This window comes from Musa acuminata, chromosome BXJ1-11 (assembly GCF_036884655.1).
Source record: "Musa acuminata AAA Group cultivar baxijiao chromosome BXJ1-11, Cavendish_Baxijiao_AAA, whole genome shotgun sequence".
In the NCBI taxonomy this organism is placed as follows: Eukaryota; Viridiplantae; Streptophyta; class Magnoliopsida; order Zingiberales; family Musaceae; genus Musa; species Musa acuminata.
The window spans coordinates 3,469,599-3,590,723 of NC_088337.1; the positions used below are offsets into that span (position 1 = coordinate 3,469,599).

At 40.4% G+C, this 121,125-nt stretch overlaps 11 protein-coding genes, 1 long non-coding RNA gene and 1 other non-coding gene across 18 annotated transcripts; 5 read left to right on the forward strand and 8 right to left on the reverse strand.

The window, feature by feature from the left end:
* The first annotated feature begins 3,817 nt into the window (after nucleotides 1-3,817).
* Nucleotides 3,818-18,183, forward strand: LOC135596896 (oxysterol-binding protein-related protein 2A-like). Of its 6 annotated transcripts, XM_065089151.1 has the most exons (12): nucleotides 3,818-4,335; nucleotides 7,547-7,900; nucleotides 8,997-9,087; nucleotides 10,292-10,740; nucleotides 14,641-14,796; nucleotides 16,232-16,399; nucleotides 16,617-16,757; nucleotides 16,837-16,888; nucleotides 16,961-17,067; nucleotides 17,167-17,280; nucleotides 17,713-17,904; nucleotides 17,992-18,183. In XM_065089151.1, exons 1-11 carry the CDS (start codon nucleotides 3,955-3,957, stop codon nucleotides 17,857-17,859), a joined length of 2,160 nt encoding a protein of 719 aa, XP_064945223.1. In that variant the 5' UTR covers nucleotides 3,818-3,954; the 3' UTR covers nucleotides 17,860-17,904; nucleotides 17,992-18,183. The 6 variants fall into 6 exon arrangements, with proteins under 6 accessions (XP_064945223.1, XP_064945221.1, XP_064945226.1 ...); XM_065089149.1 differs by having other exon boundaries at nucleotides 16,837-17,067; XM_065089154.1 differs by lacking the exon at nucleotides 3,818-4,335 and adding an exon at nucleotides 5,071-5,227 and having other exon boundaries at nucleotides 16,837-17,067.
* Nucleotides 18,184-18,883: 700 nt separating this feature from the next.
* Nucleotides 18,884-23,274, reverse strand: LOC103970375 (protein NRT1/ PTR FAMILY 6.3). The gene is made up of 5 exons (XM_009384136.2): nucleotides 23,037-23,274; nucleotides 22,753-22,930; nucleotides 22,628-22,667; nucleotides 21,958-22,535; nucleotides 18,884-19,812 (listed from the first exon to the last, which is right to left on the reverse strand). The coding sequence occupies exons 1-5, from the start codon at nucleotides 23,155-23,157 to the stop codon at nucleotides 18,948-18,950; spliced, it is 1,782 nt and encodes a 593-aa protein (XP_009382411.2). The 5' UTR covers nucleotides 23,158-23,274; the 3' UTR covers nucleotides 18,884-18,947.
* Nucleotides 23,275-25,932: 2,658 nt separating this feature from the next.
* Nucleotides 25,933-28,483, reverse strand: LOC135596552 (protein NRT1/ PTR FAMILY 6.3-like). The gene is made up of 5 exons (XM_065088605.1): nucleotides 28,204-28,483; nucleotides 27,935-28,112; nucleotides 27,831-27,870; nucleotides 27,168-27,739; nucleotides 25,933-26,888 (listed from the first exon to the last, which is right to left on the reverse strand). Exons 1-5 carry the CDS (start codon nucleotides 28,328-28,330, stop codon nucleotides 26,036-26,038), a joined length of 1,770 nt encoding a protein of 589 aa, XP_064944677.1. The 5' UTR covers nucleotides 28,331-28,483; the 3' UTR covers nucleotides 25,933-26,035.
* A 1,350-nt stretch (nucleotides 28,484-29,833) lies between these two features.
* On the forward strand, nucleotides 29,834-29,913 carry TRNAL-UAG (transfer RNA leucine (anticodon UAG)). Its single transcript has one exon. It is a non-coding gene; the product is annotated as a tRNA-Leu (tRNA).
* A 19,691-nt stretch (nucleotides 29,914-49,604) lies between these two features.
* On the forward strand, nucleotides 49,605-50,241 carry LOC135596553 (14 kDa proline-rich protein DC2.15-like). The gene has a single exon (XM_065088606.1). It carries the CDS (start codon nucleotides 49,646-49,648, stop codon nucleotides 50,081-50,083), a length of 438 nt encoding a protein of 145 aa, XP_064944678.1. The 5' UTR covers nucleotides 49,605-49,645; the 3' UTR covers nucleotides 50,084-50,241.
* Nucleotides 50,242-53,491: 3,250 nt separating this feature from the next.
* On the reverse strand, nucleotides 53,492-57,258 carry LOC135596897 (autophagy-related protein 8f-like). Its single transcript, XM_065089156.1, has 6 exons — nucleotides 57,155-57,258; nucleotides 57,031-57,075; nucleotides 56,885-56,940; nucleotides 54,244-54,296; nucleotides 53,930-54,048; nucleotides 53,492-53,835 (listed from the first exon to the last, which is right to left on the reverse strand). The coding sequence occupies exons 2-6, from the start codon at nucleotides 57,071-57,073 to the stop codon at nucleotides 53,732-53,734; spliced, it is 375 nt and encodes a 124-aa protein (XP_064945228.1). The 5' UTR covers nucleotides 57,074-57,075; nucleotides 57,155-57,258; the 3' UTR covers nucleotides 53,492-53,731.
* Nucleotides 57,259-63,113: 5,855 nt separating this feature from the next.
* LOC135596898 (scarecrow-like protein 27) lies at nucleotides 63,114-66,311 on the forward strand. The gene has a single exon (XM_065089157.1). The coding sequence runs from the start codon at nucleotides 63,693-63,695 to the stop codon at nucleotides 66,066-66,068; it is 2,376 nt and encodes a 791-aa protein (XP_064945229.1). The 5' UTR covers nucleotides 63,114-63,692; the 3' UTR covers nucleotides 66,069-66,311.
* A 10,340-nt stretch (nucleotides 66,312-76,651) lies between these two features.
* LOC135596899 (putative glycerol-3-phosphate transporter 1) lies at nucleotides 76,652-79,677 on the reverse strand. Its single transcript, XM_065089159.1, has 3 exons — nucleotides 79,500-79,677; nucleotides 77,695-78,791; nucleotides 76,652-77,595 (listed from the first exon to the last, which is right to left on the reverse strand). The coding sequence occupies exons 2-3, from the start codon at nucleotides 78,689-78,691 to the stop codon at nucleotides 77,027-77,029; spliced, it is 1,566 nt and encodes a 521-aa protein (XP_064945231.1). The 5' UTR covers nucleotides 78,692-78,791; nucleotides 79,500-79,677; the 3' UTR covers nucleotides 76,652-77,026.
* Nucleotides 79,678-87,654: 7,977 nt separating this feature from the next.
* On the forward strand, nucleotides 87,655-92,897 carry LOC103970381 (uncharacterized). The gene is made up of 2 exons (XM_018820614.2): nucleotides 87,655-88,454; nucleotides 92,633-92,897. Exons 1-2 carry the CDS (start codon nucleotides 87,790-87,792, stop codon nucleotides 92,640-92,642), a joined length of 675 nt encoding a protein of 224 aa, XP_018676159.2. The 5' UTR covers nucleotides 87,655-87,789; the 3' UTR covers nucleotides 92,643-92,897.
* A 397-nt stretch (nucleotides 92,898-93,294) lies between these two features.
* LOC103970382 (vesicle-associated protein 1-1) lies at nucleotides 93,295-101,130 on the reverse strand. The gene is made up of 8 exons (XM_009384145.3): nucleotides 100,862-101,130; nucleotides 100,686-100,756; nucleotides 100,466-100,547; nucleotides 100,268-100,383; nucleotides 100,006-100,170; nucleotides 99,871-99,918; nucleotides 95,369-95,446; nucleotides 93,295-93,678 (listed from the first exon to the last, which is right to left on the reverse strand). The coding sequence occupies exons 1-8, from the start codon at nucleotides 100,911-100,913 to the stop codon at nucleotides 93,571-93,573; spliced, it is 720 nt and encodes a 239-aa protein (XP_009382420.2). The 5' UTR covers nucleotides 100,914-101,130; the 3' UTR covers nucleotides 93,295-93,570.
* Nucleotides 101,131-104,620: 3,490 nt separating this feature from the next.
* Nucleotides 104,621-106,719, reverse strand: LOC135596900 (probable aspartyl protease At4g16563). Its single transcript, XM_065089160.1, has one exon. The coding sequence runs from the start codon at nucleotides 106,410-106,412 to the stop codon at nucleotides 104,901-104,903; it is 1,512 nt and encodes a 503-aa protein (XP_064945232.1). The 5' UTR covers nucleotides 106,413-106,719; the 3' UTR covers nucleotides 104,621-104,900.
* A 2,964-nt stretch (nucleotides 106,720-109,683) lies between these two features.
* On the reverse strand, nucleotides 109,684-112,014 carry LOC135596554 (uncharacterized). Its single transcript, XR_010480959.1, has 3 exons — nucleotides 111,818-112,014; nucleotides 110,683-110,819; nucleotides 109,684-110,442 (listed from the first exon to the last, which is right to left on the reverse strand). It is a non-coding gene; the product is annotated as an uncharacterized LOC135596554 (long non-coding RNA).
* A 3,280-nt stretch (nucleotides 112,015-115,294) lies between these two features.
* On the reverse strand, nucleotides 115,295-120,910 carry LOC103970386 (putative glucuronosyltransferase PGSIP8). Its single transcript, XM_009384147.3, has 5 exons — nucleotides 120,333-120,910; nucleotides 119,204-119,462; nucleotides 116,628-116,829; nucleotides 116,344-116,491; nucleotides 115,295-116,117 (listed from the first exon to the last, which is right to left on the reverse strand). Exons 1-5 carry the CDS (start codon nucleotides 120,641-120,643, stop codon nucleotides 115,574-115,576), a joined length of 1,464 nt encoding a protein of 487 aa, XP_009382422.2. The 5' UTR covers nucleotides 120,644-120,910; the 3' UTR covers nucleotides 115,295-115,573.
* Nucleotides 120,911-121,125: the final 215 nt, after the last annotated feature.

Here is a 121,125-nt window from a genome sequence, read left to right on the forward strand (position 1 = left end):
GCAATGCTGTGGATGAGCAGTAAATGACACAGCTGCACAAACCTTCGCTTGTCCTTCCTGCCCCCTTGACTCGTTTTGCCATACCGTGCTTTGTTGATGAAGCTATGATAGTTTGCGACAGCAGCGAGGGAGCTACGATTAACCAGAACATGCATGCAGGTACTCGAGTCATTCATGATTGGGAAGCCTTATATTGACTGGTAATGTGTGCATGTGGATCGTGGATCATGCGACTGGAGTTTTCCATGAGCAGAGATACCATCAGGTGGAAAGAAATGGATTGCGTGTGATCTTTGCACACCCCATTCGATTCAGTGTCACGTTGAGTTGTCCGAGAGGCATTCGTCTTGGTCTCACAGTGCTATTTCTGACAGCCACAAAGGTGAAGGAAATGAAAATGGAGAAAACGATGGTGGTGTTATTGCCGTAGGCTTATGGAAATGATGGTGATATCGTCCTCCATCGGCTTTGGATTCCATCCCCACTTAAGAGACAAGGAAACGCATTTCCAGACCACAAGATTCCGGCCCGTGCTGCTGCCGCTCCCTGTACGCCATGAAGATATGCGAGTAAGCTCCTAGCTTACCATCTTTATCACTCGGAAACAGCAGATCTGAGAAGAATCGACGAGTAAGATGGCTGTCTTCCACCCATTTACTCATCAGCTCCACCATCCTGTCACATCTCGATCGATAAAGATGGATGGATGACCCTTGAAGTAAGCCCTATGAACTGGAGGGGACATGCAAGATTGGAGAGCTTCCCAAGTCAAAAAAAAGATATCGCAAGCAGAGAGAGGGGGGGGGGGGGGGGGGGGGGGTTTCTGAATGAACAAGGCAGAGAGGGAACTTTTCAGAAAGGGGAGTGCATGATCCACAGGAGCCGCTGAGCCTCCAACAGTTGAAGGAGCATGGGGCAACAGTGGCCTCCAAAACCTTTCAGTACCATGATGAGAATAGCAGCTTGGCTCCCTCCCTCATGTACAAATGCCAATATTTAAGACCCTAGCAGCAGCTGAACCACTGGCTTCCTCCTCCCAAGAACTAGCTCATGTGGAGAAGACCTGGGAACAAGTGACATCCCTTGCCGTGGCCTCAAAGAACCCTACCATCCCCATCACTCCTCCAATGGCACTTTTCCTCGGCCGTGGGGACGACGCCGCGCACGGGAGCGAGCCTGGTGGAGCTCCCGTTTGAGGCCGGAAATGGCGATGGCACATGGGGTGGTGATGACTGAGCCGCCCACCTGCTCCGCTAAAGAGGGACATTCTTACGTTTTGTTGTGCGCATGGGGAGGGGTCCTATCTCAGCTCCAAAAGGGCACTCGAACCCCTCGACGGTGTCGGTGTTGACGACGCACCGTCACCAACAGTCGGAGCAGTACGTCGACTGCTCAGTGACGGTGCCGGGAACCCGGTAACCCGAAACCCGACAGGGGGTTAGATTGGACCCATGAGCGTATCGGATTCGGATTTAGAAGATGTAGGCGGATGGTTGGTACCTAAACTCCACCCGACACGGTCGCTGTCGTGGTGTCCGGCCGAATCTAATTAGATTGGGAATGAGAAGGTGGGGATCGACGCATCATTTAAGGCGTACTTAAAAATCTTTAGTTTCTTGATGTCAAGATAATGCGGGCACGTCCTCGGCGCGTTCAGTGTCTAATGCGGAGTGATCCACTTATAATGTCCACATGTACTTTTATATCGTATTATATTCCATAAAGTTCGTTCGTTCCAATTTGAAATTGTAAATCACGTTATGATCACTGTAAAGATCGTGTTCATCAAAAAGCTTGGAAAATACTTTATGGCCATGATTGTTGATGATTTGCTTCCAAAACCCAAAACATGGTTATTATTCTACGCTCCACTTTGATCATTACATTTCCAACAACAGTAGATCTACTTGAACGAAGAACACCTTCATCATGGATGGCCTGCTGAGAGAGCATGATCGACATGCTACGTTCCAGTGTCTATTCTTGCCAACAAAAGTAAGGATCATAATCACCTACCTTACATGCTTTGGATGATAGTACCAAAATGAATTATTGTACATTGAAAAGTAAAATCGGATGACTCGGTAAATTTTTAGTCAGATCGTGTGAACCATCCGGTTCGGTAAAAATAAACCCGGTTTAAACTCTCAAATATACCTTACTCGATGTGACATTATTAACCCGTCGGCGGTACGACGAGGGGCGGGGGAGAAGGGAAGGTAGAAAATGAAAGGTGAAGAAGACAAAAGAAAGAAGCAGCAGAGAGAAAGAAGTGAAAAAGTAAAAGAAGAAAAGAGAGTGAAAAGGAAAGAAAGAAGTTAAGAAAAAGAAATCTACATAGGACATGATAAAAAAAAATAGAAAAAAATTTAAAAATATTCGAAGGGATATGTTGTTGATGATTGAGTCAATACGACTTAATTTTGACCCGAATGCATAGGCTCTCTGTAGCATATTTAGTACCGATGACGTGGCTTCTAATATGATCTTTGTATAATTTTGATATTTTAAGATGGTTTTGAGATAGAATCTGATTTCTTAATTAATTCTTATACAAAAGTGAGGAGTTTCCTAATTTGACGTCTTCGTTGTTCAAATTAATTCGGAAGGTTATACGGAAGTGAGAGGTTTTTGAAAAAAAGTTCGACCTCCCAATTGGCATTGGGAGTCGACTTTTGTACTTGATTGGTTTTAATGTTTTCCTCTTGATGTTTTGTCTAAGAGACAGTAAACAAAGGATAGGTTTGAATGTGCTCGTGTAAACTGTTATTCATGGGGGCTTACAACATAACTCTCGTAGAAAATAGTAATTCAATCATTTTCTTTCATGTCAACATCCGAAGGGTTATTAGTTAGTGGGATGAGAGTTGATTATCAAAATATTCTCTTTTACTATCTTAATTTCATGAGACTTAAATAATTTAATTATTTTATAAATCTATGTAAATTAACTTAAATTACATCATATTATCAAATACAATAATAATCAAAACCTACTTACCAACGAAATCAAAAATTATAAATTAGATACTAAAAAACTAATTTTTTAACAAATATATTTTAAGTATCAAGAAATCACAATTAAATATATCCCAAGATGAACTTGCAGGCAGTAGTTCAGCAAACTTCTTTCTCAATCTTGTCAAATGAATAAGATAGTGTGTTTATCAATATTAATATTATATTTAATGTTATTGGTGTGATATTTCATCTAAAGAGAGAAGAGGAATGAAAGGTGGAGAAAAAAATTAAAATAAATTATTTATGTATTTTATTATAATAAAAAAATAAATATATATTAAATTAAAAATCTCAAAGACATGATAAACTAGTTATAGAAACCAATTAAAAAAAAGAAATATTAAAAATAAAAATAATACAAGTGAATCATATTAGAGACAAATGAAAAGATAAAATATAGAAACACATGATAATATGAAAGGATCACATTATATTAGTCCAAGACAGGTGGAGAAAGAAGGATATTTAACTAATTTTAAATATATTATAAAATATTTAGTCAATTAGTTTATTTTTAGGTTAAATAAATATATAATAATGGATTGGATGGATGACTGTGGAGGAAAAGGACATTACATATGTAGTCTCAATTTTAGAGGGACATGCGTCATATTTTACATACATTAAATAGCCAGTGCTCGTTCACCACATCTCCTCAACTCCCTCATAATTATAATTAATGAACCTTCTCAATGTTGAACTTAAATATCCTCTCTCTCTCTCTCTCTCTCTCTCTCTCTTATCTTACGTGGCAAATCAAGAAAAATTGGCGTATAAATATCCCAAAAAAAGAAAAGAACCACCGCGTCGTCCTCCGTCCTCCACCTCCACCTCCACCCCCGGACGCCAGCATATGAACGTGGGACACGAGGCCACATAAATCTCCGCATCCAGGGAGAGCCACCCAATTCTTGGAGCGATCTCACGATCGCGATGCGGCCGCGGGAGATGCCGCACCCGTTCTGCTGCATCGCCCTCGACTGCCCCGGCCTCGGCGCTCGCTCCCGGGCGCCGGACGATCCGCCTCCCGATCCCGGCCCCTCCTCCACCGTCGCCGTCGCCGGTGTCCTCTGCAAGTGGACCAATATAGGGAAGGGGTGGCGACACCGCTGGTTCTCCCTCGGCAACGGCGTGCTCTCCTACTCCAGGATCCGTCGCCGGGACCCCCCGCCGGTGCCCGAGGGCGATGGCGTCCGCCTCATCGGAAGTGCCACCGCGATGTTCGCCCCGGTCACCGCCGCCTCCTCCAGCCGCCCCGGCAGCGGCTGCGGTTGCCGTCAGCCCCAGAAGCCGGTGCGCGTCGTTCATCTAAAGGTATGCGAACGACAAACCATGCTCATCCTCATTCTCAGGAACAAGAACAAGAAACCCAGAAATAAGAGAAACAAATCGTCGCATCCGATGGTGATCTGATGTCAAGCATTTGAGATTTCGACAAATTATTACAGGAAAAAAAATTCACTTCGGTTGCTTTTATTTTTCCCAATCTCTTGTTCGTGATGTTGAGGCCGTCTTCCGTTCTCGTCCTTTTTCTGTTTCTCCGAATGAGATTTCCAATTTTGCCAATTCTATATGACCGTTCAATTTTCTCGCTCGATTTGGTCTTCCTGTTGAGGTCTGAAGCGGACGAAACAGTTGCTTCTAAATTAAGACGTACGAAAACATTACATGGACGGTGGAGATGAAGCGTCGTAGACAATGTCGAGGGCGAACCATGTACGATACGAGCCCCGCATCGAGTCCCTCCGCTGGCCTAAACTAGTAATCGCGCGGGTCGCGTCATTTGGCTGGCGACCAGCGTAGTACTTGCCACACTATTCGATGTGGGGACGGCCGGTACCCGCGTCTCCTCCCTGGCTATTGTTGTTACCTTCGCTGGGTTGGGCCGAGGGGATGTGGGTTCTGGATAGGGAGGGAGGGAGGGGGGGGGGGGGGGAGGACGACGTGAACAGGGGGAGCGCGGTTTGTTTGCTTGCGTGATGGCGATGGCTGGTTCCTGTCTCGCCTTTCTTTTGATAGGGTGCCGGGGAAGGGGGGATTTTTGGGGCGCCGTGGGGGGCATCTATATGTAAATAATTGGTAACAAGGGCGAGGTGTGACCCCCCTACCGCGGCTGCTGTTCTTGCCACAATGCACAGAGGGAGGGGGGCCGACAGCTGGATTTTGGCCTCAGCTATTGGATCTTTGCTCGCTGCAACAAAGCAAAGTAGGCAGTTGTACGGCCCTGGTTCTGGTTTTTGTCTCCTCTTTTGTTCTTCTTCCCCCCTCTATCTCTCTCTCTTTTTTTCTTTTCCTTTTTTTTGCTTTCCCTTCCAATGACTCCCATATTTGCCTCTTTCTTGGTGTTGTTAGGTATGTAACTGAAACTCTTCTCTCTGTCGTTGGGGTTTTACTCTGATCGTCGTCGCTTTAATGCATTGTTTCTTCCGCCATTATTTGATCGGTTGATTCCTCTTTGGTTCCAATTCTTTATTCAAAAATTTCCGCTTTTTTTTTTGTTGATGTTATTATAAAAGATTAATCTCGAGACTTGATCGTACCTAGAGTTTGTAGCTTGCGATCTCTGGGTAAGAATTGATTGCGTTTCTGCTTCATTGTTGTCCATGGTCCCCCATCGGTATATCTACTTTTTGAAGGATAGAAAGTGAATGCGAACGCCAACACAGTGCACGGTGGACGGAAGACGAACCTGTGAATGCAAGGGCTCCTGCGACTCATGATTCGCAAAAACCGGAGCGCCAGAAAAAAAAAAGAGGAAATTTTAAATGAAGTGGCACGCATCCAGTGGTCGGTAGTGTATACGAACGCTTCCAAACGGCTGTGGCCCTTTTCTTGATGGAAGTCAGTTATGATTACTCTACCTGCTGGAGACTAATGGTTCTCAAGATGCGGTCGCAGGTGTGTTTGCTGGCGTTTGTGGTTGTGAGCTTGACCAGTGATTTTAGCTGTTCTGGAAAATGTTACGGCTTTCAAGTGTTGATGACGTTTTTACTCTAGTGAGCCTTTTTTCAGCTCATTGCTTTCGGGAGGTGTTTAGTGGTAGTCTATGGCAGGAGATCGTGGACCGAGAGGACATTCTAATGTGATGAAGTCTCGTACTTCCAAGTATTTGAGCTGCAAATTGGTTCTTGAGAGTAAATGTCATGAACATTTGATAGGTTAAGTTTGTCCTGTTATATGCTAAAATAACACTGTCAAACAACATTCCCATAAATGTTGTTCTTTTTTTGCTGTTAGACATTTAATCTCCTGAACCCATTTGCAGCTCTATGCTATTTAGAACGTATCGGTGGCAGTCCGTGACATGAGATGGTGCATCGAGAGGACATCCTTAATTGCTAAAATTCTTATGTTCTATAACAAGAAAAGCCGACAGTGGTGTGCATGCATAGGTTACTTAGGGTTGGGCCAGAACTTAGACTGATTTGTTGCTTAAAGTTGAACTTACTCTTACACAAATTTTAAAATGTTGTAAACTGTGACCTCTATACTGTCTTTTGGAGGAGTCAGGTGTGGATGCCTATTAATAGTAAAAGAGCAAGAACACTCCTTAAATCCTTCCCTCTAACTGTTTTTGGAGATAGCCAGTGATGCCAGAGATTTCAAGCAATGCTAATAGCTTGGGATAGTTCGAGTTATCCATGGAGAAATGCAATAACTAAATCGCAACTAGATAAACCAATGGTTTCTTGATTCCATTTGTTAAACAACCTGTTGGTTTACAAATTGTTTGTTTGTTACTTTGATTTTGTTAAAAAGTGGTAACCAAACTTATGATTATTTGATTTGGGATAAATTGCATATTCTTTGGATCATATAGGTTAGGCCACTCAATGATCATAATAAACAAGACCAAAGAGAAAAGAAGAGGAGGGTGCCTACAGTTTATTTGATGTGCCTGCTGACTGCAAGATGACTATATTGGGATGTTCTGGGGTAGGTGAATGTAGTTTGAGAATCTTGTGTGTGATTGTACTATATTGAAGAGAATAGCTTGAGTAACCAGATAGGTTTCTAAGTCATGGATAGGAATATTGGCACACAACATATGCATGCATACGCATGCATATATATAATCGCATATTTTTATGCTTTTGTGTAGGCTATATATTGTGTCGTCCACTTGCAGTTTTGGAGTATGGAGTATTTCATAAAGCTTAACGGTTTTGCTTTTGGATTTTGCGTGCTCTCTTTCTTTGTAATCTTTAATTCCTCCATTTCTCCTTCACTTTGTGTTTCTGTATTTCCTCTAATTCTCTTTGATTATTAGATTTCCCTCTTGGAAATATCAAACTAAGCTTATAATAATAAGCAGAAAATTTTAACCATTCCATGGAATGTGTTGCACATATTTCTTTTTGAAATGAGGTATCACGTGCTTCATGTATACCAGCAGCATGCATGAATTTTGTAGCTAAATGAAACTTAGCACTCATAAGGGATGTCTTGAAGCAATATGCTGCTTTTGAACGCAAGCAAATTGTCCTGTTCAGAATCTAATTAGCTTCTTTTATGCTTCTTTCAGATCTCATCATTTCGTGAAAGTAAGACGGATGACAGAAGATTCTACATAGTTTCTCCAACAAAGACACTTCATTTGAGGACTTATTCGAGTATAGATCGTGTAGCCTGGATTCAGGCTTTGATTTTGGCAACAAAAGAAATTTCCATAAATAGAGGAGTTTCTTTTATGCAGAATGATGTATTAATTTCAACTGAAAAGCTTAGAGATCGCATGCAAGCTGAGGGATTGGATGAGACAGTTATTAAGGACTGTGAGCAGATTATGCGTATAGAGTTTGCTGAATACCACAGACAATTGAAACTTCGATATGAAGAGCACTTAACCTCTATTGGTACATTTCATCAGCAGCTGGAGGTACTTTTTGCATAAAACAAGTAATGGGTGGGTTATTATTTTCAGTTTCTTAGATTGACATGGTATTCTTTGTATTGCTAGTTCACCATAGTGTTTAATAGTTTATGTTATATGCTCCTTTACTATGTTGTGCTTGTTTACAAGGACACATTAAGATCTTTAGACACCTTAGGATGGAAAATGTTCTTTGAACTGTATCAAGATCAAACTGTTATTTGATGTTTATTAAACTTGCCTGTTACATTTAAATTTATACAATTATGAAATGATTACTGCCTGGATTGTCTTTTTCAGCTAGTGTTGTGATGACATTACTTACAAATTTTGATGCCTGAATTTTTCATAAATCATGTTAGTGTTGCTCTATATCCATTAACTCAAAGTGCATGTCATTTTACATTGCTTTGTGTTTGTAATTTGAACCTGCTATCTTTCTAGGTCTTAAAAATCTAATTCAGTTATTATAATGCACAGTATGGTGGAACTAATTGTCCTGCTTTTAAGTTATTTTCTCTTTCCAGTAGTTGAATATGTTACAGAATATATAATTATTTTCTCTTAAAGAGTTAAAATTCACAATGATTTTTTTCTTTGGGATAATTTTAGTCAAATCATGTGAGTCATGTTCTGTTTGTCCCTTTGACTATTTTGTTACTTGGAGGTGAATATTTAATATGGTTCCCTAAAACTAAATGATTTCTTTGTTTAACTTGTTTATCAGAGTTTAGCAGAATGTTGGATGATAATTCTTTGTTCAAATTGGCTGAAATCACTAATGATAAGTATGCCGACTACTTTAGACACTATGATCTTCCTTTAAAAAGTTGCCTTAGCTAGGTAACAGGCATTAATCATATATGGTAGATGTCATGGTGAGAGAACCCAGAACTTATGCTCTTATCTTCATGGCTTTATCGAGCCTTCTTACCCAAGAAATTGGTACATAGCAACTTTACATCGGGGAAGAAAACTTAAATGATAGTGACATCATTAACTGACGTGATTGATCTACCTCAAAGATGATTTCTTCATTTGTTTAAGAAGTTCTTTTTTGCTTGAATATACCATTTCTAAGGATGCCAATCTGCATATGCAGGAAGTTGATGTAGAAGATGCTGCGACTCGCGAAGGCCAATTGCAGCTACCCAAGTATGACTATTCCAGCTCTGGGCGTGAAAAATTTAATGGTACTTCCTAGGCTAGTTCTAGTTCATGTCAATTCAAGAAAAACAACAGTATAATATATTTTTTTCGATCAGTATATGTGTATATCTATTGTTGCTTCCTTTTGGTCGTGTCAAATCTTGTTTAATTTTGGAAGTTGTCCTTCTGGCTTAAGTTGTTTGCATGAATGATGTCAGAGCAAGTAATTTATCTGAAACCTGCCTCTCTTTTTCCCATCTTTTTACCTTTGATCTGCCACCTTTATGGGCTTATTGCAAAGCCCATTAGATCTTCTTCTTTCGTTGTTATTATTGTAGTATCACAAATGAATTTAATAAAACTACTTTGTCGTTGGCATTGATGGCTCACCAATGAATCTTATGTAAAACGACCATCAACCATTTGGACATTTGCCATTTCTTTCTGTTTTAGCTGTTTTCTCATGTTTCATACTCTTATATTTTTTTCTTCTGTATTGGATATTTCACCAATGAATCCTTTCTGTTGTTGTTTCACCAATGAATATTGTGTAGAACATACCTCATCAAATGCATCATTCAGCTGCATGAAGAAGAATGACAAACAATATCTCCTCGTCTTTCATGATGTTTAATTTTGTAATTTGACCAAAATCTTAATTATATCCTATTCTTTTCTAGTAGCTTTCTCAAATCTTTGACAAGTAAAATTTATTTATCTTGGAATTAGCACAGTTGGTGCACTAAATTGATGAACTAGAAACTCATATTTATCATAAAATAGATAAATACAATTTGCATATGTACTCCCAGTAAAATCAGGGCTACTCTATTCTAGTTCGGTGTTTTAGTGGTTCAGTAATTCCTGGTATCAATCATACTTTTGATACAGAAATTTTTTAAGTTTTATATTAGAGACAATCTACAACCTTGTGCTGCAAGTTGATCTTAATTGATAACAGAATAAATAGATATTATCAGCAATGATCTACAGAAATTTCCAGAGGAAGTGGTACACTGTAAAACCTTGATTTGCAGCTACTACATTGAATGCTTTAGTTTACTATCAAGTGATAATTTTTACCCCTTCTCTTTTTATCAATTCACTTTGATTAGAAGCTTCCTTGGTATTCACTTACAGATTATCCAGATTGCTTTAAATCTGGATATCATACTTGAATTCATGTTGCAGCTAAAAAAAAAATATTTTGTTTTCTTTTTTTTCTCATAGTTGTATTTTTTTGACCAGAGTACAGTACAACTGAATCATCTGATGATGTTGAAAAGCAAGAGCTCGATGAATTATCAGACGAAGAAGAAGTTTCCTTTTTTGATACAAATGAGTGCTTTGGTGATCCTATAGTTACCTGTGCCGCTGAAGTAACATCCTCAAATGTGTCTAATATAATTTCTGGATTTAATACTAACCATTGTGATGCAAAGATAATGGACGTTGAGTTACAGCCTGATTATCCGAACATGTTGCTCCATATCCCAAGGCGGAAGAAGTTGCCAGAGCCTATTGAAAAGGAGAAAGGTGTTAGCCTTTGGTCAATGATTAAAGATAATGTCGGAAAGGACCTCACACGAGTGTGCCTTCCTGTTTTCTTTAATGAACCATTGTCTTCACTGCAAAAGTGCTTTGAAGACTTGGAGTACTCAGATCTATTGGATCAAGCATACGAGTATGGGAAAAAGGTAGCGTACTTATTTCTGTTTCTGTGCTGGATTTTCACATATCATCCTATAATATTAGAACAAAAAGCAACATGCCCTTTTTTTTTATTTAACTATGTTTATCTGTTTGTTTATCTCCTATCAAAGATATATATGGAAAAATTATTCTCAATTTATGACTTTTTCAAGCAAATATGTAGAGGCACAAAATTATATACTAAATTTTATCAGTGACTTTATTTGCAGATAAAAATTGGCTCAGCTATTGATAATTGTTGCAACTCTTATTAGTTCATTTTTTCAATTGTTTGCTTTTGAATCTTTTACTAGCATTTGCTTTGCAATTTGAAATAAAAGATGGTTACTCATTATGCCCACAATATGAAGTGCAACTTTAGCAAAGAATTGAGATTCTAATTAAAGTAGATGGAAAATAATTCTTTAGAAGTAAAAGTGATTGGTATTTGGATTTTGTTATTCAATGATTTAGAGAGATCAATGAAGATATTATTTATAGATATAAGAAGATGGTTAAGGTGAAGAAAGCCATGAAGAGCATCATATGATCATTGTGTCTCCTAGATTACGAGAGAAATTTTACTAGCCAAATCTTGGGCAATTAGAAAATATAAAAAAATAAGTGTTACTGGGATGAAAATACATAAAAGATTTATAAGAAAAGATAAGAATAAATTTTTGCATTTTGATCAATTGAGGGTAATTTAATGAAGAAAATCTTTTAAGATCAGTTTGAATGTGTCTAAGGAGACCTATGCACTGTTATTATTAATTGAAATAAGTGTGAAGAAAGGTAGAGGAAAACCTAAGATTTCTTTATTAGAAGCAATTAAAAGATACTTGATGGCTCTTTTCTTTAACGAAATGTAATGTGGGAAAAGATGTATCTGGTTGACCCCAAATGGTTGGGACTTATTGATTGTTTTCTCGTTTTTAATGATTTTTCATGTAGGACATTCAACATTGATATATAACTTTGAGGTAGCATAATTATTTTTTTTAAGAAAAAGCATTCATTACTTACAGTGGAATATTACAAAACAGAGATGACATAGACTCATCGAAGTCCAAAAAGAAGGGAACTGACAGGATCACCTAAAATTAGTAAGGTTCTGGGTGACGAAGTTAAGGTTCCTGGAGAGGAAACTACCTTTAACTACCTGCAACCTTATACAATACTCGGCTATGTTAGAGACAATAGCTTTAAGGTGCTGACCTTGAACCCTTGAGGTAGCATAGTTTGTGATACAGAGTACTTACCCTTTACAGATCTTAGTTTAGAATTGAAACACTTTATTTTTGTATTTGTATGGGGTGCAAACTTTATTTTCCCGATTGAAACAGATTGGTGGTAGTCTTTGACAGGGATTTACATTTACTCAATTTGCTGGTGAAGTTTGCCTTAAAAAATTGCTCATGAAGTGATCAATCCATTATTTCCTTGCAGTATTCTATTTTCATCCATTTTTGTTAATAACAATAACATATCCACCTATAGAGTTGCAAACTTGCTAGCTATTGCAGACAAGTTGGTCATTATCTTTTCTAGATTGCTAGTGAAACCTTTGTCATGTAGTGGTTCCAGGATTCTTGTTAGATGTAGGATATTAACATCCAGTGGTTTTAAAAGACACTCGGGTGCTTGCCTAGACCCTCGGGCGAGGCGAGGCCCAAGTGCCTCGCACAAGGTTCGGACGACACGCTTCAATGAAGCATCGCTTGGGCGCTCGCTTGAGCCCAAGCGTCGGGCGTCTTGAGCGAGCGCCCGATTGAATCCAACGAGTCAAACCAAATTGTGAATTCTGGTTTGGTTTAACAGTGACTTAGTTGGTCCAATCAAACCAACTAAGTCCAATAGTAAACATTAAAACCCACCCCCCTCCCTTGACTTGCTCGGTAAACTCTAGGATCCATCGTTGCATCCTCTACAGCTGACGAAAAGGTCCAATCTTCCGCTTCCGACACCGACTAAGTCTTCCACTATCGACTAAGTCCTTCGTCGCCTACGTAAAGGTCCGAATCTTCCTCCTTTGCCGTTGCTTTTTTCGTGTGCAGCTCCCTCTACTGCTTAATCTTTCGTGTGCAGTTCCCTCCACTGTCAAGGGACAAGTCCACAGCTTTCTTTGCCACTGTTGTTGTCGTTCGCAGTTTCCTCCGCCGTCGCTGTCCTCGTTCGAAGGTTCCTTTGTCACCGGTGCCCTCTCCTCACCCACGTTCCACCATTGGTGATTCCTCTTCTCCCCCACCCCCCCCCCCCCTTCTCTACTGCACACAATTATATCAACTGTTAACAGTGGATTAACTACTGTTAGCAGTGGATTGTTAATCCTTAGAACTGATAATTAAAACTATTGTTACCATATATTATATTATATTATTATTATATTTTATATTATATATTTTAAAATTATATTATTTTTTATTTTAATATTCTAGAGTGCCTCGCTTCGCTCGCCTCAGGTGTTTTGAGACCTTGGCACCTTTTGACGCCTAGCACTTTTAAAAATACTATTAATATCACTGTTTATTTGTTTTAATTACTGGGTACCACCTTCATTGTTGCTGATAGGTATCTGGTACGCTTTCTATATTTTCAGGTACTCATTATCTTCCATAATTTCTATAGTTTTCCATTGCTGATAAAGATTATCTTTAAGTTTTTCGTCATGCTTCTCACTTTTTTACTACCATAAAGGATTGAAGAGAAGCACCTGAAGGATCATTCTAGTGTAGTTTATCAAGGACTCATCCATGAACATCAGTTACAAGCCACTAGGCCAATGAAACCATACTTTTATAACCTGTTTGTTTATTCCTTCAAAAGAATTTCCATTCAAAATATCTTCTGGAGTTTCAAGTTTTTGTTTGTCTGATAATGATGAGCTTCTGAGGAAATACAAGTATTAAAAGAGGGTTAGATATGGAACCAATAAGTTGGAGCTTGACAAAGAATGATGTGTGCATAAACTTCAAGAATGCAATAAACGACCTCCCATACATGAGGAACCTGCCTGCCTTGCTCCTGCAAAAAATGAGGCTACTATCCAGGCTGACAATGTAAGTCCAATATAATTCAGATGCTGTTAGACATGAGAATGCTTTTGTCAGCCTAGTGTTGTATCACTTGAAGAAAATGCATCAATGGAGCTGAATGTTATCGAGGCAGTGGGGCGGTTAGTGCTAAAGAAGTATTGGTGTAAACTTGGGATAGAAAACATCAAGATGTTTTACATCTAATAATATCTCCTAGAATGCAACAGCTGATCTACCAAATTGCTTGTGTTTGTGAGTTAAATACCCATGATAGGCAAATAATAGAAAGAATGAAGTTGGAACATTGGCAATATTGATGAATTTGGAGTATCAAAAATACACAAAAACCTATTATAACACAATGTACAGACAGCAACATATCAATGATCGAACAGTCAGCACAAATTCTTAGGGTCAGGAGTTTCAAAAGAAAATTGGCACTAGGCTTAATCTTAATTATAGACCAATAAGCCATTGAAGAAAGAAAATTTACCTGCACATATGTACTATGAGAAGGCAACACATGAATTTAGGATGCATAAATTACATATGTGCGATGTATGATATCTCTAAAGAAAGTGATATCTGCTTTTTTTGGTTCTAATTAATTATGTTCATGAGCATATGCTGAGTATAGGAAATGTGTTATTTATAATATCTTGTACTGAAAGTCAAAACTGGTAATGTTTCTGTAACCGCAAAACTGAAGTTGCCACCTGTGGTGGATTTGTGATCTGTGGCTTTGAATAATGCACTTTTTTAGACCTAATTTGTTTCATCTTATAGGGAGGGTAATGTGTGCATGGCTTATAACTGCAATGCTCTGGATTATCTTAACATGTGTTTCTTATGTTGAATTCTTGTATTTAGGGGAACAGTCTCATGAGAATTCTGAATGTAGCTGCCTTTGCAGTCTCTGGATATTCTTCTTGTGATGGTCGCCCTTGCAAACCTTTCAATCCTCTGTTAGGTGAGACATATGAAGCTGACTACCCTGACAAAGGAATCCGCTTCTTTGCTGAAAAGGTAGGTTTTTGGACTATGATATGAAGATTTGGCCTTCACGTTACTGTTCCAATTTGCATCAAACTCTTCATTAACTATATCCCTTTACTGAATAACTTCACTTGTCCAGAATTACAAGAGTTCTATATTTCTCTTATATACATAATTTTTTTTTATATATAAGTAATTTGTTGTCTTTTTCTAGCATGAACTTGATCAAAAAATGTTATATATAGAGCTATAATTGGAATACATAAAAGTCTTTTCTAGTTTTATGAAACTACTTAATTGTTTTTCTCTTTTTTTTTAATCCAAAAGAAATGTGGAAAAGTTCCATCCTCATTGTGTTTATGGAAGGTAAACAAGAAACAAAAGACAGGTAAGCTGGGTGAAAGAATTTAAAAAGTTATCAATAGCTTACCAGAGTTTCTAGAATTAACCTCATAAACAAAGTTAACTGTCTCTAAAGTTTACAAAATGTACACAAAAAGATACACTTTAAGAATTCCAAAACATAAGAGTAAAATTTCTACTCTGAAGCAGTTTCTGTCAAGAGCTTGATCAACATGAAAAGTTCAAATAATTATCTGATAAATGGCCACAAGAAAAGATTTATGACTTTGTTATATTTTACACACCTGCAATGCCAAACCATGATGACTAATAGAATTCTTTTGAATATCCCATCTGATTATCTACGTGTTGGGAACATTGGAAAGCTAGGAAATGCCGAATTGTCCAGAGACTCGATTGGATGCAGATTCTGTTTTTAAAATGCATTAACAATGTATTCAAGTGGCAAATTAACATGTTTATTAAAAAGCTGGAAAACTTATTGTTTTTTGGCTTGTGGGTGAAACCATTCTTCGATTTGTATATTTTCTTCTTTTCTCTCAGACTTATCTTCTCTTCTTCCTTATAGTTTCCTTCCTTCTCTTTTATTTGAATCCTTTCGTTATCTCGGCGGAATAAGATGATAGGCTATGCCTGTATTTGGTTGACAAAAAAAAAAATCCAACTGTCTCTACCAATACTAAATGGATCCTGTAGCTAAGCAATGGCTGATGAGTTAAGTTAATCCAGATCCCAACCATCTGTATTCTATTCATAATTGAAATTAGTTTGATCTCATGGGAAAAAAATAATTTTTGCTCTTAAGCAATTCCAACAGACTTTGGCAATCAAGCAATAGTTACCAGATAAAACTTTTTAGAATCTAGCATGCCAATCATCTTTGTTTTAATTCGTTCTTACTATTTGTGCTCATTTCTTTATTGATTTAGTTTAGTTTATAAGATACATAATTCGTTCATACCATGCCTTATTTGATATGTTTTGTCACCTTTAAAAGGCTAATACATATATGCTCTTCTAACTATATCTACATCTTTCTGTAATGTTCTTTCACAATTGATAAAAAGTCTGGAATGATGTTGCTCACTACCTCACTTTCTAGGTTAGCCACCACCCTATGCTTATCGCTTGCCACTGTGAAGGTAGAGGTTGGAAATTCTGGGGAGACAGCAATCTGAAAAGTAAATTTTGGGGACAATCTATACAAGTAGACCCTGTTGGTGTACTAACCTTGGAATTTGATGATGGTGAAATTTTTCAGTGGAGTAAGGTATTATTACCATGCACAACTGTTCCTGAGAACCTCAATCTTCTGTAACAAAACAACTATCTTTTTTTCATTGTAAAAGATATTCACTAGTCTAGATTCCATTTATATTATAAAAGAGATATATGTTTTTCTTGTCATGCTATTCCAGGCTATCATCTTTGAAAAGAAAAGAATACTCTTCTACCCTGTCCAATGAGTCATTTGATTTCCCATGTAGGTCACAACAACTATCTATAACCTAATTCTTGGTAAGGTATACTGCAATCACCATGGTACAATGAACATACGGGGAAACCAGCAGTATTCTTGTAAATTAAAGTTCAAAGAGCAGTCACTCCTTGACCGCAACCCTCGCCAGGTAAGGAATGAGAATTTGCTGCATTTGATCCAGGCTTATCAGGTTCTTCTAACGACAAGGGCCACATTCTTCCACAAAGGTACAAGGTCTTGTTGAGGATGCTAAGGGAACAAAAGTTGCCACTTTAGTAGGTAAATGGGATGACAGCATGTGCTGCTCGTTTGGTGACGAAGTCCTTAAGTCCAAGAGCTCTTTTTTGACAGAAAATTCAACTTTGTTATGGGCAAGGAATAAGCCTCCTCCTGACCCCACTCGATACAACTTGACATCGTTTGCAATTACGCTAAATGAGATAACATCAGATCTGAAGGTAGACATGGCATGCGAGTTGTTGACTTTCACCTTTTCCGATTTACTTGTCTCTTCTTTTACCTTTGTTCTAAATTCTGAATATTGGTCATCGATTAAGGGGAAACTTCCACCAACTGATTCAAGACTCCGTCCGGATCAGCGATACCTTGAGAACGGGGAGTACGAAAAGGCAAATTCAGAAAAGCTGCGATTGGAGAGAAGGCAACGAATGGTGATCCTCTCATGTCATAATTCTTTTAAGCTCGAAAGTCATGAATAAGGTTTTCTGTTTCTTGATCTCCTAATTATTCTAAGGGGAAATATGCTTGTTACTTCTTATGATATACTATCCAGCAATGCTAGGAAATTTCTATTACCACATTCTTTATAAAGATATTTACTGCTTGATTTTGACCTTCCACCAATTCTTTACTGATTAGAATACTAGTACTGATTACCCTGGAACTTACCTAAGATGCAACAGAAACAGTCCCCTGAGAATTTGAAGTGGCTTCGTATAAAATGCATTATTGCGTGTAGGGTGCTCTTACCTTGATATGGGCTTCTGTTGTCATTGAATTTTGGGTCTCTTTCCTTGGTCCAGAAGTTAGGTGTTGTTGGTTGTTGACCGGTAGTCCATGATTGAAATTTTCTTTTGGTGCAGTCGAGGAAATTGCAGGAAAATGGGTGGAAACCAAGATGGTTTCGGAGGGATAGTGAGGATGGAACATTCCGATATATAGGTGGATACTGGGAAGCAAGGGAGCAGATGAAGTGGGATGACTGTATGGACATATTTGGCGAGTTCTGAAATGGTGTAACTATGGTTCCCTGCTAGGAAGAACTTTGCAATCGGGTGGGTATGATGTGATGCCTAATTGAGTTTCCTGCAGATGCTACTCTTCTGTGGTAGACATTTGCGCTTACATCTATCAATCTGCAGATGGCTTGTGGGCTTTGTGGGTCGATGGAGTTGCTGATTGAAGATGCTTATATCCAACTGTTTATTCCTTTGTTGTTTGATATTGTTATTCAGTTTAGGGCAAGAGGACATTCTTTGTAACATGGTTATTTTATATTGTAACTTATTGCCCCTTTTGTGATTAATTAGCATAACTTAATGATCCGAGGGCCACATCGTGCTGAAATTGCCTGAATCACCTATGGCTGTAAAAAAAAAACATGTGTATTCATCTGTTGCTCCACTGTGTCTATATTTGATCTCTTACACCAGTGACCTGAGATTCAATGCATTTACCTTGTGTAGCATTTCGTGTCGCAAAAGCTGTCTTTGCGACTTTCTAAACAAACCTTGTATCGGTCGATCATCATTTTTGTTCTTACGGTCAAAAGCTTATTTAAATTGTTGAATGCTAGCGGTAATTTTAATTCTTACAGACAATTATATATGTTGGTGTTAACGCTGGAAAAACCATTTTCATTCCTTTCTTGCTTGTGAAATCTGTGTTTTATCATCTGAGAGTATAAATCTTTGTCCCTGTAAATGTAAATCCACTCCACTCCACTCCGCAGGACGTCTTATGTTGTTGGAAGCATATGACGCCTCTGTTGCATTGGATTATGTGGGTGGTGGTGGTGAAGGACTGCATCGGCGTCATGATTAGTTTATTTTCAGTTTCTTTAATATATGTGTTAGCGTGACATCAAAGATCAAATGATTCAAGTCATGTGAGGTAGAATAAAGTAGTGAGGGTAGATGGAGTGAAGGAAGCCACGACGTTGCAAGAGACAAGCAAAGGAAGGAAGGAAGGATAAGTAAGTGCTACCGATGTGTCTCACAAATACTGCCAAGTAGTGATTCATCGACACCGAAAGAGTAAAACCATTTCCTTATTGAAACAGAGAAGGCAAAGGCAACAAGTGACTTGGAGGTGTAGCTCATGCATGGCAGCAGGCCTCCTCCGCCAGCTCCACCCCGTTGACGCTCTCGTCCCCCATCCTCTTCTCCTTGTAGACGTAACCCCTGGCGGCCGCCGCGAAGACCACCAGGTTCAGCACGCTCAGCACCGCCAGAAGCCAGTAGAAGTCGTACAGCTTCCCTTTGTTCAGGTCGTCCGGTAGCCACGCCCCCTTTCCGCTCTCCCCCGTCACCTTGTGGACAATGGTGACCAGCGTGGAGCTCAGGAAGAAGCCCAGCGAGAGCGTGCTTAGGAACAAGCCGGTGCTCATCGTTTTCATCCCCTTGGGGCACTCCCGCAGGAAGAAGTCCAGCTGCCCGATGTAGGTGAACGCCTCGCCTGCCCCCACCAGCAAGAACTGCGGCACCAGCCAGAAGACGGTCAGGGGCACGACGGCCGCGGTCGGGTCAGTCCGGGCTGCCCGGAGGCGCTTGCGTTCGGTGAGGGCAGCGGCGCACATGGCGACGATGGAGAGGACGAGGCCGACCGCGATGCGCTGGAGAGGTGTCACTCCCTGGGGGTTCCCGGTGAGGCGGCGGGCGGCGGGGACGATGAGGCGGTCGTAGATGGGGACGGTGATGAGGATGGAGCCGACGAAGAAGACAGTGAGGGAGCCGGCGGGGATCTCGAATGAGGGGCCGATGTGGCGGTCCATGGTGGTGGCCTGCGACACTGAGAAGGTGGTCATCTGGGCGTAGACGGTCCAGAACATGATGGTTGTGGCCCAGGTGGGGAGCATTCGGATCACTTGCTTCACCTCCTCCACGTCCGTCAAGGTGGAAAGCCGCCACTTGGTCTGGTCCACCGTCGCGTCTCCTTCTACGATGGCCGCCCGGTCCAAGAAGCTGCCATAAGTTGTTAAAGAAGAAGAAGAATCAGTACTACTATTACATCACCTTTGTACTGTTTCTGCTGTAAAAGTCGTGCAATCGATATATTGCATGTCTCGAGATTTATCGCCTAATCCTATCATTAATTAACTGTGCACTCTATCTTGATACAGAAAGATACCACTGATTAATGACAAGATAACACTACCTTTTCTTAACATGACATTACACTAATTATTTTTCAGTTGTCATTACATAACTAAGCATGCGCACACTTCCCCAAGATGTATTAAATGCAAATTAAAAGTAAGGAATAAAATCATGAACCAGCAGTAAGAACTGAGTGTCGCATAGAACTCTCATGACCCCATCTGAGGCCTAACAAGGGAGGGAAGAAGGAGACCATCTTCAAGTGAAACAGCAAGCCATTTACTACCAGATTTTGTTCCTCCAGCAAACCCCCCCTTTCTCGTGACTCATTCGTGGATGTCGACTTCGATCAGAGCGGAGACAGGACTGTGAAGGAGACAACAATGGAACGACTTGCTTCAAGTGGAAAAAGCTACTGTGCGTTAGGTTGACTCCATGAAGAATGGGTTCGGAAATAGGCACCACCATGACATGAACCTGTGATCTTTATATATATTCTTTGTCTTCATCCTACGCTGCAGTTTCTCTTTTAAGGTCTCGGTGACTAGGGTTTGTCATAGAAGTAACTTACAAGCTCTCAACTACGAAGCTATTCTTCTTCACTTCCACGGGCGCTAAAGAGAATTGGAAAGGTCTAATAGCTTGACAGTGGTAGGGGGTACCAAAACCAGCTCAGCATGGCAGGAGATCATTCATTGCTTTACTGTGAAGATTTTGTCTGTTCATGAACTTTGGTTGCCCTAATGCATGCACCACCACCTTGTCCTCGCTTTCAGGGCAGGGAGAATAAGGGAAGGTAACTGTAATAGCAAAAACTCACCAACCGTCTTCGAAACTGCTCATCTGTCACTTCACCCCATCAAGCTCAAGGAGCTAGCTGATGACTAAATTCTTTCGGAATGGAGGTGTATCAGGGACAGGCTTCAACTGTGGCTGATGAGAGAGTTCTTTAAAACATGGGGTAAAGGGTGGATGGGAGATCCCCAAGAAGGTGTGATTGCTGAACACATCCCTTGGCCAATCAGGCTCTCACGACTCAACGTAGAGAACTTAGAGGTCAAATTGTTCCTTCTTTTATTGATCTCTGGATCAAGATCTCATATATTTAATCTCCACCCTCCCACCGCGTAGGTTGATCATTGGATACTTTGCCTCCTCACTCACTGATCTGAGGGATCTTCTGTCGACTACATGCTAACAAATGACAGGTCAAGGATTGCTGGCTCGTTCCCATAACTTCATATCGTGGGGAAAGTCTTATCTACTCGGTGTTAGAATGGTTCGTGGGGTCTCTCACAATTATACATCTCTGGTCTCACTAAGCAGGGGTCCCTTTTGTGATTCTACCACAGCACAAGCTATCCCAATCTCGGACTCGGTTTCCTGCGTTCTTCTTCGAGCTGAATAATTAGAAAAAGATGACGTCCATATGATTTGAAGATAAGACTGTCATGTTGTATCGATAAGTTTCAGTGGTTGAAGGATTTTGGCTTGCTTAGAGATGGGTCTCTCTCTCTCTGTCTCTCTCTTCTAAGACACATGATGGCGAGTTTTGTGAGGAGGAGAACCTGTAAATGGACATCGGAGGAGGATTTGGAACCTTCTTATTTTTTCTTGTTGATAGGAGGGTTGCCAATTTTCTGTAGGCCAGCAGTTGATATGGTTAGGAATTAAGAAACGTAAGGTTGACAGCCAATCAGTAGGCCGAAAGGTCATATGCCCTTCACAGCCACGCCATATTCTATGATCCAGAGATGAACAAGTGTTTGATGTGGTCAAAGGTATCCTCAGATTAAAAAGAGAGGCAAAAAAAAAAAAGCAAGAAAAGAAGAAAAATAAGAAGAGACTGTAGTGCATGAAGGTGGGACCATCGAGCGGCCTCGGTGGGGGCACACTTGGATGAGTCCAGTGTGGACCCACTGGCAACCCGTGCTGGTCCCACGCAGTCGAGCCAATTGGCTTCGGACATGTCAACGAATAAGCGTGAGGGAGGAGGAAGGCAAGCGTTACCGGAACTGCTTGGTGTGGAGCAGCTTCTGCTTCTTCTTGTTGGAATAGGGGGCGCTGCATCCTTCGGCGGTGTCGATGTCGTGGAGCATGGAGGAGTCCGGTACGTCGAGGCGCCTCTTCCGCCACGCGCTGACCACGACGGAAGCGATCTGGGAAAGCGGGCTCCCCACCAGCCTCTTGAAACGATACCTGCTGGTGCCGGACAAGAACACGGCCAAGCCAGCCACGATGGCCACGGCGCAGATGCCGTAGCCCCACCGGCGCCCGACGTTGTCTTGGATGTAGACCAGCACGGTCACGGCCATCAGCGCCCCAATGCTAATGAAGAAGAAGAACCAGCTGAAGAACCGCATCATCTGCTTCTTCTCGGCCCGGTCGCCCTCGTCGAACTGGTCCGACCCGAACCCGGACACGCTCGACTTGAGCCCGCCCGTCCCAAGGGCCGTCAGGTAGAGTCCCAGGTACAGCACACCCAGCTGCGTCCCGTTCGCCCTCACACACCCGCCGCCCAGCGGATTACTGCACTCCGGGGGCCTCAACCCCGGCGCCGCCGTCGATATGGTCAAGATAGTCACCCCCTTTAGTATAAATTTCGTTCAGTATTGCTTGATTCTTAGCAATTCGTATACCACTACTAAACCATCAAAGGCGAGGAATGCGAAATGCTTACGGAGGCTTGGATGGCGGTGAAGATGGCGATGGTGAGGTATCTGAAAAGAAACGAGCAGAATTAAGACGATGAACCGAGTCTTAGGAATTCCTTGTCGGTGCATGGAGTTGGGGAAGGGAGGATACCGGCCGAGGTAGGTATCGGCGACGAAGCCACCGAGGAGGCAGAGCATGAAGGAGGTTCCCAAGAAGTTGGTGACAACGTTGGCGGATGCGGCATTGCCGAGGTGCATGGTGCCGGTCAGGTAGGTCACCAGGTTCACCGCGATGCCCAGCGTCGTCATCCTCTCGCACAGCTCCACCCCTTGGTTTATTTCCCATTGGCATCACATCCACAACCATCTTACTATCAGTCACGGAGCAAACACAGGTAGGCAACTGAAAACAAGGAAAGAGAGCCATGACCGGACCTAAGATCATGGCGGCGCTTGTCCAGCCGCCGGTGGTAGACTTGACGGCAGGGCGGCCCTTGAAGTCCCATGCGTCGGCGAGGGTCTTACCCTCTTCGGCGGTCTCAGGTAAGCTGGCCATCTCCCACTACAAATCTCGCTCTAGGATTAACAGGCGTGCGTTATTAGTAGCAAAAGGTAGGTGGAAGAGCAGAGAGAGAACAGTAGTATTAGATGATAGAAGAAGAAGAAGAAGTGAGGATGCAGGTGGGGTGGGAGACGGGGATTTTATAAGCAGATGGCAGGGGTTGTTTGGTCTTTATACGTATACAAAGCATACGCCATCGTGTATTATACCGACAGTCCCACCCCAATACTAACCTTCTAATTTTGAGGAGGTAAAAGCTTCTTTTCTCTCTATGAATTAACTAAAATTTCAATGCTGCTGAAACAATTTAAAAGCATAGAAAAGTACATCATCCAGCTAAGAGTAGCAATATCCAAGTCAAATCATGAAGGATGATGCAATAATGCACCCCTGCTGGTTTATTCTAAGGGAGAAGAGAAGCTGTGTGATCTTAGGAACACGAAGAAAGAAGTCGCTTGAAGCTTTAAACTCGCCACAATGAATGCCACGGAAGCGTTGAGCCATGCGGGTGCACCTGTCTTACTGAGACATCAACGGGTGACAACCTTGCAGGTATAAGTCACACGGCCACCTGCAATTGTTGGTGCCAAGTGAGATGGGAAGCCAGATATCATGTATTCTTTTTTATTTGACTTCAATTTATGGCAATTTACGTAACGAAAAATAGAAATTATCTCACAACAAAACAATGATAAATCATGATAACTCACAAAACCGAGAGATTAATCAAGTCAACTTGGTTTGCTAAGATGCAAGTCGGCAGTTCTTTGTTCATTGTTTGCCACGAATCCGGAAAAGAAAAGACGACTTCAAATGTAAACGAAGAAGACACCATCTCGGTGCGTTGAACGTTGTCCATGGCGGCCGACACGAGCTCAGAGCTGTGACAACGTCGAGACGCTCCATTCACGAGAGAGATGGGTCAAGCAAAAGTCAAAACTTCGAGCCTCTAGCGGCGATTCCACCAGCGTCGATCCGACGCGGTTCGGTTTGTCGCCATGGAATCCAAACCTCGAGACTCTAGCGGCGGTTCCACCAGTATCGATCCGACGCGGTTCGGCTTGTCGCCGTGGTCGTAGCCTCGTCCGCTTGCTCCATGTTGTCGGTCGTTGGCTCCACACGCTGTGGAAGGGAAGTGTCGATGGCTGGCAGTCGTCCCATTTGGCCTTCCTGATTAAGAACACTCACCTTTGGATCTCTCTGTTCAATCCACTCCGTCGCAGCAACAGCAGCATGAGGGAGGGAGAGAGAGGGAGAAGAGGAAGGTATTCTTTAAGCTTTACATCCTCGAGCTTTTGAAGCTCCCTTGTGAGTGTAATCGATGATACGTCGAAGATGACACAGTACTACATTGCCTGTTTGCATGTCTTTCGTCATTATTGTCACCCACGGAAGAAAACAGTAAGAAGGAAGTCAACTCTCAAGTCATTTATCGAAGCTACAGCAATCTGTCTCCAAGTCAAGAGTCCAAATACACGCATTGGAAACATTTCATGTCCTAGAAGTCTTGTCACCACCATCACTGATCCATGAGAGAACACAGTGAACAGTTCTTCTACTGCTCGGAACTCACCAATAGTTAGCAGGGTCAACTTTGTACTGGTTTGTTCATTTGCTGGAAAATGAAGCCTGATTAGTAGATTCTCTTCTAGTGTTGAAGATGGAAATGCCAGAAATAAGTACATGTGAGAGGTTTTTGATACTAAAGCAAGCATAAGTTTAGTGGTTTAATTGATTTTTTGTCAATAGAGTCACATATAGCCAATTTGAAACACGGTTCTAAACACGCCGAGCGATATCATTGGAGCAGATAGATTTGATCAATAATGCGTGTGCACAATATGTAGGAAAACTCTGCTTCTTGTGTACTATTGCCCTATTCATGAGAGTGTAGCAAAATAAATGAGATGATAATGTTGATCCAATCCAAGGATAGATATTTCAAGGAATCGTATTTTGGATAAGGATTCCATTGCAACTGCAATCTAGTAAGGAACAATCACCCTTAGAAATTTCTCACCGTCTTTTTCATCCAAACATTTACATCAAAGAATCAATATGGTAGCTGAATTCAGCAGTGCCAAGCTAAAACCACATCAACATGGTACCAGCTGCTGGAGTCTCCTAATGAGAACGACAGGTTCTTCTGCTCAACGATGGTGGAGTCTCTCGCAGACCTTATGAACAGTACACCATTTATCTTGCACAGAAAATGTCAGCATACAGACAGGAGAAGCTGCAAAACTATACCTAACGAAAATATAAAAGCAGTTACCGACACAGCCAGTGGCTTCTCCACCGCAAGTTTGTACGGACAGAGACGAGAGCGGGCAAGACAAATGATAGAGCCGTCCAATCTACGTGCAGCTGTAGATGGTTTGCGACTAAAATCCCAAAGCCGAGTCCCACAGGAACAGCGAGGGTTCACGGAATTCCAGGACTTCGTCCTCCCGTCCTAAGCAAGTTTGGAGTTAGCCGCAGTCCTTTGCACAGCTTCTGGGGCCGAAGCTTTCTGGATAGACATGCATTGGTCTCTCGCCGTACCTACAAGCAGGACTTTAATGGGCTTTATTTGGTACAGAGTAGACCAATGAAGCCATCCCGTTCGGCCCTCTGTGTTGCCTGCTTACAATATTAATATGAAAAGGGTCGATATTCTAAATTAGCAGACTGCTAATCTAAATTTTTTGAGCCTTTATCAAGTTGAGATTCTCGGTAAATTTACTTGTTCTGCATACCGTATTCCAAGTTTGACAGCGTTAATGCGTCAAAGATTCAGAAGCTTCATTGAAGTCACGCTTATGCGATCTTACAGCGGCTTACATAATTGAGAAATGTGCTATATATATATAAAAGGAGCTCATGCATGGCATCAAGCCTGCTGCTCAAGTTCCACACCCTGAGCGTCGTCGACGGACGTTCTAGTCTCCTTGTAAACGTAGCCTCTTGACGCCGCGACGAAGGCCACCAGATTCAGAGTGCTCAGAGCGACCAGAAGCCAGTAGAAATTGTACAGCTTCCCTTTGTTCAGATCGTCCGTCAACCACGCACCCTTTCCGCCGGACCCGGTCACCTTGTGGACTATGGTGACCAGCGCCGTGCTCAGGAAGAAGCCCAGAGAGAGCGTGCTTAGGAACAGGCCGGTGCTCATCGTCTTCATCCCCTTGGGGCACTCCCGCAGAAAGAAGTCCAGCTGACCGATGTACATGAACGCCACGCCTGCCCCGACCAGGAAGAACTGAGGGATCAGCCAGAAGACGACCAGGGGGACGACGGCGGCGGTTGGGTTGGCCAAGGCGGTGCTGAGGCGCTTGCGCTCGGTGAGTGAGGCAGCGCACATGCCCAAGATGGAGAAGACGAGGCCTACGGCGATGCGCCGGAGCGATGAAAGACCTTGGGGGTTCCCGGTTATTCGTCTGGTGACAGGGACGACGATGCGGTCGTAGAAGGGGACGGTAACGAGGATGGAGCCGACGAAGAAGACGGTAAGGGAGCCGGCAGGGATCTCGAAGGAGGGACCGATGTGGCGGTCCATGGTGGTGGCTTGCGACACCGAGAAGGTGGTCATCTGGGCATAGACGGTCCAAAACATGATGGTGGTGGCCCAGGTGGGGAGCATTCGGATCACTTGCTTCACCTCCTCCACGTCCGTCAAGGTGGAGAGCCGCCACTTGCTCTGTTCAGCCGGCGCGTCTCCCTCTATGATTGCCGCCCGGTCCAAAAAGCTGCAACGGGATAGAGTGAAGCATCCACCTCGAATCATTTAAGATATTAATTTAATTTCAAAAGGTAAATTATTAAGTTGTAGATCAAACTCATATATATATATATATATATATATATCAATCTAAAAATTTAAGCCATTAAATCGTGAGTCAAAATCATATATATATATATATATATATATATATATATATATATATATATATATATATCTCACCCATATTTATGAATATGAGACTGACGACCTTTTAATCCTCTTTTTCTAACAAGGGAGGCATTACCGGAACTGTTGGCTGTGGGGTACCTTCTCCTTCTTGCTCTTCCCTTTGCGGGCGACGCCGGTGTCGATGTCATAGAGGATGGACGGGTCCTCTGGCAAGGCGAGGCGCCTCTTCCGCCACGCGCAGGCCACGACGGCGGCGAACTGCGTCAACGGGCTCCCCACCAGCTTCTTGAACCGGTACCTGTTGGTTTTGGACAGGAACAATGCCAAACCAGCTATGATGGCCACCGCGCAGATGCCGTACCCCCACCGGCGCCCGAAATGGTCCTGGATGTAAACCATCACGGTGACGGCCAATATTGATCCGACGTTTATGAAGAAGAAGAAATATCGGAAGAACTTCATCATCTGCTTCTTTTCGATTCTATCGCTCTCGTCGAACTGGTCGGAGCCGAAGCCTGACACGCTGGACTTGAGCCCCCCTGTTCCGAGAGCCGTCGTGAAGAGTCCCAGGTAGAGCATTCCCATCTGCAAACCATTCGCAGGCACGCAACCCCCGGAGGACGGGCCAGCGCACGCCGGCGGCCTCAACCCCGGCGCCACCGTCGATATGGTTAAGATGATCACCCCCTGCGGTCCAAATGAGTTTCCGTCAGCACTCTTGCGTTCTAACATACGCTTACCGAAGGATTAGATGCGATGAGAAGAACTTGATGCTTACACACGCTTGAACAGCAGTGAAGACGGCAATGGTGAGGTACCTAAATCAATGTTAGCAAAGCGACCAGTAAAGAGATACAAGGGGAAGGGACGGAAGATGCATACCGCCCAAGGAAGGTGTCGGCGATGAAGCCACCGAAGAGGCATAGAATGAAGGACGTGCCCAAGAAATTGGTGATAATGTTCGCGGAGTCGGCACCGCCGAGATGCATGGTGCCCCTCAGGTACGGCCCCAGGTTCACCGCGATGCTCAGCGTCGCCAGCCTCTCGCCCATCTCCACCACTTTACAAGTTCCATTTTCACTGACAATCTTTACTTTTCATGAAGACAAAGAGATCACCGAGAGGAAGAAGGAAGGGAAGAGGTGGCAGACCTAAGCTGGTGGCGGCGCAAACCCAGCCGCCGGTTCGGGACTTGATGGCGGGCCGGCCCTTGGAGTCCCACGCATCAGACAGAGGCCTCTCCTCTCCGGCGGTCTCCGGTAAAACTACAATTTCCATTTCCCACCTCTAATGCTGGCACAAGGAAGAAGGCGACCGTATATGGAGATACACGCTGGGAATCGACCGACGGCGCTTTATGGCGGTGGATAGGGTGTCGTCGTCTATACGTCTGCCAAGACATTCCTGCAAACAGAGATACATGCACCGTCGTAGGGTACGCTCAGTATCCAACATACAAGCCATATTTTGGTTCCACGCACTTAGATATGTATCGCCCTCGTTTGTTAGAATCTAACATGCCAAGAACAATGGTCAGATCATTTTTATTACGATGGAAATAATTTTCTCTCATGTGTTCATGAAATTAAAGTGTTAAAACCGATCCAAATAGAAACCAAACTAATTCAAAAAAAGAAAAGGAAATATGATTCAAAATTTAAAATAAAAATATTAGAAATAGATAGAATAAATAAGAACATAGAACAACATAATTTCATTTATTTTCCTTTTAAATATAATAGTTTACTATGAATATAAATATATAAATGTTAAATATGTTCCATCAATTACTATATCGTTTCTTTAATGGTTCACTTAACATGGTCAAATTGAGATGGTTGAGATTAGAGGAAGTGAGAGTGGGATGAATTAGGGGCGACTATGCCTAATTCACTTTCTTTCAGATGCAACGCTCCCTTCCTAATTCACTGTTTATGTAATAATTAGCACGGAAGAGAATGAGGGACGCAAATGGCAGAATTAATGAGGGCAATTAGTTTAGTTTAGTCAGTGTATTTTTCCCGATAAGCATAGATCAGTTGAGCTAAAGGAATATGTTTGATGCGGATAGATTTGTCAGAGCAATCTATCGGGTCTAGGTAGATTGACCCGATAACCAATGTCTAATATTACAAATCAACCAAGACCCAACTTTAACGTGTCAACCAAAGTTTGAAGTATCTAAGTTGGTTAGAGTCCTATGTGTTCATATTGGGCAAGTGCTCGATATGTTTGATCAACTAAAGTAGTTAGGACAGTAGCAACTAAACATGTGATAACACAATTAGTAGTACGAAGACATAACCCGATCAATGTCTAAGCCATGTGGACATCATACCAAATTTATAATCCGAGAAATATTCTAAAAACGAGGGAATATAGAATATTCCACTCGTATCATTAAATATTTTCATAATTAACTCACTATAAAAGGCTATCTACGGCACGTAATCGAGATCAATTATTCTTTACTAAAATTATTCTATCAATGTAGGTTATTGATTTGATAAATATAGATCGAGATAAATGTTTGAGTCTACGTAAACCCTCGAACATTTAAATGTTTCTTGTAGTCATGTTGAAAATCTTATGCATGTCATCTTGAATTGAGTCGGATCGATCAAGACATCATTGATATTATTATTCTATAATTAATAAAAATAATTAGTAATATTTTGAGTCGAATTTGTATAAGTGTATATTACAAATTACATAAACAATTTATTTAACACAGAAAATTTTAATTTATATTTTTAATATATAAAAACTCGTTTATAATAAGATAGTTTGGCCGAGTGGTCTAAGACATCAGATTTAGGCTCTGGTCCGAAAGGGCGTGGGTTCAAATCCCACAACTGTCAGTTTTTTATATTTCTTAAATTCTTTTTTTATTCCTCGAATAACTAATCCGGTCTTCTCAAAATAAAAAATATTGAGATTATTCTTCAATATTTTTTTCGGTATTTGTGAAATAATACATTGCGGTATGTAATTTTTTTTAATATTTTGAGGTTTAGAAAATTAGAATTTCTGAGAAGCCTAGCAATTCCTATTATCTTTCTTTGGCATCTCTAATCTTATTCTATTCACTTCCCACAAATAAATAGATATCACATATGGTTTGGATGAAAACATTGAATCTATTTATCACACACAGAATACACCAAATCAATGGCTCCTACAATTGATATGTTTTATTTTATATTAATATGGACAAGCTTATTTAGTATTATTTTAAGTGGTAATTCGAATATATTTTTCTAATTTAAGCTTCACTATATTATCTTTCTCAAATAATATTAAAAATTAATAAAAAAATCATTCAAACATTAGATGTTATATTAAGAGCATATATCTTAGAGTTTAAGAAATCATAGAACAAATGTTTATCTTTGACAAAATTTATCTATAATAATAGTTATCCCTCTAATAAGACACATATTGGGAACCTACCACGATTTACGACCACATCAGCATCTAGGATGACACCTTAGCCAACACAAATCCCACAAAGGTCGGGCAGCGCTGACCAATCACAGCACCATCCCAGAGAAGACGGGACAACACCGAGCGAGTACCGCACCGACCTGTAAAGGCCGGGTCGGCATAGCGTCGTCCCGGCCTTCCTAACACGGCACCCACCAAGTACAACGTTGTCCCACAAAGGCCAGGACTACCCTGCATAGCGCCGTCCCATGAAAGTCGGGACGACGCTGACCGAGTACAACGTCGCTTAGCAAAAGGTCGGGACGGCACTGCCCGTGCACAGTGTCGTCCCGCAAAATCCGGAACGGCGTCGCCCGACAAAAGGCGAGGATGGCGCCGTCGTGCCCAACACCGTTCCGAAATACTAGGACAACGCCGAACCAAGTATAGCACCGATGGTAATAAAATAGCCCAGGTACGATCGGTCCCCCTAAGGGGAAGATAAAAACCCCTCGAGAGGTCAGACAAAGGGAGGTTTTCTTCTTCAGCCACTAAAAGCTAGCAAAATCTTCGGATGGGTCAAAGCCGGAAGCCCCTTCCCGACCCTGACCTATGTGCAGGGACCACAGCCCGAGGAGCAGGCAACTAGCCCTAAGGAGCCTTCGACTCGATAGCCAGAGCTCAAACCCGACCCGCTAGAGGTGGACGATCTTGCACACCTAGGACAGAACCAAACTGTGCCAACTCGTTCTACCACGATGTAAAGGATCACAATCACCCTCGTATATCTTATTTTAGACACTAGTAATCCATCGATCTGATGGGTCGGAAAGTGAGCTGTATATCTATTAGAGATTGTAATTTAAATTTGATTAAAATTAAATTAGGAGTTTGTGTTGAAATAGAAATATTTCTTTTATTAGGGTTATGAATCTATGGCTTAAGTCTATAAATAGATGGTGCCTTATTCACCACAGCCAAAAGCTAAGAGAGAGAAGAAGTACAGTAAATCTATAGAGAGAGAAATAACATCATTTAGAAAGAGAAACAATAATATAAAGAGAAAATTAGGACTGTTTAGAGAAAGAAATAGCACTATAGATAGAGAAATAATACTCTTTAGAGAGAGAAATGTCTGTTTTAGAGAAAAAGAATCATATTATTAGAGAGAGAACATTTAAGGAGAAAGAAATTATAGAGAGAAGATTCATGATATCAATAAGATAATTCTCGACAAAGGTATTTGTGAAATATTGATAAAGGTTTTATAGAACCTAGTAAAGAAGAAGATTCCTACATCCCAAATCTGAAGGCCGAGTTCAGAGATCACAAGAAAAAGATCAAAATGCTCTTACTATTATTCATCAAGTAGTGGAACTCAATATCTTTGAGAAGATCTCCATAATTTAAACTTCACATAATTTTTGGTCCATCATTTAAAAGATCTATTAAGGTGAGACCAAGGTGAAGAAAGTACACCTATAAACATTAAGATCAGAGTTTAAAATTTTAAAGATGAATTAGATTGAATTTATCTTAAATTATTTTTATCATATTTTGACTATCACAAACTAGATTAAAACTAATGGTGAAGAGGTTAGTGACCTTAAAATTATGAAAAAAAAATTAGACCACTAATATTTTAATTTGAGCATGTAGTTTATTCGATTAAGGGGTCGAAAGATATGGAGGGGATGGACATCAATAAACTAATGAATTCTTTGATAGTCCATGAACAAAGGATCAATAAGTATGCATAACTTAAGCATGCTCTATAATTTTAAACGTCAAATGATGGTTACCTCGACAAAAGAAGAGGCTAAGATCGAGGCAAAGGTAGAGGTAATAATCAACCGATCCATAGCAATTTTCCCGATAAGCATAGATCAGTTGAGCTAAAGGAATATGTTTGATGTGGGTAGATTTGTCAACCGAGAGCAATCTACCGGGTTTAGGTAGATTGACTCGATAACGAATGTCTAATATGGTAAATCAACCAAGACTCAACTTTAGCATATCAACCAAAGTTTGAAGTGCATAGGTTGGTTAGAGTCTTATGTGTGCATATTGGGCAAGTGCTCGATATGATTTGATCAACTAAAGTTGTTAGGACAGTAGCAACTGGACATATGATAACACAATTAGTAGTGCGAAGACATAACTCGATCAATATCTAAGCTATGTGGACATCATACCAAATTCATAATCCGAGAAATATTCTGAAAATGGGGGAACATAAAATATTTCATTATAAAAGGCTATCTATAACACGTAATCGAGATTAATTATTCTTTACTAAAATTACTCCATCTATATAGGTTATTGATTTGATAAATATAGATCGATCATGGGATAAATGTTTTAGTCTACATAAACCCTCGAGCATTTGAATGTTTCTTGTAGTCATGTTGAAAATCTTATATATGCCATCTTGAATTGAGTCAGGTTGATCAAGACATCATTGATATTATTATTTTATAATTAATAAATAATTAGTAATATTTTGAGTCGAATTTGTATAAGTGTATATTACAAATTACATAAATAATTTATTTAACACGGAACAATTTAATTTATATTTATGATATATAAAACTTATTAACAATAAGACAGTTTGGCCGAGTGGTCTAAGGCGTCAGATTTAGGCTCAAATCCCATAGCTGTCAATTTTTTAATATGTATTTCTTAAATTCTTTTTTTATTCCTCGAATAACTAATCCGGTCTTCTCAAAATAAAAAAAACGCACAATTATTGAGATTATTATTAAATATTTTTTTCGGTTTACGAAAATCGAACAGTTGGCAGTTCAAATGTATTATATTATGAACCTACTCATCCAATTAAACAGTATTTGTGAAATAATACATTGCTGTGTGTAATTTTTTTTTCATATTTTGAGGTTTAGAAAATCAGAATTTCTATTATCTTTTTTTGGCGTCTCTAATCTTATTCTATTCACTTCCCACAAATAAATAGATATGGTTTGGATGAAAACATTGAATATATTTATCACACATAGAATACACCAAATCAATGGCTCCTACAATTGATATGTTTTATTTTATATTAATATGGACAAGCTTATTTAGTATTATTTTAAGTGGTAATTCGAATATATTTTTCTATTTTAAGCTTCACTATATTATCTTTCTCAAATAATATTAAAAATTAATAAAAAAATCATTCGGACATTAGAGATTATATTAAGAGCATATATCTTAGAGTTTAAGAAATCATAAAACAAATGTTTATCGTTGACAAAATTTATCTATAATAATAGTTATCCCTCTAATAAGACATATCTTGGAACCTACCATGATTCACGACCACATCAATATCTAGAATGACACACCTCAGCCAACACAAATCCCACAAAGGTCGGGCAACACTGACCAATCACAGCACCATCCCAGAGAGGACAGGACGACACCGAGTGAGTACCGCACCGACCCGTAAAGGCCGGGTTGGCATAGTGTCGTCCCGGCCTTCCCAGCACGACACTCATCAAGTATAACGTTGTCCCACAAAGGCTAGGACTACCCTGCATAGCACCGTCCCATGAAAGCCGGGACGACGCTGATCGAGTACAGCATCGCCCAGCAAAAGGTCAGGACGGCACTGCCCGTGCACAGCGTCGTCCCGCAAAAGCCGGAACGACGTCGCCCGGCAAAAGGCGGGGATGGCGCCGTCGTGCCCAACACCGTTCCGAAATATTGGGACAGCAACAAACCAAGTATAGCGCCGATGGTAATAAAATAGCCCAGGTACGATCGGTCCCCTTGAGGGGAAGATAAAAACCCCTCGAGAGGTCAGATAAAGGGAGGTTTTCTTCTTCGTCCACTAAAAGCTAGCAAAATCTTCGGATGGGTCGAAGCCGGAAGCCCCTTCCTGACCTTGACCTATGTGCAGGGACCACAGCCCAAAGAGCAGGCGACTAGCCCCAAGGAGCCTCCGACTTGATAGCCAGAGCCCAAACTCGACCCGTCAGAGGTGGACGATCTTGCACACCTAAGATAGAACCAAACCGTGCCAGCTCGTTCTGCCACGATGTAAAGGATCACAATCACCCCAAGCACATTTTTCTTTCTTGATCTTCAAATATTAAAACTAGGTGCCTGCTTAACAGAGACCTCTTCTTTCAATTCTTCATTCAAAAATATTAATTTCACATCAAGTTAATACAACAACTGTCCTTTGTGAGCTGCTAATGGAATCAAAATTCTAATAGTATCAAGAAGAGCAACTGACATAAAAGTTTCATGATAGTCAACTCTAGACTGATGTAAGTAGTCTTTTGTCACCAATCTTGCCTTGTTTTTTTTTTTTCACCGATCTACGTTATATTTCATCTTGTAAATCAATTTGATACCAATAACATCTTTGTTTTGAGGTCTATTGACTACTTCCTAAGTGTTATTCTTTTTTATCACATCAATCTCCTTTCATAGCTTTCTTTCAAGCTTCTGTTTAATGACTTCCTCAAAGTTTTTTTTTTGTTCTAACACATAATAATTTCATCTCTTTTAAATATCATTCAAACTTGTCATTAGAGTTGAGTTGGGATATCCTAAACTTGATCTAGATGATGATGTAGCAGAAGTTGATGTGTTTAAGAATGAATCTCTATGATTTACATCTTCTTGAACCTGTCTTAGTGGTATTGTTTCAACATATTCATTTTTTTTTTCTCCCCTTATCATTTTTCTTAATTCAAAGTAGCATTTTCATCAAATATAACATCTTTGCTAACTATCATTTTCTTGCTTTTGAAACTAAAAAAGCCTATAACCCTTAAACTGTGATGCATAACAAGAAAGATGCACTTCTCATTTGCTTCATCAAACTTTTGTTTCTCTCTTTTGAAAATTTAGCATAACATAAGCTTTCAATGGTCGTTTTCCATTCTAAGCTTGAAAAGGAGTCTTACATCCTAAGTCTTCTGTTGGACACCTGTTAAGAAGATACATAATAGCTGTATATACTACTTCAACCCAAAATAGATTAGGTAAATCATTTTTATTTCAGCATTGATCTTGCCATTTTTATTTTTTGCATTCTACCACTTTATTTTATTGAGGTGTGTAAGGAACTATAAACTATCTTTCAAAACCTTCATTTTCACATGACCTATAAAGCTCATAAAATTCTGTACTCTTTATCATTGTTTTAATATAATAACCATTCTATTTCTCAACATGGCATTTAATTTTTTTGAAAACTATAAAAACTTTGGATTTTTATCTCATAAAGTAAACCTAACTCAGTGTGTAAGCATCAATAAAATTCATGGATCCACAAATGTCATCATTGATCTTTTTCAAATCTTCTTCTTTCTTGTAATTTCTTTCAAAATGATCAAAAGAGGAACTAATATATTAGGTTTGATTTCTAACATGAGAGGAGGAAGGAGACACACAATCATATAATTATTTTCATTCGATCTAAAGGTACAAGAGCCTTCTCATTGTGTTCTTCCATAATCTCACTATTTAAGATCCTAACTAACAATTAGTTTATTTTCTAAACTACTCCTAATATTTTTGTTTAATATCAACATATTAATAACAACAAGCGATAATGTTGGCGGAGGTGGCATTGCCGAGGTGCATGGTGCCGATCGGGTAAGTCACCAGGTTCACCGCGATGCCCAGCGTCGTTAGCCTCTCGCCCATCTCCACTCCTTTACGAGTTCCACTGGCATCACACGGCGCAGTTGATCGATTATTATTCACGAAGACAAAACGATCATCGATCGAGAGGAAGAAGGAAAGGAAGCTGTGGTGGACCTAAGATGGCGGCGGCGCAAGCCCAGCCGCCGGTTCGGGACTTGATGGCCGGACGGCCCTTGAAGTCCCACGCGTCAGAGAGGGTCTTCCCCTCTCCGGCGGTCTCGGTAAACCTGCCATCGTAGGCAAGATGCTGGTAGCAGGAAGAAGGTGGGGTCCAAAGTCCAGTAATGGACCGGAAGGAGCAAAAGAAGAGAGGATACGGGAGAGAGAGAGAGTTTTTACTGCTTGTAAATAGTTTCCATGTGAAAATTGTTGAAGTTATTTGAAATTTAGCTTTAAAAGAGATTATAATAGATTTTGATAGAATCTTGATAAGGATATTTAGTCCTACGTTGGTTAGTAGGGAACCAATGACTCATAAGTCTGTTAAATCATTTTTACTCTAAAATATGTTTTCTGAAGTTTATGAATTCCAAAAAAAGTAAAATCATATGGATATACCTATTATCTTAGGGCTTTCGGACGAAGAAGTATTGATAAAAACATTTAATCCCATGTTGGTTGATGAGTAGAAGAACTAAAAATCACATTTACCCTCAGGTGTCTTTTGGAGCTCACGAGCTTTGTCCTAGTAAGCCCATCACAATAATGACGATAAAATGTGACTTATCAAATATGATATAATTGTTTGGTTCATGTTCTAAATAACAACTTAAACCTTCGTACATAAATACTTTATATAATTAAGCAAATACTATATGTTTTGTAAGATTTAAAGTCTGTCCTATAAACAGAAAGAGAAATAGAGCTGTCAATCAATAAATAATTTCTTAGGATTTTTAATTTTAATAATTAAAATATCAAAGAACACCGTTCTGGCCATATTTCATAAGATGTAGACTTTGTCATCAAGCAAACAAAGAACTACATTTCTTACAAAGAACACCGTTCTGGCCGTCATGCATTAATTCTTGTCGTCACGCCTTTCTTTTGACTAACAAGAATTATATATATGACAAAATCGTCTAAAATCACATTCGAGCATTTCCATTAATTATCACAAATCTCAACTGGAACATCACAAGATTATTTTATCTTGAGCAGCAAAGCCAATTTAATTGTTATATATGAGGTAAGGATGAGCTACAAAAGGTTAGAAATTGCCGATTCATAATTTTAGGAACAAAAATAGGTGGGTTATTTAATTTATTTGGTTTAGACAGACCAAAAAAGTTGTCATGCAAATTTGATTCTCCACAAAAAAACCATGAACACATGGGAGAGGCATTATTCAATCGAAAGGTCTACTTGTTCTTTGTTTGCTTGATGACACGTTAAGTGTGTGACTCCACACATTGTCTGCCAATATCCTTCATTCAACCATATCTTGATGTTGATGCCAAGCACGTATTGGTTTTCCACAGCAAAACCACTTCTTCTCGATTTTGGACTTCGGAGATGGTCGGCTGATTACAGTGAGGATGATTCGTCTCCGGCAGAGGAATGACGGCCAACTCCACATCAAACTTTGACGTGAGCACCTCTACTTTGACACCGAGCTGTTTCAGAATGAGGCACATCAGATCGGTTCTGTATGAAAGGAACCTTACCAATCTCAGCTACGTTATTAGCCTCTTCTATGGTCCTGAGATCAACTTGTGACATTTTCATGATATATTGTAGACAGAGAGAAGCACGATAGTTTGTAGTGGGATTTTCATGACCAGTAACATCAACAACAATGGTGGAGAGAGAGAGAGAGAGAGAGAGGGGTTCATTCTGACTAATTCGTGGACTCAGGTTACCATGATGTATCTGGAACCGTGGTCAATGCCATTATTTCAGGGTTTGCTCCATGTTTTCTCGTCTCTGATGGTACCTGACAAGTAAACGAAGCCAAAAAAGAGCAAGGGCAGGGAGGAGTTCTCTTACTGGTGCATGCATGTTCTCCGAGATGGCATAGTACAGTGAGAACACTTCATGAGTTTGAATCCAAAGCTAAACATTATCATCAAACATTTATCTCGTTTTAGCTTATCAATGGTAATATGTGGGTTCTAAGAAGGTTCACTCCACTATCTATTGCGTGTTGTTCTCTCACCATCACCAAACAATGAGATGAAAGAAAAAGGACCCACCACTGCCAACAATTTCCAGAACTCAGATTACGTAGAAAGAGACACATCAGATGAGTGGACTTATCATTCTTTGTCTTGGCGCGTATTAGTAGTCTATAGTAATATCCAAATCGGCATGCATAACTTGACTTGATAGACTTCATGAACTCACGAGAACAGATTCCTCTACTGCCTTGCACCTAAATTCTTATTTTATTTTCTGTAGGACATCAGACAAGTTTATAGGAAATTTAGCATGTCTCATTTCCAAGTTCAGCTCATGGATAAACGAGTCACTGCCTACAAAGACCATAATCTAATCCCATGTTATGTGTACTTAATTAGCTGATCTTATAGTGTAAGCATGCATAGGCAAAATAAAAAAGACCCTTCGTAGTTGGAATGGGGAGGAAGCATTTAGAAGAACCTGAGAGGTAGCTGACAAAATATAATCTTAGTTGTGCATGTATTACATTAGCTAACACATCCATTTGCAAGTATTAATGTTTGTTTAGTTAATTTTCACAGGGAAAGCTTAGTATTAGCCGAGAGTTGTTGTTGATGGTCATCAAGAAGAAGAAGTTGTTGTCAGCCACCTTAATGAGCTTAGCTTGTTACGTGTGTTTACAGCAAAAATTAGATGATGACACCAAAGGATTTCTTTTCATTGCCTTCATAATGATTCTATGTGTTCTACCATCCAACACAAAACGTGAGATGATGATGAAGATTAAGACGATGGACGCATATAAACCTGATCGTATTAGTGCTGGAACAAGGAACTCCAAAGGTCTTCTTCATCTGTGTGTTCCCTGAAGAAAACATTTTCCATGATTATTATATATTCATAAACCTTTCCTTATCAATCTTGATCATCATCGATGGACTATCCATCATAAGTAATATTTCCTTATCAAGCTAGATCATCGTCACTGCCAGGATAGCAGACAATACAAAACACCAGCGGAGAGAGTATTAAAAGTGAGCAAGCATTCGAAGTCAATACCAACTACAACCACAGCAGGGTACTCAATTCACTCTCATGCAATTATTAGATCCCACTTTTTCCAACTACAAGCATTAAACAATAGAAGAGGGCGGTGCCTTTCCTCCAAACAAAATGGAAGGAAGATATCCTTAGACATGCGTTGTCCTCCAACTGATGGACAGGTGCATGCAGACACTTTCAAGACACTTGTTGCTTATTCTTGGCTGTATAGTTAATGAAACTGCTGAGTCCGCCATCAAATGGTATCGTTGAATATCCAATCTGCATGTGTTTCATCAGTGAGCGAAGTCGACGATCATCATTCTTATTATGATGGTCTGCAGCCACCTGACAACGCCACCGCCACCGCCACAGCCCCCTCAGTATTTGGTGGAACCGGGGAGGAGAAGACAAGTGGTCACATGAGGGCTTCAACATCGTTCAAATAAATTTGAGAGTGGCCTACCATGTTCCTTCTTTCTCACTTGTTAATGCAACGTAATAGAAGAGAAAGAGAAAGAGATGCGTGCACGCGAAGCCAGACAAGCCTGCAATAGGTGGAGGATGGCAACATGGAGTTCGTGATTGGACATTCTCGTCGCTTGCTGGCGGAATGCATGCGTGCCGTTTGACGGATCTGTGAAATGGAACCTCAAGCAGGAGGACGTCATAAGAGCACAAGAATGATTGGCGTCGTCGCCCGGGCTAAAACCTATGGACGCGAACGATGGTTGAGACTTCGGCGTCGAACGCCACGATCTTATCCACCTTGATCACAGGGTCGGGTAGCGACGGCATCTGGCGTTTGAAGCACTGCAGGATTACGTGGACAGGAAGGTGGACATGTTAAATCTCATTAAAAAAAAAGGGAAAAATAATATATTTCATTTATCATAAATAAATTTGTCTCTTTTTGCGTTGACCATTTCAGCAATACATAAAATCTCAAGTACGTTTGAAGTAGAAAACGCAGAAGATGTCATATGCTTCTTCTTTGAAAATTGAAACCATATATCACTTTTACAGCATCCTATGTGGATCAAAACTTCTTCTTTTATTTTCCCTCTCCTTTTATGCTTAATGATTGCTATACGATTATAAAGGTATGAATTGGAAGGTCTACAAGTGATTGTTCAATTGCTGCTTATTCCTTTGTTGTAGAATATTTCGATTACTAACGAGGAGCTTATTTTTCATTCTTTTTAATAGATGAAACAAACAAAAAACAAATTTGAAGGAGTAGTAGTGTGAAAAAGCAATCTCTTATTCCCATTGAATAATTACATAGCTTTAAATAAATATTAATAATAATAATCTACCTTTTATGTTGCTAGACTTACATATTTATATGATTGTTCACTCCATTCCTAGGGGATGGTATCAAGATAGAACAAGGACGGTTGCCACTCAAATAATAATACCTTTTTAAAAAATTTAAAACTTTATAATATTTTGTCAAAATCTTTACTAAGTAAATTATTTAATACCTTTAAAAATATATAGGATGAGATTTTAAATATTTAATCTTTAATAAACAAATTTGGTGGTTAATTAATTAATTATGAACCAACCTTAGTGGGAAAAAAGAACTTATTGTAATTTTGTTTTCTTCCTCTTGTTTACGTTATAAGCCTATAAGAGGCATATAATATCGTTAGTAAAACTAATACAATTGACTACGATTGCATGCATGACTACTTATGTGCAGCAACCTTGCCTTAGTCATAGGTGGCTACAATAGTGTTGCTACATGCAGTGGTTGAAGTAGTGCTGCTAGAAGTAGCGACTATAATAGTATTACTACCTACGACGACTGTAATAGTATCATTGCGACGATGTTTGCTAGTCGCGATTGGCGTCACCTAGACGTCGAAGATTGAGATTTTCAATAGCTACGCGGTAGAGAAGAACAATTACAACCATGCGAATGTGTGGATATAGTTGTGCGTTGCGATGATCGTGGGAGTCATTGATCAGCGCATATGCATAATCATGCGATGGGACGATCAATGGCGGTGCTCGGTCGATAGTGCATGGTCGCAGAGGTGTTTCATCCTTGAGTAACTCATGTGCAGTAAGGACAACCACACGTGGGCACGACATGACATAGTAATCAGTGAAGTCGTTATTTGGTTATGTAAGAATAGTCATTGCCTGGAGCAATGGTCATCGGTGGCGCACAAATGATGATTGCATGTCTCGCATAATGATCGTGGAGGAATTAAAAAAAAATCAAGGTTTCATTTATTGAAATTATAGTTTTGCCTATATAAATATTTGAATTCTAATTTATATCCTAGTTCTGCCCTTCAAAAACTATATATTTTCATTATATATCCCAAGAAAAATTATAGTTTTACCTTTTAGAAATTAAATTTTTTTTTACTTATATCCTCCAATATAAAATTGACTAGTTTGATTTATCCTAATCAAGTTTTGATCGAACTTAGAGAAAGTTAAATTTTGATCAATTTTATCTTTGATTAACTTTAATTTTTGACTAATTTAATTAGTTTGATATTTAGCCCAATTCTAGGTCGGCTTAATTAAATATGGTTGACTAGTCTAAGGATTTCATATGAAATGAAAAAATAATAAATTATGATTTTATTTTATAATTTTCTCATATGACATATTAATATAACTTTATGTATGATAATTAATTATTTAATATTAGTCTTGGATATTTATTTGATTATTCATATGCATATGTTTAAAATTATAAAATAATATTTATTTTTTACATAAAGATATGATTTATGTTTCATCATGATAACAATTATCATATAAGTTTTTATTTATACTAATTAATGTTTAATAATTATTATGATTATTATTTTATTATTATTAAATTATTTCAACATAAATTAGATCTATAAAATTTGGTGAATACTATTTATAACTTATATCTATAAGTTTTATCTAGCTAATAGTTACTAAAATAATCAAGGATGATAGGCTTATAAGATATGAATTATATATTTTTTATTTTATTTATAAAATATTATAAATTATATTTTATATTATTGTATTAGTCTTATAGTCATTAATAACTTATAAAATTATATTAAATAATTAGTTCTAAATAATATTAAAAAATAATAACTATAATGACACACATAATTAAAAGATTTAGATAATTTTAAGAAAGTATCTATTTCAAATAATTATGTGACGGGATGATGTTATTTTAGATATTATTATAGTTTAATGTTGTATATGTAGTTTAGTATTGTATATGCAAAGATAGTATCACTATACTATAAAGATAGTATCAATCATCAATAAATAATTTTAAATGAACACTAAATATGTCAATATTTCATGTAAGGTAAAATAGAGATGATATCAATAATTTATATTATCAGTAACAGAATGATTTTGTAAGAGGCCACTAGTCAAGCTTTATGACGTGAAACATACATATCATAAGTTTAATTTATTGTTATTTATTTTTAATGTATAAAATTAATTTTTTTTATATAATAATAGTATAATTATGATTTTTATGCTTATAAACTTAATCAATTTTCAAATAATAGTATCAAATACTATTATCTTAATATTTAAAACTATAAAAATAAAGATGAAATAATTAAATTTTATTGTAGAACATATGAATAATCCTTGGTACTTCAAGTGAGCACACAACTTTGGATGATATTTAAAATTAAGATAAGCTTATTTTATTTTATTTTATCAACCGTAAAGATGTTCAAACCCTCAATCATTTCGGAAAATAGGTATATTAAACTGTTACCACATCAATATTTAGGTGTGAAACTTATCCGATTAAATTTTAAATCCTCAATTTTTTATATGCAAGTATTGTGTACCACCATTAAACAAATATTTTAGGCATAAAATTTTCTTAAATAAGATATGAATTCTTTAATCTTTGTTAAGCGGATTCATTGTACCCATAGATTAATATTTAAAATTTTATCGAATAAAATTTCAAACTCTTATCTTACTTACCATATTTCGCACTATCACTATCACACAAATCCTCAAACCTTTTCTAAATAAAGTTGTGAACTCTCAAATCTTTAATAAGTGATCAAACCATAAATCATTGACTGATTTTTTGAACCTCGCTAAGTGAGCTCTCCAAAAGGTTAAAAACTTTAATCTTTTGCAGGTGTCTGATATACAACCATTATTAACTCACACCTTAAACTAAAATAAAGATGTCTATAATGATAGTTTATCTATCAATACTTGATCTTACAAGATAAAGCTATTAGAAAGCTCTCCAAAAGGTTTTGCAGGTGAGCTTCGTTTAGGGGATGGGATGATTGACATCATCTCTATGGGATCTCGAAGATAATAACTTGAACCAACCATTTCGTAATCTAATTGTGTAGTATTATTATAGACACAATCCAGCCTTCTAATTCCTTTTTTGATCTTTGGATTTCCCTGTCATAGTATCAGCCCATGGATAAAATGTAGACAGCCCAAAGTCTAATTCGATCCTGACTATATTACAATCTCGATTGTGATGAGTCATTGTCTACAAGGAACAAAATCTAGTAATCAACATGAGATTACTAAAAGTGGTGAACAATCAATCTCTGCTTTTTTTGCATGTCGGATTCTAAGCTAAGACTTATCATTTGTGCAATAATACATATTACCACTGGAATGGTTCAAACCAAATACTCTATGTGAATATTTTTCCGACAGTTCTATGCTTAAAACTACAAGATAAAGAGCATAAGCACAGCATCAAAGCTTCTACTCACGGTAGAAACTTGATGTATTGGCATAAGACACTGCTCCAGAACACAGCAGAAAAAGACTGGGAAAAGAAACGAAAAGAGGAAGAGAATTGAGTCACAAACACTACAAGGGAGAAATAACCCGAGAACTGGCTGTCACATACACTTGTAAGCTGATACCTGCGTGTGGAGGTACTACGTTAGCTAATATGTGCATCTGCAAATAGGCTTTGCGAACACCTTTAATGCATATTACCAAACAAGAATGATACTATTAGGACTTGAGTGAGGGACTTCCATTCTCTCTTTGCATGAGACTCTTAGTCTACATTAGTCCCCCTTCTCCTCATTATCTTTCGGTAAGAAAGAGAAGGAATTATGGACACACGTGTAAACTAAGTCGATAGGATGATAGTATTAGGACGTCAGGGAGGGACTATTAATCTCCGTTATTCCCCCTTCTACTTAGGATCTTGAAGGAAAGGAGAAACATGATAGCAAATAAGATTTCCCTAAGAGGAAATCTCTCTACTCTGTTGAGGGGAATCCTCTATTCTGTTAATGTATAATAAAGTATCTTTAATAATTCTTCTTATCTTCTATTCTTTCCAACAGAACACACATGTAAACCAAGTTGACTCGGGTTGGGTTTAGGTCAACCCAAACACTTCATTCTTTTGGGCTTCCAACATCCTTTCCCCATCCAATTTTAATTGCCTCTCATTACTTAAAGCAAGTACATCTATCCATCTTTTTAGTGCTTGATGTTGGTGTCCAACCCAACTTGATCCAAAACTCAAAAGGAGCAATGACTTTGAGGAGCTTAGATCGATATCGGATGTGATTTTTTTTTTTCTGGGATGCCCGAGTTAGACTCCCGAGATGAATTTTATGGTTAAGAGATAAAGAGGTATCCGATATAGATAACCAAGCATACGATGAATTTTTTATAGTTGATCATCTCTAATCATTTACGGTTAGAAAAAAATATTTTATGTAATAAAAAATATTTGAGGAATATTTTTTTTTTTATTGATGTGGCAAATGCATCCCCAAGATTTTTTATTTCTATTTTCTGTGATGTGACCGGAATGTGTCAAGCTCCGAATCGAGATAAAATATTCCTTGTATCACATTTATATCCTGGATCATGTCTTGAGGTAAAATCCACAATAGCATCAGCATAAAAAATCTTCTAGTTTACGGATAGAAGGCTTAACCATGAGGAATGATTTGTTCCTCGTGAATTAAATCAATCGACCAATTACAGATTTCTTCCTCGTTCACAATCCAGCTCGGTCGGTCATTAAAATGTCTTCCGTCTGGGCTCAATAATAATTCAACGAGAACGATCGATAAGCATTGAAAATATCTTTTTCTTTTCTCTCGTTTTTTTTTCCCTTTGATTACATCATGCATAATGTTGAAAATCGAATGAAATATGGATGGGGACTTTGAGATTTATCCTATTATTATCTAGAAGAGCATTCGCTTAGGATCAAGCCGCTTGATCGAGTCTACATATCTCAAATAAAAAATATATTTCAATATATTTTATGTTATTCTTGTCTGCTATCATTTCCTTTATGATGCTGATGAATAAAAAATTATTTTCGTCTACATTCTTAATCGTGACAAGGAACTCTTCGATGCAGGAAGAGCACCGGAATGAGTAAGCTTATATGGCCCTTGGGATTCCCTTGGATTCCTCTTGGCTCTCCAAGGCCATTTGGGTCCTCATTGTCACCTGTTCAGCCGACCTATTAGGGAGCAACACCAAGTCATTACCATTTTCCAACGTTTAATATGCATATATAGGTCGTTTTCCTTATCAATCTTAATCACCATCATTCAAGGTTATATCGTTTTCTTTATGAACGATCAGCTTCGGAAGTCAATTCACTGAAAGCAGATCGGACTTGTCAACCCACTCACATGCGATCGATTATTAGATCCCACAAGCAAGCGATAAAGAAAGCCGGGCGGTGCATGATGCTTGGCTCGCCTTCATTTCCTTCAAAGAAAAGAAGAAGATGATGGTGATGGTGATGATAGTCTTGAACATGCATGCCTCGTCGTCCTCAAAATGATAACCTTGGTCAGACCTGTGCTCGGTTCTCCCCTTCTATCCTCTTATACTTTAAAGAACGATGTTGCTGAGTTCACCACCGACTAACACAGTTGAAAACCCATACAAAACACTTTTTTTGTGTTCCGACAGTAAGCGTGGAAACGAGTGATCGTATTATGATCTCCTGATAACGTCATGGACACGCAGGAGGAGGGGATAGAGACTTGCAAGTGTCACATGCGCTGCTGCCCCTTCAGGCGCTCGTAGAGCTAATGGTGGCGTGCATGCACCAGAGGGGAGAAGACGAGGGGTCACAATAGGGATTCATCCTTCAAATAATACAAGAGTGGCCTACCGTGTTCCTTCTCCTTCACTAATTAATCTAACATTGTGGAAAGAGAGAGAGACAGAGAGAGAGAGATGACGTGCACGCATGGCGCTCCAAGGATAAGTCAGGAGACAAGCGGCGTCGTTAAGTGGCTGCTACCATTGTTTGGTTGCTGCGCGTGACATTTGACTCTGCTACGATACTGTGAGCCGCATTCCGTAGAATGAATCGGCAGCTGCGCAGAGTCAAACCGAGGACGTCACTAAGAGTGTATAGAATGATTGGTCTCCCGAGTTGAAACGTCTTAAGCACGATGGTTGAGACTTAGGCGTCGATTACGACATTCTCAGCCACTTCTGATCATGGAGTTTGGTGGAGACGGCGGCTTGTGTTTGACGCCACACAGGAATGTGTGATGCGTAATGTAGGAAGCTGGACTGTGTTGCTGGAATCGTTCCTTGGTTGAAGATAATGATGGATCATGCCGAATCTTAACAAAGGTTGCTGTCGTCGGCCGCATACATCTACGCCGTAATCTTTGTCATACTTGGATGCAGACTGGATCGAAAAGGACTTGGAGAGAAGAGTTGATTTCAAGGGTGTATTGGGAATACATTCAAGAATGTAATCATCGTATTTTTATTATATTCTTAGAGTGTCTTTGAACACATATTTGAGACATGTATAGTTGACATGATACATATTTTAAATATGGATTGATGCTTGACAAGTTTATTTCAAATCTCATTTGGTCTGAAAGTTACATTATTGAAACACAGCTAACAATTAGGATGCCAATGAAAGTTCTATTTATTTATTTTACATTCATTTATATGATTATATATATATGAGACATATAATTTTTTTTATAAGATTATATTTTATTTTTTTAAATAAAAAAATAAAAATAAAAATATTAAAATGATAAATTTATCACATAATATTCGGTCGACTTTTGAAATACAACCTTAACAAATAATACATATGTTAATATACATTTAAAATATAAATTTGTTATCTATTATTTACTAAAGACTTAAAATATTTCACAATTATTAGTTTGACAAGTCCTACGTAGTCCCACATCGGGAAAATCAAGCTTTTTATCTCTTATTGCAACTATAAATAAGAGTTTAGACTTTGAAGCCAGCTACATTATAAGAAAAACCTAATTATTTACTTTAGATTTAATTTATATTAAGTCCATACTTAGTTAAAATAGTTTGGGTTTATAGTTTAAACTTTTCTTGTTTAGTAGTTTTATGTGCTTTATGGCCTAGGAATATTTTTCTAAGGTATTTATAATTATCCCTTTTATAGTAAAATTTTGCTCGTGATTGCATGCGACTAAGGATGAAGCATTCTACCCACCGAAACAAGAACATCTTGTTCATGGGAGCCATTAATAATGTCTCTCATGATTGCCTGCCTCCTGTGTCGAATTGGGCTTCGAGTTGCCAGTCTTTGTTCAGGCCTCATGTCATGCACTGTTTCTGGCCAATCCAACCCACTGCGTCTGTAGCCCTACTCCTGTTTGTGTGTATGAAGAAGAAGGTGAAAGCATTAACAGATCTATAAAATATTATTATTTTTGAATTTTAATTGACAGACCTTTTTAAACCATCCTTTGGGATGTTTTTTACACTCTTTAACAGTCCTAAATCGACTCCAGTTGATACCAAAGCATAATCTTTCTCATCTATTTTTGTTTCTAATTATTTTTATTATTATCTTTTTGATGCTCCGATTCATCCAACGTTGAAGTTAAGTCCATGTTAACTTTTAAAAATTGACATGGATTCATTATATATATATATCGAATAGTATACCGCTCGGTATATAGTATCGTATCGTACCGAGTGAACATCGAAACTCTGGTACGATACAAAATTATGAACCTTTATATATATATAAAGGTTCGTAATTTCGTATAGGGAGAGAGAGAGAGAGAGAGAGAGAGAGAGAGAGTTTAACTTGAATGAAAATATCTTGGGATTTTTACTAAAATGATTTGATCACATATGCTATTAAAAAAATATAATTATAATAATTAATTAGTTAAAATACTCGAAAACATACCCAAAAAAAAAATGATACCAAACATCTTATAATCATGTCCTAATGTAAATGTGAAATTTTGAGTTGGTTTTGTGGAAGTTGAGTAAGTTACGCTTGAAATTTAACTAAGTTATACTCAATCATAGAAAGTATATAAAAAAAATTAATTTTAATAGTTAAATGTTATAAAATTATTTTTAAAAGGAAAAAAAGATACTAATCATCATAAAATCATGTCCTGGTGATTTTATGAAAGTTTGAATTGGATCTGACTAAATTACACTCAAAATTAAACTAAGTTAAACTCGATCACATAATTTATTAAGAATTAATTTTGATAATTAATTATCATAAAATATTATACAAATTAGAAAGAAAAAAAATGATACTAATCATCTTAAAATCATAACTAAACAGTTTGGTGAAAGTTTGAATTAGTTTAGTAGAATTTGAACAAGTTACATTGAAATTAAACTAAATCACACCCGAACACAAAACATATTCAAAAATCTTTATTTTTGATAATTAATCATCACATAATCCTAAAGAAAAAGATACAGTGATACTAATCATCTTATCTTAGCACCACGTTGTAGTGGTTTTGTGGAAGTTTGATTGGTTTAATAGAAGTCGATAAAATCAATTGAATTGTGGAAGAAAAATCTTGACTATTCGAGAAATGTATGGATAAGTTTAGCTTATGCCAATAATTATATAATTCTGAATTATATCATAAGAGTTTATATTTTAATTGACTTTTCAATGCGTGTTTGATAGCCATGAAGTCTTTCTTGCTTGTCTCAAGAACACATCGACACGATGATGTTATCCATTCCCACAGTGGTGTATGCAATGCAGCATCCAAATCACGGTTTCCAAAATGATATCCACTCGTCAACTCTGCAGCGTCGTCGTCCGTGCAACCTCGAGGCGACGTCGATATCTTTGCAGGCAAACCTACAAACTATCACGTCTCCCTTCCACAACCATACAAACCTTGAAACCCCTCACTCACATCACCGTTTCCCTAGATTCATCTAGACAACTGGCCTCCCACCAAATCCTCCGTAAACCATTTGCGCTTCCCCAGCATAAATACTCGAGCGATCAGCCTTCACTGTTGGCAGAAGTGGAGCTTGCAAGAAGGAGGCATGGCGACGTCGAAGCTCTCACCATCGCTTGCTCTCTTCCTAACCCTCAGCCTACTCTTCGTCAACCTCGTCACGCCCTGCGGGAACTGCTGCATCGAACCTCCACACAAGTGCCACCACAAGCCACCCAAGCATGGCCCTTCTCCGCCACCAAGGCCGCCGAGCCCCGGCCCCGGGGCCAGGTGCCCCCGGGACGCGCTCAAGCTCGGCGTCTGCGCCAATGTTCTCGGTGGCTTGCTAAACATAACGCTCGGCACGCCACCAAAGGAGCCATGCTGCACTCTGCTGCAAGGCCTCGCAGACCTCGAGGCCGCCGTGTGTCTTTGCACCGCCCTCAAGGGCAACGTCCTGGGCCTCGTCCTTAATCTCCCCATCAGCCTCAGCTTGCTCCTCAACTACTGCGGCAAGGAGGTGCCCACTGGCTTCCTCTGCTATTAGCTAGAGGTTTCACGTAGCACGTAGGGTTTGTGTTATTTGTACGTGTGTGTTGTCTTAGCAGCATCGGGTGGTCGTCAATAAGCTTAGAATGCATAGCAAATAATGTACGTAGTTCCACTTGGGAATACCGATACATGGATGCCTACTTTTGTCTTGAATTATATGTGTTTTGTATGTGTGTGTGTGATAGAGAGAGAGAACTATTACTGCCAATTTCTGGAGATATACATCTCATTACACGAATAAAAAATCTAAGCATCATGAAGACCAATGTTCTTTCTAATAAAAATTACAGACTAATTTCATTAATTGCATTTATTATAGTATTTAATTTTGACAAATTTACTCTCTTATATTTATGGGTCCTGTTTCAAATAAATATGTATTATATCACGTAAGTTGAGGATTATTAAAACTCATAAATGGGTTGTCAGAATGATTACAAAACTATGTAATATATATTAAACAGGACCATAATTATAAATAAAATAAAATAAAATTAACATAAATACTAGAATAATGCAAATTTATGTTATCTATGGCTTCTTTCTATTAACGATTTTTTATTTTTTTTCTCTTGTATTAATTCATGATTTGATGTATAATGGTTTTGTCACCCTAAGGAAGAAACTCTATTGGGACTCATTGTTAATTGTATTTCGATGAAGTATTAAATACGATCATGCAATATATATAGTACATGTACTGTATGATTTCTCGAAAAAGTATCAAGTTTTAGATTCGGATATTGGCTCTTATTTCTATTCTCCGAATAGAGCTCTTTCCCTTTATAAAATAAAATAAAATAAAATAAAATATTCTTTAAAAAGTGTTTTCAGTTAAAATCCAATTTGGGTTAAAATATCTCGGTATTACTAAATAGTGTTACATTATTTTTTTTGTTTATAGTGTTTCTCAATAGATTTATAATGTTTTTAGTTTACAATGTTTCTAAATAGAGTTACAGTATTTTTTTTGTTAATATAATAATACTCCTTTTGATTATCGAACTAAAAAAAAAAAAATGTAACTTCATTGAAAAACACTATAACGAGATAATATCATATTATTTTTCATTATCATTTCTTCACAATAAGTTATTATAAATGTTATAATATTTTTAAATGCTTAAATTTAAGATAAAAATGGAAAAGGAATAGAATTATTACATGGTTTATTTTGAAATATGTCAAAACCTTCATAATTAACATCTAAAATCATTCAAGTTCTCATATTAATGATTTTATAATACCTTCAAACATGTAGTAAAGATGATATCTATTGTTAGTAAAAAAAATTAATCAATTGAAACTGGCTTACAATATTATTTTATTCGTTATAATATTTTTGTTCAATTCAAAAATATTGTAAACATTAAGACATTTTAATAAATAAATTAAAAATTATATTTCTAACTAACTTTAAGGTTTTGTGGACTTGTCATTCTTTATTTTAAAATATGTCAAAATATTCTTAATTTTCATTCAAATATAAGCCTAAATTTCACAAGTTGATGGTACCTATTTCTTCTTCTTCGATCCTTCAAAGGTCATATAAAACCTTATGTTTCAGTTATGTGATATCGTTAAAAGAAAATATTTTGGATCGTTTCGATCATGCTATCGTCCATTTCAAATGCTTTAGACCGACGAATTCAAAGTATCGAACTAGTCGATATGGATTTGCGGCTCAAGGGTCTTCTTCGTCATCACGGCAGATACACGAGGTGCCATGGCCTTGCATGCATCCCCTCGATCCCGTCAACAAGAAGATAAAAAGAAGCGCGAGAGGTGGAATTTGCACTGATCGTCTCATCCTCCCGACGATATATATTATAGTCTTTATCTTTGTCAGATAGTAAGTACATTTGGAATCAATCTATAGACGTAACAATGAATCTATTAATGCAGTTTAAGCACTGCTGCGTAGATGATAGATAGAGTGTGCAATCTTGCGAGGTGCAAGCGACCGACGGGATCATCGGTACCGAGAATTCCGAGTTCAATGCAGGACCTTTGGTACCTTTAATTACTAGAATCACGAGATACATGAAGCATCATTATTTTGGGTGGGGGGGGGGGGGGGTGATGGTGAACAAATGTGTCATGACTGATGAGTCAGTACGGCTAGGTCCATGGGTCGATGTCGGGAGTTCTCTGTCGGCTGAGCTGGACGCTGAGATAGGTCGGACCTTCGCGACGGGGTGTTGGTCAGCATTTCTTAGTCCGAGCATCGTCTGCGTCGAGCTGCATTTCTCCGTTCCCAGGATAGGTGACAGCTCGCCCTCGTTCACTGGATGGTAATTTTCGGGTCGAGGCGCTCGTGGTTCGGGGGTGACCGCTTTCCTGCAAAAAAGACTTTCGTCAGGTGATTCCCGACTTTGGCCCCTCCGACGAGCAAGTCAGTTATGGGTGAAATTATTTTTCCCCCCCGGGCCGGATGCCGGTCAAAGGTCTTTATACTACGATACGAGGGTCGGTCGTACGCGGGTTGACATGATGGACGTACTAAACAGTATCTTAGTACAGATTTTGACTTGTCGTGTCTTGGGAGCGGTGCCGTCCCAGGATTCCTGGGACGAGACGTGCCGAGCAACGCCTTAGTATAGATTCTGACCTGACGTATGGCATCGACTATGACATGTCTTGAACCTAAAATATGCCTTATCAGCGGGGCTCTTAATTTCCAGAAGATGATATGAGGGTAGACCATGGTGGATGCTTTTTAGCAGCGAGCGACTAAGAGGCATCCAAAGAAGAGTGAGCGAAAGGTGGTGGAATATGCTACAATCATCTCATCCTCTGGTAAGAGGAGCCTGCAGCAATGATACTTCACGTACCGTGTGATTCAAATAACGCATGCAGCTCATGAATTGATAACGTATAAATACAATTATTTTCATATCAATTTGATATTGAGGAGTATAGAAATTCATGCTTTATAAACGCCATAGCCATCATTTATCCTCATCCTCGGTGACACCCTTATTGGTGGAAGAAATGCCATTGCATGCATTGAGCTTGGAACATATCATCTCCGTTATCAGGAAGCTTCTGTCACCGCACCTTAGAAGAGAACAAATGTGGTGGAAACTTTCGATGATGTATTCCTCCGATATAAGATAATAAATCTAATTTATTTATTTATTTTTTGTCATGTGCTCTCACTTAATAGTGTTCCAATAATTTAGGTTGATAATATTGAGTTTTAGAAATAATGAGAGATTACTGCGCCACGTATGAATAGTTGGTGATGTTTGTGAAGTATTCATGTATGAGATATGAAGATTGAATGAAGACTAACAATAGTTTCATGTTGGTAAAATTTAAAAGAGTTTAGTTTGATCCACTAAATTTTTGGATTAAATTGATCCCCAATTCCAACTTGCTTTGCTTCTTAGTAACCATATGGTATACAAGACAGTTTATTTTTCTGCCATAGATATAGATATATATATATAATGTATAATATCTCAGTTACAATTTTTGCATCTAAATGGAGAGATAAGAAGTTGTCCTAAAATAATTTACTACAATTACTTATTGTTAAATATAGTACAATCTTCCTCGTTATAGCACCATGCAAAACATAATCATGTTATATGTACAGCTTAAGGCACTCTGTTGGTGGCACGATGCACTGCATATTCTACTGCATGTTCTGGCATCCGAAGGTGTTCTCCCCACTGTAAACGAAGTAAAGGAATCCATCTTCATCTTTCTTATCATCATACAGCCGAGACATCAGAATTCCTGAGTTAATCATAAAGGAAGGCAGCAGGAGTTAGTGTTTGATGTGGATTTGGAACCAAATGACACTAGCAGTCATGACAAATAGATGAAGTACCAGTTGGTGGAAGCGCATTGTCTACAAACATAAATATGGCTTTCTCTGCACCCGTATTTATACTCTTGTGGATAATATGGACAAACTGCCCGAATGTCATCTCTCCTGGGACCAAATACCTGCATTTATATCAATAAGAAAATATCTCTTTAACATTCAAATTTTCATCAAAAACAGAAAATCCCATTACTTAGAAATGCAACATAACCAAAAACATAGTTCTCCTGAAATATAGTAAATGATAAAGGAACTATAATGGTTTTAATACTTCAAAAGGGGAATAAAGATTGTAATTTATTATATGAGGTACATACTTTTGCTTGTCAATATCTGGCACATCACTTGTATCTGCCTTCTCCACAATCACCTGAAACCCAGAGATGTATAAGTCAAGCAAAAGAGGGAAAAACATATGTAGTATAAAACCTTAGCATAGCAAAATAGCAATATGATAAGAAAACAAAAAGAATTAAAAAAATAATTATGCTAATCAAATTGAAAAAAAAAACTTAATTTATAGACTAATATCCATAAAAAATGGTTTCACAGAAAAAAAAAAAAAAACTGATGTAATATTAGGGTCCTTTAATATGAAAAAGATAACCAAATGCATAATATTCTTGTTAATTATGGGGTCTAAGGATAGTCAGATATATGCTACCTAAACTGAGAGGTCGTTCTTGTGACTTGAACACTAGTTACTCAAAACAGTAAAGAAGCAATTTTACTACCATACCGAGGCTCGTCACATTTTTATCAAAATATTCTGTCCTAATAATGTAATATTATGGGTCTCATCATGTCACATATGAACCAGAAGAAAATATCTGTTTCAAATGTAAAAACAATAAGTTTCCTCCATGTATTATGGTCAGGTTGGTTTAGATACCCACACAATTACTGTGCACAGAGGCCAATCTCTCCAAAATGAAATACAATTCAGACTCGATCTTAGTTCACCCTACAGACTTACTAGCAACTCTGTCTATTTTAAACTAATAATTTAATGATATAACTAACTTGGACTATGTATGAACTCAAAACAAGCTTCAGTCCAGCATCTCAAATATCCAGGCAAAAGCATCTAGAAGAAGATTAACTGCATCCCCATAACTTCAATATCAAAAACCATAAATAGTTCTTGACAAGCATCAACAAGACAAAGGTGTGCATGGATGACATGTCTTTGCAACTGGTGCAACACAAATAGCAGCACCATAAAATTTCTTTGATATCAGATACAAGTAAAAGAAAACACTTCTTTACAATCATCAAATAAAGTAAAGCATACATCGATGACCTGACTTTAAAACTTAAACATCACTACTTCATTTCTTGTCTTAAAGCCAGTAGGTCAGAGTTATATGTATACATCCATGACAAATTTTTTGTCATTTACACATCATCTTAAATCAGTCCAATTAGCTGATCCAAAAATAAGAGAATGAGGTAAGGAATCGCATGTAGAAAAAAAAAGGATATTAACAGTCTTCTTGTAGAAGCTAATGAATTAAAGCTAAATAATGACAGTTTTCCTTGAGCCCAAGAGTCTAAAATGAGTAGCCCAATTAGATCACTCTGCTGCTAGAGGAATATTGAACATGAGCCAATCGAAAACAACAAACTTTTAAATCCATTGGAGAAAATTTAATTCTCATGCTACTACCTCTTTACAATCATCTCAATCTCCAATTGCCTAGTTTGACATTTTTAGCTTTTCATAAAGAAATTTTCATATTTTAAAAGAAATCCTAGCAGCATTTAGGGTATCAGTTTAAAAAAGAGTGCTAACAGTGTTAAAATCCCTTAAGTATAAAACAAAGTTAAACTAAGTGTACTTGAAGTTATAAAAGACAATGCAAGTTAGAATAAGGGCAGAAATTCTCCTGTGCATAAATACTGATACAATAATCAGGAAAGATTTATGTTCAGCATCTGCTTCTGACACAGTTTCTTTTACCAAACCATGCAACACGATTTGATATGTGTTGTGCTATCACTAGCTATCTCATAAAATGACCAATCCAAAATTTTGACTTGTTGCGGTTGGCATAAAAGGTTCGTCGGCCATACATACTGTCAGCAAGATATGACAATATATCCCTGATATCATTTCCCACCATCAACTGTTAGCCAACTTTTCTTGGCTCTAGTTAATGCAACTACTTTACACATAATTTAGATATCATCGAACAATTGGTGCTTTTGAGGAGCATATGAAAAAGAACTGCCAAGGGGCTTGCTCTCCCATCAAATCGCAGCTAGCAATGGTATTCGGAATTCCCTATTAGCAACTGGCTACACTTTAACCTATAACGATCAAATGGTTTCTCAGCATCAACAATACAACACATAATAATCATTACCATTTCTCCTATATATCTCACGGCTCCATTTTTCTCCTAGCCAATCTATTATTCTTATGGAACACTGGTTACAAGAAACCTGATTCCTTACACAGAATTGCAAAACAAATGCCCAGAGACACGTCTATATACTTAACAGCATTTAAGAAGTACAAAAAATAAGCTTCGTTGTTGGATTTTGAATCTTGATGAAGAATAAATTAAATATTGACAAGACGAGAATAATGCAGTTTGGGATTCTATGAACTTCGATGAAGGAGAAACAAACCACAGAGAGAAGAACAGGAAGGATGAAGAGAGAAAAACAAGTTATTTGCTCTGGAGACGAGAGATGACAACGAGTAATTGCGATTACTCGACTGCGATCCAACGAAAAAATAGAACATTGGCCATGACAAGATGATTCACAGCATTGTCACATTAACTTATCCACCAAATAAGATTCATTCAAATTGAAAAAGGAAAACATCGATACAAAGAATCCGAGAAAGCCAACCAGCCAACTTTCTTTCGCATTCAACACACACAAATTACCCAAAATGCACCTAAACAATCGCACCAAAAACAATTCAAGGGATGAAATGCTTACCGGAAACCTGCTAGGGTATTTATCCTTGATCCACAGCGACTCCGTCTTCCTCTGCTCTGCAGACAAAAAGACCAAACCACGGATCCATCATGTATCGAGAACACACCAAAATCACAATAAAGGAACAAACGGAAAGGGCGACGCACCGAACTCATGCTGCTGTTTGAAATTGCTCTGACTCCTCGACATATCTACATGCAACCACAGCACCAATTCAAGCCCACAGGAAAAATCGATCAACAACTCGAATCAAACAAGGAAAGGCCGGACCTTTGCGAGACGAAAAGATTAGGACTTTGCTTATCCTTAGGGTTTTGCGCGGGGGCGGAGGAAGAAAGGAAGGAAGACTTCGAGGAGTAGACGGCGTGGTTGGGTTGGGAGTGGCGTCTCATCTGCTGAGGTGTCTATATACATAACGCTGGAATTTGGTGCGTTACGTATCGGAAAAGCCGCTCTCGTGCGTGTCGGTTTAGTGCTCCGTTACATAGTTTCTTGGTTTCCTTTTTCTATTTTCTATATTTACTTTATTTTAGAATAGCATAACACACACACGCTAAGAATCATTTATATATATATATATATATATATATATAATTAATTAATTAATTAAAGCAAAGTTAGAGGTCCATAGACTAAGAATCATTTCTTCTAGTAGTATTAGTATCATCCCAAAGTTGAAGAGGTCCATATCTAGCAATAAGAATCCTAACCCACAACACATCATCCTTATTAAAAAGGAGAATATTTCTATTTAAAAGGAGAATAATTCTTTTAGCACAAATAAATTTTTTCACAATATCTCTAACTGCTAAATCATTTTATCCTTAGACTTAATATAGTCACAACTGATAAGCTTCATTTTTCTCTTCGTTGATCATTGTTTCAAAGGAATTCTCGTGAATCATCTTCTAAAAATCTTATCAGAAATCAAACAATTTAAAAGTAAATATATAATAATAAAATTAATAACAAAATTAAAGAGATTAAGTTTACTAGATTGCCTTCTTTCTCTATTTTTTTTCTTTTGTTTAATATTTCTTTATTTGATATTTTATCCTCATACTTAGAATATGATAAAGGATTATATCCTAATGTTAAAGAAATAACAATATGAATTTTTTTTCTTTGGAGACAATATCCTTTTAGTATATATATATATATTATTTTTACAAAAAAGGCTACCAAAATTATCTATTACTGAAATTTTGGAATATCATTAGTTTTATGTATTATATAGGAAATAAATCAATAATTGGTCTTCCTGAGCAAATCATCTACCAAGTGTAGCTACTGAGGCCAACTCAAAGATTAGCCCATGGACCTAGACCACGGGCCCGGACCATGGGCTTATGGGCCATCAAACGGAAATGAAAACATAAAGCAAGTCGTGTGCCAAACACGTGCGTACGTGATTCGATTTCAAGGGTGATGTATAACGATCCGAATCTTAAATCATATTCCTCGCTAATTGGACGGTCTGATGCACCTACGCTTAGGCGCATTGGATTGTGTTTGTGTTCGCCGGGAAAGTACATAAATTATACGAGGAATGAGCCCCCAAATCTACTGTGAGCTAACAAATATATACGCTATTAGCCAAAATAAAAAGACATAGTGAACTTTGATGGTATCAAAAGGCATTTGCATATTTGTGAAGAAGATAGCTTTGTTCCTGCATTCTAACATCGGTTTGACATCATTTTTTTATCTTGTGATGAACAAAGTACACAAGACTAATGATGTTGTTTGAAATTATATATATAAATAAGAAATTTAATATTTGGATACTTTAATACCAAATGTTAATCGAGTGGATTTGATGATAATCATTTTAGATATTCGAATAACGCGTGATGACTATTTTTAGTTGAATCAACTTATTTGCCTTCGTATTATTGGGATTGCATTCTCGATTCCTTAATTTACATTAATATATTTAAAATTATATATATATATATATATATATATATATATATATATATATATATAAATTGGAGAAGAGATTATGATTTGTTATCGAACACAATACAAATGTTTGCGAAATAATTTGTGTTTTAGGAAAGATACTTATAGTGCTTTTTTTTTTTTTTTTTTGTGCACGGTAAGTCTAGCTTATAAATACATCATCCTTTTTCTTACTAAATGAATATTTTATAGCTCCATTAAAGTCCATGATGATGTAATTGTATAGAAAGTTTAGCATGTATCACTTGCTAATTGTATTTTTTTTAATTGAATAAATATTGATTTTTTTTTCTTTTTTTTACAAAAAAAGTAATTGTCGAATACTATATTTGTTCCTAAAACGTCATCAACATACAAAAGACATTGCCGATTAAGTCATTAGGCATCTTTGACTTATCCTCCGATTGATGATTCAATATGTAATTGCACGACATATCTGTCCAAATGTGGATTATCTTTCTCCATTAACCATCTTGGGAGGGAGTGCAAACAATTCTTGGTGTTGGCACCTCATTGCCTCCTCATGTACAATGAACAAAGACACTCTCTCACTCTGATAACAATCAAAACATATGCACAACTTATTTCAAGAATTCTACCATTTTTGGAGTTCCTTCTCTCAAATTACAAAAAGAAAGGCTATCTTTCAATCTATTCCTTCCCTTCAATACAAACTCATCTCATTGATCCAACTTTTAATTTGGATTACCATCCAAACCAAAGGTAGCACAATTGGGAGGTATTCTCAAAGTAGTGTGGCACTGCCACACATTATTTTCCTCAGGAGGGACACCAACCTATCTTTAATTCATCAACAAAGCAAAGGAAAGACCACCACATGCCATGTTTTGTTTTTGCCTTCAGCTATCTTCCTTGTGTTCATAGGAATCAAGGAGGCATTGTAGCTCACATACATCCTTCTTTAACTATCAGCTTGCTATGATCATACGCTGCACCGACAGTACCTTCTTCCCTACTCTGTTCATTGCACATTCACAAGAACTGGAGGAAGAAGAAGAATTAATAAAGAAGAGCATGGCATGTGCTTAGCTAATCTTTTTTTATTGCTTAGGGGCAATGATTGCAGAGATGAGGTTAATTAACAGGTTGAGAATATATAATATATTACCTTGTCAAACTTGTCTAATCAAGTTTGTAAGCTACTCCTGCTGTGGTAGCATTGGAAAGTACAAGGTTGGCTTTTCTTGCAGGAAATTTGATGGGGCCAATTGAGAGCTAAATAGGAGTTCTGGTGTTGTTATCATAAGAAAAATACAATCACAAAACACTTGCTTAAAATCCTTGGGACCATTGGAGCATAATTATTTGATCTGTACTGGCTAGAAAGCTGGCAAACAAATGAATGAAATCTGTCAAAGAAAGCTTCAACCAGTCAGTCTTTTAGTGCTGTAGATTGGTCAAGCAAGCTGAGTTAGGAGACTCCAAGGTTTAATAGGAGATGCATAGTCTGCCTCTATGCCTGGCAGGAAAAATGGAGACAGTATTTTGCTGGCTCAGAAGCTAACGAGGGGCCACAACAGGAGCTGCATGTCTCCTACATGTACTCTCAATGTAGATCCTACAAAAGCCTATGATTCATTGGCTTGGAAATCTGCGGAGGTGATGTTTTGCTTGGGCTGACAGTGGATTTTGCAGTTACTTTATCCTTGTGAATTCCCTTGAGCGAAAGCATTTGACACAAAGGGAACCGGAGAATCTCTCTTGTTATGGCCATGGAGTTCTTTTACAGGACATAGAATGAGGTGGTTGTGCAGTAGGATGGATTCAGGTTTCATTCCAGGTGCAAGGAGTTCAAAGTTTGTCATGTGTGTTTTGCTGCCACCTTCTAATGGTTCTTTGACGGGAATCTTACTTGGGTTTGTAGGCTCACAAAGATCCTTGTGGATCTCTCTGCTGTTTCATGTGTTTCTGCAGTTAGAAGAGGGAGAAGTGGAGAGGGTCACATCAGGAGGTGTAGTAACATTGGACTGAAATATTTCTTGGTTAGTAAGATCACAGATAAGATCAATTTCGTTGAACTACAGAGGACTAATTTTCTGGTATCTGTCAATCTACTATTATGGTGTGGGAAAGAGGTCAAACCAATGAGAATATCTAATTCTGAGGACAAAAATGCTGCTTGTCACTTGGAAATCAGAACCTCAAAGTGGAGGATTTGTGGAATGCTGCTACATAAGAAACAAGAGAATTGAAGTTTGGTGGCATGGATCGACTGTCTAGTTCATCATCCCATGACTAGCAGTACCAGACAAGCTATAAAATCAAGAACAGTAATAAGGTCAGTGTTGAGTGTAGCTGTGTCTTTGATTGAGCTGTTACCAGGAAACCAGGGGATTTCTGATTAGGTTTTCGAAGAAAAAGCTTTTTGGATAGGAGAAGTGCCACCAGAGAGGGAGCTAATTCTGCCAACACTCTGCACAAAAGTCAATAAGAGCAAAGAGAGTGCTGCTTGAGCTGTGTGTCCTGATGAAGAAGAAGAAGAAGTGATGCAATGAGCTCCTCTCATTCATCTTATTGTCTACTGAGCTGGTTGTCTTGGCAGATTTAGATGGTCTGCTCCTTCTGGCTGGCAATGGTGGCAGTGTGGGTTCATATGGTTCTTCATATCTTCTGTTTAGTGAGAGAGAGAGAGAGAGAGAGAGAGAGAGAGCTGACCATAAAAAAAAAAGGGCAAATCAAGCACAAGCTCAATCATCCAATAACAATTCAATTGCCTCATCTTTTCCTACACTAAACATTAGAATTAACATAAAACATAACTCCAAAATTGACAACCACTGTACTTGGTTGCTTAGTACTCAATGTTACCTTCTCAACTGTGATAATTAATAAGGTGGTGTTGTTTTAGAGAGAGAGAGAGAGAGAGAGAGAGAGAGAGAGAGTGGGGACCCTGTTAGCAACCACATGGGGCAGCTGATAAACTATTTTGGTTGGGTGAAAGGTCCCAATCATGGCCTTGTGACAACAATTTGTACCAAAACAAGTGTCTCAAACAATAGACCTCCATGTAGCTCCTCATCCTTCTTTTTGGCATGGACAAGAAACCACATCCTAGAGGCCAACTTGAACTCCCCTTGCCCCTCTCTCTCTCTCTCTCTCTCTCTCTCTCTCTCTCTCTTGTCTCTTCTGCTCCCCCTCCACCTCAAGATTATATTGCATCAATTCTTTCACTAAGATAACACTAGAATTAGACCCATTAGATGGTGAACTCAATGGTAGCCACGAGCCACATTGTCTTGAGACCCACCACAGTTAGAACCCCTGCGAGAAACGGTCCCCCACCTAATGATGGCATTTAGCTACGAAGCTCATCACTAATTAACCAGTCGAGTGAACCCGGTTCAATGTGGACCCTGATGGCGAACCGGAATGGGGGCATCGATCTGGGCCGTCCAAGCTCCGTGGACCGTCGACATCAGTCGGCGTTCGCGGTGTCAGGCGATGACCTGTCCGCCTCGTCCGCGAGTCCTTCCCATCGGCGGCATCCTCGAGGGGCGGGCCCCGCAGATCCGACGGCCTCGATCTGCGCGCCGCACCCTCCCGTGCCCCGGACGCCGAACAGCGTCCGACGGCGACGACGTGTCCTCACGCGTCCCATCGAGCGCCGTCACCTCCAGTGCTCGAAGGCCACGTACAGAATTAAAGCCCTCCCCTGTTGGGGTAGGCGTAGCTGATGGAGGCCTAGGCGAGGACCTACACGGAAGCGCCACAGTTGCTCTCAGATCTGGACCGTACAGGACCACAACCGCCGAAATGACCTTCCTACCCCCTAATTACTTGACCAAAATAACCCTACGCTCTTTTCGCTTCCTCTGCAGGTATAGAAACTCCTTCGTACCCGTCGCCCGTTACCCGTCGCAGATACCTGGCTTTCGTTGGCAAGCAGAAAGGAGGGCCCCTCCCCCCCTAAATGGATCCCACGAGTTGCTGTGTTGATGTCAACCGTCAACAGAACCAAACGCACGAACCAGCGGTCTCTGCTGGATTGGGTTCAAGGAGGGGCATTTTGGACATCCAGAAGAAAAATAATGATGACTATTTTTTGGGAACCAGCTTTACTTTTTACGGTATCAATTATTACTTTTGACGGCTCGGATTCCAAGCCACAGTTCTACAGGTTGACTGTAGCACAGGCGCTGTATCATCAGAAAAACAACTAATTATAAGTGGTATGAAATAAGTAAGGAGAGCGCAGCAGCACGGAGGCCAAAAGATGGTGAATGATATTATGGCAAAAGAAATGTAGTGTATGGTGTGCGAGAAGAGAGAGAGAGAGAGAGGGAGGATAACCAAAAAAAGAGATAATTCTGGAGAGAGAAAGGGAGGTAGACAGAGGGAGGGAGGGGGGGCGCACCTTATTACTTTTTTATGTTGCATCCATGGCAGAAGAGAGAGCCAAAGGGAGGAGAGAAGCAGAGGAGGAGAGAGAGAGAAAGAGGAGATTTTGAGCAGAGGACAGGGTACTAAACTGCTGCTGCTCCCAGCCATCCCTCGCTCCCCCACCCACAGCCATTCCCAGGTAAAGAGAAAATTTTGAAACAGAAGCAGAAGGACAAGAGAGGAGGGATGATGAAAGCTGGAAGAGGAGGAAGAGGAAGAACACACTCAGCTTCCACCGTTCGTTATTTGAAATGAAGAGCTGAGCTTGCATGCTCCCTCCCCCCACCCCAAGTATTGTACTCCCGTTAGTGTACACATACACAAAGATCTCACCTTTGTCCAGCTTCTACTATTTCAGCCATCAAAATCTCTCTTGTTTTGTCTGGCTCTGAGTGAGGTAAGAGAAGACTCAGATCTGGCTTCTTGTATGAAGTGGTATTAGATGAGGGGGTTGCCCTTTAATGGCCAGGGGAAGGGGGGTTTAGAAGCAGTGGGGACTATCTTAGAGGGGAACCAAGCTCTGTTTTGGGTGAATAAGAGGCCAAAGTTTGTGATCCAAGAGGGAGTGGAGCCAAGATCGGTGCTTGATCACAGGAGCCCCAGCCCTCCCACCTCCACAGCCACACTGTCTTCTTCTTTGGGCGGCGGAGGCTCCTCCGACACCGCCGGAGTGGCGGCGGTCTCCGACAACCCCACCAACAAATGGGCCCTCTCCGACTCCACCGCCGAGGAGGGCGGCGGCGGTGCTGCTGGGAAGGAGGAGTGGGCGGCCGAGCTGCAGCCGATACCGGCCGGGCTTGACATGGGCTTCGTCGCCGGTGGTGAAAAGTGCGGTGTCGGAGTCGACGACTGGGAGGCGATGCTCTCGGAGACTTCCGCGGCCTCCCCGAGCCGGGAGCAGACCTTTCTCCGGTGGATCATGGGCGACGTCGACGACCCCTCTGCGGCCGGGTTTAAGCAGCAGCACCACCAGCAGCTCCTCTCCCAGGCGCCACCGGACCTCGATGGCAACAACGGCGGCTTAGGGTTTGGGATTCTCGACCCATGCATTGGGCTCGGATCCATCGGAAGGATTGCGGATGACGCGTCCGTCTCGGCATCCATGGCTACTCCTCCACCTTTAGCTTCTAACGTTGCTTCTGGTGGTGGCTTTTCGCTCATGAACAACAACAGCTGGATGTCTCCGCCCCCCGTGAACGCCGGCATCAAAGGTGTCGCCTTCGGCCACCATACCGGAGGTCAGCTCTTCTCGCTGCCTCCGCAGGCTGGCAACAGCATGGCGTTGCCGCTCTCTTTACCACCAGGTATGTATTTCCCGGACGCCGTGGAGGACAAGCCGCAGTTGTTTGGCCCAGGACTTCTGAACCAGCCACCAGCCACCCCGAACCCGCCCTTCTTCCTCAGTGTGGGACAGGTCGACCACCAGCAGCTGCCGCACCTCCTCATCCCCAACCAGCCGAAGCGCCACAACCCCATTGCCGACCAAATTCCGCCGAAACTTCCGTTTCTGGAATCTGGCGGAAGCTCGGACCTCTTCCTCCGGCGACAGTCCTTCCAGCAGCAGCAGCAGCAGCATAGCCAGGGCTTTCCTCTGCCGCAGATCCAGCAAAGGTCGGTGAAGCCCAGGGTAGCAGCTTTCGGGGACGATGTGACGGCAGCTATGGCCGCGCAGCAGCAGCTACAACAGGCATTGGTGAACCTGCTCTTCGAGGCTGCCGAGATGGTCGAGGCCCGTAATTTCTCTGGCGCGCACGCGATATTGGCGCGGCTCAATCACCAGCTCCCCTCTCCCTTGGGGAAGCCCCTTATCCGCTCTGCGTTTTACTTCAAGGAGGCACTGCAACTCATCCTCTCGAACGGACCCAACCCTGTCCTCTCTTCGAGTGCAACGTCCCACCCTCACCACCAGCAGGGCCCGTTCTCGACTCCCCTGGCGACGCAATTGGACGTCGTGCACAAGCTCAGTGCTTACAAGGCGTTCTCTGAGGTCTCTCCCATCATCCAATTCGCAAACTTCACCTGCCTTCAGGCCCTCCTGGAAGAACTCAATGGCTCTGACCGCATCCACATCGTCGACTCTGACATCGGGTTTGGTGGACAATGGTCCTCCTTCATGCAGGAGCTGGCGCAGCGGCGCTGCTCGACGGCCGGTGCTGTGAGGATGCTCAAAATTACAGCTTTATTGCCACATTACCCCCATAATAACCTGGAGCTCCACCTCGTCCGCGACAACCTCTCCCATTTTGCAAGTGACCTTAACATTCCCTTCGAATTTAACATTCATAGCCTCGATTCCTTTGATCCCTCGGAGCTCCTTGGCCTGGGTGGCGAAGCCATAGCCGTGAACCTCCCTGTAGGTTCTGCCAACTTTCCCTTTCCGGCTCTTTTCCGCCTCGTCAAGCAACTCTCCCCGAAGATTGTGGTCTCGGTTGACCAAGGGTGCGACCGCAGCGACCTGCCGTTCTTGCAGCACTTCCTCCATGCTTTTAAGTCCTCCTTGGTTCTTATGGACTCCATCGATGCATCTGGGACCAACCAAGACATGGCCTGCAAGATCGAGAAATTCCTGCTACAACCAAGGATAGAGAGTTCTGTTCTTGGGCGATACCATGCGGCTGACAAGATGCTTCCCTGGCGAACACTCTTTACGAATACAGGGTTCGTGCCGCTGCAGTTCAGCAATTTCACGGAGACGCAGGCTGAATGCCTTCTAAAGAGGGTCCAGGTCAGAGGGTTTCATGTGGAGAAGCGCCAGGCCTCGCTCTACCTGTACTGGCAACGCAAGGAGCTTGTCTCTGTGTCAGCATGGAGGTGCTGAAGAACTACCTTCTTACAGGCACGTTATCCTCGATCTGTTTCTAGCAAATTCTCTAGCAAAAGTTGGCACTTTAGGTACTCGAAACTCTGTTGCGTCTAAATGTTGTCATGACGTAGTTTTGCATAGTGGCAACCTCTTTTTATTGTCCTAGTGTTGTCTCTCTACTGATCCCACCTCTTGAATTCTTGTGATCATAGAGGGATTTGTTTCCTAGTAAAATGACATTGGCACATTGGGTATCCATTGGTGATTTTATGTTTCTGTTTCTGAAAATATCCAAGTGCATTCTGATGATTATAGCCTATTATTTGTCAAGTTATTATTATTTTACTTGGTAATATGTAGACCCGAGTCTTAATTTCTTCTGTATGATATCGTGTAATGTACAGGGTCACTTTGGCTCAAGCTTGTAGTGTTCTTATCTGAGAATTCATTATCAAACATGCAAAACCGGCTATGTTATTGTAGTTAGCCTGTCAGACTTCATTCGAGACATGAAAAATCATCATGGGCATATTAATTAGGATATTTGTTATTTTTGTTTTCCTTTTCGCATCTACTCATGTATCCTTATCTGGAACGGCAAAGAAGTCGGCGAGCAGTAATACTGAGACCCAATCTCTAATTCTTGACTTTTCAGATTACTGATTAGCTTCTACTTTCTCTTGCTTCCTAATTAATATTTTGAGTACCTGAACAAATATAGAGAATTTGATTAAAGTAGATGAAGCTAGTGTTGGGACAATGCATCAGGGTAAAAAGTTGTGAGTTCAAGACATAATGTTAGGTCTCAGGTTCGGGTTCGAGACCTATCAATTATGCAACAATGCATTGACTAATCGGATGTCTCGATAGAGACCGTTATTTGCAATGGCTGATGATAGCATGTTAAAAGAATATTAACTGTAAATATCGTGATGCATGATGTAATCTACATTTGGTTATCATACTTAAATGGAAATTTGGTTACGTTCAAGTGTGAATGTCATATCGCCAGTTCCAGAAGGTTGCCTGTTATAATTCGTGATTATCAATTTTCTTTTATCTTTGGAATAAAACTGAGACAAATGTTGAGAGATTTTCATTTTACAGGACTGGTCGGCATTGTGTAGCTTATCATGTACAAATGCCTACTTTACAGTCAGACGTCCAGACATTCCCTTTAAAATCCTTTCGGTGCAATTTTTTTTTTTCTGACTGATGAGCTCAAGCAATCATAGGTTGTTTAGCAAATTAACTAATTATATTGCACAATTCAGCTGGTCTTCGTAGGCTAGAATTTCAACTCCAAAATAATGTGGCTTGGTTGATCTTTACCACTCCGCCAATAAGTCCGACTCCTTTGTAGTTGAGCTTTATCTTTGGAGCTCTAGAATCATAAAGCTGTGGTAAAGTCATTGCAGAATGAAATGCTAGTAATAGTTAAAAGTGCTGGTATTTTTCGCTTGTATTCCCAAAACATAAATGTTATTGTGGGTGGATTTATTTCAAGTAGTGGAAATTGTTTATCATCTGTCAAAATTATGATGCATTGCTAATTTATTTTACTATATCCATACTAGTTTTCAGTATTGTACAGTGTCTGAGTATGCTGTGATGAAATTTTTGGTTGTCATGGCTTTGTGTTGCAATGCTAGCTTTTTATGGTGTTTCTTAAAAGTTCATTGCATAATTTTGATAGCAATATCATCTTCATGAAGCTTTCCATAACAAAAGAAAGTTTGTCAAAAGCGTTTTATTTAGTGCCATTTTGCTCAAAGATATTTAACATTCAAGACTTCATTCTCTTTGGCAGCAGTCAAGTTGGATATGATGTGGATTTCCTGAATCTCACTTGAAATTGCTTCAAACTTCAAAATGTTATATAATTTTATCCTTGTCTTACAAAAAATTCTATATATCTCCGGTCTAAATAATTATCCACATGATATATTTATACCTGAAACATGAATCCTTTTGGCTATCAATTGTTATCCTTCTTTAGTCAATCTTTATATGCGAATCCGAGTGATACCACTGTCACTGATCCCCAAGCTCAGCATTCCAGTGCATGGTTCCAAGTGGTAAAGGGATCATACTCTCCCAAGATTGAGAAGAATGTTCAAAGTTTTAATAGCTCTTGTGTTTATCCAAAATTATGTTACTAACAGTGATTTACCAGGACTGATGTCACTGTAGAGAATGTGATACTTTACTGGTGGCATTGTGTCGCCATCAAGCATATGGCCAAGTCAAGTTCCAAGTTCATCAACAAGCCATTGGCAAACTGAGCTGAGTTGCATGCGTGTCAGGTAAATGCAATCTTGTTAGCTTGTCGTTGTTCCTGAAGGGGCCATGACTTGTTGTACACTCAACTTGTTTGATCTAACACTAAGACTCCTCCTGCATGCTTGAACCACCAACCACAGATGGTCAATGCAATGCAGTCGAGAAGATGACACTGCCTGCCACATACTGATGGGTCTTCCATGTCTCCTTGCCGGAATGGTTGGTATAATCTTGCTTGCAGCGTAATGATTCAGTGTGTGCAGGGCCAACACCAGAAGAAATTAGTCTAACTGTGATTCACTGGGATAAACTAATGCTTCTTCTGATCTATCACATGGTTTCTGTACAATTCCACATGACACTTAAAATGGTTTGCCATGCCCTGCATCTCTTTAGTTTACTTCCTCTTCCCCTTTCTTTCATTTCCCCATCATGTTAAGCTTTGCGGTTCCAAAAGAACACTAATACTACTACAAGGTATCTTTTGCTTCTGCTATGCTAATCATCCTCTTCTCCTTTCATTGTGCAGATGTGCTTGCAGTTTTCTAGTGTGAAGCTTTCATTCACAGTGGAAGACAAGTTGGTCAGAACAAGGTACCAAGCCAGGGGTGTTCCATTGGCGCAATGGTGATTGACGATTTGGCAATTTGTCCAATGTCTGTCAACTGTTGAATTGACTCGAGACAAGGTGTGTTAGAGATTGGTGTTATGATGGATGGTGACAACACACTGGTGATGCACCAAGCTGATCAGTCATTTTCAGCTTCAAAGAACAAAAGCAGAGAGCATTCTGTCCTCATGCAAAACATATCCACTCACTTCACCACACCTCCACTTGTGGTGGAGGGAGGATTAAAAACCTTCCGAGGACACTTTGGGTCACAGCCCTGCATGCATTGGGGGGGTAAGCAACTCTGGTGGTCCTCTTCTGCATTGTAAAGGTAAAAACACTGGGGTAGGGTTTTGCATGGACCATGTCCCTGGGAAAGGATCTCGAAAACAAAAGCAGAAAGAGATCACCACATTGGGAGTAGCAAAGCCTCTCTGTTTTCCTACTGCCCCTACTCTACTTGAGTGATATTTAAAACAGAACTGCTCCCGGGACAGCCTTGCACAGCACAGCAATGGTGTGATCTATGAATCATCTGTCGCACATTGATGTTGGTTCCTTGCATGAGCTGCAGGAAAAAGTGCATGAAGAAAGCCTAGGGTTTATTTGATCCCTTGATGTTCCTTGTGAAGTGGTTAAAACAATGGGTGATGCAATGTATGAACTGCAACTCTCGATCTGATGCTGCTGTCGAGGTTAGGATCTCCTGGCCTCCTCCATGACTCCGACGCTGTGCATCCTCGTTATCAGCTACTTGCCCTGCTCGCAGAACTCTGCTTTAGTCGAGTCACCTCAGCCTCAGGGAGACACAACAATGTGGGGGCTTGTGAAGGCCACCAGTGGACCAAAAAACTTGCGATTCCTTTACGTCGGGTGCATGCAGCACCGGATCGGCAAAACCCTAAAGATGTGAGCTCAAGAGTCCCGTGGAGCTCCTCCCAAGGAGACCACGCCACGCAGGGCCGCCCCCTCGGAAAGCGTTGCGTCGTACACACCTTTTCATCGCCAAAAGGCGAGAGGGGTGGAAGGCCTTCGTCACGGCGAAGCCTCCTCCTCCGCTGCCAAGGTCGATGGACGTGGTGGTCACCCATGCACGAGCCAGCCTTTGATTATTTTACTTAGCTTATTACCTTTTCCTTTGCTAGCTAGCTCGATCCCAACCTAAAGCTGCATTTGCCTTTCCGAAGCCCTAACTCACCAAGTTTTGCCTCATGAAAAGGTGAGTTGGGCATCCGACTTTGAGATGTTTACGAGGAACGAAAGCAGGTGATGATGTCCATTTCCACAGCTCGACATTGCTCGACTTGTTCCATCCGCCAACAACAACGTCCGACCTATTCCTTCTCTATCAACAACTTCAACCACCACTCTATCGACGAAATTTCAGCCACTACTCCGTCCGCCATCGCCGCCGTCACCACACGTCGATACGAACAAAAACCCGATGGTCCAAGCACCGCCGGGCGATCCTCCACCACCACGACCAACACCGACAACGCCGTGCATGAGTTTGACGGGGATTTCCGACCGACTCAGCGGACGTAGACACACATTCGAGCTCAACCATGAGCTCACATGAGTCCTCATCAACCGTTGATCCAATCCAATCCAAACCAAATCAAGACCAATCAACAGAGGACGAGGGATTTCATTGGGTCACCGCACAAGCTCAAACGAGAAAAGAAGAAACCATCTTTTGTGCCCTGTGAGAACGCAAAAGCATTAGGTCGTGATCACCCGGCACTTTTGCCCCCCCTCCTCTCTCCTTCCTTCTTTTGTAGATGCCTTGCCAACCACAATCCTTTTCCTCCTCTTCTCCTCACGTACTCGATTTCCTTTACGTTTTCTAACATCTCCAGGCCGCGTAGAGCCAACGCTTCCCATCCTTTCCACCCATCTTTACGTGCAATAATACCCAAAAGGAGTGCACTACTCATATGCTTTGAGTTGGACATGCGATTCGTCCCTTAATCCATGGCACTTGCTCGACCACAATTAGATGATAGTCGCGGTGGCATGCATGCAGTGATTAGTGATTGACTTAACTCCCTCTCTATCACATCTTCTTCCTTGTTTCTAGTAGAAAAGTGGGTCAACTCCACGCATCACTGCCCGTGTCCCTTTCATGGCTTCTCCTTTGTTGGTAAAGCATGGTTTTCATTTTCTATCAGTGTCATGGTTCTATCTTTCTTCAGTCAATTCCTTCCTAGGTCTCACACCCTACGGCCTATGTTGGAGATGATGAGATGATCGAAAGGGGTTGGTGTCCACCTTGCTTGTTAAAGAGCTCTGCTTTGGAGCCTCTCCATGCGTTCCTCTCCCTTTCTCCTTTCCTCGGGCGGTTGGTCTTGAGATAAGGGTTGGGGAGGCTGCGTGACAGATTTGTGGACGCCTCCTTTTCTTACGATTGGTGTTTGTGGGCCATCCTAGTTGGGTCCCCCACAACCATGTCTTGGTGGGTCCATCCATTCTGAATCAGGCTTCAACATGGCTAGGTAAATTCATCAGTAGAAGATGAGGAACTTCTTGGGTTGACTTGACTAGTGCTTCTTGTTCTTCTTCTCCTCTTTTCGGAGTGTTATTTGGTGTTTTATAGATTTCACTTGATGTTTCTTTATCTTAAATTTCTTTCTGGTCTTCTTTCTTTGTCAGGTTTCACATCCTCACTACAATAATCCTCGAATAAAAACAAATATAGAATGGAAAAAGGAAGGAAAAGATGACTACTACTATCCGATCACTGCCAACCATTAACATCATGTGTAGTTTATATATTCATATAGAAGCAGGCAAGCACTCTGCAGGGAATCATATTCGCAATGGTGGTCAGTGGCCACGACATGATCCCACAAGGTCGATAATTATGATGAGTTAGAAAGCATATGAACTTTGGGTGGCTACTGGTGGATATCGCCATTAATGGAGGAACATGATTCCTTCACCTCAAAAACTAGAAACCCTAATGACTAGGTTATGTCATTTCTCCTTCTTTCTTAGACTGTATGAGATCCCTTTCATGTTTCTCCAAATAATTGCCACAGCATGGCCATAATAAATCATGGTTACATAGACATGTGTTTCAGAAACAGTAGCTAAAAGTTATATTCTTGAGACATCTGATGCTAACAACAAAACCACAAAAATAATACTGACGATGATGATCGAGGTCTCTGGATCGAAGGAAGTCGAAGGTGTCAAAGATTTGATTCTGATGATCCTTTACGACAGTGGAGATGCTCCAAGTATCCAACAAGCTTCGCCAACACTTCCCTTTAAAAAGGCTTTCAGATAAGAAGATCTCGAGTGTTGGTGGCAAAGGAACAGAACATATCTTGTGTGTTTCCATCACCTGTCGAGCTTGCCGTGAGGCATCTGATCAATGAGAAGAAAGGCGATCGACAGGGTTGATGCATGATGCTGTACCTCCATCCACGAGAAGGTTCTTGCCAAGGATCTGAAGAACTTTGTTCTGTGGATCTGTACGGGGCCAGTTAAAGTCCTCAGACATGCACTCAAGTTAGCAAAGTAAGAAATGGCCATGGTGGTTTAATAATTGCTGTGGATGAAGACCTAACCATGATTCTTAAACTTACATAAGCATATCATACATATCTATCAGGCATCATCAAACTATTTACTACTGTATAGTGTAAATTGTGTGTAAGAGAGAGAGAGAGAGAGAGAGAGAGAGAGAGGAGGAGGAGGAGGAGGAGGAGGAGGAGAGAGAAAGAGAGAGGTGATGGGATGTCCCATGGGCTTTCGTTTAGACAATAAATTGGACTGGGCTATTTGTGTCCATCATATTTGGAGACAAAATGTGAGCCCATTGTGACTCTGCTATTTAGTCTATCAATTTTATTCGTAGCCTTTTCAGGGTGAGACTCGCTAATTAAGACTATGATATATTTTTGCATGGCAACAGATCAGAATTATGATGATTATGTGCAGGAAACTTGTGCAGTAATGCACTGAATGCAAGAAAATTTAAGATCTAAATGTGTTTCTAAACCATCACAAACACAACGAAACTATCGTTGAAACAAAAATTATGTACCTTCAATCATTATTTTTGAGACTTTTAGAAATGATTTCTCTTACTATTTTGACACTTTTCGACTCAGAACTCTCGTTTTAAATAATATAGAAAATCCTTATGATTTGAGAAAGATAGAGCCCAGGAATCAAAAATATCATTTATATAGACGTTCTCTCATCAAGAATATTTATTATAATGAAAATGATTATTTTAAAAATGACTTAAACTATGTTATGGTCTTACGAACAAATTATAAAGAAAGGAAGAGATTATATGTAAATATTATCCTTTCATAAAATAGTAGTAATAAGGTATTTTAGTCCAAGATCAAGCCAAATAAAAAATGAAGAAATCAAGACAAAAATAAATTATACTGAACTCTTTAGAAATCAAGCCAAATAAGACACTCATACCATTTTGAACTATTCTTGGTCTTGAACCCCAGAGGCCCAAACACTTAACTTGGATGGATTTACATATACGTCATCTATTTATAAGTATAAAATAATAATTTAAATAAAAAAAAAACCCTTTAACCATTGTCTTCGAAGAAGCCCTTAAACCATTGTCTTGAGGCTTTTCTTCTTTCTTCGTTATTTTATCATAAACAAAACACACAATTTACCTACTTATTTTAGCTTAGCTGGTGAGAAAATGAAATAGATGAGGAAAAAAAAATGGGGAGAAGGTGGAGGAAATGAAAAAACAAAATAATGGTCTGGATCATCTTGGATATACTTCAACTGTTCCACAAACTTTTCTATTTTCCTGGAGAGAGCTTTGCTGTGCAGAGAAGGGACTTCATAGAACTGAAAAAAGAAATGAAATCAAAATAAAGTTAAATTATCTGAGATGTATTGTGCAAAAAGCAGCATGTAAGTTGAATGAAGGGATGCATTCAGTAGCATGCCACTGCTTCTTTCAGTTTCAGCATGTAAGAACAAATGACTTGTTCTTAAAGGGAAAGAAAGGTGATGCATCTTTGAACATAGGGAGGACTGAAGTTTAGCTATAATGAAATAGCAAGCAAAATGCTGATGGGAATGTAACTTATTTGAAGGTTTTGTATATTTATCATACTTTAAAGTTGTAGAATTTCCTGTTTCCTGGTCACAAATTCATTTCTTTTTGCATGTGTCAATTTCATACATCTTTTTCTTCTTTGATGCAGTTCAACTTCATTTGTTTGCTTCCAACAGCAATTCATACTAAAGGTTTAGGAGCCCATGTCACATATAGACAGTTTTTGGCACCTTGAGTTGTAGAGGCAAGACTATGTAAATTAACACATCTTAAATCTCGCGATAAAGGATGGACACATGTGAATCATCGTGGATAAGTTTGATATTATTTATGATATGATTTAAAGTATTATCTTTTTAAAAAAATTAGATTTTTATTTTTGCTTTTAAATAAGTTGGCTAGATAAAATTATAAAAATAAGAGTCTCTTGGTTTAAATTATTATTTTATACTTATAAATAAATGATATATAGATTCATCCAAGTTTAAGTGTTTTGGTTTATAGGACTATGGTTCGAGAGTAGTTTAAGATCCTACAAGTATTTTTTTCTCTTTTAGAAGTTTAATATAATTTTTTAAAAACTTTTGTTTTGGTTTCTTCTTCTTTTGTTTGGTTTGATCTTAAGTTAGTAGTAACTTGTTACTATTATTTGAATAAAGAGTTTTATTTGCATGTGATCCTTATTTTTCTTTGTATAGTATCAAATTCATAATAGCGGTAATCTATATTTCAAGATATTCTTGGTAAAGAAGATATCATTTTTCAACTATGGATTATGATAGTTGAGTTGATGGGTTTGGTATTAAATTTCTATGATTTCTTTAAATATAATATTAATTATAAATCAACTTCAGATATTTGAATCACTCTCGATACTGACTCGAGTATTTAAAGAATAATTTAACAAATATTATTCAATATAATTTCTCAACTTCTTAGTACCTTTTAAAGATTAAAAATTTATATTCACAAATATCACTCCCAGATCTAAATCAATATATTTCTGATGTATGAATGAAACATTATATTATTTATGATTTTTAAAAAGAATATATTTCTTATATTATATCTATTCAAGGATGGGTTCAACAACCATCCTTAGTAGAGTTAAAAAAATTTCTTGTTTTTGAGGAATCCTTAGCATGTCAAAGGATTTTCTACGGAGATGGAGATGGAGATGCCCGTTTTACAAATAAGAAAAAAAGGTAATGATAAAAATAAAGAGAAAAAGATTGATACTAACAATAAGTCGGAGTCTTCTTCAAATAATGGTAGAAATAGAAAGAAGATCAAGTGTTATAAGCATTCAAGTTAGACCATATCAAGAAAATTTATCATATTAAGATTAAAGAAAAAAAAAATTATAAATAAAGAAGATTATTACAATGCTATTGGGACAAATGTTTTATGATTGAAATTCCCAAGACCATGATATTTCATGGGTGATGATATCAAATTCACCAACCTTTGTCAATAAATATAATGATATAATTATTATAATAAACAATACTGTTCACCAAGTGAAGACAAAAGCACCATTGTAATCTCAGATAATAATCATATTATACATAAGATAAAGATAATAATCATATTATATAGAAGAGTATGTATAATATTCTGAAGAAAATTTTCTTTTTTGTTATAAATGTAATCGATGCTAGAAATTATATTTTTTTAAGTCTTAATGAAATTAAGTTTCTTCACAACTTAAAGGAATTAAATATAGATATAATACATACTCTTAAAATGATCAAAGATTTATATATTTTGTTAGCATCTAACTCGATGAGTATAAATGATGGTGTATCATGCTAGATTTAATCATATAAATTTTCTTAAATTAAAAATTATGATGCAGAAAAGTCTAATTAATGATCTTTCTCATCTTACTACTTTTACTTAATAATTACAAGATATTATATTTTTTTCAGTTAGTCTTATAAGTCATTTAGTACAATCTCAAATGAAGTCAAATCCAAAAAGAAGAATATTAAAATATATGAATTCTACTTTGATTTGAGATTATTATATAAGGACATATATTCTGAATTATACGATTATGCAGATGATCTAGGGGGTCATTTGAATTATATTAAATCAACTTCTAGTTATATATTTTTATATGACTCATAATGTAGTAAGAAATAATCATCAATCTTTCTGAATACAAGACCTCCTCTTGCTACTTAAAAATGTATATGATTAAAACATATAATCGAGGATGTTTGTTATAAAATTAATAAATCAATTATTTTTTAATGTAATAATTAAAGTATCTTAAAATTAATAACAAATCTAAAGTTTTATAGAAGAACCAAACATATTCAAATTAAATATCATTTCATTCGGAAAAGGATGCTTCAAAAAGCTATTAAAATCATAAAGATCAAGAGCAAAAATAATATCATACATATTTTTACTAAATTTATTTCTAAAAAATCATTTAAAGATTTTTTAGGTAAGCAAGAATTTATTTTCAAAAGTATACTTAAGGGAGAGTAAACTAAGAAAAAAAGCCCAAAAGTATACTAATAGTATGATTCATCACATAAAATTTTAATGTAATAATGTCAATGAAAATTCATATGATAAATCAATCATCCGATGTTCCAACTCCTGGATTCAGACTACAAATATAACAGAGGATTACCAGCCACCCTTTGCTGTCTCCAAAGCTAACTTCTTAACACCACCAAATAATATATCTGCTACACTTTCCAAACAATGCAGTACAAATTACAAACTCGATCATATTCCAATGAAGTGCACTCTCAAATAGCTCAAAAGCCATGTCCCTAGACATGGAACCTGGTGAGTGCACTCCCATCTCTACCACCACCATAGCTCCCCCTTGTGTTGCAAAGAGGGAGGGGCATGTTGTTGTTGAAGGGCCATAACACCTGAGCCAACCATTGCCCTTATTCACGTCGAGCAACGAGGAGCTGCTCCTCTTGCAAAAATTAGAGGACCTGCTCTAATATTTCCACATCCTAAATTATGAACAGCATATCCATCCTTACGCTATACAAGGGTCTCAGGTACAGAGGACCTCTGTGGCAAACCACCAGTTCGCGATCCACCAGACTCCATTTTTGCCGTCACCTCGGCCACCACAAGCTTCGTCAAGAGCAGCCCAGCCACCAGTGCCGCTGCCATGAGCATGGTGAACACTGCACTCCAGCTGTTGGCTGATATATAGCCCGTGACAAGGGGGCCAATGGCAGCGCCCACTGACCCTGTCCCGTCTATTATCGCAGTGACGGTGGCCAAGGCCCGGGAGTTCCCCTTCAGGGAGCTGTGCGTTCCCAGGTCCGCCGATACTGCCGTTGTTATCAATGCATAGGGGCCATTGACAAACATGCCGGCGACGAACATGAGCGCTACATTCCAGTACAGGGAGATGCTCCCGTAAATGCGGTAGAAGAAGAGGGCTGGGATGGCGCAGTACATGAAGCTTGCCGCTGTCAGTGCGCGGGCATCGAGTCGGTCGGAGATGTGACCTGCGAGGATTCCCCCGACGACACCTCCAACATCGAACAATGATGACAGCGTTCCGGCTGTTGAATCAGATAAGTACTTTCCATCGATAGCTGCATGATGAAGAACATGTGGCGTTAGAACACACAACGATTGATTAGAGAGACTGGAATGCAGCATCGAAACAGTTCATAAGATCAATGAAGAGATACCTGTATGGCTGATGTAGAAAGGGAGCCAGTAAAGGAAGGTGTAAGCCACAAGCTTGGAGAAGAAGAGACAGAGAGCAAACGGTGCAACGCCAGGAATCCCCCACGCCTCCACGAAGCCCACCGCTGTTCCCTTTTCGTTGGGTCTTCCTTCCAACAGAGGCTGAGTGATCCCATCTTTCTCGGGGGATTTCAACTGGCTTTCTTCCTCGTTTTCGATCCCCATTTTCTCAGGACTAACGGGCAAGAACAAGAACACCGTCAACCCGAAAAGTGCGATGATAAGGCCGGGAACAGCAAAGGAGTAGCCCCAACCATACTTCAGTAGCGCAGAAGCGATCAATGATCCAGATATGTTTCCTATTGAGGTGTGTGCGTTCCATATCCCCATGATCAGTCCCCTCTTCTTCTTTCCAAACCAATTCCCGACGACAGCCACCACCGACGGCCATCCTGTGGACTGAAACAGTCCGGCCAACATCTGAACCACCAGGAAGTAGTAGAAACTATGTATGTTCATCCAGTAGCCAGCACCGAAGAGGGAAGTGAATATTCCAGTCCCTGCCATTCCAAGGGCCAGAAGGACTCTCAGATCGAACCGATCGCCTAAATGCCCTGCGAAGTACATCCCGAGAGAGTAGATGGAAAGGAAGGCAACATCGATCTGTCCGAGCATGGCCGTGCCAGCTGAAGTGTCGAACGGAGCCCAGCCAGCGTTGAGTCCCGGATTCCGTTGAGCCCCCTCGACTGTTCCGAGGAAGTAGAACCTTGGCCAGTGGGTAAATCCCAGCTCAGTTGTCTGCGGATCGAGGACGCTTTTGACGATGCTCGTGGTCTTCCGAGTCGCATGGAAGCTGGCGTACGCGAAGAACGTTAACACCAGAACGATCGCTTGGTATGTTCTGAAGGTGAATGGAGTGCCTCTAATGTACTCCAAGAATCGAACGCCGACGGGCCTGTGGTGTTGGGTTTCATTTCTCTGTTCCCCTGCTGAACCCATGAATGATTGACGTACGTCTTTATCTTCCAAAAGCAGTGAAGCAGATGCGAAGGTCTTCCAAGAGAGCTGTCTTCTTCCTCTGCTATAAGGATATCGCCATCTGAAAAGCCACACGCAACTCAAAAATTTAGAACCACACCTTTACTGTGATTTGCTCGATGTTCCGATTCAACAGAGTATTACAATTACTTTCAGTAGATGCATCGGACATCATGATTTAATCGAGAGATCTAATCATAATCTACAAACAAAGTTACGTTACGCCATTGGCATGATCCAAGAACACAGAAGCATGGGAACCACAGAACAGTAGAACATCCAGAGTGAACGATCAAGAAACTGCTACTCCGATGCAGAAACATGACCGAAGGCGATCAAGATAGCTGAACCAAGCCATGCAGATTGAAAACGAAGGAATCACGCAAGTCTGTCAACCGAAGATTTCACCAAAGAACACTCTTAACTATCCCCGTCAAGAAAGGTATCAGAATCGCTTACAGCAAGACTTTCTCCTTTTACCACCAAAACAAAATTACATCCTATTTATAACGAGAAAACTGATCCATGAAGAAGAACGTCTGGAAAAAGTCAAACGTCTGTGTTCTAAATAGAATCGGTCACAGAAGAATTTAGATTTCAACCAGTCGCTAAATTGCATGAACTGTATCGATATAAGAGACACAACAAAGATCCCATCCTAATCTACCCGCAGCATCTCGCTAGATTGCGTACTGGATCACGAACTGTTTCCTAATACAACACAACAGAGGCTGCATGCAATGGAGCCTTTGTCAGGGGGTGTTGTTACCTGGATGAGATGATCTTATCAAACTCCACTAGTCTCTCCCTCTCGTTTGCTGACGGTGGATGCAGCTCAGCCGCTAGCTCGCTCCGAGGAAGAAGATGGCAGGGGTTGATGCGGGGATTTGTAGGCACGCGAGGCTGCGGCAGCCAGCGGTGCTGTCGGTGCGCCAAATCACGGGGGTGCCCCTCCGAGGTGGCCTCGTTGGTTACTACGGCCGAGGGGCTTTATCGACCGTTCACTGCCCTGTGCGTGACAACCTCGAGATATTCCGCGGATATTCCTTGGCATAATACCCGCCATGCCGCCCGCATATTCCTTCTCCCCATTGCTGCGGGGTCGACAAGTCGCAGATCCTTACCACGGATTGGCTGTGCTAAAATGCACACGCCACTCTACCATAAACCCAGTGAAACACCACCACGTAATATGTATCCCAAGCCCTTGTAAAAACAAAAAAGAAAGATTAAAAAAAAAAAATCATTAATACAACATTTACATCTCTATTATTTTATGATAACTTCGTTGGCGTTGGTTTGACGTCGATGGTCCTATCTAGGGTAGGTTTCCAAGCGACATGATTGTGTTTCTTGGGAGATGGAAAAGAAATTATTGGCCCTTGGATGATACAGTAATATTGCTTCCTTCACTAGTCTGAAGCTTGATCCCCCCATACTTGGACTATGGAGTTTGTACGTGTACGTAGTATAGTATAGGCTCGTATCTCAATGTATCAGATAATTACGTGAGAATATAAAATATCAAACAATGTAAAGCTGACAAATCATGTGGATAACTAAAGTATTGAATGATACAATGCGGTGGCCAACCTGAGCCACTAATATCATCGAACACATCAGACGGACCATATTAATTGATAATTGGACCCACGAATCCAAATCGACCCGCAGATGAGATTGGACCACGGAATTCAAATCTCGTGATTCAGGTTGTGGGTCCCGCGCGGGACGTCCAGACAATGGATGAGAGTTAGGCAAAGGGGTCTGAGGAAAAGAAAAGGAAAGAACGGTCGGTGGTGGGGCTGTTTATGTTCACGAAACAGGTGACGTACGCGCCGTGTTTTCTAGTACGTGGCTTTCCGTGGCCGATACGTCTACGTTAACTCCGTCATCCGGTCCTTCTTTTCATCGACGGGGCTAATCCCATCCCGCCGTGGTTTCTTCCCGCACGCCACCCCGCTGTCCTCTACAGTGGAGGGGCCACCGAGAGACGATAGCGATCGACGGCCTCGACTGCACTTGACAACAGTCGAGCTGCTTCACGAAGACGTTTATCATCGTCTCTCCTTTCTCTCACTCCTCTACTTTTGCTTCCGCTAAGGTAGAATCAGGAATATGCCTTACTGGATTCCTTCCTTGCCATGGTTGATCTCTGCCTCCCGCCTCGATCTGAAGCTGCTCATCGGCAAGCTGCGTGTGGATTGAGATTTGACGGTCAGCTTGCGAAATACTTTGTGATCTTTGCATGCATCAGATCGTTTGTTTTCACTCAGATAAAGGAACCGCCAAAGAATAATGCCATGAAAAGTTGATGCTCTCTCTCTCTCTCTCTCTCTCTCTCTCTCTTGTTTTTTCCCACTGCAACCATACCAAAAAATATGTCTCTTCTCCCATCCCAAGTTGAGTGTGCAAGAAAACCCTACTTATCATGAACTAGTGGGTACGGTATCCAGCAGAAACTGAGGCACTACAACATCTCAGAAATGACCTCGCTGACAGCAGAAAAAGATGGAGAAATCTCTACTGCTTGACTACACATCGAACTCTCAAGTGTCACTGATAAGATAAAAGATCAAATTTAATTGCATCCTTTCTTTCGTAATATTTTCTATTTTTTATTTTTATTAAATAATAATAATAATGGTGTGGCAAACATTGCACGCTTTGTACGGGTGTTTATTGTCGTGGGAAACAACTTTGAGCCGTGGCCTCGGGGTCGACGCGGTTGGGTTCGGGTCCGAATTATGGGGATCTTCCCGAGACGGCCTTCGAGTCCGCCGAGATGGTCGGGACGATGTCGTTGTCTCCTCCGAGCAGAAACTCCTCGCCTTCACGTCTCGCGGGGACCTTCGGCTTCGCTCCTGCACAAAAGTCGGGTCGGGGTGCTCGGCCCGACCCCTCCGACGATCAAGTTAGTTGATGTGAAGGGGATTTCATATGAAGAAGTCTTTTTGTGTCTCTCTCCCTTTTTTTTCTCTCTCATTCAGAATGCGAGGGTATTTATAGGGAAGCTTACTGTTTCCTGATGTGCCCGCTTGCATGGAGCAGGCTGGTAGCGTCTGACATTGGTGTTGGCGTGGCGTGAAGAACCGAGCTTGAGCAGGTGTTAATGCGCCTCGACCGGCGTTCTGGTCCGTTTAACCAAGTGTTGTCGCGTCGATCGAGGCATGAGGCGTGAGGCGTCATCTGACGTCAGCCGAGTCTTATCATAATTACTATCCTCATCATATTCCCCCCCGGAAAGAAGCTATGCGTCGGTCGTTGTAACTGGAGTCCGAGGCATGGCGTCAGCTTTCAGGCGGGCTGGCCACGCAGGCGCGGTCTCGGGGAGCATGAAGCCGAGGAGCACGATGCAGGCCGGCTGGCCGCGCAGGCGTGATCTCGAGGAGCATGGAGCCGAGGAGCACGACGCAGGCGGGCTGGCTGCGCAAGTGTGTCTCGGGGGGCATGGAGCCGAGGAGCACGACACAGGCGAGCCAACCGCGCAGGTGTGTCTCGGGGAGCATGGAGTCGAGGAGCACAACGCAGGCGGGTTGGCCGCGCAGGTGTGTCTCGGGGAGCATGACGCAGGCAGGCTGGCCGCGCAGGTGTGTCTCGGGGAGCACGACGCAGGCAGGCTGGCCGCGCAGGTGTCTCGGGGGGCATGGAGCCGAGGAGCACGACGCAGGCGAGCTGGCCACGCAGGTGTGTCTCGGGGAGCATGGAGCCGAGGAGCACGATGCAGGCGGGTTGGCCATGCAGGTGTGTCTCATGCATCATGCGGTCGAGGAGCACAGTGCAGGCGGGCAGGCCGCGCAGGTGTGTCTCGGGGGGCATGGAGCCGAGGAGCACGACGCAGGTTGGTTGGCCACGCAAGTGTGTCTCAGGGAGCACGACGCAGGCGGGCAGGCTGCGCAGGTGTGGTCTTGGGCATCATGCGGTTGAGGAGCACGACGTAGGTGGGCTGGCCGCGTAGGTGTGTCTCGGGGGGGCATGGAGCCGAGGAGCACGACGCAGACGGGCTGACCGCGCAGGTGTGTCTCGGGGAGCATGGAGCCGAGGAGCACGACGCAGGCGGGCTGGCTGCGCAGGTATGTCTCGGGCATCATGCGGTCGAGGAGCACGACGCAGACAGGCAGGCCGCGCAGGTGTGGTCTCGGGCATCATGCGGCCGAGGAGCACAACGCAGACGGGCTGGCCGCGCAGGTGTGCCTCGGGGAGCATGGAGCCGAGGAGCACGACACAGGTGGGCTGGCCGCGTAGGTGTGTCTCGGGCTTCAAGCGACCGAGGAGCACGACGCAGGCGGGCAGGCCGCGCATGTGTGGTCTCGGGAATCATGCGGTCGAGGAATACGGCTCAAGAGAGGAGGCCGCCCTGAGGGGAACTCGGTAGTCTACGACCGAGAGATGTAGCTCAGGCGGAAAGGCCGCCCTAAGGGGAACTCGATAGTCTACGGCCGAGAGATGCAGCTCAGGCAGAAAGGCCGCCCTGAGGTGGACTCGGGTAGCCTACGACCGAGCCGTGTAGATACCGAAGGGGGTTATGTCGGAGCTAACCGCGAACTGGGAGGCAGTCAGATAGATACTGAGCCTTTGCTCAGTAGAGACTGAGGCAGGGCCTAGAATCCTTTTACAAGGACTACATCGGATAGCCACCGCAGGTGCTTGACTTCTACTATGGAGCATGCTGCCAGAAGTTGTCCCTTCTCCTCACGGCCACCTAGGCCTCCGTCGCGATGTACCGGTTAGCCCGCTGGAGCATCTCTGGCACTGTGGTGGGAGGTCGCTCCGCGAGGGACCAGAGGAATCTAGAAGGTCGCAGGCCTATCATAAATGCCTGCACTAACAGAGAGGGGTGAGTGTTCGGCAAACCCCGGATTTGCCTGGCAAATGATCCACAAAATGTGAGAGGGGCTCGTCCTCCTTTTGTTTGAGTCCGAAGAGCAGTGTCGCGGAAGGCTTCGGCCGTGCATAGGCCACGAAGTGGGGCTCGAAGTCTTTGATGAGATGGTTGAAGGAAGCGATCGTTCCGGTCTTCAAGCTGTCATACCACACGTGGGCCGGCCCTCTTAGAGTGGTAGGGAATGCTCTGCACATCAGGGCATCAGAGGTCCGTATAGCGCCATTTGGGCGCGAAAAGCAGCTACATGATCCGTTGGGTCGGTGGAGCCATCGTAAGCGTCCAGAGAGGGGAGCTGGAAGTCCAGGGGGACTGTCTGATCCCGTATCTCGGGCGTGAAGGGAGACCCTTGGTGTGCGTCCTCCCCGAGCTCCCCCTTGGAACTGCGAACCTCTTTCTGCACCTCGTCGAGTCGCTGGCTGACGAAGCGCAACTGGGCCCGTAGGGAGTCCGAAGAGAGTGCCTCAGGTTCCGGGCAACCGCTCGGGTTTGCCATCACTGGATCCCCGAGTGGAGCCGGTCGGACCCGAGGCGAAGTTGGGGGCTCCGGAAGTGTCATGTGGGCCCAAACGGGCGCCTTGCGTTGTCGCAGTGGTTTGATCGCAGGCGGATGTGTCGGATGAAAAACGAGCGAGATAATGGTTTGTACCATACCCATCAGAGCTCGAACTTGATGAGTGAGGTCCTGAAAGGTCTCGGACGACATGAGCGAGGGGTCGGCGGGGGCACCGTCGGGTGGTGAAAAGCCCGGGTCGTTGAATATCCGCCAATATCGTTCTGAGGTCGTGGCGGGGTGTTCATCACGATGGTCTCCGTGCGGGGGATATTCCCCCAAGGCTTCAGTCGAGTGCGACCTCTCAGCCGTGGGCTCATCTGAGCCGCTCGGGTGATTACCCGACATTCTGGGCCCTCCTTTTAGCGCTAATCTGTTGTGGGAAACAACCTTGAGCCGTGGCCTCGGGGCCGACGCGGCTGGGTTCGGGTCCGAATGATGGGGATCTTCCCGAGACGGCCTTCAAGTCCGCCGAGGTGATCGGGTGCGGTGGTCGAGACGGTGGCGGTGTATCCTCCGAGCAGGAACTCCTCGCCTTCGTGTCTCGCGGGGACCTTCGTTTCGCTCCTGCACAAAGGTCGGGTCGGGGTGCTCGGCCCGACCCCTCCGACGATCAAGTTAGTTGATGTGAAGGGGATTTCAGATGAAGAAGTCTTTTTGTGTCTCTCCCCTTTTTTTTTCTCTCCCATTCGGAATGCGAGGGTATTTATAGGGAAGCTTACTGTTTCTTGATGTGCCCGCTTACAGGGGGCAAGCTGGTAGCGTCTGACATTAGTATTGACGTGGCGTGAAGAACCGAGCCTGAGCAAGCGTTAATACGCCTCGACCGACGTTCGGGTTCGTTTGACCAAGTGCTATCGCGTCCATCGAGGCGTGAGGTGTGCCGTCAATCGAGTCTTATCATAATTACTATCCACATCATCTATCTACCTCACGATCTCAGGCACAATTATTGAACAGGTCCAAACCGGACTGGTTGGACCCGTTAAGAGCGACTTGGTTTAACTATTCCTGTCAACTCCGATTCATCTTTTCCTGTGCCACATCGAATCAAGAAGAGCCGACTTGGTTTGACTTCCTTATGCTATGTGTTTCCTATTTTGACTTTATTATGCGTCGAGCACAATATATTTTGATAGGAAATAATTGAAAATTCAATCACTTAATTCGTTCGGAGTAGACCAATGAATTGCCTTTGCCATCGTAATTGTAAACGCATGCAAAGTTATATTTATGTATATAAGAATATTATGATATTGACAATTAAATTAATTTATTATTTTAATTGTAATGTGGTTGGACCTAACTCTTTAATTCCTTCTTATTATTTAAGTGCAACTTGGAATCAGTCTCACACATCCAAAGTAGACTATTATGCTTGGTCGATGGAATATTTTTGCTGCACAATAGCACTAACATTGCAGCATGCATGCAGCCCTTTACTTCCACGAAGGGGCATGACAGCATATTATTTGTCCGTGGCTTACACATCCACGCCATCTTTTGTCCTCTCGTAGCTATCCCATCCATTGCTGTCGTCTCGATTACAGTGGAGGACTTTAGACATAATTGACAGCAAATGAGCTTAGATGCCAAGTCCACTTCCAGGTTTTGTGGCGCGGCTGCATGCAGACATCAACCTCATATCCTTCGACTCTTGATATAAATCAGCAGTTGGCACATCCAGTGGAAAACTTGGCAGCCAGAGATCACATCCTCTTTGGAGCTGCCCATCACAGGGACTGCTCAGATTGTGTGGGCTGGGGAAACTATGGGGACACTTTTACCATTTTGGTTCTTCCCTTGTCCTCATCCTCAGCTGGTCTAGAAAACCTGTCGGGTGACTTCTTCGTCTGCTTTCAGTGCTTCAGTTTCCAATGATGCATGTGCAGTACATTTAAGGGTAAATTTTTTATATAAAAAAAGTATTCATTTTTTATTAATATATTTTATCTATTTTCCATTGGATTTTTTTTATTTTAAAAAAAATTCTTTTGATTTTCGCGTATCAATTGTTCATCTTGCTCCTGCATTATTCTTACCTTTATATACTCATCTTGCTCATGTGTCCTCGTAATCACCTCGGCCTCTTATAGATTGACAAGTAGAGTAGGGGAGGTGGTATAACGATTAGAATCGATGAATGATTGAGATTTATGCTAGGGTCATTGAGATAGATGGAATAATTCACATGTGATAAGCACCAACACGAGTCATGATGACAATCATATAAATTAATAAATACGACAGACAATGAGAGGGACATCAATGATATATATGATAAGCACCAACACAAGTCGTGATGAAAACTATAGAAATTAATGACTACTACAAGTGACGATGGGAGGACTATCAAGCGATCAATGATGCACTCAAATTAAGGGGTGTAGGTGAGGGACTTGTTGCTGATGGCATAATAGGTGGCAACTAAGATCTCCTAGGCGATCCCATGGAGCTTTATATCAGAAAGGAGGATACTCGATCGACTAAAATAGGAGAAGAGATTAACTAGGATAACGATGAGAGCAGTAGCACATAAGCGAAAGACAACAATTGATAGGATGGAGGCAAAATAATTTTATATTTTTTAAAAAAGAGATACTCTACGTGAATAAATGAAAAAGGAGCACTAATCGATAAAAAAGTAAAAAATATTTTGGTGAATTTTCCGTACATATAAATATAGTTTTTTTTTTCTTCGTGATGTGATATATCATAATATAAGTTAAATAAAACATTACAAATTATGAGGGTGACCGTAAGGTGATAATATCGCATCAACTAACAGGTAAAAGGCTGGGCTGAGTTGGGCCCAACCCAAATCCACCAACCAATATAATACTTCAAAGTTATGAAGAGTTCTACAGGTTATCTCAGCTTGCATAATTCTATCAGATTTTGTCAAGCATGAATTAGCAAGACAAAATAATTATACATGCACATCTTTTCTTCAGAATATAAATCTTTTTTGGTTGAAAGAAGCAAAGGAAAGAAGGAAACAATATATTTTCATATTATTTTATTAAATTCGAATATAATATTTATTACTTGTGTAATAATAAGCAATACAAGATACATATTGTTAACTACTTCATGATATTAAAATTATTAAAAAAATATCAATTAAATTAACTAATACCTTAAGCTCATGATATTATTCTCACAGTATTCATTTGCAAGCTAATTAGAGAAAATAGCAGATTATGTTCATCCTCCAAATCTGCTTTAATTTTCGTGGATGGACATCTTATGCAATTATTCCGGAGAATACATTCTAATTATTATTGCATTGAGTGTTCATAATCATATGCTTAAATACATAGCTATGCCATAACTGATACATGTAAGGAAAAAAGAGAGAGGCAATTCTACGATTGATTGCACAATATTTAAAGAAAAAAACTAATGTGTTATTTTATGAGACAGTCCAAATGGCTTTCCAATCTATTGGAGGAATATGACGGGATTTTTGTAACATGCGTTATATTGTTGCCGTTACCTTATAAAACGCTACAAGTATTTCCTTTTGCTTCTTCCCCGCACGAAATCGATCGGGAGACCAAACCCTAACTGTCTTCGCCGATCCCTTCCTTTCGAAACCCCCAATATTCGCTCGATCGATCCATGGGAGGACATGGAGGGCTCAACATATTGCCGCAGAAGCGGTGGAACGTCTACAACTACGAGAACCGCGAGAAGGTCCGTAAGGACGAGGAGGCCGCAGCTCGCGAGGAGCAGCTCCAGCGCGAGCAGTCCCGCCGCCGTGACGCCGAGTTCCGCCTCGACCGCCTTCGGCGCGCCCGTGGCCTTCACCACCAACAACCCCCCTCCGTCGACGATTCTCGTCACTTCAACCTCTTCGACGGCGTTTCTGACTTCTCCTCCCTCGGTGGCGCCCAGGACAAAGTGGCCACCCGTGACGGCAAGAGATTCAAGAAGGAGGAGGCCGAAGAGGGTGGTTCCAAGAGCTCCAAGAAGCGCCGGAGAGAGGATGCGCCAGTGCCGGTGGCGCCGGAGGACGAGAAGTATAAGCTGGGGTATGGGCTGGTCGGGAAGGGGGTGAAGGCGCCATGGTACCTCTCACGGCCGTCGGCCATGTCGTCGGAGGCCGTTGATGAAGAAATTGGCGGTTCCAGGGTTGCTACTGTTTCCGGGAAGAAGACTGCAGGGAAGAAGACGATAGAGGAGCTGAGGGAAGAGAGGATGAAGCGAGAGAAGAAAGAAAAGGGGAGGGAGCGGGCGCTTCTGGCTGCCACACGGAAAAATGGTCATGATCGAGGGTTTTCAAGGTGAGACATCATCAAAATACTTCTTTTATACGAGTCATAAATGGTGCTTTATCCCTTGTTAACATTTTGATTAACTGTTTATTTTTCCCTACATGTGAACTGTCTTTTCCTTATATGAACCAAGGTTTTGGCACAAGATATCATATTGTTTTGTCGACTTTTTGATGCTAATTTGCCACTACAGATTACATTTAGGTACTTTTTATTTTCTTTTGCACTTGTTTATAGAAGTGCGAAATGTTGATTGTTGATACCTGAAAGGTGATTGAATTTGAACTGCGTTCTGATGCACATGCTTTCTTAAGCTATCAAATTTGAAAAAGTTTGTTGGTTTCTAATCAATAAGAAGGAGAAGTTTCCCTTTTGTATGGTTATCCATTAATAACTTTAATGCACTGTCCCTTGAATGTATCTTGTCCGACTGGTAGGGGAAGAAGAAATCTTAAGGTCTTATGTTTTGCATGTTGGAAAAGTGGTTGGGACATTTAGAAGCCAAAAGAGTTTTTGGTGGTGAAAACCGTGGGAATCATATTCCATCTTTTGGTTTTGGCATGAAAGGAGTGATGTCTTATGAGCTTCAATTAAGTAACTTTTTGTAATTGAACTTGTGGCGAAGTCTTTCCAAAGAAGCAATTGTTAATGTGGTTTCCGCCAATGCGGGATTAGGAGGGACAATATATGCAGCCTTATATCAAAAATTCAAATGTGAATCCTTATATGAAATATTGGAGGCATATTGGAGGCATATTGGAGGCAAAGTCTTAAGCTCAGGATTTTTTTTTAAATTAATCTAGAATTATTAAATGTATACTATATACATGGAAACTTTGATGCAAGCGTTTGACTGGCTTCTTAAAGTACTTGTTGCCATCCTTGGTTATGTATCATATTTCATGGTGTCTTATATTGAGGTCTCCAGTATAGAGTGAAAATTTTATACTGCTTGAAACTCAGTAAGGAATTTCTTCTAGACTTAAACTTTATGATTTTTGTAGCTATGCATATAACAGTGCTAGTCTTTCTAATTGATTAACATTGTTAGTCATAACAAAGGACAGTACTGCAAAAAAAAGTTGATAGATGTTTTGGTCATTTGCCATAATAGACCTAAGTTTCATGAGTATGTGGTATATATTTCAGGCCATGTAATGGAAGAAAAAGGGAGAATTGAATTCTCTAGATGAACCAATGATTCCAGCATGGGATTGTTTGTGTCATCTTTGCTGTCTAGCAATTTTCTTCAGATTGGCATTTCGAGATAGTTTAAATAGCCAAATAAAAATTATAAAAATCAATGACAACAGTACAAAAGCATAGGCGTGATGAGCATCTGAAAAGTTCTGCTCTCACCATGACTATGACCATAGATCTTTAGCAGGATGAAAATTTGATAATAGAAGATTACATATTCTTGAAATGGAGCATATATTTGCTATAGTAGAAGAATTAGGCTTTTGTAGAATGATGAAGAAATTGTTACAATGCTTGGTGGAAAGTTGCATGCTTAAGTTAAAACTAAATATATTAGATCTCATAGCTATTTTCAGTGATTTCAATAGGCGCTCGGGCGCTCGGACGAGGCGAGGCAAGGCCCGAGCGCCTCGCTTCACTTCCAGGCGGCGCGCTTCAAAGAGGCGCCGCCTGGGCGCTCGCCCGAGCCCAGGCGCCGGGCGCTTCGGGCGAGCGCCTGGGCTAAACCAGGCGACCGAACCAGCGTTTTAGGTTTGGTTCGGTCTCCGGTGCTTTAGTTGGTTCAATCGAACCAACTAAAGCATCGATATTAGCTGCCGCTGCCCAACCCTAACCCTGCTCGCATTCACGCTACTGCCGCTCGTCGCTCGCTGCCGTTGCCGCTGCTCACTTTTACCGCTGTCGCTGCACCCTCGGTTTTCCCTTACACCCATCTTCCTTCTCCTCTTTTGAAAGTATATTATTAACAGTATACAGTATACTGTTAACAGTATACTAGGTAACAGTAATGTATTTGTATTTATTAGATTAATGATATATTATTTTGATTTTAATACTATTAAATAATTATATTTATTAATTATATTATATATTTTAATATTTTAGCACCTCGTTTCGCTCGGGCTAGCGTCTAGCGCCTCGGGCGTTTTTGGACCTTAGCGTCTTTTGGCGCCAAACGCTTTTTAAATCACTGACTGTTTTCATGGTTTATACAAACTGAAGTAGGTCTTACGAGGTTGTTTGTTGTTCCATGTAGATGTCGACCTGTTTGGGTTGCAATCTTATGAGGTCTACAACAAATACCATTTACATGCATATGTTTTGTAAGAAAGCTAGAATCATGGCATGCTATTTGTTGTCATGGCCTCATAATTCAAAATTCTAACATCTCAATATTCTAACATAGTTCATATTTTTAGGTGTTCCTTCTTCTCAGGAATTCCTTACCTCTTGAGCTTCCTTTGTTTTATGTCAGGCTAATTGTCATATTCTGTTCTCTCTTCATTCTGCTTGTTTTTTTCTCTGCATGGAAGTCTTCGTTTAGGTATACATCACTAGCAAATGCTGACTTAGTTTTTGTTCATGCATATTGGCTGAATGGTGCATGCACATATGAATGCATCTGTGAGCTCCAGCTCTTGTCGGCATGCATCTCTGTGTATCCATATATGTTTGTGTATGTTTCCTGTGGAGCTTCAAGTATCAATTTACCTACTTTGTCAGTTTTATGGCTATGAAGTGAAGTTCCTGCCAGTGTCAAGCAGTTAAGTTGGTTTTGTCTGGAACCAGTTTTTATTGAGGCTGAAATTCACTCAGCTTTCAGAATTTTTATCCAAGAGTAATTGAAGTAAAATAAAGGGAAATCAGTGGGAGTTTTGCCTTTGCCATCGACCTTTTGTCATAAATTCTTTGCTTAGTTTTTGATTGTATGATAATATTTAGCTAAATTGGACTTTTAATACTTGCTAATCTCATCAGAAACCAAAACAATGTTTATTCTTTGAGAACAATTTCATGTAACCTGAATTTGTTAGGTCAATGAAGAATTTATAGCAGGGAAACCCTCTTAACACATCCACCCCAAATGATCATCCACTTTGTTGTATATGCCAGAGGAAAATGTAAAATTACTACACTAATTTTTTGAACTTTGCTTCCTTCAAATCATATTTTTCATCATAGGGAGTTACCTATACAGAACAGGATGCCAGGGTAATTTCTGCGATAGCTTTCAAGATAGTGGAATATAATAAATACACCTAAAGAAGTTCTAATTAGCGTGGATAAGCTTCAAAAGTTAGAAACCTCATGGGCAATAAGGTCTGATGCAAGTTATGATTGCTTAAGCCTAGGATCTTTAGGACTAGGCAAGTAACATTTCAAAACATATCCTGAGGTATTTCCACTAATGATACATGAAGCATGTGATGGAAAAACCAGACAAGGGTAAAAAAACATTGTGCTTGCAGAAGGATGGGATTGTCAGTCCCTTAATTTTTTTCGTAATATGTTGTGCAAAATTCATCTAAGAATGAATCTTAGTTAGAGACATAATGGATGATTATGTGAAATAAGCATCATGTTGGTATGGCTTCTGGTTTGCGTCTCAGGTCTGGTCTCCCCAAGGCTTGACCACTGGGAATGCATCACATGATAAGAAGACTTCAATCAGTTACCAAATTGTTGTGTCATGGTGAAGAACATGATACTGTCAGTGAGCTGTATGTTCCATTGTGGATACTGCAAATGGTATGACTTAAGTTTATTCAAGTCTTCCTGTGCATAAACATAGTGCCAGCTATTGCTGGAAGAAAAATTTTCAGTTGCAAGATAAGCCTCAAGGATCAAACAGCAAACTTACCAGAAGCGCAATATATAAGATATTAAGAATCTATTTGGAGGAGATCATAGACAATGGTTGGACAGCAGTACATTAAAGTTATAACTAAGATCCTGATAAGCCAAATGACAAGATGGTTTTGTGAGTTCTTGCATGGTTTTAGCTTTTATGTCAGCCTTTATATCTGTGTATTTTTGCATCTTGAAAAATATTTTAGTTCTTACTTTCCTTGGGTCTCTAGCATATGATAGGGATGTCCAGATTTGATGGTGTTGCTGCCGTGGGAAATCATTGTCCACATAACTGTTCATGTATCGTTTTATATGACTATTTTTCCTAAACAAATTGTTTTCTTTTTTTATTGCAGGAAGATTTGATTTTCTCTTATCCTCCAAGCTTATAGCGACGCTCATTGGACAGAGTGTTCAGATTCTCATCAATCTACAACAAGTTGGTGTATATATCTTGGTGATGCTCTTGTTTCATGAAACTGCAAAAAATAAGAGAAAGAGAGAGAGAGAGAGAGTATATACATCTTCTACTAAAGCTGAATATAGAGTTATGTCCTCGGTTTGTTATGAAATTATTTGGCTTCAAACGACCTATCTTTCAATTAGGTTTTCCATCTTTTATTTTTCTCTTTTTCATATTTTTTTAATATATATTGATGTGTCATGTATTGCTACATTAGTACATGTTGATATATATCAATCCAAATATCGATAAAATACCTTAATATAATTTTACAATCCTAAATTTGTCCTACAAAATCTCAAACCTTCAACCTTTAATGAGAGAGTTTGGTACATCACTATTTTAATATTTTATCTATAAATTTAATTAAATACAATTTTAAGCTCTCAACTTTTAATAAATAAATTTATACGACTAATATCATTATAAAACTCAAAATTGAAATAGCTTGAATTACTTGAATTTTTCATTTTCCTCTGAATAATCATGTCTTTAAAACATCAACCTCATTAGATCTCACAGAGCTTAAATGAATAAAGAAACCGAAGATGGATGTCGTGAAATCAAGCTTTTCCAGAGCTAGTTGTACTCTTTCTTAATCACGAATTCAATGTTTGAGATTCTTCATAGAACTTGCTCACAAACAAGTTCTTCTACACATTAGTATGAAATACACAAAGGAGGCAAAGCACTCTGAAATCACACACCATAGCAGCAGATGTTACACAGATGAACCCATCACACCTTAGGTGAGAGCCATCACTAAAATCCTACAAGGAACCTAACACAATCTATGGCAGTCAAATCAATGAGAAGGGCTACAATTGAATCTTACTTCTTGAACATGTACCCCATAAAAATTCCAAGCAACGCAATAATCACCACAAACATGAATGAGAAGCCACCTTGTTGCTTGCTGACTTCTCGCCTCACAAGTTCCTGCATTCAATGAAAAGAAAGAATTGTTGCAGAATGTCTATAAACTCTGATGAAGCCACCCATGCTCACTGCATAAAACTGACTCATTAACAATAATATGTACTATTCTCATGTTCTGGAATTGCAACGAATGCAGTTCATCTTCATGTCTAAGTGCATATCTTCAACCGATGCCAAAATTCCTTTTGCTTCCTACCACATACAGAAAGTACTTGTAATGATGACGATTGAAACCATAAATCCTGGTTTCGCAAGCTTCATCAAGAGATCAGGGATTTAGGATAGCTGAATGTTTTGTCAAATGAGATAACTTGTTATAATTTCGCTCTGACTTTTGACCATGCAAAACAAACAGAACATGCTGCACAATTTACTCAGTACTATAATTAAAAAAGGTCCATAACCATTATTACAGGCAGGGAACACACCAATGATGGAATCTGAAAACAATCAACGGGCAGAAGGTAAGCAAAGAAAGCTTTGTCAATTCCTTGAAAGGAGCGACGCCAAACAACAACAATCTGAACAAGGGTCAAACCTACAGAGTGTCCCATTTATATTTTGTTAATTCAAGAGATAGAATATGATACTTTAACATTTTCTGTAATCCCATCTGTTGGCGATATAATCTAAAGTTTTTCAGTTTTTATTCACGGACCCACCAACACAATCCAACTTGAATCAAGGAGTTGATTCAATCCATATATATGCATCGTAAGTAACCCCTTTATCTAATGGACGGACAATAGAACTGTTCTATAAATAAAGTATCTAGGTTAACATTATCAGGATGCAATAACGGGAACAAACTTCCCAAAGACCTGTTTAATCTATTTCAAAGAGAGGTTAACTTGCATAAACACACAAATACATGTAAACTAAAGTGCTATTACATCTCAAATCTATTTTAGATTAAGAAAGTTGACGACAGCCAGTTCACAACCTACGTGGGCCCTGGTAGTGAAACCTAGTACTGACTTACTTGAACCGAAGAAACAGAATGTTCATGATTGTTGTATCACTGCTTTTCGATATATACAAATGAATGGAGGTCATCAAGAACATAATAGATCAGACTTTGTTACCATGGTTATTAGCCTTTGCAACTGGAATATGTCAGTGGAAAATATTTTAGCTGTACCAAAAGACAACAAACTATGTAATATTAACAATAATGGGTCTCTATGGCACCTAACACCAGCAAATAAGCATTAGGAACTTTCGAGCAAGGTTCGCTGTACCGTACCGTACCGGCGTTTCGACCCGGGCTCGGTACCGGTACGGTACGGTATACCGCTCGGTACACCCAGGTGTATCGGGCACTGTAGCAGTGCTACAGTGCACTACTACAGTGCTAGGTACGGGCGGACCGGTACAGGGCGGTCCGCGTACCGCTAGCCTGATGTCGGACCGGTACGTACCGCCCGTACCGGGCGGTACAGTCCGGTACGGCAAACCTTGCTTTCGAGTACATAAAAATTGAAGCATCAAGCAAAAGAAGGCATCATATAAACCAGGAAGAGAATCTGTTCAAGAGTTCCGGAGCTTACGTCAGAATTCTGTACAAGCTTCTTACCAAAATATCTGTTAAACTATTACCTTGTTCTATGATGTATGCCATATGCAACAAGATTTGATTTAATAGCATGAAAAAGAGTCCTGTCACATGATTATCCATGCCAGTGTTTACCAGTTCTTGTCGAAGTTTATTGTTCTGTTGGATAGCAGTGGTCTTCTCCTCAGCCAACCTTGAAATTATAACCAAATTCTGTATTAAAAAAAAAGTCGATTAAAGATCACTCAAGTAACTTAATCCATGATGGCAAGAGGCAGCGGTCAAACTTTCTAGTAAAACACAAATGAGGAGTGTTTTGAGTGCATGATAGAAACATGCATCAGATAAGGATAAACTAATCATGGAACACAAAAGTAGAATTTTTCTGTACATAAAGAACCAATACTTCCAAGTAAGAACCTTATAGCCACTGCAGAGAGAGTGCAAAGATGATGACCAGCAATTATGCATGTAGATTTGATGTATAATTTGAAAATATTCTCCTGGTTTGGTTAGCTGGCTATATATTTGTCAAAATACCAAAAGATCATGTAACTTGTTCAGATTGAGGAGATAAGTTGCCCATCTGGTAGGATAACCAATTGCAACTCAAGAATCAATTTGAGGGTACCAAAGAAATGTTTACCAGTTATTAAGCATGGGAGATTTCATCCTTCGTACATCAGTCTTGTAGATATAATGTTTTACTTTTCTTGTATTTCACATGCCAATTCACATAAAAACCCCTAAGTTTTCAGAGATAAGATGCAGGCACATGAACAAATCTACATCTGTGCTTGAATCATTAGCTTGCCTAAGTGAACTTAAAACCAGTTAATTACATATTAATAAGAAATATCCTTGCACACATATATTGCTGTCATAGAGTAGTTGGACCCACCTCATTCCATTTAGTACGCAGACATTTACTAGTGCCAACGTCGATCCCAAGCCCATATGAAAAAGATAAAGGGTTTCGTTAGGTCATTGACAATCAGCGTAAACCCAAAGTTTGTCGTCCCGTGGCATACCATATGGTACAAGTGGTACGTACCGATCCGATAAGAGACTGGTATAGGTGGTATATACTGGTTTATCAATATGCTCCATTGTACCATGTGTTGGTACAGAAGTACGTACCGTACTATATACCAATCAGACGAACCATGTGTAAAACTATATCAGATCTCATGAACATGGATCATAACCGATTTCAATATAGAGCTAGGTCGTCACCCGGAAGCGACGCGAGGCACCTTCACCACCTAGAGGTTCGGAATTGCAAATGGTGGGCTAGGATGTTGCCCGGAAGCGGCCTATCACATCGTGCCCAAATGGGGTGTCAAGTAGGCAAGAGTTCTCTTATTGTTTTGGATCAATGGGAGTAAAGAAATTAGTCAAAAACAGAGGATTAGGTTAACAACTTGGAACATGAGAACACTTTTAGGGAAGGGATTATAAATAATAGACAATATGATCATAAAAAGAATAAATATTATTTGTTTACAAGAGACTAAGTGGGTAGGAAAAAAATCTAATTTTAAAATTTGGTATAGTGGAAAAGTTAAACACAGAAATGATGTAGGAATTGCTGTTAATAAGGATCTTAAGAACAATGTTATAGATGTAAAAGGATTTAGAGATAAAATTATAGTTCTAAAATTTGTGAAAGGATAAGATGCTTTGAATGTCATTAGTACTTACGCCCCTCAAGTCGGATTGAATGATCAAACCAAAAGAGAATTTTGGGAAAGCTTAGATGATATCATTCAAGGAATGCCTATAATCGAAAAACTATAATTGGAAGAGATTTGAATGGTCATATAGGAAAATCATATGATGAATATAAATGGGTGCATAGGGGCTTTGGTTATAGTGAGAGAAATGAAGATGATGGTATGATTTTAGATTTTACATCTTCGTATGATTTTATAATTGTAAATACTCACTTTAAGAAGAGAGCTGAACATTTAATTACTTATAAGAGTGGCCACCACTATAATCAAATAAATTTTTTTTCTCACTATAAAGATAAATAAAGTTATTTGTAAGAAATATAAAGTTATACCTAGTGAAAGTTTAATAAATCAATATAGGTTGATGTCATTAAATATTTACTGTAAAAATTGAAAGAAGAAAAAGATAATAGAAAATTTTATAAGGACTAGATGGTGGAATTTTAAAGATGATAATGTAAACACTTTTAAGAATAAGATGGAAAGAGAGACGACTTGGAACTTAGATGAGGATAATATTAATATTATTTAGACTACGATGACTAAAAAAATTAGAAGCTTAACAAAGAAAATTTTTGGTGAAACTAAAGATAGAGGTGTAATCTTAAGAGAGAGTTGGTGGTAGTGTAAGGAAGTTCAAAAAATAATTTCTACTAAATGATTATATTTTAAAGATTGATAAAATTATAAAAATGAGAAAAAAATTAAAAGATACAAAAAATCTAAAAAAGTGGCTATAAAAGCGATTAGTATGGTAAGATATAAAGCTTATAATAATTTTTATAATAAATTAGATATTAAATATGGTAAAAAAGATATATATCGAATTGCTAAAGCTAAGAAAAGAAAGTGTAAGGATTTAGGTTATCAAATGCATTAAAGACGAAGATTAAAGAATACTTGTTAATGATAACGAGATTAAGAAAAGATAAAAAATTATTTTTATAAATTATTTAATAAATATTTGACACATGACTTAGATTTAACGATAAATAATAATGGATTTGTTCATAAAATTAAAAGTAATGAAGTAAAAGATGCATTAAAAATGATATAAAATTACTAAGAGTGTGAGGCCTGACAATATTCCTATTATCTAGAAAAGTTTATGGAACAAGATAGTAGCTTGGTTAACTAACTTATTTAACAAAATCATGGGATTCGGAAGGATGCTTGACGAATAAAGAAAGAGTATTTTATTGTCAATTTACAAAAATAAGGGTGACACACAAAATTATTTATATTATAGAGGAATTAAGATCATGAGACATATTATAAAACTTTGCGAAAGAGTAATCGAATGTAGGATAAAGCTTGAAACAAATATCTTAGAAAATCAATTTGATTTTATGCTTGGAAGATCAACCATAGACGCTATTTATTTATTAAGGCAATCAATTAAAAAGTATAGGGAAAAAGAGAAAGATTTGCATATGATTTTTATTGACTTGGAGAAAGCCTCTGAAAGAGTTCCTAGAGATTTATTATAGTGGGTTTTAGAAAAGAAAAGCTATTCACTAATTATATTGATGTTATTAAAGATATGTATGATAATGTAGCTACTAGTGTCAACTATAGGAGGTGTGTCTAGTGAGTTTCCTACTAGCATATGATTACATCAAGGATTCGTATTAAGTCTCAACCTTTTTACATTGATAATGGATGAACCTACAAGTCATTTATATGATAGGTCTCCATGGTATATATTATTTGCTGATGATATTAACTTAGTTATGAGAGTCTACGTAGAATTAATTTAAACTTTAGCTATGGATGTAAGCCTTAGAAACTAAAAGTTTAATATTAAGTACGAATAAAATTGAATATATAAAATATAATTTTAGTAATTCTAGAAATAAACAAGAGAATATAGTTGAATTGGATAGACAAAAAGTCTTTTAAGTAAAAGCTTTAGGTATCTTGGATCAATTATTCAACAAGATTAAGAGATTGATGGATTTATTATTTATAGAGTAAAAATAGGATAATTAAAATGACAGAGGGGATCAGGCTTGTGTGATCATTGAATACCTTTGAGATTAAAAGAAAAAATTTATAAAATAATTGTGAAACCAATAATATTTTATGGATCTCAATGTTCCACAAGTTTTTACCATATAAGGTTTATAAAGAAAGTAACTTATTGCTTACAATACAACAAAAGTAAGCAAAAAAGAAATTGACACCCCCGAGCATTTTGTAATGTTTCCCATCTTATTTTGCACATCTATCTCATGTATTGGAGATAGATATTGGAGAAATTGAGCTGCAGGGTGTCAAAAAAAATTGAGTGGTCCTCGTTCCTTAGCGCACTGCAGCGAGGTGTCAAAGTGTAAGTAATTTTATAACCAAGGCGGCAGGAGGGCAGATTATAGCTGCAGGGTGTGCGGATTGCTGTGTGGCCAGCCTGGTACAAGCTGAAGGCATGGCTATCCTTAGTGCACTACAGCGAATGAAAGCTGATGGATGGCAAGGGGTGAAGATCTGGTCGGATTCTAAGGAGTGGATCAATTTTGTGAATAATTTTGTATCCATCCCTTGGGATTTGCAATCCTTGTACAAGGATATTTTAAGCTTGGCTAGGGAAGCCAATGCTAAGCTTTTCATACATATTAATCAGACCTGAAATGGAAATGCTCACAGACTGGCTAATTGTGGAAGAACCCAGGGAGGTTTTCATTCCTGGGGGGAGGGGTGAGACTTTTGACTAGGTTTCTTTACCCATCTCTTTTGTAACCTCTGGCTACTTTATTAATAGATGTTTTGGTTCTTTTGTTAAAAAAAAAAACAACATAAAAATATAAAAGTCAACTGTCAAAAAAGAAATCGAACAGCACACTATCTACAATACTTGAATAATAAAATTAATTAGAACTCCGTAAAAAGAAGAAGAGAACTCACCTCAGAAGATTTTTCTTGCTGAATATTTTCGGCATATGCTCTTGTTGCCTGAGATTATATTATGACCAATATCCTTTAAATTAAAAGAACACACCAAAGAAATGTGTGCATAAACTTGTCATGTTAAATACTCACAGCAAGTAATTCTGAAGAACTCAGATTTCCATTCTCTGAGACAGAAGGCCTAGGTGATGAGCCCTCTTCCGAACCCTCAGGTACCGGCGAAGGTGGTTGAGGTGGTGAGACATAGGTCACTCGCAATTTCACCTCATCCACCACATTCCCCGACTCCTTTGCAAACTAAAACAAGAATGAAGACATTTGTCAATCCTCAAGACAATACATACATCACCACAATTGCAACTGCTGTAATATAATTGCTGGCAACCACAAGTACCATTTCCGTGGTGATGTCTTTTGTAGTAGCGGTTTGGTCAATGATGACACTCTGGACAAGGAACTTGTCTTTGCATTGCATGTCAGGAGGACCTTCACGCTGTGATTGCATTGTAACTGAAGCAAATTGTATCCTTATTAGAAGAAAATATGCAGTTGCTTCCTTCCAAGTACGGAAATCGAGGGCAGCGAAGCCTACCAATTAAATCACATGTGGATCGAGGCAGCACGATCCCAGCATTCGGCCTGACACAGTACTTCTTTGGGCTTGTCGTCTTCACCTATATACAAATCAAAGATTCCAACTTTACAAAAGAAAATTCCAAGAAACGATAAAAAGATTGCAGCTTTGTAGGGTTCCACAAAATGTAGCACACAAAATGGGAAAAAAGGGCAAAAAAAAAACCTAAATCGACAACCTTAAACGCGACGTAATCATCCGACTTGTTGGTTAACTGCAGCGAGCACGAGATCTGCTTCTTAACTTCGACTTCTCCGATCAAATCACAGAAAGAAAAAACAACCAAAGATCAGAAAGCAAATAATCTGAAAACTCCAGAAAGTCACCAAAAGAAGGAAGGGGAATCGAACTCACAAGGGAACTTGAGCTCCAGGGGATCGATTTCGAGCAACCCTCCGGAACTCATGTCGGGTTCGCCTTCAGCCCACCCACCACGCCGGCCAAAAAACGTAGGAAGAACGAAGAGAGCGGAGAATCAAAAGAAAAATACGAGGTAAAAGGTAGGAAAAGGAGAAGAAAATCGAACTCCTTCGGGCTCGAGGGAGTCGAGTCACGGAGGCCGAAGCGAGCGCGAACGTGGAAATGGGGAAGGTGGCTATCCTTTCTCATTAATTAAACCTAATTGGCCTCTTCTGCCAATGGCAATCTTTTCGAATTAAATGTAAGAAAAATAATATTTACATCATCATATAAAATATTAGCCGTTATGGAATATTCTCGCTAATTTACATTATATCATATCCATCTTAGGATCCAACCTAAAGAGGTGAATTCTTATCAGATTCATCTTAGAGCGAATAATTCTCTACTAAGCTACATTGCTCATACTATATTAGTGATGGAACTCGTTAAATGACCTTTACCATAACTTTAAAATGACTTTGGCTCCTCAATCACAACTAATAAATTTATTTTTTGAGTTTTCTCAAAAATTATTTCCTATTTTTATAATTCCCTAATATTTTTATACTGTTATTATAGCAATTTTAGTAATATCACAAAAACATTATAAGGCATACAAAAATATAATGCCTATCATTGTATTACAATGTTTTCCTAATGTTACTAAAAAAATATTATAACATAGAGTGAAAACACTGTAATATAGTGTAATAATATTATAATAGTATATTTATAAAAAATTATGTTATAGTATTTTTACGATAATATAAATTTTCTATTATTAAAAATATTATAATTGGATCAATTAACCTTATGGACCAGTTTATAGAAAAAGAAGAAAAAAATATTCTAAATATTAGATTAAAAAAACCCAAAAAATTAGTTTTTTTTTCTTCCAAAATTCACCCTATTTAATATCAAATTAGTCAAAGATTTGGAGACTTAATGTTTAAAAAATAAAAATGTATATATATATATATATATATATATATATATATTGACACACACACACACATGAGTTGGTGGTGTTGTTTCTCTATTCTTTTCACTGAAAGATAGAGAGATTATTGTGACTTCTTAATTCTTGGATAAGGGTATGGATTAGATGTGATATAGACTTAAGTTGGTTTACATTTCAAATCTATCAGTTCTCCCCATAATTAATGTCCATTAGAGCCTCAAAAAATGCAGTTCTAGTGTCCTTTGCCAAGGCCACATTTGGAGCTTTTCAATCTATCAAATTATCTTGTACTTTATGTACTTTAAACTATATGAACACAACAATAAACACAAAGTCCTGGATTATCCCAATTAAATTTCCTTAACTCTCCTCTTTTTCTCCCTTTAGAGTTTTGCGTTTTCTAATTCCAACATACCATGTAACTCAAATTTCAAATATTAAATTCAGTAGTAATACATTGGGATCAGAATAGAGTGAATTCTTTGGTCCATGGGAAACAATATTGACCTCATCTAGCTAAAAATGTCCCACCAGACATTGTCTAGGCTGGTTTATAAATTAAACGTAATTTTGATGAGATCAGTTTTATGATGTTTTCGTTCAGAATAGGTAGATGATTGAAATGAAAGATAAATGTCAGATGGAGGATCTCAAAGGCTTTTAAGCTTGCCAAGAATTTTCATTCCTTCAATGGCCCTCCAATCCATCTCCTCATTAAACCTACATCCATTATGAACAACACCAGATTGATGTTTCACCACTGACATGAAAGAAGGATGACAAGAAACAGTGAAAAATCTGGTATCTGTGATTACAAACTCTTATTTCTCTCTTCATATTGATGTTTGCAGACTTGTTCCGGGCCATGTCATGACCTGTAGACCAAGCCACTAAATGATAAATGTATCATGTCATCATTGTTAACCTGAGATAAAGCCCCTTCATCAACACCACTCTCGTACCAGTAATGAACAAGATGATGCATGAAAACAGTTGAATGCCCTACCTTCCACTACACAACAAAGGAGATGAGAGAGAGAGAGAAGATGGAACTGTACCTAGATTTGTACTTTGTCTCCGTCTAGGATTTCTACGTAACCAAACAACTCTTTACGATGATACACACTATAAATAGACTTCTTCCAGAAGAAAGAGATATTACTGATCCAATCTATGCCTTCTCTTCGCATTGCTTCCTAGTGACTCGAATTTAGCAAGATATGACAGCAAGAACAGCAGCTGCGAAGCCCCCCAGGATCACTTCTGCTCCGGCAATCGACTTGTCCGGCCGACTGTTGTTCACCGGCTGTGCGTCTGGCACATCGGCGGCTGCTGACGGCACTCCGATGCCCGAAACTGCACCAGAAGAAGGTGGATCCACGATGCCGGCACCGAGAGACCTCGTCATCGCCATTGTCGTAAGAGCAGTAGCTCCAGTGACCAGAAATAATAGATGGAAAGGAGACATACGAGAAGTTTACGAAAGAAGACAGCTAGTAGCCACAGTGGTAGGACTCAAGAAACACATTACCTTATTTATATGCTTCATATACACGTCGAAACAAGTCTATGTTGATTTGTGTTCGCCATGGAATTAGGGACCATTGGAAATTTCATGTTTCTTTATGCTTGTTGGGTTCAGTCTCATCGGTTTTATGATCATGTTTCTTGCGGAAGTATGGGTGTAGGGGACCTTCGAGTCAGCATCATAGTTTCCTTGGTACATTCAATCACTGTAGAGAGAGAGAGAGAGATATTAGCTGTATCCCTGCAAGTCTTTCAATTGGTAGTCAAAGAGTGCAGGAAGAATAATCGGATGTTAGGTGCTGCTGTGATGATACTTGTAAGGGAACAACAGCTGGCGGCATGGAAAGCAATGCATCAGAACGCAGGCTTCCGGATATATCTGCAATAAACTAAATTTAGATTCTTGATGTTTGGCGGGCTATGGTGTTTGTGCAGAGTATACCTTATGACGTCGTATTAGCGGATTCTTCCTATGGGCTTCGTCGGACCGGATGTAACAGCCCAACCAGAAATTGGAATTGGAATGGAAGCATGTTAATTTGCGTGCTACGTGCGGGGAAACTCAAATGGACGGATGAGATTTCAGATGAGGATGGCGTCGTCCTCCCCTGCCTCGGAGCCAACGCTCCTATTAGAAATTTCGCACGGTGCTTTGAGATTAGCGACGCTCGTGGTTAGACGTGCCGCGTGGGTCTAAATTTAATCCCACTTGGCTCGCCGCAGCCAATCAAGAGCCGCTCTGCCGACCGCGGCATTGTCGCCCCAAAGCCGCCCGCTTCGAGTGAACGGGTCGAACCCGACCATGGTTTACGTGGTGTTTCGCAATCACACAGCACGATGCTTTAAAAAGCGTGAGAAGATCCTCTTCGATGTGCGGTCGATGTCACCCTTTCCAACCATTCACAGCTGGACTCCTACAATGACGTTGGCGTCAAAATTAAATATATACTTCATTGGAATACACATAGAAAACATGATTAATAGACATTCATGCTGGTATTGTCTTGCAGAGAATGTCCAGTGCCGTGCCAATTCACCTCCCGGAGTTTGGCAACGGGGACGAGAGAAATGTGCCATGAATTGTCCCACATTTCAAGTGATATATACATTACTGTCACGATAAATAAATATCTCTGCTGTTGTTAATGTTGTGGACCATATGGCATTGATTAGGCATCCATGGGTTAATGTACCCTCTTGGATAGTCCAAATCGTCCAGCTCATGACACTAAAATCCATATGGCATCGGAGTTTGATTACATGCGTCACGATGTTTACACACATTTACAGGATGTTGAAATCACATTCATTTACATTATTACCTGCGATCCCTTCCAGAGACTTCTAGAGCGCGGAAAGATATCTACAACTGCACGTATAGTGCTTGACAACTGTTACAACAGGACAAAAAGACGTGACGCGCCATACCCCGCACGTGCGGGATAGCGATCCCTGATTCCAGGTCAACACCCATAGGCACCGAGGCGCGAGCGAGGCCCGTCCTCACGCACGTGACATCTCCTCCCACAGCGCCGCACAGCGCCGCCGCGCGAACCCCACCCGCTTCGCTTGCAGGTCGTAGACCACCTCGAACCCCTGCTGCTGGAAGTTGCCCAGCGTGCCCGCCGGCCCGCCGTAGTCCTCCTCGCCGGACGCGTCGCCGCCGCTCGTCACCATCAGGCACCCCAGCCGCCTCCCCCCGCTCTCTAACCCCATGAAGTAGTTCCTGCGGGGCAACGCCACACTCGCGTTCCCGGAGAAGTGGAGCGCCAGCCCCGGCACCCTCCGCCGCCACTGCTTCCGATCCTCGTAGTAGTAGCACGGCCGGAGCCCGGTTTCGTCCTCCGCCTCGGCCGCCCGCTCGAACCCGGCTCGGCTCATCTGGCGGTCGAACTCGTTTGCCAGGTTTGTGTAGGTATCGCTCGGGAGCATGGTGAAGGTGGTTCCGGAGTCAACCACCATCCCTCCGTTCCCCTTTCGATCCACGGACCTCAGAATGGACGAAGCCGGTATTCGGCTCGGCCCGACGGAAAGGGACTCGAGGCCGACGGAGTAGAAGTAAGGGTGTTTGGGGTTATGGAGGAGAGGAGTGTAGACGAAGGGTGGGTTTTGGTCAGGTTCGGATGGCTTGGGTTCCGTGCGGCCCAGTATGAGGGGGCTCGGCCGGAGGAGGCGGTCCGACTTGAAGGAGTGGGAGACGAGGCAGTAGGAGAAGCGGGCAGCCAGGGACGGGGAGAGGGCCGCGAGCTGGGCAGGGAGGGAGAGCGGGCCGCGGCCGAAGCCCGCGACTCCGATTGGCTCCGCCAGCGCGGAGTGCGCGCACGCAAAGGTGAAGTTTTTGAGGTGGAGCGCCGCGGCGGAGGAGGCGGCAGCGGGCACGGCGGAACCCGGGAGGGAGAGGGGACCGCGGCGGAGGCGAGCTATCAGACTGCCGTCGCCGTAGGCGTAGTAGAAGGGGGGGCAGGGGGCGGAGCACGAGGAGGTCTCGATGTCGTCCAGGGAGCAGGCAGCCACGGCGCAGAGGTCGGAGGCAGGGAGGCCGGAGTGAGCAGCGGAGCAGGCTGCGCCGCCGCAGGTGACGGGGCGGGATGCCGGCGGCGGAGGAGGCGGAGGGGTTGCGAAGGGGTACGACGGCTTGCCTTCGCACAGGATGCACTCGAAGGGGGAGCAGGGGAACCAGACAACGTCGCTGCCGGTGTCCATGTAGAGGGTGACGACGGTGGGGGCGGATGGCGCACCAACTGAGGCGGTGAACGTGTAGTCGCTGCCGGAGGACAGAGGCAAGGACACTTGTTTGCGCCGGTCGGGAAGGTGGCGGCGATGGCGGTGGCGAGCGGCCGAGTGGAGGGCGCATGACTTGAGGTGGTGGAGGACCGTAAAGTTGGGATTTTGGGAATGGGAGAGGGAGTGGGTCAGCGGCAGAACCAGGGGATTGGACTGAAAACCATCAAGGATCAGGAACTGGAGAGAGAGGAGAGTACAGAGAAGGAGCAGGGGAGCTGAAAGGATCGACATGTTTGGCGCACGGCTGTGGAAAAGCTGAGACCTTGAAGGAAGGAAGCTGAGGGAGAGGAAGGGGGCTTAAGTAGGGGTTTTGGTGGGGCGCGACGTGATGGGTGGTGGAGGCAACCAGTGGGGCAAAGGAGGAAGTTTCCAACACATTAGCTGGTGCTGCAGCTTATAAATGAACAGAAGCTGCATCAGCTGATGAGTTTGAATGGATAATTCAAACCGGACAGGACCATTCGTAATATGTATTCACTAAACATGTGTGTCTCTTTGTGCAGCGCTCATCTTGGATGCCACACAATCGGCATGCTGCTCATTACTCCCTTCTCTTCCTTACATCGAGTTTAAATGCGAAGGAGAAGAGTGTTGCAGCCTTCATATAGTCAAGAAAGGTGATGTTTAATGACCAAGTAATACCAGCACCCAGGTGGAGTGTAAATGAGGGGAAGAGGGTTCCAGACTTCGGAGTAGAGAGAGAGAAAGAGAGAGAGAGTCATGCTTAATGGCCAAGTTATGCCACCCAAACAGCAGACTTCTGTTAATGGGAAGGCCATCATGGGTTGGAGGACAATGGAACAGGGGAGAAAACAATGAAATTGAACTTGACAAGATATCTTTCGACTGGTTTTGCTGTCATGACTTAACCCCGTACACCTCTTACACCTGAAAAATGACAGCTTTATGAGGAGGAGCTAAAATGGTTTCCACTGACATGATTTGATCTCAAACCATAAAGAGTCGGCTGTCCTTCCAACCCTGTGAGTGCAGAATCTCAAGGTGATCCACAAGTGTCCAACTCAGATGAAGACTCCCTTCCATCTCATCTTTAACTGAAGCACAGTAAGCTGTTCTCACTAATCCTCGTGCAACTTTTCCTAATGTAAACATCTATGACATTATCAGGAACACTCATCCAATTCTTCACAGGCCACAGAAGAATCCAACCTTGGTGGGGATCAACAGCTGCCAGATGACAAGAGCTTCCAACCTGTCTTCCGAACAGGGAAAAGGAGGAAAGCCATGAAGCCTAAACAAAGACCATGGTGAGCGCCCACATTATTGGTGTGGCTGACTGCTGCACTGGGAATTCTTATCCCCCCTTCGTCCTTCACTGCTTTCTATGCAGTTCCCCCCATCGTTTTCCGGAGACCAGTAGGATTGATATACTACCAAAGGTTTTCGCCATCCATACAGAGATGCATGAATATTAGCCAAGTCATAAAAGAGTAACATGAGACGATTAATCCAATGCATTGCAGGCTGGTGGAAGAAGGCGTCATCATGGAGCCAAAGTTTCTTCTGAAGTCGGAAGGGTCCACAAGCACGAACAAGAGTTACGTACCCATCACCGGTGGTCGGTTCTCATGAACAATCGAGTGATGATGGGGCTGATCCTTCTTCTTCTTCTTCTTCTTCTTCAAGGTTCTGGAAGTCAAATTTCCCATGGCCACCACCCAATCAACAGTACCAGAGACCACAGCATTGAATCATCCAGAATACCAGCTTAAGTGCAGACATACTCAACTGTCGACTCTATGTTTCTGATTGAAGTCTTATTATTCTTAATACGGCGCCGTCAAGTTTATCGGGACGGGATGCCTCATACCGATTCTGACTCAACGACGCATGAGAATACTTTTCTTGTTGATCTGACGGTGATATAACGTGGTGTTGGTTGTGACATGGCTGAGACTCAAAATATATCATATCATATTTTTTTTCTTTAAATTTAACTTAAACTTATTTACAAAGGAGTAATTTAGAAATATTAAAAAAATAAAAATAAAAATTATAAAATAATAATAATAAAAAGACAAATCTTTTGAGAACATGTAAAAAGGTGGGGGAGAAATACAGCTGGAAGGCTGAGTTGGGCACGGCTTACTCCGCTCGCGTGGAGGTGGCAGAGTAGAGACATGACCGCCACGTCGGTCTCTCCGTACAGCGCTGCGAGTACGGATGGTCGGAGGCGGTGACCGAGCCAGGGATCGGTGGGATCGGTTCCACTGGCTTCGAGCGAAGAAGACGCCACGGAAGACGAGACGGGTTCCCTTCTCCGAGTAGCCCTGTCGTGGAGCGGCATACAGATACACCATTCGAGATTTGAAATCTCAAATTCAATTTCCTGTCTATTTCGGCTATCTTACCGCACAGCATTTGCCTCTTCTTGCGCAGAGTTTTTTCTCCCCGGATCAGAAAAATCGGTAATCGTTTCTTACATATTATTGATCAAAATATCTTTCGATTTTTTCGAGAAAAAATAGTGTATTATCCAACTCATAGTTCCACTGTCCCATTTATTACCCTTTGTTCTCTCTCTCTGTGTCTTGTCTGCTTAACTTTCCCTTTTGGTTGTCTTTGTTGTCACCTTATTATATTTTTTATGTTTGAATTTTGATCGTCAAATTCCTAATATTACTATGAACGACGGAATTAAAAAGCAGATTGATTGAGAGGGAGAGATTAATTAGCAAACCTGAGGCTGGCTTTAGATCTCCTCCACTGTATACTGCAAACGGGAGCTGAGGTTTGTGTGTCCCAAGGCGACACGGAAGCGTCCAAACTGCGACAGCTAAGCATGAAACTCGATAACACGAAAGATCTATAGAAAGCCTGGAATCCATCATCGGTCCTGTAGCTCCTGTTGCTCTTTTTGTTCTCTCTTCTTCCTCTCACCCCCATACATCCCAAAAGGAGTTTCCTCAAACCACTCCCTCTTCTCACATAAGAATCCAAAAATAAAATAAAAAAAATATTTTTTTAATATAAAAGTTGAATTTGTTTATTTCAAATTATCAATCAAATGCTTCATATGGTCATATAGAATTTGATCTTCACTAGTTAGGTTAACTGATATTTTTTAAAAAATTATTGAATGACATTTTTAATTCAAAGTGTAAAAATTTGCGAGATGATCAATGGATAAATTATATTATTATCAAACTAATGTTTTAGATATAAAATTTTATTAGGTGATGTTTTAGACCGTCGACTTTTGATATTTTTTAAATCCTCACCGGATCGATTTTTTATGTGTACATGATTAATGGTGATTAAATCAACTCCCATATTTGACTTGATTTATTGGTCCTGATGATGATGATTACATTAGCTGACATAGTTGGTGTGTATATAATCATTAAGGAAAAGCAAATTAGGCACAAATGATTGAACGTATTAGGAATATATAAATAGAATGCTTTGGTCAAAAGAGTATGTGTGGCCATCATATAACTTTGCCTTTGATATTAAACTAGTCATGTCTTTGGGTATTATCAACTCCAATGAACCTAGTAATAATATATACAGAAGGTGATAAAAGAGTTTACCAGGTCCCCACAGGATCAAGCATAATAAACATCAGCTAACATAATAATTATCATCATATCCCTCTGCTTTATCCTTTAGACATACACCTACTCAACAAGAACACCTTAAAGATCCCATATTAAACAGCCGCTGAGGGGCCACAAGCCGCTCCTGGTGTTGGTGGTATCTTCTTCTCAAGTGCCATCAAATGTGGCCCCTCCTGGTGTTGGTGGTATCTTCTTCTCAAGTGCCATCAAGCTCCAGCAGATGATTCACAAGCAGATGCAGCAGGAGGCATGCAGATTGCTTGGTCACAAATGATTGATTGAGGCAGGCCCATCTCACCCACCACAATGGGGCACAGTCTAAGATATTTTTCAGACTTCAAAAAATGTCATGTCCATTAATTTGCTAACCTACAGATTCAACTTATAATGAAGTCCTGCCGACGAGCATTGCATGCAATAATGCAAGGACCGATGGATTTTGCCAATGTGGAATTGTCGGCTCAACATGAAGTCCCGTCAAGCTGGTTCTGTACATGATTGACTTCCCTTGGTAAAAGGAGTAGACTTAGTTCTAAGCGAGTTACATATCTGTTAAGATCCAGTTCCTCTGATGAAGAATGTAGTTCACAATGAGAATTCATTCCCAGCAGCCTTCCTGGCACATCTTACTGTGATGATGAAGTGATTTTGAGTTTTCTTGGGGTTTCCTAAAGCGTCACCTGCAAGCATGTGCACAGGGGTTCACACTCATCATGTAGTTTACATACCAATGAATGTTCAGCTAAAAGTTCAAAACACTTCTTGCTATCTATGAAATCAATGTCGACCATTAGACATTTTGGTCTTTCGGATGGAAGATTATTTGGAATTCTGCTTCTTTAGAACCTTTACATCCAGTTTTCTCCAAAATTATTATTTTTTGAATTTATGACATTCAGAGGGAAAAATGGGCAATTTACCTCGATAATTCCAGTTGACTGTCTCATTTTAGTGAATCCTCCAATATTGATCTGCACAAGAACAGAAGTGATCACAGATACATGCATCATGGCAACTTCTCAGAGGAAGAAATCCTTTCTGATCTTGCACCTGCATGCTGCAGTAAGACAAGTTTTCTAATGAGGGCAAACTAAACCTTATCATAAGAAACTACACATTCTCTAGCTCAATAACATTTCCTCGGTTCCATTTAACTCCCTTGTCTTTGCCAGCATACCTCTCTCTTACAACTCTTCACGAAATCGAGCTTGCTCCTTTCAGTTGTCCCTCTCGAACCCTTCAATTATTAAATTCCTGCTGATTCTAGGAGCTATAGCTATTAACCTTCACCAAGTGGAGATAATTATGTGATGCAATAAAGGAGTGTTGTTTTACACTTTTACTCTCTGGTTTCTAGATAGAACCTTGTTATATAGGATAGCTTCTAGCCAAAAGAAATTATAGACAATATTATCTTGCAGTCAATGTCATGGTAATGTCTTCCTTGTTACTCAAAGCCACAGAGCAGTGCTACAATGAAGACAAAAATAAGTGCATCCTTTCTTGAGAAACAAGGTCTTGATCCAACTTACTAACTTGACATTCTTCCCATGTGGGCTACCTTGAGAATTATGGTTGTGAGTTTGCTCATGGCCCAAGTGGCAACAAATCTGGTGCAAGTTTATCAAAAGTACAATGAAGACAAATAGCAATAAAGTGTGAGCGATGTGGTACCGAGATATGAGCCACATGGTAATGAGGTATTAGGTATTGACCTTATAGCTTCAGTATTCACAAAACTACTCCAACAAAGTATACCAACACAGCCAATGTTGTTTAATAGCTATCGTAGGCACATAAGGACGATTTAGGTAGCATTTGGCTGAACCATCGTCATTTCTCCATTAATTTTGCAGTCAAACTTTGGCTAATTTCATCTTATTTGTCTATTATCATCAAAAATAACAAGTCCAGTAGTGATATCTTTATGCTCACTCATTCCTCTTAGCAAATCAAACATGAGCAAAGAGAACGAAAGAAAGAGGCACTCAATTCAATCAAGAAATTAGACGAGACACAACAAAAAAGAAATCATTTTCGTGACCAAATTTAGACCTCGGCGTCGAGGTGCTGATCGAAGCGAGCTCCACCGGACCAGTTGAGGAAGGCCATGCGGTTCCCTTCGGCGGACGCCGACGACGAGACGTTGGGTCGGGCAAATAGCTCCCTATTCGGCATCTCTCCCGCCTGCGCCTCCGCTTCGCTCGATCTCAATCGCGAGGGTTTCGGTCAGGCGATCCCGTACTCTCATCCTACTCTTCTCCGACACCTGTCTTCCGATTCGAAAACCTCGTATAGACCCACATGTGGGCCCCTCTCAACACGGCCCAGGTCCCCAGCTGGGATTCACGGGTGGGAAAGGCGATGTCGATCCATTAACGGAGCCAACGCATCACACGTACGAAGATCTCACTTGCGGACCAAGACACGAGCCGGGGTGAGTGTCAACCCGAATCCGGCGGATTTCGGGTCGGATCAACGATTACAAAGCAGAATAGCATCACGTTTGTTTCGATCACTAAGATTAAGCTAATTAATCAACATTATCGCAACCTTTCCTCCGGACGTATTAATTAACATGTACGTTCCTGATACGGCCAAAGTCGTAAATTAATTAGGACGCATCATTATTTTCATGCCAAAGTGTACGTCGATCACTCAATGATGAAGACAAACTAAATACGGTCAATGTCAGGAAATTTATGTTGAACGGCTGGCTGTATCTTTTGTTGCCAATGAAGACGCAAGTACAAATTATTCTTGAATGCCGTATAGTAATATGTATTTTGAAGTTTGATTTAATGATGTTATTGGTCGAAGAACAAATTGGCTATATGCATCAACATTAACATACATTTATATTCAAATTATGATGCCTCCGACGACATGACGGACCAGATTGAATCTTCCAGGAAGCCGGCCGCGTTCGGTGACGTGTACACCGTCCTGTGGGGGATCGATGCGGGGTCCAGGATCTTTGCCGGGGGGGTCCGGCCACGTCGTGGGACCGCGGGTGGCTTTGGATCCTGCCCCTCTCAGTAGCATCTTTGAGCCGGTCCGATGCGTACGGTAAATGATCCAAATACCCCGAATGGACCGGGATGATGAACCGGGTTGATATTTCTCACGCATCACATGTTGCCACGGACTCACAAAAGCTATCCGATCCGCATCGAACAATGAACCGGTCGAACCGCGTGCTGTTGGCGCAGCAGCAGTAAAAGGGCAATATAGTCCATTTAAAGCAAGAACAGCAATTAAGGAGGGCGAAGGGCGAAGGGCGAAGGGCGAAGAGGGAAAGGCCCGGCCACCGCGAAGCGCAAGATGGCGTTCCACTTGGTGGTACTGAGCAAGCTGAAGCTCCTCACTGGGGGCGGCCACAGCCACTGGAAGCTCCTCGTCTCCCTCCTCTGCCCCTTCGCCCTCAAGCTCCCCTTCGCCGCCACCTGCCTCTCCTCCTCCGGCGCCGACCTCCTCCTCTCCCTCCGCCTCTTCGCCTTCCGCCTCGCCCGCATCTTCCTCGACGAGCCCACCGCGGCGCAGCAGAGGCACGGGCGGTGGGAGCGGGCCCTCCGGCTGCTGCACGAGCGAGCCGTCGCCGCCGGCCTGCAGCGGACCAACGAGGAGACCTTGAATGCCATCTCGATGCTAGCACTATAAGTCCATCTCATCATCCCTTTCTCTTTGGATGGAAGACGAGCCTTGACATCAAGTTCTGCTTTTGTGTGGCCTTTTATACCTTCTTTAGAATTTAGCATGATATTTACATAGTTACATGAGAAGAGGGATGTGGACTCATTCGTGTTCATCCGAATGCATTCAGTTCTGTGCTACAATTCATGGCAAGCCTTTGCTGGGGATAAATAATGAGCTCCACAATCTCCTCTGTTCTTCTCTGCGGTTTACTTCACTCATCTGCCAAAAGCGTGCAAAGTTACTTCAACCATGAGAAGTCAACAATTTATTTTCTTCTTGCCAGTAATCAGGGTGACATGCTTCCTCCCAGAACACACAACACTCACTGCATGGAGTTACCTTGAAAGCATGAGAGAGAGAGAGAGAGGAGTGTCTTACAGCATATACAACAGGCTACTTAGTTCTGCTAAATGTTATGCTTATGGAATGATATCTATTAGTATTTGCTTTTATCTTGAATATAAATATCTTTTTATGCCAATCTACAAGCAACAATACCTAAGCAATCAAGATGACACAAATGCATAGAATTCATTTCAAACCAATTATACAAGCTAATCAACCTGTGTTATTGAGATTCTTTCAAACATGTGTATCAATTCCTTGAGCCCCCTCTGTTTCCAATCAAATTGTTCTCTGCCTGTTTAATGAAGTAACAAAAGAAGATAAAAAGGAAAGACAATCAACCACATCAATTACAACTGAACAATATACAACAGTTCAGTCATACAAAATTACAGGAGAAGTTGATTTGAGGAGAACCATTCAAGTGATAAGCTGGCTATGATTTAAATGCATTAGTTTAGGCCCCATTTGGCATCTTAATATTGTGATCTTCATATTGAGATGTAAATTGTATTGCAAATAGTGCCCTTTTATTATTGAGAAATATTTCATTTTTTATTTCCAAGAACTTGGAAATAGAAAACAAAACAACAAGATTAGGACTGTTGACAGAATACTTTTTCTATGGCTCCCCTCTTACCTAATAAAAATTTCCTATACTGCTCCCACCACCAAACATGTCGTTATCTTTTGGAAAACAAAAACAGAACAAAAAGATGAAGTTTGTCTCTCAGTACCACAAACAAAGAGCAAGACAAAGTAGGATGGTCAAGTTGGTATCAACAGCTTTTGCACATCCATTTCTCCTTGTTTTTTCTTTTAAATTGTATAACAAAAGGAGATCATGTAAATTTGATGTTCCAAAAGTGCCAAAACTTGTAGCTGAATTAGATCATAAGACTTGCAGTCAATCTGTTGACATTTATGCTATTGTAATCTTTGTCACAAGGTTGCTGAACAGATACTTAGGCTATTCAAAGGCTTACTATATACTTGTAATCTATAAGGTTATTACTCTAATATTTTTCAAAGCGAAAAGTTCTTGTTTTACTCTTTCTCTGTTACAAACATATACCTTCTTTTTACGTTTTTGACAAATAATTAAACTATTTTATTAACCAGACATCTAAAATCAATTTCACAATATCATTTAATGGACTTGTCATCTGATAATACACAAAAGTCCCAACTCTATGTTCAAACTGGTATTTTGTTCTCTGTCCTTGTCAAATCCACCATAGATGTAACAAAGAATAGACTGCAAGCACAACAGAGTTTTTCTTTATCATTCAATAAATGAATAATACTTATGACAATGAATTATTAGCTGAATTGCCAGAAACACAAAAGATTAGGGTTCAATTCTTTTACCAGCACCATGTTTTGCTAAATCTGCCCCGGTTAAATACATCATAAATTTATGATACTGCTAAAGCTTTTCATTGATATGCGTAGACAACACAGCACATAATTGTCATCTTCACGCTAAAATTATAGATCAAGAACACACAGACATTTTTCCAAATTGAAGTGTTTCACATTCAAGAGGGGAGAGATCAAATGTTAACCATCATTCATTGTGTCCCCTGAACACCAGAGCAACCCTAGGTGAACTTGCTCCACAAAATCACCACTCCCATCTTTGCCAGCCAGTCCTTTGCCTCTTCTTCTATATGGTATTTAATACTACCATACAGGGTTACATCGAACCGATACAAGTGAACGGCAAAATCATCTAAATAAATAGGACTAGCTGGTTATATGTGCAGATTAATACAGTTTGTTCAACTCAGACAGTTGTGTGGACTCCCCCAGTCTCGGAAAGAATGCCTCCCTTTCAAGTAGGTTCTGCAAGGAACTCGATACTTTCATCAAGGATGCCCATGCCACTGGAGCACAGCAGAAGGCATAAGTAAACACTGCCAGAGCTCTAATGACACCATCGCGATACCAAGGGAATGCCATCACAAACAGTGATCCCGATATCCCCAGTAACACTGTGAGGACTGGCAAAGGTGGGAGCAGGAAGACATTGATCACGATTGAAGAAAGAGAAGCAACTCCAAGAACATAAAGGGGCCAGCCCAAAAGGGGATGCACTGTCCGTGGGATGAGGAAAAATGGGACAGTGTATGCAGCAAAAATGGACCACATTGCTGCCACTTTGAGTGTGGTGTGTAGGATTACAATACTCTTTTCTGGACGCCGGTTATAACAAAGCTTTGACAAGCTTGGTCGTGCCAATCGGGTGATTGCTATGATTCCAAAATAGATTACTGCCTGGATCAGCAACACTGGCACCTCTGAACCATACCTGCTCAGGATTCAAAGCAAAGGTGTCGCATATTAGAGCCAGAAGAAGTATGCCAATTTTCGGGTCAAAGATGATGTGACTTTCAGTAATATTGGCCTTCCAACATGGGTATATAGAAGAGAATGAAAAATAAAATTAAAAAAATATTGCAAAAAGAATCAGGGTTAACCTGTGATTCCTAAAGTATGGTCACAGCTGACAATTCTACAAGTTGTTAAATACTTACCCAAGATTCTTCCGACGTTGCTCATGCCATGAAAGGCCCAATGGTAAGACAGGCCAAGACCACCAATACCAAGGTTTTAACCACGGGGCACTGGGGAATGTAATTACACTATTTGGTCCACATGGTATGCTCCACCGGAGTTTCAGATCTGCAATAAAAACAAGTCATCATAAAACCCATTCGAGTCTTGTAAACCTAAAGGCAGTGCAATACTATTAGAAAGTGGCTTTACATCAAGTATAGGAAACAAAAACAGGTGTAGAAAGGTCAGTTTCTGCACTCACAGTAATATGAAGCATCCATCTGGTAACCCAAAGGCAGGCGATAGGCACCATCAAGCTTTGTACCATTAGTAGGTGGATGGAACATTGGCTGATCAAGCAAGTCAGGAAAGTAGCTTGCGAGGAAACCCTGATCTGCACCATCAGGGTTTTCACGTCCAATTTCTAGCTCATGCAGCATGTTCTTGAATACATTCATTGAAGGCTGCAAGGCAACAGAAAGGATTATGATTAGAATATACAAGTATTATTGAACTTTCACGGCATAAGCTACTTTTAGGAATTACCTAATTGACAAGCACAATGAAAGATGAAATTCAATTATACTTTGTGCAAAAGGGTAAGAGTGGAAAATTCAATTATACTTGAAGCTAAGAAATTGATGACTTCAAATTCTGTAGAGATAGGACTGCTATCTTTATAGCCAAAACCGACATGATTTTGTAGCATATGACGCAGCAATTAAAGTTTAAATTACCATTCTCTAAAATGGAAATATCAGGTTTTTTTAACATTTTTAAAGATAAATGACAAATGCAGGATTTGAGCCCATGACCTTGAAATTAACCATCAAAGTCTTTACCAGTTAAGCTAGCTAACACATTTAATATCAAGTTATTAAGTACAAACTGTTTAGTTTATTCTATTCAGTGATGATATCAGTGAAATATATAGATGCTGTCCATGTAACAATCGTTGTAAATCATTGTACGGCGATCTCACTAGTATTTACTTCTTAATGCTGATATGCTATTATTACTTGTTAATATCTTCTTTTAGTATGCAACTAAAATGTATGCATGTTGAGTTTTGATCTACCACCTAACAATGCTATATCATCCCCACCATGTCCATGAATGTCAGACTAAAAAGATGCTTTGTGAGGGTAACAGAAAATCATATGATTGCTCATCAGAAATTGACACAGCTGCCTGAATACTGCAATCTTAGATCATATTATATTCAGTGCCAAACTCATCAATGGCATTGCAGATCTTTGGTTAATGACTTTTCAGCATAAAATGGATGGCTCAAATTATATTGCTCCATTACAGCATTCAGATGTGGTGTTGAATCAAAGGAAAGTCCAGGGAATAGTTTGAGCTTTTTCATGTAAATACACTATGATATGAAGAGTTAACTCTAACCTCCCATATTAATGCAATTATTTCATGAGAAATGGAGAGATTTAGAAGAGATATGAGCTGCATTTAGCTTCGCTAGGCATCATTAGTCTCATAAATTCAGGCATGTCAAACTAACAGCTAAGAGAGTCATGTAGTTTCCCTTTATGCAACAATTACTCGATGAATCTTAAACTGACTCTTTTGTCTTGCTAATTTACCATATTATCTGAGAGTATCCAAAAAGGATCTAACAAGCCTAAGGATCATGAATCTTGTTTCAACAAAAAATTAGACATATTCTAATTTGTCACCCATGTTAATATTTCTCATCATACATTAGTTAGTAGGTTTGAATTGTCCTATGTTTATTTGGCAAAATCAGGTGCCACCTGGAAAATAACCTTGCATGCTCAAGATTACCTTCAAATTATGAAATGTCAAAGCTGACAACCAAACAAGTTACAACTCAGAAAAGATTTGACTCTGTTTACTTGGTAGTGACTTTTGCTGAAGTCTAACTTGTAAAACACTTATTGACAGCTCCATCAATCCTGATATGCTTGATATGAGTTATAGACTACTACAATCCTCTGCATTAGTCAACCATTGACACAATTATTCTAACCAAATTGACTCATTGTTTTAACTTTCCAATACCACAATCTGCCACCCGATGAGACAGTGATTGACGAAAATAAGTTGGAAGTGATGCAACTCCTTTAAGCATGGAACTTAATTGTAATTACAGCATTATCCTAAATGTCCAGCAAAACTTGAGGACCTATTGCCAGACAATGGAAAAATCACCTTCCATGTAAATTGTTGACATGCAAGGTGATGAGGACAGAATTTCCATCATCTGGAGACTTGACATGCAGGCATCGACATGATAGGAGACCACAAATTTGGTTGTGGATCTGTCACGTCAACCCTGATCACAACATACAATATTCTCCAAATTGCGTATGACTCGAAGAATATTTTCCACAACCACTTGCGGTTAAGGAACCTCAGGTTATAAATAGGAATTTCCCAAAGCAAAGGGGGTTCTCTCTCTTCTAACACACTCTCTTTGTTCTCCACCTTGGAAATTTCTCTAACTTGGACATTGAAGGGACCAAAAAACTCCTGTCGACGATCTTCAATTGCAAGTGCGGAGGCTCGACTCTTGGGGATTCCACCTTATTCTCCTCATCATTCATCGAGATTCGTACCAAGGGTGTTCTTTGCTTGCATCAACTTTGGGCTTGGAGCCAGGTTGGCTCGTCTCCATGATCAAGGTTGACAATCGATTTTTTGGGCTAATACCAGGATAAAAATTTGAATGCAATCGACCCATGAATCCTACTTTTATCCTATGGTTATATCAATGATCATTTATGTATACAAGATATGGTATTCAATGAAAAGAAAACAGTTGGCATTTACAAAATGGAGTACTAAGCGTAGTACCTGAAGAACAAAAAGTCCAGTATGAAAGATGCAGGGGTTGATGAAGACAGCACAGAACTGGCCGCACTGGAAAAGCTCATCGGTACGCTGGAGGAAAATGTTGTCAGAATCAAGCATTACGACTCGATCATATGAAACTAAACTCCACGCATAGAGCTTGTTCAATGTCAACTTGAATCTGGTGTTGAAGTTGCCTTGATTTTCATATGGATTCTTCAGATTCTCAACAGCAACAACCTTCACCCCATCCTCCTCTTGCCTGTCATGCCAATCATCAATTATGTGGTGTGAGCAATTAAAGATTACTATGCCAAATTGAGTTATTAGCCATTTTAGTCCTAAAAAATGCAGTCTAACTGAGTCCTCCTAGGTGCGGTACCAACTCAACTAATTAGGCTTAATAAAAAATATCTCTGTTAATCAAGAAAATAGCATGATAACAGGGATTGATGATATATATAAACAGTTCACATGAAGATAGTTAAAGAACATAAATTTCGTGTAAGCAGTGTTTATGAATCAATCTGAGAATTAGACAGGGGGTCATCAGATAAAATTGCAACTCTACATAATGTTAATTCCAATATTATTTTCTAAAATTGAGCGCAAATGACTGGGAATTCTTTCTTGTTCAAGTCAACTTATGATCCCAGACCGTCAATTATTTTATTCAACAGAATAGAAGGGGACAAAATCAGGAATAAGCGGTTTCCTTGACGCGCCCTGTTGCTTTCAAGGCACTAAAAAGTCAAAAGATGGAGAACAGCGATACTCCCAATGGCAGGCCAGCAAATAACAATAAATTTAGTACGTACTAACAACCACAACCCAATCGGGACTCAGCTCAACAAAGACTATAAAAAGATGTTTATTATTCTGCATATACGTTAATTTTACTCTTCTCAAACAGTGATCTAATTCTATTAATTAGTATTTAACCAACAAAAGAAACGGCAAATGGATCTGTAGCATCTGAACGCCATCCAACCAGCTGATGTTAAACCTAGCAAATAAAATCGTTTTTTTTTCCTGGGTTGATCACCAAATCTTAAGAAAGAAGAGAGAGAGAGAAAGAGAGAGAGAGAGAGAGAGAGCGACTGATGATGGTAAGAAGCGACGGAGATCTCACAACGTTTGGACCCATCGTGCAGGGACATCGACGGAGGCGATGACGACGAGATCGGCGTCGACGTTGAGCTTCGCGAGAGACCTCATCATCACTCTCGTCGCCACGTAGAACTCGTAGTCCCTCGGCGTCCCCATGTACATCATCGCCGCGTACGCGTGCCTCCGACTCGCCGGTGCCTCCTCCGCGGCAGCCACAGCGGCCGTCAGCGTCAACACCAGCGTCGCCAGGAACCACTGCCGTCTTCCGCCGCCTATGCCGCCCGAGAAAAGTGAGCTTAAACGGCACAAAAACGAATTTTTATGCGCCCACATATCGGATCTCCACGTTCGGCGCTCCTCCCAGTTTCCCAGTCTCCAGATCTCGGCCGCCCCTCACCGGCACAGCTCCGCGCCGCTACCCCAAGCCGTCCCCTGGCCGTCGGACCCACCCGGACAGCGTCAAATCCCGTAGGGACGGCCGAAGACTCGCCGGAGACAGCCGATAAGAGGCGATGGGAGATTCCAGAGGAGTGGAAGATAAGTGGGAGGCGGGGTGCGTTTGGGGGTTTCCGACGAAACAAGGAAAGGCACCGAGGAAGCGCCTAAAGGAGAGCCCGAATTAAAATTAGCGGCTTCTCCCTCACCGGCTTATCTCGCGAAAATCGTAACAACTTAACATTTGCCGCACATCAAAATCTGAGAGTGAAGCGGACGGCTCGATGCACTTCTTAAAGTGCGCCAACAACAACCCCACCTATTCGTAAATAACGTCGTAACGTAAGGGCGCAGATTAAAACACGTTTTTAGTGGAGATA

What these genes read in the sequence shown, in the direction of transcription:
- LOC135596896 (XM_065089149.1), top strand. Translation starts at nt 3,955, where the DNA reads ATGCGGCCGCGGGAGATGCCGCACCCGTTCTGCTGCATCGCCCTCGAC. An exon ending in TGGGCGTGAAAAATTTAATG is followed by an intron (nt 9,088 to 10,291) that starts GTACTTCCTAGG and finishes TTTTTTGACCAG; the next exon opens with AGTACAGTACAACTGAATCA. An exon ending in TTGACCGCAACCCTCGCCAG is followed by an intron (nt 16,758 to 16,836) that starts GTAAGGAATGAG and finishes TCTTCCACAAAG; the next exon opens with GTACAAGGTCTTGTTGAGGA.
- LOC103970375 (XM_009384136.2), bottom strand. Translation starts at nt 23,157, where the DNA reads ATGGCCAGCTTACCTGAGACCGCCGAAGAGGGTAAGACCCTCGCCGAC. An exon ending in AAGCGCCGCCATGATCTTAG is followed by an intron (nt 22,931 to 23,036) that starts GTCCGGTCATGG and finishes AAATAAACCAAG; the next exon opens with GGGTGGAGCTGTGCGAGAGG. An exon ending in GCCGATACCTACCTCGGCCG is followed by an intron (nt 22,668 to 22,752) that starts GTATCCTCCCTT and finishes GTTTCTTTTCAG; the next exon opens with ATACCTCACCATCGCCATCT.
- LOC135596552 (XM_065088605.1), bottom strand. Translation starts at nt 28,330, where the DNA reads ATGGAAATTGTAGTTTTACCGGAGACCGCCGGAGAGGAGAGGCCTCTG. An exon ending in GCCGACACCTTCCTTGGGCG is followed by an intron (nt 27,871 to 27,934) that starts GTATGCATCTTC and finishes ACATTGATTTAG; the next exon opens with GTACCTCACCATTGCCGTCT. An exon ending in TCACTGCTGTTCAAGCGTGT is followed by an intron (nt 27,740 to 27,830) that starts GTAAGCATCAAG and finishes TTTGGACCGCAG; the next exon opens with GGGGTGATCATCTTAACCAT.
- LOC135596553 (XM_065088606.1), top strand. Translation starts at nt 49,646, where the DNA reads ATGGCGACGTCGAAGCTCTCACCATCGCTTGCTCTCTTCCTAACCCTC.
- LOC135596897 (XM_065089156.1), bottom strand. Translation starts at nt 57,073, where the DNA reads ATGTCGAGGAGTCAGAGCAATTTCAAACAGCAGCATGAGTTCG. An exon ending in CCAGATATTGACAAGCAAAA is followed by an intron (nt 54,049 to 54,243) that starts GTATGTACCTCA and finishes ATATAAATGCAG; the next exon opens with GTATTTGGTCCCAGGAGAGA. An exon ending in CAATGCGCTTCCACCAACTG is followed by an intron (nt 53,836 to 53,929) that starts GTACTTCATCTA and finishes TGATTAACTCAG; the next exon opens with GAATTCTGATGTCTCGGCTG.
- LOC135596898 (XM_065089157.1), top strand. Translation starts at nt 63,693, where the DNA reads ATGAGGGGGTTGCCCTTTAATGGCCAGGGGAAGGGGGGTTTAGAAGCA.
- LOC135596899 (XM_065089159.1), bottom strand. Translation starts at nt 78,691, where the DNA reads ATGGGTTCAGCAGGGGAACAGAGAAATGAAACCCAACACCACAGGCCC. An exon ending in TTTCTACATCAGCCATACAG is followed by an intron (nt 77,596 to 77,694) that starts GTATCTCTTCAT and finishes TTCATCATGCAG; the next exon opens with CTATCGATGGAAAGTACTTA.
- LOC103970381 (XM_018820614.2), top strand. Translation starts at nt 87,790, where the DNA reads ATGGGAGGACATGGAGGGCTCAACATATTGCCGCAGAAGCGGTGGAAC.
- LOC103970382 (XM_009384145.3), bottom strand. Translation starts at nt 100,913, where the DNA reads ATGAGTTCCGGAGGGTTGCTCGAAATCGATCCCCTGGAGCTCAAGTTC. An exon ending in CCTGGAGCTCAAGTTCCCTT is followed by an intron (nt 100,757 to 100,861) that starts GTGAGTTCGATT and finishes TGATCGGAGAAG; the next exon opens with TCGAAGTTAAGAAGCAGATC. An exon ending in ATCCACATGTGATTTAATTG is followed by an intron (nt 100,384 to 100,465) that starts GTAGGCTTCGCT and finishes AATTTGCTTCAG; the next exon opens with TTACAATGCAATCACAGCGT.
- LOC135596900 (XM_065089160.1), bottom strand. Translation starts at nt 106,412, where the DNA reads ATGTCGATCCTTTCAGCTCCCCTGCTCCTTCTCTGTACTCTCCTCTCT.
- LOC103970386 (XM_009384147.3), bottom strand. Translation starts at nt 120,643, where the DNA reads ATGTGGGCGCATAAAAATTCGTTTTTGTGCCGTTTAAGCTCACTTTTC. An exon ending in CTGGACTTTTTGTTCTTCAG is followed by an intron (nt 116,830 to 119,203) that starts GTACTACGCTTA and finishes GTTGCCTTGCAG; the next exon opens with CCTTCAATGAATGTATTCAA. An exon ending in CAACGTCGGAAGAATCTTGG is followed by an intron (nt 116,118 to 116,343) that starts GTAAGTATTTAA and finishes AATCCTGAGCAG; the next exon opens with GTATGGTTCAGAGGTGCCAG.